At 40.8% G+C, this 135,676-nt stretch overlaps 4 protein-coding genes across 4 annotated transcripts; 3 read left to right on the top strand and 1 right to left on the bottom strand.

Moving 5' to 3' along the window:
• Positions 1 to 42,789: 42,789 nt before the first annotated feature.
• gpat2 (glycerol-3-phosphate acyltransferase 2, mitochondrial) lies at positions 42,790 to 92,522 on the top strand (the record flags this gene model as incomplete). The annotated part of the gene is made up of 22 exons (XM_080044341.1): positions 42,790 to 42,858; positions 48,368 to 48,478; positions 49,028 to 49,098; positions 49,205 to 49,315; positions 49,686 to 49,808; positions 51,479 to 51,578; positions 59,416 to 59,549; positions 59,845 to 59,944; positions 67,056 to 67,241; positions 68,767 to 68,865; positions 71,937 to 72,019; positions 75,427 to 75,554; positions 75,785 to 75,855; positions 77,153 to 77,313; positions 77,474 to 77,577; positions 80,302 to 80,486; positions 83,237 to 83,314; positions 83,513 to 83,635; positions 87,783 to 87,903; positions 88,270 to 88,338; positions 88,697 to 88,752; positions 92,406 to 92,522. The coding sequence occupies 22 exons, from the start codon at positions 42,790 to 42,792 to the stop codon at positions 92,520 to 92,522; spliced, it is 2,400 nt and encodes a 799-aa protein (XP_079900467.1).
• Positions 92,523 to 93,922: 1,400 nt separating this feature from the next.
• Positions 93,923 to 97,709, bottom strand: fahd2a (fumarylacetoacetate hydrolase domain containing 2A). Its single transcript, XM_080037132.1, has 8 exons — positions 97,539 to 97,709; positions 96,508 to 96,776; positions 95,917 to 96,133; positions 95,673 to 95,732; positions 95,425 to 95,587; positions 95,129 to 95,237; positions 94,547 to 94,634; positions 93,923 to 94,362 (listed from the first exon to the last, which is right to left on the bottom strand). The coding sequence occupies exons 2-8, from the start codon at positions 96,774 to 96,776 to the stop codon at positions 94,300 to 94,302; spliced, it is 969 nt and encodes a 322-aa protein (XP_079893258.1). The 5' UTR covers positions 97,539 to 97,709; the 3' UTR covers positions 93,923 to 94,299.
• Positions 97,710 to 99,028: 1,319 nt separating this feature from the next.
• Positions 99,029 to 106,516, top strand: LOC307259766 (putative aminopeptidase W07G4.4). Its single transcript, XM_080039741.1, has 16 exons — positions 99,029 to 99,125; positions 100,038 to 100,079; positions 100,176 to 100,266; positions 100,948 to 101,096; positions 101,204 to 101,312; positions 102,113 to 102,240; positions 102,327 to 102,426; positions 102,636 to 102,711; positions 102,835 to 102,920; positions 104,120 to 104,224; positions 104,336 to 104,411; positions 104,698 to 104,816; positions 104,906 to 104,989; positions 105,100 to 105,157; positions 105,694 to 105,875; positions 105,969 to 106,516. Exons 1-16 carry the CDS (start codon positions 99,040 to 99,042, stop codon positions 106,104 to 106,106), a joined length of 1,629 nt encoding a protein of 542 aa, XP_079895867.1. The 5' UTR covers positions 99,029 to 99,039; the 3' UTR covers positions 106,107 to 106,516.
• An 849-nt stretch (positions 106,517 to 107,365) lies between these two features.
• Positions 107,366 to 112,423, top strand: pcna (proliferating cell nuclear antigen). Its single transcript, XM_080039928.1, has 6 exons — positions 107,366 to 107,784; positions 108,933 to 109,030; positions 109,123 to 109,190; positions 109,306 to 109,500; positions 111,655 to 111,778; positions 111,885 to 112,423. The coding sequence occupies exons 1-6, from the start codon at positions 107,564 to 107,566 to the stop codon at positions 111,959 to 111,961; spliced, it is 783 nt and encodes a 260-aa protein (XP_079896054.1). The 5' UTR covers positions 107,366 to 107,563; the 3' UTR covers positions 111,962 to 112,423.
• The last annotated feature ends 23,253 nt before the right edge of the window (positions 112,424 to 135,676 follow it).

Raw genomic sequence — 135,676 nt, forward strand, 5'->3', positions numbered from 1 at the left:
TACAGACAGAGGAAGGCTTCAGGGTGTTGTGTTTTTGAAGAAAATATGCACACACGTCGTGCTTGCTCGCTACTTCTGCCTTTACTTACATTATATGCACACATGTGTACTATTGGCACCCTGTTAGCTATATTATGCATGTCTGCATGCATAGCTGTGTGTAAAGCCCTTGATGCCGCACTGGCTGATGCCATCAGATTTACCTTGCAGAGATGTTTGATGAAGGGCCATGTTAGCAGCTTTGTGTTATTGCCCCTCTTTAATTTCAGCTGACTAACTTACCTAATGTTTATATTCACATCTGAATTATGCAACAACTTAAGCATTAGTTGTACAAGGTAGTTTGAATAAGTATTACTACACTCAACAAAAATATAAACGCAACACTTTTGTTTTTGCTCCCATTTTTGATGAGATGGACTTAAAGATCTAAAATTAATTCCAGATACACAATATTACCATTTCTCTCAAACATTGTTCACAAATCTGTCTAAATGTGTGATAGTGAGCACTTCTGCTTTGCTGAGATAATCCATCCCACCTCACATGTGTGCCACATCAAGATGCTGATCTGACATCATGATTAGTGCACAGGTGTGCCTTAGACTGTCCACAATAAAAGGCCACTCTGAAATGTGCATTTTTTTGCTTTATTAGGGGTCTGGGGACTCAGAACCAGTCAGTATCTGGTGTGACCACCATTTGCCTCATGCAGTGCAACACATCTTCTTCGCATAGAGCAGGGGTTCTCAAACTTTTGATAGCTGAGGGCCAATTTAGGAACCCAACATTGGACCGAGGGCAGCCGAAGGAAAATTAAATAATTTCAATGGCCAGGTTGCGTCTTTACAGTTTACATGTATTGGTCTTCATCCAGTAATGTGTAATTAACACATTTTAATTCATTAATGAAGGGCTAGGTTTCCCCCCCAATGTATTTCAACATTGGGGGGGAAACATTAAAAGCGGAGGTCTGGGGGTTGTCCCCCCGAAAAATTTGAGGTTCAAACACTTCATTTTGTGCATTCTGGTTAATTTTTATGCAGTAATTTGTGTCTTCTGTATTCATGTATGGTGGACATGTTAAGGAAAAGACAACTAGCTCCCATTGACGCAAATCTAATGGAATATAAATCAGTAAGGCACTGAGGCATTCTGTATTGCATTCAAATATTTATTCTACTTTATTGTTCAAAACTTTCTGCACATTGAAAACGTATCACCTTTTGGAGTGTTTTTTGTAGGACTCACTACTCATGATGCAGCAGCAGTGTTAACTATTATGACACTATACATTGGAAATAAACAGGGTGGGCTCTCAGCAGTCAACTGGCAGATAGTTCCATGGCTATCAGCAGCCAGCTAACGTTAGCTTGTTAGCTAAACTTTAGGCAAAAGAGTTAGAAACCAGATAATGTTAGCATCCATCCTTAGACACTTAACCCAATGTAATTCACCTTGAAGGTGAGAAAGTGTATCGTATTGGGCTTAACAAGCTCACTATCTAACAACTTACATTGGGACCACTACACTGCCTGCTGCACTGCGGGAGGCTGACCAGCCGTCTGCAACGAGAGGCAGAGGCAAGCCGAACGTCGGCAAGTTTAAGATGTTATGGTCCACTGTAGGGGTGTTATTATTAATAATTGGGGAATGAATGTAAACAATTAAGAGGGATATTTAAGTGTTTCGACCGCTGTACTGTTTTTACTGTTACGGGGGACGCATCCCCTCCGTGCGTTTCAAAAAAAAAAATAATAATAAATTGCTGGATATTAGTGGGAAGTAGGGATGTAACGATATGAAATTTTTAGTACGATACGATATCAAAATTAATATCACGATATTGCGATACGATTAGAGGTGGGCATAGATTATTTTTTTTAATCTAGATTAATCTAGATTAATTTTGGAATTAATCTAGATTAATCTAGATTAAAATGGCTCATTTGAATTCATTCATAATATGTGTGTGCTCCCTAAATAATGACTCAAAGTAAGTCTTTGAGAACGTGTTTCTCAAGCCAGGTGGCGCATCAGACCAGGGGCTGGTGCACACCTAATGCATCAAGTTAACTTGCGTGCAGAAAGAGGATGTCACGGAACTCATGTCCGTTAGCTTTTCAATATAAGACTGTCAAAATAAAAGTCCCGCAAAACAATCGTTATTTTGGGGATTAACTTCTCCGCGTGAGAAATTTGATTTGTAGGCTAGCGTGTGAGAGTGTGAGCTGGTTGATATGAGTGTGTCTCACGGCCAAAAGGGTGAGACTTGGCAGCTCTGTCAGTTGTCGAACAAAGCGGACGGACGTGGTCTCTATAGCAACGAGATCAGCTGAGCTATCACTGATAAAAAAAAATATTGTTTCCATAATGATTTCCATAGCCTTAAGCCATAGGCTAGCCTACATGTTGTGTAATTCAGTGATTTTCAACCTTTAATGAGTCGAGGCTATGCATTGGCTTTGGCGATTTCCCTTGCCTCTTTTTTTTCTCTCCACACAAAGCTCTCCCATTGCACACACGCATGCCCCGGCCGCTTCCGAGAGCACAGACTGTTAGAACTCCTACAGTAAACCAATTCCGCATTGCACAAGGTGCAAACAACCTTGGTCTTGTCGAGGTTTCCATTGGGAAGCTTCTTAAAAATACATTTTCCCTGAAGCAAACCCGGCGGCTTCCTAGCTGCGTCCATGTCAGCACGTTACGTTTGATGTGGTAGGCTACACAGGTGCGAAGTCGGACTCGTTCTGACTCGTGCACTACAGTGCAATTCGGCCAGGTATACATCCGCGCTAAAATAAGAGGAACAAGAGATTAACGGCGATATTTTTTTTATTGCCGATAAGAGTCTGGCGTTAACGCAGCACGTTAACGCCGTTATCGGCCCACCACTAGATACGATATTAACTTTTAGCTGTCAATTAGATGTAGCACTGCTGATTAAAATAAGACATACAAAAAAGAATTTGTTCTGAAGAAAATATTTATTAACAACTTAAACATTTAACAATATTAACAACAATTATTCAAACAACTAATTACCAAAAAAAAATACTGATTCTCTACTGCTTTTTTACCTGAGAAAAAAAATGTAAAGCAGCAACTGAAGTGACACTCAATCTAGGGCCCTCAGCTTAAAGCCCACTGCTCTCTTTCTCTCTGAACTACTGACACTGTATCTGATAAATGGCCAGTAATGTATTTATTCAAGTTAAAGGTCAAATGAATTGATCACTCTGTGTCTTTGGACAGGTTGTTGTGGAGAAAGGACAGCATGTTTACATTTGACACTGTCAGTCGGGACCTTTGGGGAGAGAGGATGTGCCCACTTGTGCTAAATGCCCTCTCAGATGGCACGCTGGTTGCAGGGATACAGAAGAACCTTTTAACCACATTAGCTAAGAGTGGAAGCTGCCGTTGGTTGTAGTTCCACCACTGCAAGGGATCAGCAGCTTCGTCAATGGACGGCATGGACAAGTACAGGGTCATTTCATTCTTCAGCATCTGTTCAGGTCTCAAGGGTCCGCTCTCATCGATGTTTTCATCCTGTCTTGCTCTTACTGACTTTATGTGCTTCAGGATCCCTGACAAGGTTTTTTTGCTGCCTCTTCCCTCACCGTTTGTAGCTCCTTCTGACTGTGCTGCTGGAGCAAACAAGCAAAACAAGAATGAATAATTAATTTATATTACATTTTCACATATTGAATGCAATTAAAGTGCTTTACAAAACAGCAAAGATACAATGTGGTACATACAAGGTGTTGTAGGAGGTAGCAGAACTGAGGTTTCTTCTGTCCCCGGAGGTGCTGTTGCAGGAAGAAGCTTGATGGCTTCTCCGATGCAGGCGTTCTTTGTTTCCTCAATGTTGGCACAGAAGCTTTCCTTAAATCTGGGATCTAAGAAACAGCACATTTCCATAATTTGTTTTGCCTTCTCAGCGTACCTTGCCTCCAAGTCACCTCTAATTGCCTGCTTCATTGCCTTGGTGTCAGTTGAATCTGCACCATCAATGAGAAGGATCTCGCCAATGATGTGCTCCATTATTGGTTTCACAGCTGACATGGTGACCCTTTTCTCCGAGGCAAGGGCATCTGTGAAATCATTAAGGGGGAGAGGAGCTACCTGAGTTTCTCCAAGGTGGTGACATGGTGTTCCTTTGGCATCAGAGCCCATGAGCTCCGGTCGTCAGCTAAAACACTGCTTACAGGTTGCTGCTGCTCCAGGAATCGGGATACCATTTCGAAGGTGGAACCCCACCTGGTTACTACATCGTGTATGAGGGCATGGTTTGGGAGCTGCAGGTCATTCTGCTTCTTTTTGAGGGCGCGTTTCTTCTTCCAGCTTCGTGAAAAGGCTTCCACCAGGTGCCTGCATGCCTTGACTGCCAGTTGTACTTTTTGTGTGCCCAAGGCTTTTGAGATGGCTAAATTTAAATTGTGCCCAAAACACCCTAACCACACCCAAGGATGTTGGTCATCTTCAAATGCCTTCCTCATGTTGGAGGCATTATCCGTTGTGAAACAGACAACCTTCTCCTTCGGTATTTTCCAAGCCTGGAGAATACTGTCGATGATCTCTAAAATGTGGGCGTGGGTGTGGTCTTCTGGGAAATACATTGTTTCCAAGCAGTGGGACATCAGCTTCCAATCCGGGGAGATGTAGTGGATAGTTAAACTGATATAAGGTTCACCTCCACCACTGCTGTGGTTGCTGAAAACCACTCTCCCTCAGACACCTTTTTCTGAACACTCGCACGCACCTTTTCATACATCTGGGGAATCTGTGAATCCGAAAAGTGAACCCGAGATGGCAGCTTGTAGCGTGGGGCCGTCTTCTGCATCAAATGCTTGAATCCAGGCTTTTCAACCACTTGGTAAGGCATCATATCCTTTGCAATAAAAAATGCCACTGCTTCATCTAATTCCTTTGCCTCTTTTGATTTGGGAGCATATTTTGCTCCCTTGGCAAAGGATTCTTTTATATTAGGCTGGCTGCTTGATGGCGCACTTGAAGGACTTGCTTTCTCCTAATAGAAAAACAAAACAGAAGCCCATATTACAGATACAATTTCAACAAGGTATGCCTTTATTAGCACAATTTGGTTATGCAACTTAATTTAGGCACTTGTCTGTGATTTAAAAATTATCTTTCAAATTAAAATGACTTAATAATAGTGTTGTTATAATTTTCAATGTATCTATGGGCCTATTATCCCATCAAATCTATTTTATTTAACACTGTTTTTATCTTAATACATTCTGACTAAATAAAATTTAAAAAGTATTGGGGTATTTTTATTCGTTAATTATTATTTAAAAAATTCTGTCTCAAAATGTACGTTTTTACAGGGCACTCTTCTCACCCCTCCCTCCCTCTCACTATCGGAGGTGGGCAACGTCACCTAAGTGCGACCTAGTAATGATTCATACCGGTAGTAAACAAGCTAACGTAAAGTTATGATGAACATATCAAGGATCATTGGACATATGTATTTCATCTGTCACGGATGTTCACCAACCTTACCGTGGATTTGACGAATTTGGCATGGTCTTGTGGATGTTTCTCACGGAGATGATATGCCATGTTGGACGTGTTTGTATGGAAGATTTTATTGGACTTTAATATCTGTGAAAGCAAAACAGTTTTGTAAAAGCACAGAAGACAATTGACAAGTGTGTATCATGATTCACACGTATTTCACTATCCACAAACCTGTAATTTTTGACTTGCATATATGTAGAACTTACTCTGAAAATACAAAGTCATATTTACGCATTTACGGATCTGTTTCTGCTTGTGAAAAGGGGTTTGCATATTTGTGGATTGCCTCCTGTGAGTTTGTGAGCCACATTACATTTTTACATAATTTTGTCCAACTTCTACCACCGAGATCTGTAGAACAAGCCTTACAAATGTGAAGTGTAATAATTTGTATGTGTGTAATTGTGTTTTGTAAAGTTATATCCACACAAAGAAAAAGTGATTTGCAAATATGTAGAATTTAGGCTGTAAATGTGTATTTTAATTTTGCATAATTTTTTAAAATTCTTTTAATGCTAGTTTCACCACAAAAAAAGACATGTCAACTCTTATTTACACATTTACAGAACCATTTCTACATGTGAAACTGGCTCTGCGCATTTGTGGATCGCTTACTGTGCGCTCACGGAATATTGTCCATTTCGTGCCGCAGGGATCTGCAAAATGACACCTGTAAAATGAGGTCTGTATTTTGAATTCTGTACTTTAGGTGCAGTTAGACAGGTCCACCAGCAGATGGCGAACTCGCGGCGCAGCCTTTATATACTATTTATGGGTGAACCACATGGCCCCCTTGACCAATCAAAGGAGCTTGTTTAGGGGCGGCCACCTCATTGGTTCATTTGGAGGCCTGTCACACGAACAGAGGAGGGAAAAAAAGCTGTCCACAGCTCAACGTCAGGCTCGAGTTCGTCGGACATTGTTCCTCGTGAATGAGCAGGAAAGCAGCTGGCTGCAGCTGCAGACTAGCGGAGCTGAGTACCGGTAATAAGAGAGGTATGTTGTTAAGCTGACCCACCATTATACTATCATACAGTAGTTTGTGCGCTGGTCACCTGCGAGGTTAATCAGCATTTCTTGCTAGGCTATTTAGCGAGCTAGCTGACATGTTACACTAAGCATGATTATTTGAGTTTGTCGCCGTCATTTTTAGCACACAGACATGCCGCGACCCGCGACAGGCAAAGCTTCTCCCTTTCATATAGGCTAATATTTCAATTGTAATACAACAACATGCCAACTAATTAGATGGTCATTTAAATGCAGGCTATACATGTGTGGGGCAGTTACCTCTAAAAAAACCGTTTTACTCTTAGTAGCTATTATGTGTGTTGGTCACCTGTGTATCTAGTAACTGGTGTTACAGGGTTAAAGTGATAGTATTGTGAGCTTGGTGTAGTTAAAGAATTGCAGTAACATTGCCAAAGTATTGTGATCAGATGAGTTTCATAATTATGCACTTCAGGGGAGATTGCCATTATAAGAATTTAGCATGGTAAAACATGATTAGCATCACTTTGTTTATTTTTATGTTATCCATAGTTTACAACGTAACACAAGCAGGGCTGCTTTTACCTGCCACTAGGCCCTGGGGCTGAGAGGTTTTGTAGGCCCCCCCGGGCGGCGGTCTTACAATACAGATGCGTTAAAGCCATGTTAGTCTACACCACAATATCTCTATTGATGAAATGCAAAATCACTTAAAGGCACTACGAGTAAGATGGCACGTTGGCGTCCCCTTTGGACAAAAGCGGTAGTATTTTTACGACGCCCGCTGTCGCAAATGCTCGTGCCAGGCGCGTGAGCGTGGACTGAGAAGGGCGCAATATAGTGCATGTTCGTGTGTTGAAAGTGTGAGGACTCTTTTCGGCTCCGTGAGAGTGGTTTTGACACTGCATCAACTAATGCCAGTCAGTACCATGGACATATAAAGAAGGTCAGTACACACACCTGCTTGCAATGAGTTGATTCAGCAGCGTCACCTAACTACTCTCTCTCTCACGGAGCTGTGTCCTCACAGAAAGCGAATGAATGAGAGACGGCAGTTAGTAGACTATGGATCACGATGAGGTAATGTGTTTGTGTTGTTGATGTAAATAATGACTATTTCAGATAATGGTTATCTGATGATGGTGAAGCAAAGCAAACTTTGTGTTAGTACCAACCGCTCATTCATTTAGCAGTCTAGTTTCGCTCTCGTGAAATTGTATACACGTTGCTTGGCAACGTCCTCCCGCCCGCCTATCACTCACTCTCCCTTTTCGCTTTTCTTCATTGCATTCTCTTTTTTTTCTTTGATGGTTCAGCCCCGTTATCAGTCATTTATGACGACAAATAACTGTCTCAAACAAGGCTCCCGCTCCCCTTCCCTCACCTGGAGGGATAGGCTTCTCAAATCGCGTTGCAGCGCCACACTGAAATCTGCAACCAATACGGATATGTGACCATAGAGCCTGCACGAGCGAACCGAAAATCGGACTGGGTGTGCGACCAGACCAAAAGCAGTAATAAAAACTATATAAAAACGTCTTTCTTTGCACTGATGGTCTCGTTTGCTGTTAAAGGTAATTTATGATTATCAGAGGAAACATGAGGCTGTTTAAAAGATATTTAAATGTTACTCGTATCCGCTTTAAGGTAACATGTACTTAAACCCCCTCCTGGTCTAGTGACTTTTAATAACCAAACACACATGGTTGGTTACTATGTTTTTCCAAGTTATTGAAGAGACAGCGGTGGGGATCCAGGACCTTCTAGGGGGGTCCGGGGGCATGCCCCCCCGGAAGAAAAATTTGAACCTTTTAAAGTAAAATGCATCAATCTGGTGCACTTTGAGAAGAAAACTAAGGCTAAATCAACTGTGTCCTATGTGAGCTATTTTCTGAAATCATTTGGAGACAGAAATACCAAAAAGCAGAAACAAAAATATACAGGTTTAAAAAATCCTGTCAGTCAGCATTCCAATTTTTTTTTTATAATCCCTTATCCCAAAGCAACTTCTCTCTTTGAATTCTTCGTTTTGTTTTTAATGGCTCATCTCAATATAGGCCCTTGATCTGCGTTGCCCCGAACAATGTTATTTAAACAAAAATAACAAAAATGTACTGGTGAATGATAGGCCCCTTGATCTTCGTAGGCCAAAAATAATGTGATTTTTTTTCCTTTTTCTTTACTGGTTCATGATGGGCCCCTGATCTCTCTACGCCCCCCTAAGATCAGGGGCCTATCATGAGCCAGTCAATAATTTATTTAAATGACAATGTGCGGGGCCTTCTTAGATCAGGGGCCTATATTGAGACAGTAAAAAAAAATATATATATATATTTTATTTTTATTTATTTTTTTAGAGGCCCCTGATCCTTGTAGGCCCTGGGGCTTCAGCCCAGGTAAGCCCGTGCATTAAGGCGGCCCTGAACACAAGCTGTCAAAGAAAGGTACTACAAGCCTCCCCCTGACTGTTATGGTGCTGTCAGCTGGACCTGCTTTTACATACAATAATGCTAAGAATACCAGGAGCCAGTACTGTAATGATATTTTAATTAAAACATGCATACTCATATGACACATGGTTGTGTAACCTAAAATGTTGTGGACATTATTGTAACAGACTGTATCTTTCCCCATTTAGGAAATGCTGCTGAATCGTTTTCTGGACTGGCTGCACTACAGACCATCAAGCTCTGGACCTGGACCATATCCAGTTCATACTGTCATGGGACCAAACCAACCTCAGATCCCTCAAGCACATGCAAAGCACTGGCTATGTTAAGGGTCATCTTTTTCATATCCCTGTTAAAAAGACCTTATAGAAGTAACAAGCAAGGACTAATGACAGTGCACCAACCTAATGCTCATTAATTGGTTATCCATGAACATTTTGACTTTGTCTATTTTATGTAAGTTGGAAAATTACAGAACTAAACATGTGAATGTATTTGTGAACTCATAACTTTGTTTTACTACTCCTCAGTTGTAGTTTTCTAGAGTTATCCAACCCCACTGTCATCATGCAGTTTTATAAACGATTACTACATTCTCTGTAACTCCTATGATGACTGGCAAGCGTAGGTTTCATGTTTGCATGTGGATGAAATGGGATGTTGCCTTTGAACCACCTCCACTCACGTCAGCCATGGGAATCTCCCATCCAATTCAGAATTTGACAAGATATTCTCAGCTGCTCTTGGGACAGTGGAAGATACATACAATGCTTATGTAATGTAAGTAATCAACTGAAAAAGTTTCTTGATATATTTTAGATGAAAATATAATCCTATTCCCCTTCAGTGTCTCACTTTTAATTACTGTAGCCCATACTTTTGCTGTAAGAGGGGATAACCACTGAAAAGCTACCAATATAAAAGGTCTATCACATCAATACATATTCTAGGGATGTATAGGATATAAAAAACACAACTATTATTTGAGCACACAGATTGTACTGATATGTGGTCTGTCCAATTGACTAAGTGAACTCCCAGCAACATACTGTATGTGACCATTCAAGTGATATCAATCAATCAATCTTTATTTTTGGTTCACAAATAGGTCCTTAGAAATGGATAAAAAGTAAAGAAATACATGAAATAAACAAGCAGGCAGGAGTACACGACAAAGCAATGTAACACTGTGAAACGGGCCCAGCAGCAAAAAATAATTAGCACCTAGAACAAATAAAATACAAGTGTGCAATATAATAGTTTCACCCATTAACAATGCCATGTCAGAGCAAGTAACTTTTGTTCTACCATATTTTCAAACTAGCAGAACATCTGTCTACTGTAGCATGCAGTTATTAAATGATCTGTTTCCAGTGCTTTGATAATTGTTAGTGTTGTTCTTTAGTCGTTTTCACTTCCACTGTCCCAAGAGCAGCTGAGAATAGCTTGTCAAATTCTGAATTGGATGGGAGATTCCCATGGCTGACGTGAGTGGAGGTGGTTCAAAGGCAACATCCCATTTCATCCACATGCAAACATGAAACCTACGCTTGCCCGGTCATCATAGGAGTTACAGAGAATGTAGTAATCGTTTATAAAACTGCATGATGACAGTGGGGTTGGATAACTCTAGAAAACTACAACTGAGGAGTAGTAAAACAAAGTTATGAGTTCACAAATACATTCACATGTTTAGTTCTGTAATTTTCCAACTTACATAAAATAGACAAAGTCAAAATGTTCATGGATAACCAATTAATGAGCATTAGGTTGGTGCACTGTCATTAGTCCTTGCTTGTGATTTCTATAAGGTCTTTTTAACAGGGATATGAAAAAGATGACCCTTAACATAGCCAGTGCTTTGCATGTGCTTGAGGGATCTGAGGTTGGTTTGGTCCCATGACAGTATGAACTGGATATGGTCCAGGTCATGAGCTTGATGGTCTGTAGTGCAGCCAGTCCAGAAAACGATTCAGCAGCATTTCCTAAATGGGGAAAGATACATTCTGTTACAATAATGTCCACAACATTTTAGGTTACACAACCATGTGTCATATGAGTATGCATGTTTTAATTAAAATATCATTACAGTACTGGCTCCTGGTATTCTTAGCATTATTGTATGTAAAAGCAGGTCCAGCTGACAGCACCATAACAGTCAGGGGGAGGCTTGTAGTACCTTTCTTTGACAGCTTGTGTTACGTTGTAAACTATGGATAACATAAAAATAAACAAAGTGATGCTAATCATGTTTTACCATGCTAAATTCTTATAATGGCAATCTCCCCTGAAGTGCATAATTATAAAACTCATCTGATCACAATACTTTGGCAATGTTACTGCAATTCTTTAACTACACCAAGCTCACAATACTATCACTTTAACCCTGTAACACCAGTTACTAGATACACAGGTGACCAACACACATAATAGCTACTAAGAGTAAAACGGTTTTTTTAGAGGTAACTGCCCCACACATGTATAGCCTGCATTTAAATGACCATCTAATTAGTTGGCATGTTGTTGTATTACAATTGAAATATTAGCCTATATGAAAGGGAGAAGCTTTGCCTGTCGCGGGTCGCGGCATGTCTGTGTGCTAAAAATGACGGCGACAAACTCAAATAATCATGCTTAGTGTAACATGTCAGCTAGCTCGCTAAATAGCCTAGCAAGAAATGCTGATTACCCTCGCAGGTGACCAGCGCACAAACTACTGTATGATAGTATAATGGTGGGTCAGCTTAACAACATACCTCTCTTATTACCGGTACTCAGCTCCGCTAGTCTGCAGCTGCAGCCAGCTGCTTTCCTGCTCATTCACGAGGAACAATGTCCGACGAACTCGAGCCTGACGTTGAGCTGTGGACAGCTTTTTTTCCCTCCTCTGTTCGTGTGACAGGCCTCCAAATGAACCAATGAGGTGGCCGCCCCTAAACAAGCTCCTTTGATTGGTCAAGGGGGCCATGTGGTTCGCCCATAAATAGTATATAAAGGCTGCACCGCGAGTTCGCCATCTGCTGGTAGACCTGTCTAACTGCACCTAAAGTACAGAATTCAAAATACAGACCTCATTTTACAGGTGTCATTTTGCAGATCCCTGCGGCACGAATTGGACAATATTCCGTGAGCGCACAGGAAGCGATCCACAAATGCGCAGAGCCAGTTTCACATGTAGAAATGGTTCTGTAAATGTGTAAATAAGAGTTGACATGTCTTTTTTTGTGGTGAAACTATTTGCATTAAAAGAATTAAAAAAAATTATGCAAAATTAAAATACACATTTACAGCCTAAATTCTACATATTTGCAAATCACTTTTTCTTTGTGTGGATATAACTTTACAAAACACAATTACACACATACAAATTATTGCACTTCACATTTGTAAGGCTTGTTCTACAGATCTCGGTGGTAGAAGTTGGACAAAATTATGTAAAAATGTAATGTGGCTCACAAACTCACAGGAGGCAATCCACAAATATGCAAACCCCTTTTCACAAGCAGAAACAGATCCGTAAATGCGTAAATATGACTTTGTATTTTCAGAGTAAGTTCTACATATATGCAAGTCAAAAATTACAGGTTTGTGGATAGTGAAATACGTGTGAATCATGATACACACTTGTCAATTGTCTTCTGTGCTTTTACAAAACTGTTTTGCTTTCACAGATATTAAAGTCCAATAAAATCTTCCATATGTTTGCCGCTTTGCAAGTCACTTTTCTCTTGCAGCGTTTGCAAGTCGGCATTCCATCTTCAAGAATGTTGCCGTCTTCATCCTTTGGATAGCCGAAAAATTCCCACACTGCCGACCTAGTCCGTTTTGTTGGCCTAAATAGCGGAGATGCGTCCTCTCCTTCTGCAATTTCTAGTTCGCCTGGATTCATAATTACTGACCCGTGATGAACCACTTTCTGCTCCAACAGGTAAGCTAGTTTCAATCGCTATTTTTTCTCTTTTTCTCTCCTCCAACAGGTAAGCTAGTTTAAATCGCTATTCTTTCTCTTTATCTCTGCTTGCGTTTTCTCTTCTTGGCTGCTGTGTGCGTAATGTTGTTGTAACGGACACTGCAACATTGAGCTGGTTGGTGTTTACAAACAAAGATCCACGTGAGAGGGGACTGTTGATTTTCAAGTTTGGAGTCATATATAGGTGGTGTTGTGTCAATGCTTTATTATTTTGTGTGGTGTGGGCTGCCTGGGCATACAGTGTTAAGTTGAGTGCAACGTTTTAATGACAATGTCGCTCACCAGACTCCCCACAATGACAGTGTGCATTTACCATGTAATCTCGCAGCTATACCGCAACACGGTATAACATGAAAAAACTTACGGTTGACATTCGTGGCATTTTCATATCGCGAACGACCGTATTACGGTATAATGTTACATCCCTAGTGGGAAGTGGTGCACGCTGTCGTATACGCCGGTCAAGCACATCCCAAACATGCTCAATGGGTGACATGTCCGGTGAGTATGCTGGCCATGCAAGAACTGGGACATTTTCAGCTTCCAAGAATTGTGTACAGATCCTTGCAACGTGGGGCCGTGCATTATCTTGCTGAAACATGAGGTGATGTTCATGGATGTATGGCACAACAATGGGCCTCAGGATCTCATCACGGTATCTCTGTGCATTCAAAATGCCATCAATAAAATGCACCTGTGTTCTTCGTCCATAACAGATGCCTGCCCATACCATAACCCCACCACCACCATGGGCCACTCGATCCACAACATTGACATCAGCAAAGCGCTCACCCACACGACGCCACACACGCTGTCTGCCATCTGCCCTGAACAATGTAAACCGAGATTCATCCGTGAAGAGAACACCTCTCCAACGTGCCAGACGCCATCGAATGTGAGCATTTGCCCACTCAAGTCTGTTACGGCGACGAGCCAGGTCAAGACCCCGATGAGGACGACGAGCATGCAGTTGAGCTTCCCTGAGACGGTTTCTGACAGTTTGTGCAGAAATTGTTTGGTTATGCAGACCAATTGTTTCAGCAGCTGTCTCAGTGGCTGGTCTCAGACGATCTTGGAGGTGAACCTGCTGGATGTGGAGGTCCTGGGCTGGTGTGGTTACATGTGGTCTGCGGTTGTGAGGTCGGTTGGATGTACTGCCATATTCTCTGAAACGCCTTTGGAGACGGCATATGGTGGAGAAATGAACATTCAATGCACGAGCAACAGATCTGGTTGACATTCCTGCTGTCAGCATGCCAATTGCACGCTCCCTCAATGCTTGTGGCATCTGTGGCATTTTGCTGTGAGACAAAACTGCACATTTCAGGGTGGCCTTTTATTGTGGACAGTCTAAGGCACACCTGTGCACTAATCATGATGTCAGATCAGCATCTTGATGTGGCACACCTGTGAGGTGTGATGGATTATCTCAGCAAAGCAGAAGTGCTCACTATCACACATTTAGACAGATTTGTGAACAATGTTTGAGAGAAATGGTAATATTGTGTATCTGGAATGAATTTTAGATCTTTAAGTCCATCTCATGAAAAATGGGAGCAAAAACAAAAGTGTTGCGTTTATATTTTTGTTGAGTGTATATTCTTTGCTGTCCCTTTATTCCTGTGCACAGCACCACCTTTTTTATAAGTAGACAACTGCCAGTTGATATGGGGCCCAAACTGTTAGTCACTGAGTTACAAATTATTACAAGTACAATCGTTCAACATTTTTCTTATAATATTACTCATGTAATTACTTGAACGTTAAGTACTGCATCATATGTTAAATTATTGGTTGTGTTCCCAAGCATGGAATTTCTTGTCTAAGTCATATAGACGTATAAAAAAGTCTTCTGTTGACTGATGCTGGGCTTACACTACACGACTTTTCACGCGATTTGACAGTCGCAGACAATCTTCCAATGTCGGACTGAAATCACAGAAGTCATGCTGGAGTTGTGGCACGCCCCCGTAATCTCAGTCTTTTGGTGTAAGGTGGTCATCCGACCCGTCTTGACGTTCCGACATTATCAAACATGTTTGATATTATCGTTAGTCTTAAGGGGTTGGCTCAAGCGAAATGACGTAAACACTGTCACACTCTCGCATGCACCAAGCACGACGCAGGAGGAGCGACATTAGTCGCGACCTGTGTCCGCCTGTGCAGGCACTTATTTCGGACACTTTTTCCTTGAAGCCTCGGCGGGAGAACCAGGCTGACAGCCGCGCAACCTTAACACTTTACCATCAAATACAGGGTTAAGAGTTAAAGTTATTGGGGGACAAGATTATCAATTAAAGATGGTCAAATAACTAAAGGAAGTCCCCCACTCGGAACATTGAATTAACCTTTTTTTAATTAAATAATCACTATCGCGTTTGCGGAAATAATATTAATCTCAAAAGGAATCTAGTCTTGCAATATGAGACCCCGTGTCTTTTCAAAATCTCACTCTGCGACTGAAAACTAATGACTAGTTGTCTTCAAGTGTGAGTTGATTGTCTTTAGATGTAAGAGGGTTTCAGTCTTCAGTCTTTTCAAAGTCTTTTAAAAGTCCTTTAGTGTAAGCCCAGCATAAGCAGCATGACTTCAGAATCTTTTTAGGACACTGTTTTTTCACTCTACAAGTCTGTATATACTTAACCCTTAACTCTCTGTGTGGAAATTCAAATGTATAGATATAACCAGTGGTGTAGTCTAGTTTTTTGTAGTGGGTATACTGTGACGATTCCCTCCTAGCCTCTTCTTGAATATGCAGCATAGCATTTGTACATTAAACATATGGCTTACACTGTGGTTAGTTTACAATGTTGTTGTTTCTGCATTAGGTGCAGCAAAGGCAAAAAACATTTTACACCTTAGCCTGCCTTTAGAAACACAGAGTTTAGGATTTCTATTCCCAAATGAAATTGGGGAGGTATGGGGGTCTCCCCCAGATTTTTTTATATTAAAATACATTGTTTCCCGCCCTCTGGTGACACTACAATAGAAAAACACAAAAATCAGTAAGTCTGTTCTAGGCCCTTGTAGGGGGATCCGGGGGTATGCCCCCCCGGGAGATTTTTTTTACCATTTTTAAGTGAAATGCATGAATCTGGTGCTTGGATTTTCCATAAAAATATTAATTTAAAATAAAATATTATGCAGGGTCCTCTGGGATGGGCTTGGTGCTCTTTTTCTTTTATGGGACATATTTCTCTGTAATACAGTGACTGCATTTAAATGCAGTGAGAGGAACTAGGCAGTACAACTCTGTTGTCCAGCTAGCCTATCTTTTTTTCCACAGATGAGGCAGAAATAGGCTATAGACTATACACAGTGCATGTGCAACTGAGGGCAGTCCCATTTCCATTTTTTTTTTAAATAAACTCAATACACACTGTGCATGGATGTGAACGTGACGTGATCGGTTAACCTCGGATTATCTCCCAGATGAACTGATTCAATTATTAGGCTATTAACTATCCAGACCAACACATTGTATTCCACATTTTTTTGTATGGTACATAACATTTGCATAATATGATGTTGATATCAAACATAGCCTACAAACTAAAAAATAAAAAATAATAAAATAAATAATTGGGAGGGGGGCCCCCTGGCGGTCGGGGGCCCTAAGGAACCGCTTAGTTCGCTTATGCCTCGGGCCGGCTCTGGTTTTCTGTCATGTTACTCATTGCACAGTGCATGAGTTGACGGGGTGAATCAATCGCCACCTATGAAAGCCTATGAAAACTGCACTGATGATCCGATCTTGAAGTGCTCGCAAAAGTTAATATGAATTACAGACCGGTTATGCAAACTGAGAATATTACTTTTTCCTCATTGGGAGAAAATAAGTCCCTGCGCGCTTTTGGTGTGCTCCGACAGCACCGTGTGCGTCTCCCGAGGGGACTACTTAGCTGAATGTTGCGTCGCGCTGCCAGTATTTTCGGGTTGGACATCGCCCTTTCTTTTATCCAACCGTTCGCAATGAAACGGGCCGTGGGGTAATGCCTGGTCCCACTTATCTATTATAAGTCCGTTGCGACTTCCACAGGGACACAGCGCACAGGTTGAATTTATGAATGAAAGTATGACAGTTGAGTTCTGTCGCTATCGAATGTGTTACGTGTTATTTCGCATTTCTTAGTGGGCATACGGAAATGCTGGAGCTTTCTTAGTGGGTATACTGCGTATACCTGCGTATCACGTAGACTACACCACTGGATATAACATGATCATTGGCTGATGTTGTTATAAGTGACTTGACTTTTAATTTGTTGCCCATGAGACAAAAATAATTTTTTTTTAAAGCTCACTCCATCATGGGTGCAGGATCTGCACCAGGCAGTTTCAGTGAGAATAAATGTAAAAAGAAAATACATCTTTACTCGTAGAGAGCTAGGGAGATTCATAGAAGGGTGTGATAAAATAAGTGTCAAGTTAAGGTTATGGGTGTACCACAGGCGGAAACTGAAACCACATAATCACATCTTTTTTATTTATTTATTTTTTTTCATCACGTCTTATTCCCTTTATTTCTGTTGTAACTGTAATATTTGTGAGGCCACTGCCTCCACCTCAGAGCCCCAAAATGCAATATACAACTGTTTTCTGCAGTGTCTTCTTAGCGGCAGTTCCAACATCCAGCATTATGACATACACACACATCCAAAATCCACAATAAAAAGGATATTGATTGCCTGGGTTTTTACAAAGCCATCCAGAGCAGGTTACTTTTACCTTACATCAGCTCTGTCTGAAAAGATCAGAAATATTGTGTGGCTAGTGCTAGAGGCCAGTCAGGTTAGATTGTAGAAAGACAAGTCTCCTTTAAAAAAGCTTTTAGCTTTTTAGGTCTCCCCTGAGAAATGAAATGAACTATGAGCTAGGACTGGGCAATATGGGCTAAAATCAATATCTCGATATTTTTTTTGCTATATCTCGATACACGATATATATCTCGATATATTTCAAATCTCCTCTAGAGCACATCCTAAATGCTCAATTTAATAAATTTTTGCATAACATCACACCAGTAATATGATTTAAATAGTCCCTGCAAAATGTGTCTGCACTAACGATGCATTAGGCTACATGAAACAACATCTTGTTTATATTCTTTAGTGCTTTCTATTGGAACAATTTGAAACTTGCACATGGCAAAGAGTTTGCACATTGTATTGATTATTCCACTCCCATACAATGGATCCAGCATTATTTCATTTGGAAACAGTTTTTTCCATCTTCTGTTAATCTGTAAACTGAGAACACTAATTATGACTCATTACAACCACTTACTAATTGTTTATCACCACTAACCCCCTGAAGATAGCAGCCACACTTTAAATGCAGAACAGGTTTTGCTCTATAATAGTAGTCTATTGGCGCTTTTCCACCGCACATGTAGCTCGACTCAACTCGACTCAGTTCAACTTGGTTTGGTAGCAGCAAGGGTCGTTTTCCACTGCAAATAGTACCTCCTGAACGTGGGCGGGGTCGTCATACAAAGGGGCAGTTGTTGCACTATTAACTGAACCAACCGCCAAAAACACGGATGAAAAATGTTTAAGAAATACCCCCCTTGTATCTGTTTGCTAAAAGAAGTAGAAGAATATTGTGACGGGCCATTAAAAGGGAGGATTGTTGTCCCGATGTGTGACTCTGCCACTCAGTCAGCTGTAGGGATGTGTCACGTACATCCCTATGCACGTAAACACGGGCATGATAAAGTTGACTGTTAAGTGCTTGTTTCAGGATACGTGTTATCAAATGCAAGCCGTGTCTCAGCCTGAATATTTTATTGAGTGCAGTGCAGTCCGAGGCTTGCAATGTAATCGCTCGCTATCATGTCTGTCCCAGCTGGATACTAGGCTATTTAGCCTAGCTGCTAGCTGCCCTATGTCTCTTCTCGAATGTTTTAAGTAACTTCCCCAACAACCAACACAACTGGGTGAGCTTAGCGACTATATGGAAAAAAAATCGGATCTGTGATGCAAATCCAATTAAAGAGAGCCAGAGAAGGCTGCACGCGGCGAGACAAAATACACATAAAAGTCCCGGAGAGTTGGGAAGAATAAACAACAGAATGAAGCCGGTAGTCTTTGGCCAATCAGAAGCGTCGGCAGACGGCCGGCCACTGATTGGCCAGAGACTACCGTCTGGCCAATCAGCGGCCGGCGGTCTGCCGACGTCACCTTTTAGCATCGGCTCAGCTCGCTTGGAACCTAGAGCGAGGCGATACCAAAAAAAGCAGCCGCTGCAGGTACCAGGTACCATGTTTTCGCGGTGGAAACGCCAAAAATGCGAGTTGAGTCGAGTCGAGTTGAGCTGATACCATGCAGTGGAAAAGCGCCATATGTGTATAAAAGGCTCTGACATTTATAATGGTTACTGTCGCTTTAAGAGCAGTTGCTCCCAGTCTGTAGTGTATAAGTTAAGTTTCGTTTTCTGCCTGTTAGTCCGAGAGAGAGATTCATGTGAGCGCAAACAGCAGGTGGCTCATCAAATAAAACTGGAAGACAGATTTAAATAAATATGGCTGAGAATAATATAGTCTAAAGAAAGCAAAGTCTCATCATCATCATCATTCTTTGCATTCTAACCGATGCACCATTCCTGGATGCTATTCATACCTATTGATCTAGCCCTCCTGCATTATCACTAAAACACTGTTTTATTTTATAAAAAATACTCGCAAATGTAGCCTACTTTACATAGACTTTTAGTAAACGGTGTGCACCTCCCCTGGTGCTGACATGGACCTATCATAAGAGGCTGCCCGTAATAAATGTGATGCCGTGGTTGTGTGACGTTGGACCAAAAACTCGGTGAAGTCGGAGTAATCCGCCCCCCGGCGCTCGTTCGCCTTCCTCTCATAAGGATCAGGCTCTGTACAGCGGCCGCTTATGCTGTCAAGCGCCCGCCTCCCCCGTTCTTTCGCATGTGTAGCCACTAGCCTTCCTCTCATAAGGACCAGGGCAGGCTGTGGTGTGTACAGTGGCCGCTAATGCTGTCATGTGCGCTCGCCTCCCCCGGTCGTTCGCCTGTGTGCTTCTTCTCTTAACTATGGACCTACAAAAAAGGTCCATGCAATGAACGACGGCCACCATCGCCGTCATGCGTGCCCCCCTCCACTCGCTCATTCGGCTGTCATAAGAGCACAAGAGCCCTCGTCTTTTTTTCTCCCCCTCTCGTTGTTTTCACATGGCGATAAAAGTAAACACACACAGGGCGCACTGCAGACTACGTCACAGGTGTGCGCCCAGGAGACTCTGGTTGGGAGGGGGGAGTGAGTGAGTTGCCAATGCATGTGAGTCTGTGAGGCAGAGAGCCACAGGAAAGAGCGAGAGAAGCGAACACCAGCGAGTTTGCCGGTGGCGGCGGCGGCTAAAAAAAACACATTACGTGCCAATTTGTATTCGATGGTCGCGATAGGGTCATTTTATACATCCCGTGGAGAACATCTCGCGATACATCGCATATATTCGATATATCGCCCACCCCTACTATGAGCCCTGTTGAAACTTTAGCAGCCTAAGGCCCTGATGAGTTTGAGACTTTAACAACACTTACAGTAGTTGGGGGTAGTCATGAGAATGCAATTAATTGCTTTCTTTTTCTTTTTCTCAGAAGGTTTGTGAAATATTTTGTGAGTTTTATACCTTTTTAATAGCTATACACTTAAGTAAGGACCAGAGTTAACGTTTGTTTGACCCATCTGAGTGCTCCGTACCGCTCAAATATGGCACACGTTTTTGGCCCTGGCATGGTTGGAAGTGGTGTGCTATTGCACGGTACAGATGCTGATCTACGAGCACAAATCGGCACAAGCACGCTTTAGTTAAGCAGGCGTGTGATCTCAATAACTTAGTTGTTATGGCTAAATGTAGCCAAATTTGTTATATTGGAGCCCTGCACGAGAGTATCCACTGATCACAGAGTGATGGTGCAGCGGAGACACCGTGCACGTTGTCTTCTAACTTCTAACTCGTGTGTGGCTATTTGACAGCAAATGTAATAAGCCTACACATGTGCGGAGTTGAGCCATGATGAGATTGTTATCACAGGGAACGGCATTGCGGCATGGTGATTCTTGAGTTGCTATTCACATGGTGATGCTTGAGTCGCTACCCAGCCTCTTGCTAGCTAAAGTGTGGTCTCTGGAAAACAAGCTGGACGAGTTCAGGGCCAGAATTACAACTCATTGGGAGGTAAGAGAGTGTTGCGCTCTAATCTTCACCGAGACCTGGCTCTCAGACAGTCACAGACAGCGCCATTCAGCTACAGACTCACTCCGTACACCGAGGAGCCACCAGCAAAGGGGGAGGTGTTTTTGTGTTTATCAACAACTCGTGGTGTGGAGATGTATGGACTGTTCGCCAGATGTGGAGTGTTAAAAATGTTGACAATTAGTAAGTAGGATTTTATGATTGTAATTAGTCTCAAATCTAAAAATAATAGGTAACATTTTTTTTTTTGTATATAAATTTCCTTAGTAATGTCGCGCTATCACAAGAGCGGAACCAACAAAACATTTGTTTGCGGCCGTGACTCTCAGAGCAGGTGCAAGTCATTCAGGTAGCAGTAGCAGCATGAGAAGCAGTCGGCCCGCATCATGGGAAAGTGTAAATTCAACAAAATTTGGCTATCCAACAAGGATTTTTCTACCTGGCCGAAACCGGTACACGGCAATTTATACGAGGCACGGTGTATTTTGTGCAAGAAATGGTTCAAGCGCGGCACAATGGGAATGAAAGCAGTGGAGTCCCACACGCACAGCGCGAAACACAAAGCCTCAACGTCAAGCTGTCAACAAACCCCAGGTATTTCCCAGTTCTGTTCTACTCTCGTCTCTACCGTGCCTCCACCCACATCTCCGATATCAACAACCGGGACAGCAGCAACAAATCTCCGGACAGTGTTCGGTTGCACGCCTACTAAGGATTAGCCCAAATCCGAACATGTATTCAGAAAAGCACGGATAATGACATCTATCCGAATATCTTTACTTCCAGAATAGTCTCGATACTAATGGGGAAAAATGTATTTATTTGTTCAGCCTATAATAAAGAGCTTAGTTGACGCAGCGCGTTCTGCCTTCACTAGAGTGGCACCTATCAGCTGTTCATCTTCGCTGCCGTGGCGGAGAAGAGAAAGACCGACTGTGTTTATGCATGGCTCTGTGACCCGCGGTCTCTCTCCACTCCGCTGGAATTTTCTCCCCGAGTCACCGTCAGCCCTTCTTGTTTTCATTTATTTAAAACCTCTGAACGTGAACCACGTCTCTCTACTAGCAGGCAGCGGGCTGTATAATACCATTAAATAGACAAAAACGATCTTTAAATATTCGATACGTGACGCTTCGCTTGTTTAGTTCAAACAATCTGTTTTATAACTAAGAGATTTGCTGAAAAAAGTATAATTTTTGTGCGTTGATCACTTAGCACTGAATGCTGTTTCCTGGTCCAAACTAATTATTAATTGAACCAAGTTAGAAATTTAAAAATAGAGGGAGAAATAGAGTGACAGAGAGTGAGAGAGTAAATTGGGCAAAATAGATCTAAGATCGATAGATCATAGAACTTAGTTTAGATAAAAATAAAAAGGGAGAAAGAGATGAAAAAATTAAATAAAATGGACAAAAGTAATTAGTGTTTTGTTTCAGATTCTGAATGTTTAATCCCCAGTTAAAGGGCTAGTCGGGCTCAGTCAGATAGTTCACAGTATAACTTATAATGAGAGAGAGAAACGGGTGAAAAGTACAGTATGAGGTAAAATGTATCTCATAATTAATTATATGCCAATATTAAATCAATGTGATGCTCTGAAGGGACAATAATTGCAAAAAAGAAATTCAGACATAAGCCCCGGACGCTTCATATCCGAATATAGATACATATACAGATTATTTTGTTGGTTGAACAGATACAGATAATGACGCCTACACTGAAAGTGGAGTTACTGTGGTGTCTGAACACCGAGACAATACCTATTTCCTTTTGTGTTGATTGCGTCGTTGGTCTTAAATTTAATTTCAAGTGGCATTAAAGGTCTTAAAAAGTCTTAAATGTAACTTGCATTAAGCTGTAGGAACCATGTTACAGCAACACACGTGGTGCATACAGGGCAGCACCCTGCCCCCACTTCGGGCACTCAGACCACATTTCTTTGTTCCTGTATCTAGCATACAGACAAAGGCTGAAACAGACAAGCCCTGTGATTAAACAAGTCAAACTGTGGGGGGTGGTAAGATGGGGGGTGGTAAGATGGCATAGAGGAAAGGTGGCCGACCAGTAACCGTGAGGTCGCTGGTTCGATCCCCGGCACCGGACAGGAGGGTGTTAGTTGTAAAACTAGCAGAGGCTGGTATTACGTCTACGGTGCCCACCATCTCTACCATTGTGTCCTTGAGCAAGACACTTAACCCCAAACTGCTCCAACCAACCATTGACTAATAAAGTAACTTAACTTAACTTAACTTAACCAGACACTGAGAGCATCCTGCAGGACTGTTTTGCTCAGACAGACTGGGATGTGTTTAGGGATGCACCGATCCACTATTTTTAGTTCCGATTCCGATATCTGGGTTTTGGATATCGGCCGATACCGATACTGTCCGATACGATATTATAATTGTTATAAATGTTTTGGTTGGTGGTGATGTTATGTATAAGGCTAGGAAGGCTTAAGCAATTCTAATTTAAAAGAGGAAGAAATATACACAAATGCATATAGGTTTATCTTAAAGGCAGAATTATAGAGTCATACAAAAAAAAATCCTTCTCAATGATCACTTCTGCCCCACTAGAAAATGTGGTGGTCTGTTTGTCTGAACAGTCTTCCTCTCTCTGGCTGTATTTTACATAGTATAATTTGTCACAGTGCAGAAGCCTCTCCACTTCCTTGACTTGGATTAGCTTTGGTTAGCTCACTGGCTAACAAACTGATATGTACTGTATGTCAAATTAGAAAGTGGTGTCCTCTCTCCCTCCACCGAACGTCGGCGCATGCTCGCACGGCTCGTTCGCTCTTTAATTTTTTTATATCGGAGCTGTCAGTCCGATATCCGATTCGCAGATTTCGGCCATATCGGACCCGATACTGGATCGGATCGGCCCCATCCCTAGATGTGTTTAATGCTGCAGCCACACTGGAGGACTCTTCTGTCAGCATACAGGACTATGGGTATATTAGCACTTGTGTTGACAACATCGTGCCCGCCATACAAGTCAAGAAGTTTCCCAACCAGAAGCCCTGGATTAACAGTCAAGTACACCCCATGCTGGGTGCTCGCTCTATTGCATTTAAATCAAGCAATGAGACAGAGTACAAAGCTGCAATGAATGGTCTGGAAAACGCCATCAGAGCGGCCAAAAGGCAGTACAGAGTGAAGCTGGATGGCTTCTATTCCACTGCTGACTCCGGGCGGATGTGGCAAGGCCTGCAGCACATCACTGACTACAGGACCACCACCAACACCATCAGCTCCACAGACAGCTTGCCGGATGAGCTCAACACCTTTTACACCCGCTTCGAGACCTCCAGTCCCACTACCAGACCAGTAGCACTCACTCCAATCATTATGAAGGGCTTTGAGAGAGTGGTGCTGACCCACATTCAGAGCAGCATACCGCAAACCCTGGACCCCCTGCAATATGCCTACCGGCCCAACAGGTCCACCTCTGATGCTGTCACTGCTGTTCTCCACTATTCCCTCTCCCATCTGGAAAATAAAGACTCTAGGGCTGTCCCCGACTCGGAATTTTCTCAGTCCAATCGGATCTGCCTGTTCAAACCAGAGATTCTACTATTCGTGATACTATTTGTCAATCAGAAAAGTGCATTGGAGTGAGATATTTGACCACCCGTTAACCCGTAAACGGTTGAAAACAGACTTAAGATCACCGAACACAGAGCTTAAAATAATCGCCCTCCAGGTTTAAGGCGTGTAAATAATGACTATTTCAGATGAATAATGGATCTGATGATGGTGAAACAAAGTAAACTTTGTTTTAGTACAGTATCACTCAGAATGCTTGCCTCAAAGTTATTCAATGAATCCTTTTGTGTAAGTGAGTTATTAGGAATTCTACTTGCATTATGTAAAAAGTATACAGGCATTGCAAGTACAGTATGTTAGGCTTGACAAAGTCATGCTTTCTATTAGATAAGTGTTCTCTCGACCCTCTTTACAGCACATGGCATGTACACAGCTTATTTTGGTTGCCGCAGGAGGAGGACAGCTCTAGGTCAGGGATGAAATGATTGTTTTTAAAGAAAATGTATATTAAACATAATGACAAGATGATGTTATGGGGTGGTTGGTTTTCATCAAACAGCCTTACATTTTTCATTATCAATGCAGCCTTTGGAGAAATCTGATGTTTGACTTTGCCCCAACATGTGCATAGACACATCAACATATGCTTACACAATTTATTCTGTTGCATAAAAGCTTCCAACCGCTTGTGAGTATTTTTGATTCATGACTATTATGAAATAGGCCAATTGCATAAGACATCAGGTTGCATCATAGTGTTTGTCTTAATATAGCTTCTCAGGTTTATGTTCATGTATTCACACATAGTTGAATCTGGCTTTAATGTGCAAACGTGTTCATGTGGCCCACAGTTCTATATTTGTTTGCGTTTTGGATCTTAGGAGAAGCAAAACTGAAGGCACTGTATCTGGTCTCAGTCTCACGTCGTTACCTCAATCTATTCTGGGTCAGCTCAGGTGTCTTGTATCCCACAGTTGTTAATACAACATTGTAGCTGTCAGAGAGAGAACGTCTGTCCAAATGTAGGAGAGAGGAAGCAATATGGATGTGTGAAGGGGGAGAAATAATGAGAATATGAGCACTTATTATAGCATGGAAACGGCTCAGCGATGAGTGTAATTATCATCAGATCCTCTTAGTCAAAAACGTGATTATCAGTGTAATTATCATCAGATCTTGTTAGTCGAAAACAATCTATCTTTTTCCAACCTTGTCTCCCTCTCAACGCCTCCTGTTTTCCCTCTCATATCTTGTACAATTTTTGTGAACACTCAAATTGTGTTTTTCAGAAAAGAATGTCAAAAGTCACAGCAATTCAAAGATTCCCTTTTTACCCATCTGATTAATTTTTTATCTCACGTAAAAAAATATTTTGAACTTCTTCTGGCTTTTGTCTTCCATGACAAGATGAATGAGATTAAATTACAGAAAAAGATCATATCGAACCATATTTGAGGTATTTAAACAATGTCTAAAACCAAACTAATAATCAGTAATTTAATTATCCATTATCAATTTAACAACCTTTCATAGGACTTTTTTCACAGGAGACATTTTAAGTTATCATGGTAGGAAAATCACCGGTGACAGCCATGTTTGACAGTGAGCCAGCATACACAATACAAGAACCCTGAGAGTGAAGCAGGCTAATGGAATTCCGCTATAATTTTATTTGATCATTTATATGTCAAAGTATGGCTGCACGACTATGGCCAAATTGATTATCACAGTTATTTATATCAATATTGTGATCACGTTTATTTATCACAATTATTCATTGATTTTAAATTAGCGAGGGGATAACGGCTACATTTTCAGGGCTGTCCCTTTATTTTCGACCAAAGGTTAGTCAAACAGAAGGGTCCTTAGTTGGGCAAGATTTCAATGGTTGCTTAGATTAAAAGCAGTGTGCTTCAGATTGAGCGTGACGCCCAGTGAGATGCGGCTGAGGTGAGATGTGAAAAAGCATAACTATAAAATTCTAATATCAGCAGTTTATTAAAGGCCTACTTCACCGGTTTGAATATGAAGGTGTATTGAATTCTGAGATCCTATGTACACTCAACAAAAATATAAACGCAACACTTTTGTTTTTGCTCCCATTTTTCATGAGATGGACTTAAAGATCTAAAATTCATTCCAGATACACAATTGTACCATTTCTCTCAAACATTGTTCACAAATCTGTCTAAATGTGTGATAGTGAGCACTTCTGCTTTACTGAGATAATCCATCCCACCTCACAGGTGTGCCACATCAAGATGCTGATCTGACATCATGATTAGTGCACAGGTGTGCCTTAGACTGTACACAATAAAAGGCCACCCAATGTAAAAATTGAAATCGGTTCATCCTAGCCTGAGAAAAGGCAGAAAGAGTGTTTTTTTAACCCTATATTTCTCTTTCTCTTGACATCACAGAAAGAGAAATATAGGCTTAAAAAAAACTTACTTTGTAAATATTACTGTGATGTCACAGTAAAAGACATCACAGTAATATTTACAAAGTAAGTTTTTTTTTAACCCTATATTTCTCTTTCTGTGATGTCATGAGAAAGAGAAATATAGGGTTAAAAAAAACACTCTTTCTGCCTTTTCTCAGGCTAGGATGAACCGATTTTAATTTTCTTTGCACATTTATACTACATAGGATCTCAGAATTCAATACACCTTCATATTCAAACCGGTGAAGTAGGCCTTTAACCTGTCCGCACAAAAAAAAAAAAAATCTGTCTCTACTACTGGTGTTGCAGATCAGTGAGCTCCTTTCAATCCAAGCTGAGGGCGAGATCAACCGCAACATCACGGGGGCAGTAAAGGACACATAAACTGCCAGCACCAGCGCTTCTGCTCTCGATTCACCCGCCACAATTGTTTAGAAGCAGCTGACCGGCGTGGCACTAGATGCGTACATCACACCTGTCATTGCTTACAGGCACTCCTCTTTCCTTCTGGGATGTGGATCGCTGTGTAAATTGGAACACTGATGCACCAGCATGCCGGCTTTGTTTGGTCCTGTGTAAATAAACAAAGTCGGCATATTGGCATATTGTTGTTTTGTCAATATGCCGCAGACTCTGTGTAAAAGGGGCTTGTGAGTGGGGCAGCCAGTGATTAAAGGGTTAGTTCAGGATTTTGGACCTAGGGCCTGATTCCCAAGTTAGCCTGAGTGTTATTTATCATTGGAGACAGTTTTCAACACATTTCATTCAGTCCTTCGAGTTGCAGAGTTGGCTCGTGCTAGGCTAGCGCACGGGATTGGGGTCAAACCTAGCCTGCTACTAAAACAGTCTTACCCACTCCACAGTACACCCGAGGCTAATCAATTATAACGCTAGACTACAGATGTAAATGTCTGTGTTGATAGAATAATTTTAGAAATAAAACCAACCTTGCATATTGCATTTTGAGAGACTCGGTGTGTCTCAGCAGCAGTGTTTATATGCGGCAGCGGCGGACTGATACCTAGGTTACCGGATCTAGGTATTTCACCTGCCGCTGTCATTGCTACAGACGCAGAGTAGCCTACAGTGCACGAAGGAATTTTATTAGCCTATTCAATAAACAAGATATGGCCACGTTTGGAGGACTTAGCGATGCGTCTGCTTTTGAAGATGATTATGAGGAATTTGTTGTATCCGCCAAACCGTACCTGTACGAGCCGGAATACACTGATGAAGAACTGGGAGAGATGGATGCTCAAAGGGCAGAAAGAGAAAGAGCGTCTTTAGAGACGGACAGCCCCCGCTGGAGCTGCAGTAGAGGACCGGGACAGAACAACGGGAGTTTGCAATTAGCCCAGCCAGGTACCTGTAGCTATACCATTAGCTAACGTTGTCACTCTCCAAAATGCATGTCATTATCAATCTATCAGTAGGCTAACATTATGAAAGGGGCAAGCTATTAGCTAGAGTAGCCTACCAAAAGTTATTACCTGTTCATCAGTGCCTGTTGGTGCATCTGAAAAGACGGATATGGCACCGCATTCGTTTTCAGGGATTTCTTATTGTTATTTTCTCGAAGTCGTCCGGTCTGAAATTATCGCTACAAATACACCGTTCGCGAACAGTTTCCACCGGTGTACTGATGTCCAAGCCAGCAGCAACAAGCCACAGTTGCGTCCTTTCTGGATCTTGCACTGGACATTTGTGGAAACTTTGTGGTGTCCATCTGTAGGGTTTATTTGTACAATTCCTGGATGCACACTGACGCACCATGTTGCCTAGTCGTTCGTTTCAGTTTCTGTCCCATGCTGCTCTGTTTACTTTCTGCTGTAGTGATTCGGTTACATAGCAAAGTAAAATTCCGCTTCTGCTGAGAAAGTAGTCCCTCAAAATGCGACAATTCATGCAATGCGAGGTTGTTTTTATTTCTAACATTATTCTATCAACACAGACATTTACATCGATAGTCTAGCGTTATAATTGATTAGCCTCGGGTGTACTGTGGAGTGGGTAAGACTGTTTTAGTAGCAGCTCTGCTTGACCCCAATCCCGTGCGCTAGCCTAGCACGAGCCAACTCTGCAACTCGAAGGACTGAATGAAATGTGTTGAAAACTGTCTCCAATGATAAATAACACTCAGGCTAACTTGGGAATCAGGCCCTAGGTCCAAAATCCTGAACTAACCCTTTAAGGCAAAAAAATTTACACTATTGTCCGGAGAGGGGGGCTAATCGGGCATCTTAAAGGGAAAATTCGCCCATTTTCATGTGAATGGTATATCAGGGCCGAGTATATTAGTAGTCTAATGAAAAAAGCCCCCAAAAAATTGATCCGAATTGGCAGAGAGCACAATGATTTCGGATTTAAACTGATGACGCGGGGCTGACGTAGCCGTTTTTACAGTTCCTACAGGCCCCAGGATGCATTGCGCGGGGGCTACGCTCTGCAGCCCGCCCAGATTCCGAGCTGCTCGCGTTACCATGGTGACATACACACACAGACCACACAGACACAGCACGCACCCGACCCGTGTAAGCTGTACAGTAATAGCGCGCTTCGTATTATTTCACTGTTGGACTACTACCACAAAGAAAAACATGCCGTCCTGTAATGTGCCTAGATGCGCCAACTTTAGGAAACAGAAAAGAAGCAGGAGTAAGCGTAAGCTGAATATACTAGGCCTACCTGTTGCCTATTCACCGGCGTGATGCATAGCCCCAGCCCCGGGAAAAAGAATCCGAATAAAGGTAAGCCAACGTGAGCTAAATTGCATAGTAGCCTACTGTAGTTAGTATCAGTGTTTCCCCTACATTAATATTGTGCTGCCCACATCGCTGTTGAATATTCTGTCCCGGTGTAAGACTGATTGATGGGGCAAGGAGGAATTAGTCTACCGGTTGTAGCTGTAGCCAAGTTAGCTTAGCCGCTAAACTACAGTTAGAAGTGAACTCGTGAGGGGGACAGTAGGCCCCTCTGTGTATCCTTGAGGAAGATTTAGTTGCATTTGCAAGACTGTTAGTGTGTGACTGTGTGTTTGTTTTCCATGTGCATGGTTATTAGCGATGTTGTTAAAATGATCAGCTTTCCAAAACCATAAACAATTGCTATGCTGATGGTGATGGCTGGGTGATTAGCACTGATGTCCCTAGTCTTGCGTCGTCTTGGCTCTTCCTAATGCAAATGCATAGCCACACCCTGGCATGCAGTATGCTTGGCTGCTAATTTAAACATGATGTCTTCTTAGACAAAAGACTACTGTTAGTTGTGTTAACTGACTGACCTATCTATGGTTACATAGTGGTTTGTCTGCTTTATATATTTTTTGCAACAGCAACATTATCTTACAGTATTACACATTGATTTTTCTTTTGTCATCTCTTCAGTGCTGGCCTTGTGATACAATCATAATTTGTCATTTCAGGTGAGGTCCAAAGGAAGATGGTGTATTGTCCGAGAACCACGCAATCGGTTGTGAAGACTGTTTACATCCCACACGCACCACTTCAGAGCATCCCTCGTAGAACTCGTCATCACACGAAGGAGACCCTACCGCTGCCTGCAAAGTGCTGACATCATCACTACAGCTCCCTCAACCTGCCCTCCCTCACAACATGTCCAAAACCAACTACAGAAGAAGCTGCTGCTAAACATCACTCAATATTTCAACAGTAACTTGACGAAGGAAGCATTATGCTCCAATTGTTTTTCCCAACACACTGGAAACTCTAAGCTTTTGAAAAATTTATTTTTCTTTTTTACATTTGTATATGTACATACTTTACAGTTGTGTGTAGAATAATGCACATAGTTGTACTTGCTTGTTATATTAAACTCTATCTATGCCTTATAAAGTGTTTGATTCTCTGAAACTATTTCACTTTTAGATGATAAGTCAAACCTATGTATTAAAATGGTTACCTATGCAATGACAAATTATTTTAATTTATAAATACAGTCAAGGCGCCATCAGTAAACTGAGGGCCCGTACTTAAAAAGTGATCTTTGCACACCTGTCAACAGACAGATGCGTGGGATGACTAGTACATTTAACAAAAATCAGCTCCGGCACACGATCAGCTTTATGTTGGCACCGCAAAATGAATGCCTTTCCTAGTCAGGCATTCTGATGCTGTGACTACCAAAATGTACCATGAAGGTACATTTCCACAGTGCATGAGCTGATTTGCATAAAAAAAGAAAATAATAGAAGGAAAAAAGAAGCTTTAGAAGGATTCTTTTATTCAAAGTGTTTTACTCCGTCTACCATGTCACCGGTTGAGAAAGCTTAACCATATGAAAAACATATCGTACCTAATCAGATCGTATTACTAAGTCAGTTCTATAAAAACTTTGATTGTTTGCCGTCAGTGTTCGAATCAGGATATTCTATATGCACTTTTCCATGGATATTAAATTAAGTCTAAAGGGAGGAAGATAAAGCAGAAAGTAAAGGTAAATAATTCCTTTTGTTCTGGGAAATCAATGATACTCTCTGGCTACATGACGCACAGCTACTGGTTCACTGATTGATTGTGTGTGTGTGTGTGCGCGCGCAGTCAAAAAGAGACATCGAGGTGAGACGCATCGAGGTGCATAGCTGTGTGTAATTACCATATTAAGATTCTTTACGAATAGTCTGGTTTATCCATCACATTGATGTCCCTGTGGCATATTCTATCTTCCTGTTCAGCAGAATCTCCACTCCCTGTTGGTTTAAGATGACTCATAATAATTTTAAAGACGTGCTGTTAACACTATAAACAAGTACACAATGTACCGCAGCGTTTGCTAATTTTATCCCTTCCTTTCAATGCTCGGATTAAAGTTTCCCTTTCAGCATGAGAATAGATTAACTGCCAGGAGAAAACACGTGTCACATCTATTGTTGCAGTTTGGCTACATATGTTTTTACGCCACACAATTTAAAGTTTAAAGGTAAAGGGTAAAATGTAAACTGCTCTGCTCATCCAATTGAGTATTAGGGGAGAGTGGCCTAAGTTGTGCATTTTGGAAGTTGTTCCACCCCTTGTTTCTAGAAAACCGCGGAAGAAATTGGAAATGTGACCACATATTTAAGAAGAGCCATCCATTTGACTCATCCTGTAAAGAAGGGAGACACAAGGAATAAGATATAAGCACATTTAAGCTCAAAAAACTGTGTTTTGCCTTTCAAAGTAAAATTTCCATGATCAAGGTTTTTTGATTATTGCGTCTGAACAATTATAGACAAGTTTGAAAACATTTGACACATGTTTTAGTGCTTTGGTATGCTACATTTTGAGTCTATACAGTTAGCACAATGTCAGCCCTAAACTGCTGCATCATGCTTATTATCCAAAATTCTGGGGATGGGATGATTTGTGCCAAAGGGCCTGGGTGAGTTATACACTCAACAAAAATATAAAGCGCTCACCCACACGACGCCACACACGCTGTCTGCCATCTGCCCTGAACAATGTAAACCGAGATTCATCCGTGAAGAGAACACCTCTCCAACGTGCCAGACGCCATCGAATGTGAGCATTTGCCCACTCAAGTCTGTTACGGCGACGAGCTGGAGTCAGGTCAAGACCCCGATGAGGACGACGAGCATGCAGTTGAGCTTCCCTGAGACGGTTTCTGACAGTTTGTGCAGAAATTGTTTGGTTATGCAGACCAATTGTTTCAGCAGCTGTCTCAGTGGCTGGTCTCAGACGATCTTGGAGGTGAACCTGCTGGATGTGGAGGTCCTGGGCTGGTGTGGTTACACGTGGTCTGCGGTTGTGAGGCCGGTTGGATGTACTGCCATATTCTCTGAAACGCCTTTGGAGACGGCTTATGGTGGAGAAATGAACATTCAATGCACGAGCAACAGATCTGGTTGACATTCCTGCTATCAGCATGCCAATTGCACGCTCCCTCAATGCTTGTGGCATCTGTGGCATTTTGCTGTGAGACAAAACTGCACATTTCAGGGTGGCCTTTTATTGTGGACAGTCTAAGGCACACCTGTGCACTAATCATGATGTCAGATCAGCATCTTGATGTGGCACACCTGTGAGGTGGGATGGATTATCTCAGCAAAGCAGAAGTGCTCACTATCACACATTTAGACAGATTTGTGAACAATGTTTGAGAGAAATGGTAATATTGTGTATCTGGAATGAATTTTAGATCTTTAAGTCCATCTCATGAAAAATGGGAGCAAAAACAAAAGTGTTGCGTTTATATTTTTGTTGAGTGTATTACACCAGACAAGCACACGGGCAAAGGGCAAAAAACAAAACAGAGGCAAAGAGGCCCAGGCAGGATCATGACACTGATAGGTTTAACCACAGAGAGATTAATCCGAAGACGGTTTGTACCACGGGAGACAGCAGGCCACGTCTTCATCCTATTGTTGTAGATATAAAGCCTTGGATAAAAGTAAAGGGACTCAGGATGGTGTCTTTTATAATGGGTTAGTTCTTTGTGAAGGATGTGCACTAACTATAGATATGTATTAAATAGGGCTGTCAAACAATTACAATTTTTTATCAGATTAATCACGGGATTCTGTGGATTAATCACGATTAATTTTATCATTCGAAATATGCCCGAAAATTAAAATTTTCTCTGTATATTGTTGTATGAACGGAAATATAAATGACAGAGGGTGGATATGTACATTTGAAGTTAGTATTTTTATTCATTTAAAATCCAAATGATGGTTTTAAAGGGGTAGTTCAGGATTTTAGACATAGGGCCTTATTCCCAAGTTAGCCTTGGTGTTCTTTATCAGTGGAGACAGTTTTCAACACATTTAATTCAGTCCTTATAGTTGCAGAGTGCGCTCGTGCTAAGCTAGCGCACGGCATCGGGGGGATATCTAGCCTGCAACTAAAACAGTCTTACCCACTCCACAGTACACCCGAGGCCAATCAGTTATAACGCCAGACTATCGATGTAAATGTCTGTGTTGATAGAATAATTTTAGAAATAAAACCAACCTCGCATATTGCATTTTGAGGGACTTTATTCCTTGTAGGCTGCGGCAGCGGCGGACTAATACCTAGGTTACAGGCTCTATAATAGTTTGTTTACCTGCTGCTGCCCGTACCTGTACGAGCCGGAATACACTGATGAAGAATTGAGAGGGATGCTCAAAGGGCAGAAAGAGAAAGAGCGTCTGTAGAGACAGCCCCCGCTGGAGCTGCAGCAGAGAACCGGGACAGAATGACGGTAGACTGGTGGCAGTGCAGTTTCAGTTTCTGTCCCACGCTGCTCTGTTTACTTTCTGCTGTAGTGATTCGGTTACACAGCAAAGTAAAAGTCCGCTGCTGCTAAGAAAGTAGTCCCTCAAAATGCGATAATTCATGCGATGCGAGGTTGGTTTTATTTCTAAAATTATTCTATCAACACAGACATTTACATCGTCTGGCGTTATAATTGATTGGCCTCGGGTGTACTGTGGAGTGGGTAAGACTGTTTTAGTAGCAGGCTAGGTATTCCCCCGATGCCGTGCGCTAGCTTAGCACGAGCGCACTCTGCAACTAGAAGGACTGAATTAAATGTGTTGAAAACTGTCTCCAATGATAAAGAACACCAAGGCTAACTTGGGAATAAGGCCTTATGTCTAAAATCCTGAACTACCCCTTTAATACTGAAAATAAATTTAAATCAAACTAAAATATATACCTACCACACCATGATTCAATCGGTCTCTCTCACTGGCCCTCATTTATCAAACTTGCGTGGAAACTGGTGCAGATTCTGGCGCAAATACCTCCCTACGCCAGGTATTGCGTGGTATTTATCAAACAGTCGTATCTCGCCAATCTCGGCGTACGCCAGGCCATTATTGATAAATGCGGCGGCTGAAAACAATCGTTATTTGAATATCACGCCCCTATATTTTCTCAGTTTAAAGGCCTCGCCCAGAGGTTTTACGACAAGGATATGCGCATTACGGCAAACAAGAGGAACTTCTCTGAAGTAGAAATTGACAGCATAACAGCGAAAGCAGAAGAAAAAAAAAATTGTTTAATTTCGGAGCATTACAAGCGGCATCAAAGAACGACAGAAGGCAGCAGTTAGCAAGGAAATAACTGCTGCGGTCAACAGCGTTGGTGTTGACAAACGATCTCCAGCTGAGGATTTTGCATTTTATGTTTACATCAGTATTGCTCAAATGCTATAAAACAGCATATACAATTATATGTCGCCATTTCTTAGATGAAGAAAAGATGGTCTGACTCAAAAATCGCAACTAAAAAAAGCGTGTTGCTGCTCTGAAATGCAACCAACTGGAGGTGCGGGCATAATATAAGTGGTAGAGGAGAAAAAGACGCACCAACTGTCCGATTATGGTCCCCATAAAAGAAATACACGTCTGCAGAGATTTGAATGATTATATATTGGCCCTTTGAGCACTACTCAAAAGGGTTTTAAAAACTAAAAATAACACATGTTGCGTTTTAATGTATGACCATAGATAGTAAATAATAGTGTATAACCAACCAGGTCTCACGGAAGCGCTTGGCACGAGTGGTCAGCCCGGCTGTCAGCTGCACAAGCCAACCCGGCAACGATCAGCTGTGAGAGCGCCCACCGTCCTGCTCCACCAGCTGATCGGAAAAACAAGCCGAAACTTGCCGGTTAATGGTGGAAATAAATCGCTCGCTTAAGCGATCAATGACACATTAAAAGAGGAACTCAAATCTCAAAAGTGCATCAAATAAATAAAATGTTAAGCTGAATGTTGTGTATTTTTGTTATCATAAAGAGCAGCGTACTACTTGCATAGCCACATATTTTATACTTTGGCTAACATTTTTGAATGAATGCAGCCCCCGTGCCTCAGTGTCCCCCCAGCTGCTCCAAGTCGGAGATAACTGCCCTTACGCAGTCCCATGCAGCGCTCCTAAGTGGCCCGGGTATGCGCACTATTGAATCAGCGCTCCTACTCAGTTGCTCACCATAAACTGCACATTTTTAAGTGATTAATATATCTTTATTTCGGCCTGAGCAAACACTAAATTTGTATTATCTTCTAATAATTGTCCAACAAAGTAATCGGCTACCCGGCACAGCCTGCACTGCGAGTCCATGCTGTTTACAAATTTGCGTACACGAGCTGAGAGCTGGCGCGGGATTTGAGCGTACCCTACGCTCACGTCCATATTGATAAATGCAGAGGTTTGCGTGGAAATGTGCGTACACCCACTTTTCTGGTCTACGCACGGTTGATAAATGAGGGCCACAATGTCTTTGGGCAAATATAGGCTATATAATGGCATTTATTTGGTGAATTGGGGGCGCCCTTAGCTCAGTTGGTAGGGCGTCCCCCCCATTGGCCTCGGCCAGCAGCGGACCCGGGTTCGATTCCGCTCCGGCCCGCGAAGGAATATTTACTGGCCCCCGCCTTGACTACCAACCGACCCCCACAATTGCTGCACAATTAATGTACTAGCACGCTCGATGTGTGCTTGTGCATGGTCATAACTGCGCGAAAGGCCGTGATCTGCAGTAAATTAATGTACACGTGTCTGCAAGCGTTTCTCTTTCAGCTGCTCTGTGTATGCGGCTTTGCGCGCGCGATTGTACCGCACCGCGCGCGACTACGTCATGCACGTGGGAGAGTTAAACGAGCAGAAGCAAACCGACATTTAACTGGTGGCGATAATAAACGCAGTGCGGTTCTATGGGGATATTTAGCTGAACAAAAAGAAATGCTCTGCAAAGCAAGAACAGTTTAAGACTCAACATCACCGTGGCAACACAACCTATCTATCAGCTCAGAAAGCGCAGAGAAAAGTTTGAAGAATGCATGAGAGTGATGGCCCAGCCAAGTTTCAGTAAGTTTACAGAGGTGCCACACTGTTACTGTCTTTGAAATGCATGTAGTCATTTTAAGGGGAAAACACATTGTATTTATTATTTCAACTATTGAGTTATTTGTAAAACAGCATGCTAGTGTAGGCCAACAAGATTTATTTTATGAATTTTCAATGCTGCTTTATTTTTATGTTTTAAATTGGGAAATACATGTTCCAAAACTACCAATAACCTCTGTATTTAAAAAGAAATCAAGCAAGTAGGCTCAAAATAACCATTAATGAAGTATAGGCTATCGCATCACAGTAGGCCTATTGTCCACAATAATCGCACAACAGCCCCTCATCCAAAAAGGAACTTTAAAAAGTTTAAAAATTTGCACTTTGATTTGCATACACATGTTAAGTGTATGGTCCATTATTTGTATTTAGTGTGTCTGCTTAATATTGCACCAGTAGAAGTTTTCTTTGCTTTGTACTGTCTGCATGCAGTGTTGTGCCTGAACGCATTCAATGAACGTTCGTTCATGAACTTGTTCGTATTGGGGGCGAACGTGAACTGAACGTATGTATTTCTGCCTCATGAACGTTTTTGCGAACGCGCTCATTCTGGCGTTTGTGAACGGCGCTCTTACAGTCGTTCAATCGTTCATCGAGTGCCAGATTTCCATAGAAAACCCCCGCTAAAAGACATCGTAAACAGCCCTTAATATGTAGCTGAAAAACACCCAATCTGGCAACACATGCCACCACAGCGTCGCACCGCCGCTGCGTCATCAAAATGCGAAACACCGTGGGGAAAAAACAAAAACAAATGAATGCAGCAGCGCTTACTCAGACCCATGACTCAGACCATGGACCTAGCCTCAGGTTCTACCTCTTCTACGTATGATTGTTACCTACCTCAGATTGTGTTTGTGTTGATAAGTATGTCAACACATCTTCTGGACTTTGTTGTTAACAGTAGGCCCTATACTGCAGTTTAGAATGGTCTCCTTGAGGGTTTTACTATTTTAAGTTGTAGGCTAATTTGTTTGTACAGTAGAACCTGCCTGGTATATTTTTCAGTATTGCTTTATTTGAATGAAATTTCATGTGAATTGTTTCCAGGTTTGGAAAATTATAAAAATGGAAAAACTTTTGCACCTTAACCGTTTTTGTTTGAATAATTCTTATTAAATACCATCAAACAGCAACTTTTTCCTAATGTTTTTGAGAATACACTGTAGGGGTAAAAGTTGCAGTTGGCTTCTAGTGTGTACTGAATGTTATTGAAATAATTTCTGTCTGTGGTTCTATATGGTATGTGGCAATTATTTAGAAAAATAGCAGCCTGCAGCAACATATTGAAAAAAAAAGAACTATGAACTAGTTCATTTTTGAACTGTGAACTTAGTTCAGAATTTTGAATTATGAACTATGAACTGAACTAGTTCATTTTAAAGTGTGTGAACTGAACTTTGAACTAGAAGTCACGTAGAAAAAGAACTTTCCCAACACTGTCTGCATGTATGCACAAAATTTGTACCTTCACATAGCAAACAAAATTTTACAATCGTAAAGTCAGTGTCTGTTTTTTTTTTGTATTCAAATAAGCAGTTGTTTATTTCTGTACTGTGCATTGGCATCTTTGAGCAAAATACAGCAAAAAAAAATTGCCGCGGCGCTAGGCTCCGCACCTCCCATGACCCTAGACAGTGACCCCTTGACTAAGACATTTTCTGGGGGGAACACTGTAAGCTGTTGCACTTAGAGTAGCCTACATTTATTTCTATGTTTTTTGATAAGCTGTTGCACTCTTAGTAAACCCAGGCCTACCTGTATTTTGATAAGCTAGGCACTTAGAGTACATTTATTTCTATGTATTTTGATAAACTGTTAGACTCTTGAGTAAACCAATAACTATGTATTTTGATAAGCTGTTGAAGAGTTAACCTATTGTGTTTTCCTGAACTGATAAGATTGTTAAACACTTAAACAGGCAGCCGATGTTAATCAAATAGGGGATTTTTTTGATAAGCTGTTGAACTCTATTTGATAAAATAAAGACAATATATGCACTCCTATGTCGTTGTAGTGTTTTACAATATATGTAGCTATTGATGTAATGCTCTAGCCTGGCATTCCCAGACCTGCCACTAGGCGCTGGCAAATTAAATTTGCTGCGCGTGTTGGTCTGGACACGCTCCGTTGAAGCTTTATCAAGAAAGCCAGAAATCTGGCTGGTGGTTTCAATTGGTTCTATCTAATATGGGCGCGCCAGAGCTCTAGGGAGGACGTAACCGGATGACGACAGTGACGTGCATGCGACGTCGAAGCCGTGATAGTAAACATCAAATATGGCTGTGTGAGATATGTTGTGTGAGTTTGAGACTGCTTTGGCCTCGACCCTTAACGATTTGGAAGACGGCACTCAAATTTTTCATTAGCAAGTAAGTGGAATGTTCTATTTTGCCGACCGACAACGGCAAACGTTTAATTTAACAGTTTAACAGCTGTTCGCTAAACGAAAGGGGCTTACGTCGCCTTGTGCATCGCTCTGATTGGTTGTAGTGCTATCCAACTGCGTGCAGTGGCATTTGAAATGCACGAGTAGGAGCCGCCCCTTGAGTTGGAAATTACTATTGATCGTGGCCAGACCCTCTATCGTTCAAGATATCAGGGTCTGGATTTCCAGGCTAGTAATGCTCATCAATTTTAGGCGTTTTTTTCTGGCCCCTCATTTTGGATCATTTCCACCAACCGGCCCCCATTCAAAACTAATTGAATAGGCCTGTTCTAGGGGACTGTTCATTTGTGCCAAGAAGCCGACGTTATGTTGATGTCTTATCACACACGCCTCTGAAAACTGCAGACGTTTGTGTCCTCGCGGGCTCTGAACAGAGCGGACAAATCAACTGCCACCCGCGGCAGTTGATTTTATATACTATCTATGTCCGCCACACAGAAGTGGCCGTTAGCAGTTTGAAACACGGCATGGGCTAACGTGCTATGTTTGGCTGCGCGCAGCTACTGATCCTGGGTCAGCCACAATGTTAGAGTCAGTACTCGAGTTGAGGGGGGATAGCATCCCCCTTAGAAATTAAGATCGCAAAATCATCCCACTTCTAAATCGGCCATCCCCTGTTATTTTATCAATGAATGGAGACATATTACCACTATTTCAACATTTAGTAACACCGCCACTTTGGCTGCCGGTACTCCACTGTGTCACCGATGCCGGCGCTAGCCAGGGGCAGGGAAAATGTATTTTTATTTTTTCAGCCAATAAAAAAATGTGTATATAATGTACCAGGACCATTCCTAGCTTCTGATTAGGTGGGCACGGCGAAATCCCGCCTCCAAAATCACCCATCATCTGCATTTCTGTGGTCAACAGTCAATCACGTCCACAGAGCGCAGTCTCTCCTTTGCAAAGGTAGTTAGAACACTACCGCTACTCTGACTTTTTTCACTCATTAACTTGTTCTTTCGGTTAGTAAATGCTGTGCGCAAAAGCTAATTCGCTTTCTACTTCATCCAAACCGACTTACACAACTTTTTGTGTATCGTATCGCTTATTTAAGTCTGTAAACAAGCCTATTGCTGCTTCCGCCTCTCGCAATGCTGCTGCTGGCACATCGGGTGGTCACTGTCCCTCAGCAAGCGCTCCCCCAAAGCTTTCTCTCCTATGGGCTCAGGCTGCCTACTGTAAATGTTTTCCGGTTGATGCAAGGGGCGATTTTAAAAAAGAAACAAAAGGGTGATGTTTATAAAAACGTTTTTGTTTTTATTCATGAAACATTTGGAAACAAAACAGCAAGAATGAAATTTCCCACACAGGAACAATCAAAAACACATATTGTGTACATTCCTTAATATCAGTGTTTCTGACATCACAAGTTGATTTTTAACCCATTGATGACGGCTGCTGCGCGACGCCACATTGGCTCTCCTGCCTGATGCTGCATCGTGCAGCATTATTACTTTATCTAATTTTCATGGCATTCCCAGCATTGAATGCACTGTCATTGGTTCAAATACACGAGGTGGGTTTTGTTGATTTTTTTAAGACCACGTGTCCACCCAAAAGTTGTGTGGTTTGCCGAAAATCATGTCAATCAAAAAAATTAAAAATTAAAAACAAAATAAAAAAAATACGCCAGCTATGTCGGCGACAGAACAGTTAGTGGCGTTTGGTGCGCAGAATCAAGGTCTACTATAGGCTACTGACGAAAATCACACAACACATTGCATCTATTTATTAACAATATTTAATAATTTTCGAATTCATCTAATTTTGACGATTTTTAGAAATATTTGTTGGCTTGTAAGCGCTAAGGGAGCATGTTTAAATAAAACATGTGAACCTTAACTTTTAAATGTATTTTATTTCATGTTTCTATGTGCTACACAGGCTTAGATATTAAGGTTTTGGTAGACTTGACAATTCGTACTATTTTTTCAGAAAACCCTCAGGCATTAAGGACATCCATCCTAGATTGCCATAGTCATCAATGGGTTAATTGAGAGATACTGTCAAATTTGAAAAAACACTTCTGCTTTTTATAAAAGGTGGCAGATGGTTGTTATACTGATGTGGAACGCTTCTGGTAGCAGTGCTATAATGGTAAACCCCCCATTGAACATTGATGTGTCTCAAACCTTACATTATAGTAACTGTGCCCGAAAAGCAAGTGCAAAGATCTTGCAATGGCAAAATAAATCTGCTCACGCGCTGCGCACGCTTGCATCTTAGGTATATATCTGTCCACCTGTTAGGCTTTTTTTTGTACACCATTGGTCTCCCATCATATGCGCTGTCATCAGCACAAATGATCTGTCCCTAAACGTTAAATCCAATCCACCATCCCCCCTGATTTTTTTTTTTTTACAACTCGAGTACTGGTTAGAGTGACTGTTGTGCAGAGCGGGTGGGATGTACGGGGCGGATCATTCTGCAGTATGCGTTAATTGCGTTAAAAAAATTAACGCGTTAATTCCAGAAATGAATCACCCTGCGTTAACGCGTTAATTTTGACAGCCCTAGTATTAAATCTACTTTAATCTGAGATTACTTATTTGAGCTCATGCACAGCCAACATTATCAATTGAATAACCTATTTAGCCTTGATCGTACTACACTTTGACTCAAGGTGCCAACTCTCATTACTGGGTTTCCGAGTGGGCAAAAGAACAGCATCAGTTACATAAGAGATGTTTTTCAGCTGATGGCTATGTACTTTGCTTTAAAATGATTTATAACTCACTAGTGTGTGTCTGCCCTGCTGCACCTGCACATTGCTGAATGAAGACAGCCTCGAGTTTGTTTCAATCTCTAACCTCTTAATGGCCATTCTGTCCTTGTGTAATCCCTTGCTGCATACCGAAGTGACCACACAACTTTTAAACTAAAGTTTGCCACCAGTCCAACAAAAGAAAACAAATCAGAAACCAGCTCAAGGAAATCAGTAGCAGGAGGCTACTTTACCTTAGCTGAAAAGAATGAAAGGATAGGATGGAATTTGAAAGAATTTGTGATGGTGGACTGGAAGTAGTGTTAGTTAGATGGGTGCAATTGTAGCCATGGGCACAGGGTGATACATTAGTGAGAACTACCAATACTCCCCTATCAAGGACGAGGGGACAACATAAATGTGTCAATCTGAGATTGTGTTCATTTTCTTAAATTAGATAGACTGAGCCTTTTTCCAGGCATTCCCCTCAAAATTGGTCTTGTATCATAAAGCTCCTAACTTGACTGCCCACTCACATTCACACAGCCTCATATGTCCTTTTCTCACCCAATATTTTCTTAGGTAGGTTTCTAGGTGGAAGTCTGCAGGGGGCTCATCATGGTGCAGGAGAAGAATGACGGGATAAACAAAGACATCCTTCCACTAATTCAACAGAATAGACCTGCTGTAAGAACAGCCTGCATGACTCTCTCCCACTGTCATTTCCCACTAACTCCATGTGCACTAATCTCAAACTCTTTGTACTTCACAATCACAAGATAACTTGCCTTATGATTACATTTGTTTAATGTTTAGTGTTTACCACAGGATGTAATGTATCAATGAGTCATACTGATTAATCTGAAAATTTGAAATGCTTTGATATTTAAGGAAATATGTCTATTTGTAGCAAATTCAGAGGATTGATTAATAGTCTCATGTCTGTGTGTTTAGTATGGAGCTGAGGATCTTAGTTTAGGATAAAGGCTTAAATTGCTAAACCTGACTCAAGTCCACAGTTTAAAAGGCTACAAGCACCTCTTAACCTCACAAATTAACATGTGGTAAAGAATAATTGCAAAAGAAAATTAGTCTGTCCTTACACAATACTCAGGACTCCACAAGGACATTTAAAAAAGTTTTGCAAGTGTTCCTCTTCTCCATATCCGCCTTTAAGAGACACTCTAATAGCGCTTTAATCCAAAGCGCTTTATATAGTTTCTCATTCACCCATTCACACACAGTCATACACCGATAGCAGCAGATACCATGCAGGGTGCAAGGGAACCATCGGGAGCAATTTGGGGTTGGGTCTCTTGCCCAGGGACACAGGAGGCGGGGGATCAAACAACCAACCATGCAATAAGTGGACAACTGCTCTACCTGCAGCCACAGCCTCCCCATAGACCGCCTTGGTAACTGAATGATTACTGTCAAGTTCTTCCCTCTTTTGTGCAGTCTCCACTTGAAGGAGTTGGATATCTACGCAGAGTTGCTGGGCTTCACTCAAAATAACCACACTTTTCTTTTCCTTCTTATCTTCTTTTATTTTGTGATTTCAAGGTTTCAGGTAAGTAGGTTGTTTGCAAGTAAGCAGGTAGGTTGTTAGGTAGTTAGGTGAAAAACCTTGTGAAACAATAAACAAGAAAAAGGTTGTTTTTATAATGTTCTGGAAAATATAAATTTTTAACAATTCTTCCCTTTTTCCTCTTAAATTAACAAAGTGCAACATAAATTCTCCCACTGTTATCATTATTAATGTATTTAGGGATTTTCTTAAGTTAATGTTACAGATTTTAAATATTTTACATTTACTTATCTAAATAATGTCACCATAATAATATAATTCCATCATAATAATTTTAATTGTAATCTGTAATTTATAAACTCACTAGACAATCATGTTCTTAACTTAAACAGTGAGTTTATTAATTATTTCTTTAGTTTGACTTCACACCTCCCACTCGATCTTCGCCTGGAAACGGTGTGAAGATCGACGGCTTCAAAGGCAAACTTGGTTCACCTTTCCCTGCTGCTTTTAGCTTTCTGTCTGTTCCTCCGCAGGTAATAGGACAACGAGCCGCCTGACGTCCCTGTGAAGGACGGTGGCTTGGATCTTTTCCCTTCTGATTGCAGGAATTGACTTGCCTTTCAGAGCTCTCGTGACAGGGACACAGTAGCTTGGGAAAACTCTTACATTGACGTCCCTTACAACGACTTTATCATCTGGAGTCGTGCTGATGACTCTGCCAAGCCTGAACTGCCCTCGTAGTGCATTTTGGTCACACAGCCACACAACATCTCCAATGGCAACATTTCTTTGTCCAGTATGCCATTTGCTTTGGACAAATAAGTTTGGACCAGCGAGTTGGCTCCAGCTCCTCCAGAACTTGGTCACCTCCGACTGCATAGCTCTCAGTCTTTTGTACGGGTAGTTGTGAAAGTCGAAGGTTTTCAAGTCCCCACTTTGAGAGGCCCGGCCTAGTAGGAGAGTGTTGGGTGTGACGTACTGATTGCAGTCTTCTCGACTTTGTATTCTTACGTCAATTGGGCGCTCATTTGCCAGGTTGGCTGCGATGTAAAGAGTTGTCTGGAACTCACTGTAGCTTAGTGAAGCCTCATTCCCAAGATTCTGGAATGCCCTCTTTACAATTCGCACAGCAGCTTCTGCAGCACCATTCCTGTGTGGCGAATCGGCTGGATGGATTTTCCACTGCCACTCAGTTCCATTCCTTGCTGCCATTTCCTCCGGGTTTGCTTTGTCTTGGCCCAAAACTCTGTAGAGCTCCTACAGGACTGGTTTGCTCCAATAAAATTGGTGCCTGGGTCCGACCACATCTTTCTTGGATGACCTCTGATTGCTGTGAACCTTTGATAAGCCATTAGGAAACTTTCAGTTGAAAGGGTGTTTGCCAGCTCAGTGTGAATGGCTCTGCTTGCCAGGCAGCAAAAGACAACTCCCCAGACCTTTAGTGTCACTCTTTTCTTGATGTCATCTATAACTTGGTAAGGGCCAAAGAGGTCAACTGATGTGAATTCAAATGGCGCAGCAGGTTCAGTCCTTTCTGGCGGCAAGTCAGCCATTATTTGTTGACACGTCTTTGCGTTTGCTTTCCTGCAGACCATGCAACCATCAACAACTTTTTGTGCAATCCTCCTCCCTTTAATGACCCATGCCTTCCTCCTCATCTTTAGGAGGGTTCCAGCCACTCCCTCATGACCTTCATTGTGGGCCTCTCGAGCTATCAGCTTGGACACCCAGGCGTCATAGGGTAAGAGGGGGACGCTAACTTGAGCTTCCTTGAAGCTTTGTACTCGGCCTCCACAGACCAGTAGCCTGTCTAACGTGGTGCCAGGGAAGGTTGTGTTTTCTTGTGCTGAAAGAAAAATGTCTCTCAGGGCATCCTCTCGTTCCCTTACAGAGATGACTCCTGTGGAGGAGATTGCCTCCCACTTTGGACTCTCCATGGCTTGACTTTGTTTGCCAAACTGTTTTGCCGCTCTCCAGATCCATGCAACTGTCTTTACCAGACGGCTCAGAGTGCTGTATCTCCTGACATCCACCAGCGTTTGGATTGCTGACCCTGCAGGTGGCCTCCTGTGCTCTGTTTGTGCCTCCTGTTTCAGTTTGTGTTCCACTTGCTGCTTCTTAACCTGAGCCCTGGTCAGAGCGGCAACAAATGCTTTCTTTTGAAGTTTGGTGACGTTCTCCCTGGCAGTGGCTGCGAGTTCTTTGGCTGATAAGATTGGCCACTCCTCCACTGGCAAGCTTAGAAACTGGGGACCTTTTTGCCACTCTGAGTCCTCATCAAGGTCTTGATGGCTGGCTCCTCTTGTTATAACGTCGGCAATGTTTTGTGGGCCAGGAATCCACCACCAGTCCTGGACCCGTGTGACCCTTTGAATCTCCCCGATCCTATTTGCAAAGAATGTCTGATAGCCATAGCTTTCCCGCTGTATTGCACCAAGGATGGTCTGGCTGTCAACAAAATGGTACCACCTCTGAATCTGGATTCGGCTGTGCAGTTCAAAGTACTTTTTCAGCCGTGAGCAAACACTGCTCCACATATTTCTGCTTTGACAGCATCCCCTCCTTGATCCAAAGGAGTAAGTTTTGCTTTGGACTCCACCAGCCAGATGACCGGGCCCTGGTCTGAACTTCATCGGAGGTACATCACTGCTCCATAAGTATGCTCACTACCATCAGAGAATGTGATCGCCAGGGGACCATCAGTAAAGCTTGAGGGAGTCAGTGCTCTGGTAAACTTGACTTTGGCAAGTTGGCCGTACTCCTCAAAGAGCTTTATTGCATCCTCCCTGAGTGCATCTGAGAGCGCTGTATCCCATGAGTCCTTCACAGGTGCACTTCCACCCTTTGCTTCCTGGAATGCCCTACGTACCAGGATAGCTCCCTTCTGCTTGACGGAAGTTACCAGGCCGACTGGATCATACAGCCCTGACACTTGGCTCAGCAGTGCTCGCCGAGTCAGGGGGTTGGGCATTTGGGCTCTTATCTGCTCCTGCAGAAGGTCTTGGCCGAGTCTCATCTTTTTCTTTCTCCTTGAGAAGTTTATTCCTACCATGACATGGAGTTTGTCCTCTTCTACCATGTATCCCAGGCCGAGTGCTTTATTATCTTCATCTCGCATCTGGTTTGGTAATACCATGGTTTTTCCCACAGCCTTTTCCCGCTTGTCACTGCACTCTTTCCTCCCACTTTGCACAGAATAGACCCAAGGTTTGAGCTCGAACCCTCCAGCTTTCAGAATCTGTTGCACATTTGCTGTGATGGCTTTCAGCTGGTTTAAGTAATTGTGGGACGTGAGAATGTCATCAACGTAGCTGTCTTCTTGGATAACCTGCCGTTCCTCTTTGAGGTGAGTGAAAGGTGGGAGGTTGGCAGTTTCACGCATTGCAAGCTGTGCAATGCATCCTGCTGGCTTGTCACCGATGTTTACCCTGGTGATTGGATATTCCCCCAGCTCTTCGTCCTCTGAATCACGCCAAAGGAATCTATGCAGGTGCATCTCCTTTTCTTCCAGCCAGACTGAGTTGTACATCTTTTTTATGTCCCCCAGAGCAGCATGCACTCCACCCCTGAATCTAATAAAACTTACCAGCAGGTCAGCGTGCTGATGGACACCTTAAGTATGGTTTATTAGTATTTACAGTACAGTCTGGCCTTTGCTTCAGTGCAGGAGCTGCGTATGCCTGATGTGCACTGATTGCCTGATACTGGGTCTCGTATGGGCCCTGTATTAATATTAACTTCACTGCAAGGTATTGCATGCTCCTATGGATGCAAAGTTAACCCAATCACAGCAACACAGAAATCCTAACAAACTCAAAATTAGATCCAGACCATTCAAATCAGCATTTTTTTCAAGGATGTTATCGGGTAATTAGAGAACATATCTGCAGTTGAATAACCTTGCGACTACGTATATATCCCCATATGCATGCGGCAGGTCAGTAGTCAGATCTTACTCCTGACCTTTTTGTGGAAGCATGGCTTATTGTATGTGTTGAGGGATAATCATGCAGTGAGAGGACAGGTTCTGTTGCTCTTCTGTACAACACAAATGTATATGACTTACAAAAGCTAACCTAAATAGACCTTTTGGAGGCTACTTCGTTTTAGATTTAATGAGAATAATTATTGATTTTACTTTGCGGGTGCATTGTTATGTGTAATGAATCTCTCCTGTGGTCCCACACACAAACGCACTTGTTTACATGTTATCTACGCTTAGAAACCCTGTTATACATGCAAGTGGCCAATAAATCAGGATTCACAAGGAGAGATCTACCTGGGGAATTTTGTTTCACTGATTTTCTACCCCAATTACAGAAACATTTGTTGTATACATAATGAAACGGCAAGATTTTTCAGTTTTCTACTCATTTATATTATTGGGGTAGACAAAATAATAGAAATACTCTTAGTATAATGCAATTCAGCTACAGCCTCTAATATTACCATTCTGTTGAACACTTCTTTTACAGTTTTAATAAAACCTGAAGACTATGATCTCCGTAATGGGAGCATTTTGGATTTGCAGGATTAGTGTATTTGACTGCATTATTTTTTTTATCTTCTCCCACTTTAAAAACTGACGAATTAATGTGGTTTCACTAATTTGATGTAGTTGCAATTCCACTTTGTTTTGTTTAATTGTGTTTTCTTACCTTCCAGTTGTCATGGGAATTGAAGATCAAGAAAAAGCTGAAGACAGCGCCTCCCTGTCTGGGCAAGTTCCGACCAGTTGTTGGCCAGTGCTGTCACCAGTGCACCCCAGACAGCCTGGTGAGTGGGTAGCGTAGAGGTTGTAAAAGGTTGGCAAGAGAATGAGAGTAAAGTAAAGTTTGAAAATTATACTTATAAAGTCCCTTTATAGATCCCATCCCTCATCTGTATGTATCTATTATACAGTTAATTAGGGCTGCAACTAACGATTATTTTCTCGATTAATCTGTCGATTATTTTCTCGATTAATCGATTAGTGTTTTGGTCCATAAAATGTCAGAAAATGGTGAAAAATGTTGATCAGTTTTCCAAAGCCCATGTTGACGTCCTCAAATGTATTGTTATGTCCAAAACACACAGATATTTCAGTTTACTGTCATAAGAGGATTAAAGAAACCAGAAAATATTCACATTTGAGAAGCTGGAATTTTTTTATAAAAAAAGTACTCGAAACGATTAATCGATTATCAAAATAGTTGGCGATTATTTTAATAATCGATTAATCGATTCATCATTGCAGCTCTACAATTAATTGGATTGTTTCCAACAGAGATCACTCTTTGTTGATGGTGGTGACACCCAGGTGTGTGTTTCTCTATCCTTTCTTAGCGCAAGAAGCTTGGACAAAATTCTTCCCTTGGCTTTCACAACCTGCTGAGTGTCAACGAGACACACACCAGGTATTCATGATATCTACAGTATTCAGGCGAAACATGTACAAACTTTCTCAGTCCCAACACACTCACCCATGCACATTGCCTCTGCACTGTGTATTTCATATCGCAGGTATCGAGGCTGGCTGGTTCGGAGGGTGTGCTGCGCTCTGTTTGCGAGTGGGTGCAAGGTTTACGCGAGTCCTGTTGGCAACAGACTGGAACAAGTCTTTCAGAGCAACAGGTACCTGAAGGCAAAGAGGAGGAGGAGGAGGAGGAGAGGAGTAAAGATGCCAGAGGAGAGTAAATAATAGGCAGGGATACAGAAAATTAAACAGGTTCTGGAGGACAAACTTAGGTATCTGCCATGAGTGAATGAAGAGTAATGGGATAACTTAAGACTGTCTTCACACTTTCCCTATCTCTGTTACTGAGTCCTCAGTTTGTATGTTGTTTTTGTTCTATCTTTGTAATTGTGTTTAACCTTCATGTAACCTCTTTACTCAGGGATGTTTTTGATTTTGACGACCTGGAAATTGAGTATTTGTCTGTGTGTAGCACAAATAAGGCTTTGTGCTATGTCGAACCCGCTGTCCTGTGACCATGTGTTTCAGAGTGAAGGAAGCGCTCACAGCCGAACATAAAGCAGCTGAGGGGAGAGATTGCCAAGGGCAGATCAACTGCTTCTCACCATTCCTCCCTCTAATTAATACCTGTATCTCCCCTGGCCTCTTACGGTGAGTTTGTTTATGAGTGTGGGTTCAGTGAATGTTTTAAATGTTTTCATTTATTAATAAAATATACTTGTGTATTGATTTAAACCTTTGCCATTCAATCCTCCCATATACAAATAAAAAGACATATATAGAATAGATTATATTTATCAGTGTGATTGAAGCAATGTTGGTGTTGAGCTAATTCTTGAAAGCTTTATTTTATTGATAGTCCTCATTCTTTTTCAAAATAGAAACTCTTTTGAAAAAATTTACTATAACTAAAGGTTTATGAGAAATCAGGTTTTTCAATACAATTTGTACAACTCCCTACAAGATAAGGCTGATAGTACAGTACTATTTTTCTCATTGTCACGAAAAGACCAAAACCAACATCGAACTGATACGGCTACAGAAAGTATTATCTTAGCCCGATGCGGCTTATTCCTTTGTGCCATAGGTTGTCCAGAAACTATTTTACATTTAAACTATTAAACATTGTGAAATTATTGCACATATACGGTCCTTCCATACCAAAAAAATCTGCAGCTGATAGTAAAGGAGCAGTATACTGTATGTTAAACGACATGTCAATTTGTTTTAGTATTATTTTTAAAAAAAAATTCAAATGAAGTTCATATTTTTTATTGATGAGATTTGGAGATGAGATTAAACGCAGGCTGGAGATGTCAGAGACAGACTTTTTACATTGGGTATTTTCTTGAGATTAGTTGACAAAAGTATGGCTGCTAGGCTTATCCTTAATATATTGCCATACCCAAGAACTCAAGCTGCCACTGCAGTGGAGAAAATTCCAGCATTATAGCAAGTAATTCATAAATGTTTTAAGTTAATTTAGAAACTAAACAGTGTAGTTAGGAAAATAGAACTGGTGCCACCTGGACAGGAAAAACATAGAGATTATACATACTATACTACTAGACATGTCGGATTGAATTCAATATGCCAAATGTTTAAATTATTTGTAAATAATAATAAACCTACTGGTACATTACTATGTATCAGTTTGTAAGTGAATTAAGATGACTGACAGTTGTTGAGGCATAAACTGGTCCGTGGGCAGTGAAGGGCATGTTTTGATCGCACCCAAGAGAAAGATGCGTGTAGTATTTTAAATTGAAATTGGGTGTTATAACTGTCAGCTCTTAAGAGCCTGCTCCTGTAGCCACAGACAGGATTACATTACTGCAAATGTCTAGTGAAATGGAGTGGAAACTTCTTGCTGCCTTATTTATTTTTTAAAGTAACTTATTTTTCCATTCTTTAAGTCTTCGAAATCTCTCTTCAAAATGTGCCCTCTATTGCTCTTTTTTTCTTCTTTCTCGCTCCCTGTCCCTCATTTACAGCCTCAACCTACTTCTCTATCTGCTATTTTCACCCACAAACCAACCAACCCTCTCTATCGCTTTAGGTATTTTGCTTTTTCTCTATGTCATCAGTTTCTTTCTTATCCTTATCCCTCTCTCCCCAATTTGTTTCACTTCCCAATACTATCCTCATTCACATGCTGTCACACTAACCTCATTTAACCTCAGTTACTTTTTCACTTTACTTTATTGGCAGCTATTCACCACTATCCATCCATTATTTCCTTGTTTACATTGTCCCCTCCTCCTCCTTATCACCAGACATTGATGTTTACATCTCTCTACCCACTATCCTCTCCTGACTAGATTCCTGTGCTGGTTGATGCTGAAGATGTTTGCTTGCCTTTTTGACAGTATTCAAGTTAACCTCAACCATCTGACTGATCTGCACAGGACCTCAAAAGAGGTGCAAGTATCTATAAACACACACACACACACACACAAACAAAAGGTCCAAAGCTTTTTTTTTTTACAAATTACCAGATAATTAAATATGCCTATTACTGTTGTTAACGATTGCTACAAAACATGGTGAGCATGCAATGTATTTAAATACAGATATTTGATGTTTTGGTTCCACAACACACTAATAAGGCTCTGCTCAGCCATTTAATGAGTAGTTCAACGTAAGAGCTACAGCCCTGTTTGTACTCATCAACTGCAAAACATTCAAAGGTAAACAAAATAGTAATGTTTATTCTATTATTTTTTGAATGAATAAAAACGTCAAAATTAATGATTACTTTAAAATATCTGCAAAAAAAACAATCTTAAACTCAAGTTTAACTAAATTACCTTTTTATACTTTATTAATTTTTTATACTGAAGACTACACTGCTCTGATTACATGGTTGGGTAAATAAGCCTTAGTTAGGCTGCTGTTGAAAAAGTTCAAGATGGGCAGGAATGAATTCAGCGAACATTGTCTTTAACTTAGATCTCACTGAAATGCAGTCATTTACTAGCATGGTCCTACCAGACCATTGTATTTCATTTCATATGTACAGAAGGTCTGGAATCGCTCAATTGACAAACGTAAACTCACTTGAAGGCGGGTGTCTGTTGAAGTTTAAAACTATTGGATATGCCCTCTGCCACTCTGGATCTGACAAACAATCGCATAACGTTTGGTCATGAAGTATGTCATGCACCAGCTTCTGCAACTGAAACTGGCGCACGTCATTGTTCTCAGCCACTTCCGTGGCAAGGGTGGGTAAGGGCGTCGCAGCAGACCCGGGTTCGAATCCCGCCCGGGTCCATTCTCTGCATGTCTTCCCCTCTCTGCCCCATTTCACCTCTGTCTCTACACACTGTCAATAAAGCATGAAAAAAAAAATATATATATAATATCTTACTGCATGTGTGTGTGTGTGTGTGTGTGTGTGTGTGTGTGTGTGTGTGTGTGTGTGTGTGTGTGTGTGTGTGTGTGTGTGTGTGTGTGTGTGTGTGTGTGTGTGTGTGTGTGTGTGTGTGTGTGTGTGTGTGTGTGTGTGTGTGTATATATATATATATATATATATACAGTATCTCACAAAAGTGAGTACACCCCTAACATTTCTTCAAATATTTCATTATATCTTTCCATGCGACAACACTGAATAAATGACACTTTGATACAATGTCAAGTAGTCAGTGTACAGCTTGTATAACAGTGTAAATTTACTGTCCCCTCAAAATAACTCGACACACAGCCATTAATGTCTAAACTGCTGGCAACAAAAGTGAGTACACCCCTAAGAAAAAATTTCCAAATTGGGCCCAAAGTGTCAATATTTTGTTTTGCCATCATTATTTTCTAGCACTGCCTTAACCCTCTTGGGCATGTAGTTCACTAGAGCTTCACAGGTTGCAACTGGAACCCTCTTCTACCCATTCATGACGACATCAAGGAGCTGGTGGATATTAGAGTCCTTGCGCTCCTCCATCTCCCGTTTTAGGATGCCCCAAAGATGCTCAATAAGGTTTAAGACTGGAGACATGCTTGGCCAGTCCATAACCTTTACCCTCAGCTTCTTTAGCAAGCCAGTGGTCGTTCGGAGGGGTGTTTGGGGTCGTTATCATGTTGCAGTACTGCCCTGCGGCCCAGTTTATGAAGGGAGGGGATCATGCTCTGCTTCAGTATGTCACAGTACATGTTAGAATTCAATGAACTGTAGATCCCCAGTGCTGGCAGCACTCATGCAGCCCCAGACCATGACACTCCAACCACCATGCTTGACTCTAGGCAAGACACACTTGTCTTTGTACTCCTCACCTGGTTGCCGCTCCACACTCTTAACACCATCTGAACCAAATAAATGTATTTTGGTCTCATCAGACCACAGGACATGGTTGCAGTAATCCATGTCCGTAGTCTGTTTGTCTTCAGCAAACTTTTTGTGGGGTTTCTTGTGCATCATCTTTAGAATAGGCTTCCTTCTGGTATGACAGCCATGCAGACCAGTATGATGCAGAGTGCGGCGTATGGTATGAGCACTGACAGGTTGACCCCCCACCCCTTCAAGCCCTTCAGCAATGCTGGCAGCACTCATACGTCTATTTTCCAAAGCCAACCTCTGTGTACGACGCTGACCATGTGCACTCAAACTTCGTAAACTGGGCCGCAGGGTGGTATTGCAACATGATAACGACCCCAAACACACCTCCAAGACGACCAGCGGCTTGCTAAAAAAGCTGAGGGTAAAGGTTATGGCCTGGCCAAGCATGTCTCCAGACCTAAACCCTATTGAGCATCTTTGGGGCATCCTCAAACGGAAGGTGGAGGAGCGCAAGGTCTTTAATATCCACCAGCTCTGTGATGCTGTCATAAATGGATGGAAGAGGGTTCCAGTTGCAACCTGTGAAGCTCTAGTGAACTCCATGCCCAAGAGGGTTAAGGCAGTGCTGGAAAATAATGGTGGCCACACAAAATATTGACACTTTGGGCCCAATTTGTAAATTTTTTCTAAGGGGTGTACTCACTTTTGTTGCCAGCAGTTTAGACATTAATGGCTGTGGGTCGAGTTATTTTGAGGGGACAGTACATTTACACTGTTATACAAGCTGTACACTGACTACTTTACATTGTATCAAAGTGTAATTTATTCAGTGTTGTCCCATGGAAAGATATAAAGAAAAATGTGAAGAAATGTGAGGGGTGTACTCACTTTTGTGAGATACTATATATATATATATATATATATATATTTTATTGTGGACAGTCTAAGGCACACCTGTGCACTAATCATGATGTCAGATCAGCATCTTGATGTGGCACACCTGTGAGGTGGGATGGATTATCTCAGCAAAGCAGAAGTGCTCACTATCACACATTTAGACAGATTTGTGAACAATGTTTGAGAGAAATGGTAATATTGTGTATCTGGAATGAATTTTAGATCTTTAAGTCCATCTCATGAAAAATGGGAGTAAAAACAAAAGTGTTGCGTTTATATTTTTGTTGAGTGTATATGACACTTTTATGACTGTAAACAACTGTAGACCTATAGGCTACCGTTCGTCTCTCTCTCTCTCTCTCTCTCTCTCTCTCTCTCTCTCTCTCTCTCTCTCTCTCTCTCTCTCTCTCTCTATCTCTCGTAACTTCTGTCTCCTCCCCTCAGCCAGGCTTCTACATTAAATACATTTAGGAACTACTAGCGCTGAAAAAAACCCACAAAAAACAAGCAGGCGAAATTACGCACACACACACACACACACACACACACACACACACACACACACAAGAGGAAAAAGACAGGCATATATGCTAGGAAGAGTGAGAGGGGGCGGGTGTCCATTTAGACCAGGGGTGTCCAAACTTTTTTCACTGAGGGCCACATACAGAAAAATCTACGATGGGCCGGGCCATTTGGCAAAAATAACACATTTTTAACCATATGAAACCACAATAACTTTATGCCTTTTTATCTTTGTTTATAAATGTATTTATTATATTTAACCAGTTAAATCAGGGCTTGTCTGTCTGCCTCTGTAACACCCTTAAAAGGGGAGAAATAAATAATAATTTTTCAACAGTTGGCTATTAACATAGTTAAAGGCAGAACATATACAAATTCTTCACATTCAGAAATTGAACTCAACAGTAAGTCAAATGTAACAAGTAAATAAAGTGCAAAGAAATAAATTAAATATTACATGTAGACATGTAGGCCTAACATTTGTGTGTATGTCCCTCTCAAAGAGTTACATTGTATAATAAACACATCAATAATCAGGCCTAAATAAACATTTTAACATTTTCTTAACTAAACTCTCAATGGAACACATGCTGTATTGCAATAATAATAATAACAAATAAAAACTTTTGACAACTTTGCCATCCTATTTTTCTTAATCTCCATGTCAACTGCAACATTAATGGAGATTGAAGCGTGGGAGAGGCAGCAGTTCAGCGAGGCAGTCCCTCAAGTGTCATGTGTAGCCAGGACGGTTAACCCCCTTCGCAGCCTGTGTAAAAGGGGGGAAATAAGGGGAAAAAGAGGATCGGTATATTTAAATAGGAACTGGAAAATCTAACGGGGGTATTTGCCGATAGCCTGTATAGTTTTTTAACATGACAGTAGGCTACCTTCAATATATGTTTTAAAGTAGGCCTACAGATGTAACCTTTAAAAAATGTATGGCCTATCTTTCCTTGCTGCTTTCCACTCAGCTAGTGCTGAAACACCACACCAAATTCATCACATAATATCTAACTTTAATGGAGTTTCTTTTTTTTCTCACATGTCTCATACTGTATTAATACTGTGTAATATATTGTTAACTCACCTATAGTGGGAACAGCGTTACACTCAGTGGGAGAAGTGAAGCTGCGCTTTGGACTGAAGGATGGCTGGCAGGTCTGGCGTAAGTTTGGTGGTTGAGATGCGAAGGACGTCACAGAGATGGCTGTCGGTCATTTTGCTTCTCAATCGGCTTTTGTTCAGGGTTAAAAGAGAAAATGTTTGCTCACATATATATGTTGAGCCGAACAGGCTCATCATCCTCTTTGCGTGGCGCGTCATCATAGGAAACTTGGCCTTTTCCAAACTCCGGTAGAAGTCGGGGAGGGAGAGAAGCTGATGCAGATTCTTCAGTTGGTCATCACACTGCATATCGATCAGCTCCATCTGCAGACTGTCTTGCACGTCTTCTGCGGTCATCAGGAAGGGAGTCGAGAACAGCTGTATTTCTTTTTCAATGTTAGAAAAATCTTGGAAACGCCGACTGAACTCTGCCATGAGAAATGCGATCACAGACACGTATTTCTCCTTTTTAGCAGAAATATTTGCCTCTGGAAAAGCAGCATTGATTTCTGACAGCGTGGGGAAATGCGCAACATTGAAGTTACGCAGTTGTGTCTCGAAGAGACGGAGCTTGACACAGAATGATTTCATGTGCGCATACAGTTGTGGCACAAGTTGGTCTTTGCCTTGTAGGCTCTTGTTCAGTGCGTTGAGATGGGCTGTAACATCGACTGAAAAAGCCAGGTCTGCCAACCAAAGAGGGTCATTCAGCTCAGGAAGAGGTCGGTTTTTCTCATTCAAAAACTGGTCGATTTCCGACCTCAGTGAATAAAACCGCTGCAGTACGGCGCCGCGACTAAGCCAGCGCACTTCCGAGTGGTAGAGTAGGTCCCCGTATTCAGCATCCACATCAGACAGGAACGCTTGGAATTCTCTGTGGTAGAGCCCTTGTGCTCTAATAATGTTGACGGTTTTCACAACCGTGTTCATCACATCCCCAAGCTGGACTGTCTTGGCACAGAGGGCTTCCTGGTGGACAATACAGTGCATTTTGACAGCGGCGCCTCCGCACTCTCTCACCTTTGCGCACACCAAAGAGGCCATTCCTTTACGCTCGCCTGTCATAGCCGGAGCTCCATCTGTTGTTGCGCCACACATCTTCTCCCATTTGAGTCCGGTCTTCTCGATTGCAGCTGACACAGCTTCAAACAGATCAGATCCCGTTGTCGTGCCCTTTAAACTCCTCATATCCAGCAGCTCCTCCGTAGTGCAAAAGTTGTCGTCAACTCCCCGCAAAAATATCAGAAGCTGCGCGGTGTCGGTGGCATCTGTGCTCTCGTCACATGCAATTGAATAAAAATCCAAAGCACAGGCTTTTTCCAACACTTGGTGTCTGACGTTTGCTGATATGTCTTCAATTCTCCGCACAACTGTGTTCCTGGACATGCTCACAATGTTTAATTCCTGCATTTTCTCAGGGCACATTATTTCGGCAACCTTTGTGAGACACTGCTTTACGAATTCACCGTCGGAGAATGGTTTCCCATGTTGGGCAATCAGTTTTGCTACCTCATAGCTAGCCATTGTGGCGTTTTCTTGTGTTTTATTGGCCCGGGTAAAAAACTGTTGTTGAGTTTGCAGGCTTGCTGCCAACTGTTTGACTTTTTTTTCTCTCTCGGCACCAGTATAGGACTTGTAGCTGCTCTGATGTTTAGTTTCATAGTGTCTTCTTAAATTGTAATCCTTCATCACTGCAACACTTTCTTTGCAAATTAAACAGACACATTTCTCCTTGACTTCTGAGAAAAAGTATTCATTTTCCCACCTTGCCTGAAATGTTCTGCACTCACTTTCAATCTTCCGTTTCTTTGGTTCTGCCATCTTTTTTCACTGGCGGTCAGAGGCGGGAAATTTGTTCTTTGATCTTTGAAATTTAAATGGGCCATATTACATTATATTTTTCAAATGTTTTTGACACCCCTGCACTAGTGGGTTAACTAAGAAATGCAATAAAGTCAAGCAAAAAAAAAAATATAGGCTACATAAAAATTAAAAAAATTAAAAATTAAAAGGGCCATAATACATTATATTTCTAAAATCGGCCGTAGTTTGGACACCCCTGATTTAGACGATCGCAACTAGCAAACAAAAGTGAGACACGGAGGAAGATTGAGAGATAGGCCTACTGTTTTGAACCTACGGTACATTGTTAATTATGCACCCACTAAATAAATAATGCACAGACACTGCGGAGAATAACATAAGACGTATTCCTACCTTCATGCTTATTTGCCCGGAGCAGCCCATAACACATCCCCTTTCCCCTGCTTCTTTCTTTACTATTTAATCCCTTGCGGGTCGTGTCCGCAAGCTACAGGTGCAGCTCCGCTATCGTCTCACTTCTTTTGCACCGGGTCAAAGGGCAATATAGAAGTGCGATTAATCTGCGTTAATTTTTTTAATCGCGTAAATTTTTCTGTGATTAATTAATCGAAATTAACGCGTTAATTTGACAGCCCTAATATATATATTCATGCTCTTTAAAACATAAAATTGCACGAGAAAACCCGCGGATATACCATGGACCCAGACTGACTTCTGAAGGGAAATGGCGGTGCCAGGCTAGTCATTTACATACTGTAAATGAAGGCAAAAATACAAAGAAAATGTTTTAGAGATGCTTATGGTTTTTAATAGTTGTCAGCTGGTTCTCAGTGCATATTCAGGGTTTTTACACCATGTGAATGATGTCCTCACTCTGGGATTATTTAAAAAAAATCCAAAATATATTTGAATCTTGGAAAAAAGGCATACTGTGTACAACATGGGTTTAATTCTTGATTTATCTAGTTTTGAATTTGTATTACGAGGGACATGTTTCATTGTCCAAATGCTTCTCTCACCATGACTTCATGTCATCATCTATCTCATCAGTTTGTGTACCAATTATAGACAAAACTGTGTGATAGAAACACATTCATATAACATCATTGATGTTAATAATCCAGTTAATTTAATTAACTGTAATTTGTCATTAAATATTTTGGCCAGACAAAAGCAAACAAGTTTTTATCATGACTTTCAAAGAAGTTCATGCTACGTTATTTTTTAATATTGTTTAAAACTTTTGTTTCCAACCGACACTATTGTATCCATAAATGTACAATCATGTTTTACCCCTCTGCTTTGACTTTACTTGATATATTATTGAGTTTGCGATAGAAGTCTCCAATGAAAAAGAAAATTAAATGATACTCAAAAGATAGAGGGCCACATATAAAAAATATAAAAAAGCTGTTGTTGACCTTCAAATAAAAGCACTCATTGTTTGCTCTCATACAGCACATACAGTCACGTAGAAATACTCCCCATTGATACACTTAATATCTTACTGCATGGTATTTGAGTTCAGAGAAAAATAATATTGTCAAATTTTGTTTCCCTGCTAACATTGTTTCCCATAGTTAATGACTGTGAAGAATATTCTTTATCTAAAGCTGCTTCTGTTCTGTAATTCAGGGATCTCCGCTGGTTTATGTGCATGTGCGTCAGAGCGTCATGGACTGTGCTCTCATCCATCTGGTGCTCTTCAGTCGCAACCTGAGAGTCCCCTACACTGTTTGTCCCGTGCAGATTAACAGCTCATCCCTAAGGTAGAGTCATAGGCATACAAACCCCCATACTGTAAGAGAGGCCAATAAAGTAGCTCTGAGTTATGAAAAACTATATTTGTTTATGGAAAATACAATATCTTCCCACACAAATAATATAGAAAACCTCTTTACCAGAAATAAGCTGAATGTATTACTTTAACTCACAACACCATGTTATTGCATCAGTCAAATTAATTTTAATGCGGTATGACAATGCAGCATCCCTACATGCTTATTTTAATCAAATAAGTTATGTGAGATACATGACGATGAGTCTTCTTTATATATCCTATAGATCAATCCTGCAGAAAGTAGGTGTGCTCCTCCTGCCACCTTCGGCACTGACTGAGCAGGATGCTGAGATGGACAGTCTATACTCACCTGCCATTACCACCGTAAGTAAAATGTCTTAAGATGGTTTGTGTTTAAGGAGAATTAGGAAATGGCAATATCTGTTATGATCATAGTTTTATGAGGTTTGAGGTAAGATAGTGGCCTTGGCTAGCCATGCTAGCAGCTCCAGGAGGCTGAACTGTGCCCAGCAGGGCTATGGGCTAAATGCCAACCTCAGGCTAACATGTTCTCAATGGCAATGATTTGCTAGTTTAGCATGGTTTTATCATGTTCTTAGTTCAATCATGAGAGATGTTACGGCTCCCGCCTTGTGTGCTTTCCTCCTGTTTCCTCCTTCACTCTCTCTCTCCCAGGTGTCCTGATTGGGGGGCAGGCGCTCCTGCGGAGCCTTAAGGCGTGGCCTGTGCCGGTGGCTGGCTCTCACTCACCGCTGACTGCTCTCGGCTGCTGACGTGCCGTCTATTGTGGGTGGCCCAACCACTGAGAAATTGGATGGGTGCACGGTAGAGCACTTGAAACTCATTGCGGAAAGATATAACGTTCTGATGAGTAAAACGGGCAGGGGGCTGATTAGGGCGCAGCTGTTTGTTGCTTTGGTTCAGCAGGGAGTGTTGGTGGAGCGGGGCGCGGTTACCCCTCCTAAGTCTGAAGGGGCGGGCTTTAGCGAGCAGGTAAGAATGAAGGAGCTTGTGGTAGAATTGCGTAAGCTAGAAGTAAAAAAGAAAGAAGTAACTTATCTTTTTGAGAATAGGAAGTTTGAGGTGGAGACGAGTCGTTTGGTGCGTTTAAAAGAGCTGGAGATGAGCGCGGCTGTGCCAAAAAGCGCAGCATGTATACAGCCAGCTGCGTTCGATGTCACCGAACACATTCGTCCTATTCCAGTTTTCTCTGAGGAGGAGGTGGACAAGTTTTTTACTCTCTTTGAGCATGTCGCAAGTACTTTTAAGTGGTGATGCTGCAGAGTGTAATCACTGGTCAGGCACGGGAGGTTTATGCGGCTTTGTCTGTTGAAGATAGTCTGGATTTTGACAAATTTAAAGCTGCCGTGTTGGAAGCATATATGTCTGTGTCTGAGAGAACGGTGTCGCAATAAAGTCATGTTGAGAGCAATGATGGTGTCTCTGTCCAGTGGGGTAAGATCAGCACTGCTAGTGGGGTGGAGGAGAAGGCCACCAGGGAGGGACGGGGCACGAGGAAACGTCCAGTGTGTTTCTATTGTAATAAACCGGGGCACATGGTCGCCAATTGTTGTGCTTTACAGGGAGAAAAGAAACCTGCTGTGAAGTCAGTGGTTTGTGTTAAAACTTCTAAACCGGGGGGCGCCCTTAGCTCGGTTGGTAGGGCGTCCCCCCCATGGGCCTCGCCCAGCAGCGGACCCGGGTTTGATTCCTGCCCGGTCGTTCTCTGCATGTCACTCCCCTCTCTTCCCCATTTCAACTTTGTCTCTACACTGTCAATAAAGCATAAAAATGCCAAAAAAAAAATCTTAAAAAAAAAATAATAATTCTAAACCTGTGTCGGAGGTGGCTTCTGAGTCTCTGAAGTCGGAGCTAGACATCTATACACCATTCTTGATGTGGGACGCTGTGTCTTTAGAGCGAGAGGAGGAACAAGTCCCATTAATCGTTCCGAGGGATACAGCTGAGTCTCAGTCATTTATTCTAGTGAGTCTGATTCCGGTGTCATTTTCCGGAGGTTTGGGACGGAGTGCAGGGGCGCGCCAGGGTACCTTGAGTCAGATTTGGTCTCCGGTCCAGTGGTTGTCGATGTTCGTCTCTTTGTTTGGGAAATAATTTAGCTGGTGGTAGGGGGTTGGTCAAGCCTGAAGTGACGGCGGTTCCTATGGTTACAGGGTGTAACGTTAGGCTCGGAAAAATCCTGTTTTTTTTTTTGCATGTGCGATGACCAAACAAGTCTTGGGAGAATGACGGTGGTGGTCTATCTGACAGGTTCTTGAGCGTAGCTGCCACACCTTCTTCTGGCAGGTTGTCCATTGGGGAGGTTGGAGGAGTGAGTTGCGCTATTTCGGCGGAGACGGGTCATAGTCCGGTTGGTGTTAGGCTCGGTGAATTCTCCGAGGAGGTGTGTAAAGTTGTTGGTAAACCTGGCTGTGCCCATGTTGTGACGCCGTCTAGTGCTGAAACTGAAATACCTGTTTGGACGCTGTCTAGTGCTGAAAGTGCTGGCGGAATGGTTGTACTGGAGACGGGTGGTACTCCAATTGAACGGCAAGCCTGCCGTGTCAACCTGAACAAGCGGGGTCGTCTTGGGAGTATGGGCTGGAGCATGGGGTTGCTGGGCCTGGTTTGAGCTCGTGGAGCTCTCCCGGTCGTCTGGTTGACAGGGCTGATGGATCGGATCATGTCTGCAGCGTGTTGCTGACTTTGGTCGGGCTACTGTGGTCTGTTTTGGGAGCAGTGTTAATTTCGTAGACTAAGACTATGACGAAAAATATTCGTCAACAAACCTTTTTCACGCACAAAAACTAAATCAAAACTAAATAAAAAGGCATATATGATGACGAAGACTGAGACTAATATAACTGACACTATAGTCTACGAATAGGAACGAGACGAAACTGTTAGGGCGGGACGAATGGAGAAGAGATCCAATCAGAACTGTGGGACAAGTTGGGAAGAAATCCAATCAGTGCAAAGCAGCGAATGCAACCCTGTCGGTGAAAATCGACGGGAGAACTCGCCAGTGTGAGCGGGTGGAGAGAGCCGACGTGCAGAAAAACTCAGCGGTTTGATGGACAAATTGATAGTCAGGGATATCCTGCCCGTTAACGTTGTCTAGGGGAACGGCTAAGTTCCGCGATCTGTTTGGCTGTGTCTCGAGCTTGAATACACAGAGCCATGTCCCCAAACTGACTGCGCAACTATATAGGAAATTAAATGTGAAACTGCCGCCTCCCTCCGTTAGTTTCTGTTTTCACCCGAGTAAGTTACAATCAACTCCGACGCATGGACAACGTTCAATTAAAACCTCAAATTTTATTATCAAAAAGGCTTTGATGCAAAAGAAGTCCGAACACAGCGGCAGCAGTGTTGCTTAAAGGAAAGCGCAGTTGCTCAATTTTATCAGCACATAACTGCATGCTGCTGCTGCTGCCCAGGGGCGGCCTTAACGATCTCGGGGCCCGTTCGGGGCCACAAGACCTAGTGTGGGGCCCCCCACTTATTTCTTTTATTTTCTTTATTTTCTATTTTTTATAAATGCTTGTGCATGCTCCCCGCAAAAATAAAAAAGATTGTGGAATCCAGTTGGTTCATAGACGGATCATGAGATAATGGGCCCCCGGGCAAAGGCTCTTAAAGCCCCCCCTCCCCCCTATCCAGTCAGGTACACTGATTTTATGTGAGATTATTACGAATTAAATAGAATACATGTTTTGTATTACAACCATTAAATCTGTGTCTGTATTGCATATTCAAACCTTAATACCATTCAATGAAGAGAAACACTTAGTCGACGAAGCCCGCTGTAGATTTAGTCAACTAAAAGCTGCTTATATTTAGTAAACTAAGACTAAAAGATTTTAGATGATTTAAATAGGACTAAGACTAAATGGTGTGATATTCAAAAGACTAAGACTAAATCAGAATTTGCTACCAAAATTAACACTGTTTGGGAGGCTGGTGGGCCGAGGTGAGGTACGGGACTGGTTGTGTCTGGTAAGCTGGGAAAGACAGCTTTTAGCTTCAGTGCACCTGACTCCTAGCTTCAGTGCACCTGACTCCTGAAACAACTTACAGCTAAAAATTAAACTAAATACATTCATATCCTTTGGCCAATTTAAACAGACTATCTTGGATCTGCCAAACTCTACTTGTAACTGTTTTAATTAGACTATATTGTACTTTATGCCTTTTAATTGCTGCCACTCTTCCCCACTCTGTAAATGTTTCAATCGTTTTGTTTTTTCTTCTCTTCACTTGTTGTGTATTTGATGTTTTTGCATTGAATATTTTGTTTGTATTGTTGTTTTGAATTTGTTTTGACTCGACGTCATTGAAAATGAGGGTCACCCCTCAATTGGTCTCTCGAGGATAAATAAAAGTTAAATGAAAAATGAAATGTGTCGCGCTTGTAAGTCAGGGTCTGCGACTGTTGTGTTTTTTTTTTTGTCTGTTTTTTTTTATGACGGGAGAAGCCCTGTGCTGGTGGCTGGCTCTCACTCACGGCGGACTGCTCTCGGCTGCTGACGTGCCGTCTATTTCTTTGTTGTGTTGAGCTTTATGATTTAATTAACGGAGGGCTGTTAATTTAGTGTTTCTTTGTTTTGATCATAGTTTAGAGGGGCCGGGGTATAGTTTAGTGGGAGGAAGTCCTGGTTAATAAAGCAGTCCAACTGTGGCTGCCCCAGGCTTCCTCTCGTTATGCTTTTCTTTCACAGCCCTCCGGTTGACGTGAGTTTTAGGGATTGATTTAATAAACATTCACTATTGTTTAAGCGTTAACTCTGGTTTTGGTCTAGTTTATTTAACGGTTACTGGCCGATTAACTAGCCTGGTATGGTCGGCCGTAACAAGAGACTTCATAAACGAAAAGGTTAAGAATGAACAATTCATTTATTGAAATGTGCTGGAGATATTCAAAGAGTCTTTGGCGATTAGACCCCATCGAAAAAATCATCTGAAGGGGACAGCAAAATCCTGGGCTGAGCAGAATACCCCCCCGATGGAGCCTAGACACTAGTGGCGGTAAAGAGCTGAAGGTCTGGATGATGCTGATGATGATGTGATGAGGACTGGAGGTGAATGGGGTGGAGGAGGGTTGCATCCATCATTGAAATAGCATCGGTCGCTGAAATTGACTGACAGCAAGTTGATGACGGTTTTAAACGTTGACAGGAACAAGGTGATTAGCTCACAGATGTTAAAGTGAATGTGATAGGTTTGAGCTAATAGAGGGAACCTCCCATGATGAGCTGAATTAGTTGAAGCAGCAACTAGGCGAGACCATGAATGAACTGAGGGATGATCTGCAAATAAAGAATAGTGCAGTTATTCCGTCTTCCTGTAGAATTTTCGCTAAGCTTCATTATCACAAAGTACCTTTGAGAATTATGGAAATATCTTTAGATGTGCAGGTTTTGGTCAAACACTATAGTTTTGGACGAAACAACAGTATGTCGAAGTGAGGGCGTTCAAAGTTATTACAATTTTTCCAGAGGGGGCCATAAATGTCTGGACCATTTTTCATGGAAATCTGTCCCCATAGTTAAAATGTTTCCCTCAAAATGAATAATGTCAACATGTGGTCATGGTGGACCTAGGCAAAAAGTCAGAGGATCACCAACCTCAGCACAGTGTAATCATCATGTGGGGACCATGCATATCTACCAAATGTCATGGTAATCAATCCAGTAGCTCCTGAGATATTTCAGTCTGGAACAAAGTGTTGTAACGACCAATCAACTGACACCAACACTGTTATCCCTAGAGCCACATCATCATGGCTTTTACTATTTTACCTACTAAAATGTAAATGATGTATCATTGTCAATTCAAGATGCACTTGGGAGAAGCTACATGAAGATAATGTATCCATTAGCCTTGATTATAGCTTGTGGTTAGTGATTACAATCTCTTCCTATAAACAACCAATCACATTTCTGTCGGTTTCAATAGGGCTTCGCACCGGTCGGTGCTCGGGCCCTAATAAAAGGAATAAAAATCCTGGCGGTTTCAATAGGGCTTCTATAGTCACTAACCATAAAAACACCTTCTTTGTACAAACCATTCCAGCCTGACAATTGGAGCGGTTCCCCGTTAGCTGTGTATGTGAACCCTAAAATGGTCTGTTTACTAGTTAATGGGAAACAAGTACTGGACCACGAATCAGAAAACGTGTTGCTAAATGCTTTTTGCTGGAAAAGAAAAAAGAAAAAAACTTAATAGACAGCCAGTGATTATATGAAATTGCAGGGTAAGCAAAATATACCTGTCCTAGTGATTTGGCTGTTTAGTGTATGTGCTGTCGGTTCAATTCATACTCTCTTACATTACACACACAATGTTTATTGCACTTCATGGTGGGGTGTTATTACAGTCAGGTCTTCAATTTGAACACAACCTATCTTTTATTCCCTCTCCCTCATTCCCCAGCTTCGTCCCACTCTCTATTCATTCTCAAAATTACCATGGGTCTTGAGTTTTTGCAACAGAGATTGCAGCTTTGGATTTGGTTGGAGTGACAAAGCAATGAGGAGAAGGCAGAGAAACACGGAGAAGAATGGTGGTTAGTTTAATTGTGTGAGCTTGGCAGGTCTGAACAGGTTGTATATATTATTATATGAGGGTCATTTGTGTTATTTGGCCTTATTTGAGAGATAAATGTGGTCTGCATGTATGGCTCCCCCTCTCCTTTGTTAGGTCTGTCACATTTTCCCGTAGTAGCTTCTTGGTGCTCTTGGTGTAATGCTGTCTCCCTATTTACTTGATTTTTAATCATACTCAACACATGCTCATCATATCTTTATCTCTTTGTATTTAGCAAGGGTGCTCTTTTGTTCTCCATCAGTTTACTCAAAGATATATTTCAATTGGAGGTGTTACAGGCTTTATTAAGATCAATATTGTGCTATACAGCTCAATAAAACCTCTGTTTGACATTAATTTATAACACTACAGCCACAGTGTAACATAAACAGGTTGTTTATGGGAGACGCATTGAGTAGTGTTGTTTTTCTCATTGACCATTTATGTGAGTAAGCATATTGGTTTTGCGTGAGAAAGCCGTCTGGTTTATTGGTTGTATTTCAATGTTAATAGACCTTTATTGTTTATTGAGTGTAGGCCTGCTAAGCTGCTGTTCAATAGTAATTGAATTTTCCTTGTCTGTAAGGGCAAAACATTACTTGGGGCAAGGGAAGTGTCTCTGAATGTCATGAAGTGTCCCCCACTGTCCCTTTTTATTTCTGTTCTTTATCCTGCCTGCTTCCAGCAATTTGACTTATTCTCTCTGTGCTGCCTTGTTTTCCTGCCTTTTTGTATTCCCTCCGAGGTATGTTGTGCTACATTATGTATATTTAAATAGATGCATGGCAGGCATTTTATGTTAATTGCCCCCCTACTGCCAGGACTTTTCAGACTTTTGTCACTGCCATCTTTTATAACTCCTCCGCTCTCTTCCCTCTCTCCTCAGCTGGTACGTGAGCTGCTACATGAGGGCCAGGCGATAAGTGTTGGTGTGTCAGTGGAGTCTGGCCGAGGTGGTCAGTGGCTGGCTCGCATCAGAGAGCTCATCAAAGAGGGATCTGTGCCCGATGTCAGTCTGGTCCCTGTAGGCATCTCCTATGACTGTGTGCCCAAGACCAACATACAGGTTGATGTGAGTACACGCAAATTAAACTTAATATGAGCCTAGGGTTGGGCGGTCATACGGTGAAACCATGTATTGGGTTTTTGGCTTACTGATTTGTCCTGCTTATCAACATGTACAACGGTTGGAGCTGCCTCAAAGGTCGTTGAGGGGGGGGGGGGGTATCTCACCATCACAGGTGTCACATTATGCCATGATATGGATTTTGCATTATTTAAATGTTTTTACATAAAGAGATACTTGAAATTGTTAGCACCATTCTCATAACTCAGGCTAATCTGACCACTTTTAAGATTTATTGTGCATTTTGCGACAATTATTTAGACAGTGCTACAGGCACATGCGCAACCTGTTACCTGTAACTGAGAGAGTGTGTTGCAGGTCAATTTAAGGTATACACCTAAATGTTCCGCTTGTGCCCCTAAAAATGTTCGTGTAAGGTTAAAAAAGGTTAGTCTGGAGCCCTGGTGTGTCTATCTCTGATGTCCGTTGCTTGTTTGATTAGTTGAGGTTTTAATTTTTTAACTATGATAAGTTACTATAAGTAACTATGATTGCTATTAGTCTCTATTAGTCTTGCCCTCTGTTATCTGCAATGAAATGATAGCGGAGAGTGGGTGTTGCTTTTGGTTAATTGCCATAACAAGGTTGTGGCTTCATAATTTTGTTCTGTCATTCACTTATACATGCTCATACAGAATAGTAGAGTTCTACTAGTCAAACACACACTCTGACTGGATATTTACTATGTCTTACTTAGAGCTGCAACGATTAATCGACGAATCGATTATTAATCGATTACTAAAATAATCGCCAACTATTTTGATAATCGATTAATCGTTTTGAATACATTTTTAATAAAAAATGTCCAAATTCCCTGATTTCAGCTTCTCAAATGTGAATATTTTCTGGTTTCTTTAATCCTATTATGACAGTAAACTGAAATACCTGTGTGTTTTGGACATAACAATACATTTGAGGACGTCAACATGGGCTTTGGAAAATGTATCAAGATTTTTCACCATGTTCTGACATTTTACGGACCAAAACACTAGTCGATTAATAATCGATTAATCGAGAAAATAATCGACAGATTAATCGATTATCAAAATAATCGTTAGTTGCAGCCCTAGTCTTACTGCTCATCATAGATCCTGCTCATTAGTGGTTTTGCTGCAGAAATGTCCAACCCAAGGAAAAGGCCTCATTTTTTTTTTAACCTTTATTTATACAGGTAAATCCCATTGAGACCGAAGACTCTTTTGCAAGGGAGACCTGTCCCCATTTACACGTTACCATTCACACACACATTCATACACCGATAGCAGGCTAACTATCGACATTCACACGAGGCAAGGTGGGTGGAGTGTCTTGCCCAAGGACACAACAACTATGACACAGGTGGCAGGGCGGAGATCGAACCGCCGACCCGCTCTACCAACTGAGCCACAGTCACCCCTCATTGTGATATAATTGCTAATTTGCTGTATTTAGCTATTCAATTAATGTGTGTGTGTTTTACATATCCTCACAGGTTGGCTTAAGCTCTGTTTTGCAGTGGCTTTGGTCTGTTCTCTGGAGGAAACCAGGAGGAAGTGTGAGGATCCACCTCGCTCAGCCCTTTTCTCTCAAGGTGCACAGCAGAAAGTTCATCATAGACCTGCTTATAATTAACAGTGGTTACCAAACTTAAGCTTATAACCATTTAAAATGTGTACTGCTATAAGCTATGATATGACAGCACATCATACCTTATAGATGTAGGTAGGGGTGTATTATAATTTGCGCTACGGTATGGATTTTGACCGTGTTTCAGGTAGAGCAGCTCTAAAGTAGCGATGACGTAACCACACAATGTGTGCAGGCAGCCGCTGCATCGTCACCAGCCTGAACGTGCCAAATACATCCATGATAACGCTGATAGATCACACGTCATTTACCAAAAGGAAATCCAGTGCTGTTCAAAGAAATTATTGACATTAAGAACAATCCGTCTGCAAACTACGAACGTGAGCGAGTGTTGAGGGCGCGTATACTCGCCTGCACATACAGACTGTCGGGCTCGAGCTCGTCACTCAACCCCCTGAGAAATGTGCGCACGCGATGAAGGTTTTCTGCTCCCGGATGCTGTTCTGTGCACTCACGCGTGTGGTTTTCATGTTAGCGAGTTAAGGCTAATGAAACGACACACAAGGAACTTAAATTGAAGTGAAAGTAAAGAGACGACTGATAGAAGAACCCTACCCCTACATGGGGGATTGCCATTTCGATGGGTGGGGTTAAGGTGACGCGGGGAATTGGCACTGGGCTTTAGTGTTGATGTGCTTTAAAAAAAAATTAAAGAGATCTTAAGTAAAAGTATCTTTATTTATTTTTTTGTCCCTTTAATCATCACCTTTGACCACTCACATGTATTATGATCTTAAAGCCACTACGAGTAACTTTGTCCGTTGGCGGCCCCTTTCGACAAAAGCGGTAGTATTTTTACGATGGCAGCTGTCGTAAAGCTGTTTTCTAGCGCGTGCCGGGCGTGCAAGTGTCAAATGGGTAGGGCGCAATATAGTGCATGTCTGTGTGTTGAAAGTGTGAGGGCACGGACTCTTTTCGGCTCAGTGAGAGTGGTTAGTGACACTGCATCAACTAATGCCAGTCAGTGCCACACACACCTGATTGCAATGAGTTGATGCAGTGTCACCTAACTACTCTCACGGAGCTGAAAGATTCCGTGTCCTCACAGCGACTGAACGAGAGACGGCAGTTAGTATGGATCACAATGAGGTAATATGTTTATGTTGTTGTAAATAAAGACTATTTCAGATTAATAATGATAGTCTGATGATGGTGAAGCAAAGTAAACTTAGTGTTAGTACCGCTCATTCATTTAGGAGTAAACACTGCGGTCTAGTTCGCTCCCGTGAAATTGTGTACACGTTGCTTGGAAACGTCCTCCTCCCGCCCGTATATCACTCTCCCTTTTAGCTTTTCTTCATTGCATTCTCTTTTTTTTCTTTGATGGTTCAGCCCCGTTATCAGTCATTATGACAACAAATAACTGTCTCAAACAAGGCTCCCGCTCCCCTTCCCTCACCTGGGGCCTCATTTATAAAGCTTGCGGCGCACAAAAACCTTGCGTAGACGGACAGAAATGTGCGGGAAAATGTGCGGTGACAAACGTTGGTATTTATAAAAACATTCTTTGCGGAGAAGTGTGCGTATTCCCACGCCAACTTTCGACCATGCGTAGAGCTACCGCAAGGTTTTCCTGACTCGGGGAATCAGCGACACTCAATGGCAACACCACGAAATAAAGCTCAGTCATCAGAAACACACAGACAAATGATGCTTGGCACCCAATATATTTAGTCAATAAAATATAATATATGGCTACTGTAGTCTATGGCATACAGTTGTGATGTAGGTTGAATTAGTTATCAAGTAGCCTAGGTCTACATGTTTTGGTTATATTTTATACGTTGAATATTATAGCGCTACTTTATAATAATATCCTATACGTCGGGAGGTGTTTCCGTGAGTGGCCAGCGGGAGAGCAAATTTTAAGAGGTGTGTAAAAAGTAGGTTTGTACAAAGTTAAGCCCAACAGATATTAATTAAAACTGTATATTTCGTTAGATAAAATCATGTTATGAATTTAGCAAATCATTACACGCATCTCTTTCCCATAACAATTCACCCTGGAAGATTAAACTATAATCTGACGTTGTTGGAAATGTGTGGATCTCACGGGAGATAAACAATTCTCTCGAATAGACTATAGGCATTATTTCACTTGTCACAACATATTTTATATAAGCTACATATACTACAGGTACGCTAATACGTGATATTGCATACAGCACAAAGTTGGGCGAAACTTCTTTACAAAGACTATAACGACTGTGCCAATCATGATATGTGATAAGCGCGCGCGTGTGTGTGACAGTTGCTGCAGCACATGCACGTCAGGGGTTTCTTCCTTCACAGTCGCTTTCTTTGCAGCCGGTTGCCTCCCTTCTTTCCTCATGTCAGTCAAAATTCCGTACTTATTAAGAGCGTCATCATATTCAGGAGCTATTTAGCATTCGCCATGTATGGTAGATTGTGGGATGAAATTGGGAGGTGAAGTGGGAGGACACGGGGTGGAGATCGTCTGCGCACAATTCACCGCAGGTGGGTATTTGTAAAGGGAAGATTGCTTGCAACTGTGCGCCGCACAGTTTTATAAATCTGAATTTTTTTTTCGCAGCACATTTCTGGCTTTGTGCGGACGCAATGTTTTAGGATGGTTTCTACGCACACCGTTATAAATGAGGCCCCTGGAGGGATAGGCTTCTCAAATCGCGTTGCTGCGCTACACTGAAATCTGTGACCAATACGAATATGTGACCATAGAGCCTGCCTGCGTAAACCGAAAATCGGACTGGGTGTGCGACCAGACCAAATGCAGTAATAAAAACTATATAAAAACGTCTTTCTTTGCACTGATGGTCTCGTTTGCTGTTACAGGTAATTTATGATTATCAGAGGAAACATGAGGCTGTTTGAAAGATATTTAAATGTTACTCGTAGCTGCTTTAAACAAAACAAGTTGGAATTTAATGTTTTAATGAAAACTATATAATTTTATTTACTTAGTCTACCTTAGCATGAATATGATTTACATACACTATTGTGCAGCTATTTGAGAGAGTGTGTGTGCGTGTGTAGGAGATGTGCGATTCAGGGAGGTGCACTGTAGATGAATGGCTCCCTCTACAGGACCTGTTGCTGCCTGTTATCCTCAACAACAGGTAATTAAAGCACCTGTGTACACACCTGCATGCACAAACGAGTGTTTACACTATATGTAAACAAACCACAATGGAATTCGGATTTCTATTTTGTTTAATCTAACATCTGTGAAATTGAAAAGTTCCATTCGCTTAAACTTTGATGATAAACTTTCCTTTAAACCTTGAATCTGGCACTGATACGATGCAAGCTCCGATGAGAGTTTTCATCCTCTTATACTCGGTCCAATTACTATCAACATTACACAGTCTGCCAGTGAGTAAGATAACGGAAAGCAAATAACATCCTCACTCAGTCTCTGCTTGGCATCTGACGAGCAAAGTGGCTTCTCCCTTCGTATATTAAATTCTTCTGAGTGAGCAGGATGCAACTGATAGATGAAAAGAGGCAGAGAGAGATAGTAAGATTGGATTGTTATCAGCATGTGAGCAGTTTGAGTTTTTTTGTGCATGACTACATCATTAGCATGCTCTGGTACTTAACACTGTGTCTGTGCGATGCTTCCCCATTCTGTTTGTCTCTCTGTATGTCTGAAGTTTCAGCTTTTTAAGCCTCTTTTTTGTTTCCCATGTATACAAAGTGGGTTGGCTGCCATAATGAAAATTAAAATTTTTTACTTACAAATACTTTTTCTACAGAGGTGCACACACTGAGTTTATTTATTCTTGTTTGAGATAAACAATGTTGCTGTCTGTTGGCCTTGTGTATTAATATAGTCAGATTTAGCCCGCTCTCTCTGTCACATGCACAGCTAAGACTCAAAAATAAAACACTCATATCTCTCCAGCATTGCCTCAGATAAGCACCTCATAAAATGTATTGCACACGCTCCCATTTTTAAGCGATATAGCTTAGCTTTTTTTATACGCTTGTATGCACATAAAGTACCTGGGTCTAGAGTGTTACAATCATATGAAAAAGTTTGGGAACCCCTCTCAGCCGGCATTATAATTGACTCTGCTTTCACAAAAAAAATATAAAAGTGGTATGTCTTTAATTTACCAGGAACAGCTAAGTACTGGGATGTTTTCCAAACAAAGATTTTTTGAAAAGCAGTATTTGGTTGTATGAAATAAAATAAAATGTGAAAAACTGGCTGTGCAAAAATATGGGTACCCTTGTGGTTTTGTTGATTTTAATGCCTGTAACAGCATGTAAAACTGATGATTTTAAACACAAAGTTGGTTGGATTATGTTGTTAAGCCTTGAACCTCATAGAATTGTCTGTTTAATCATGAGAAAATGTATTTTAGGTGCCTAAATGCAAGTTGCACTTCTCTTTGACTCTCTGCTGAAGTGAGACAGAATGGGATCATCAAAGCTCCCAAAAGATCTTAAAAACAAAGATTATTCATTGTCATGGTTTAGGGGAAGGCTACAAGAAGCTTTCCCAAAGGTTTCAATTGTCAATTTCTACTGTAAGGAACGTTGTCAGGGAATGGAAGGACACAGGCACAGTTGCAGTTAAACCCAGGTCTAGCAGACCAAGAAAAGTACAAGAGCGGCATATGCGGCGGATTGTGAGAATGGTTGCACACAACCCAAAAATCACATCCAAAGACCTGCAAGAACATCTGGCTGCAGATTGTGTATCTGTACATGGTTCAACAATTCAGTGCAATTTGCACCAAAACATCTGTGTGGCCGGGTGATGAGAAGGAAGCCCTTTCTGCGCCCACGCCACAGATACAGTTGCATGGAGTATGCAAAAGCTCATTTAGACAAGCCAGCTTCATATTGGAAGATAATGCTTTGGACTGATGAGACAAAAATTAAGTTATTTGGTCTTCATAAAAAGCAGATGTTTTGGTGCAAATTGCGCTGAATTGTTGAACGATGTACAGATGCACCATCTGCAGCCAGATGTTCTTGCAGGTCTTTGGAGGTGATCTGTGGGTTGTGTGCAACCATTCTCACCATCCTCCACCTATGCCGCTCCTGTTTTTTTCTTGGTCTGCCATGCCTGGGTTTAACTGCCACTATGCCTGTGTCCTTCCATTTCCTGACAAAGTTCCCTACAGTCGAAATTGACAATTGAAACCTTTGGGAAAGCTTCTTGTAGCCTTCCCCTAAACCATGACAATGAACAATCTTTGTTTTTCAGATCTTTTGGGAGCTGTTTTGATGATCCCATTCTGTCTCACTTCAGCAGAGAGTCAAAGAGAAGTGCAACTTGCATTTAGGCACCTAAAATACATTTTCTCATGATTAAACAGACAATTATATGAGGTTCAAGGCTTAACAACATAATCCAACCAACTTTGTGTTTAAAGTCATCAGTTTTACATGCTGTTACAGGCATTAAAATCAACAAAACCACAAGGGTACCCATATTTTTGCACAGACAGTTTTTCACATTTTATTTTATTTCATACAACCAAATACTGCTTTTCAAAAAATCTTTGTTTGGAAAACATCCCAGTACTTAACTGTTCCTGGTAAATTAAAGACATACCACTTTTATATTTTTTTTGTGAAAGCAGAGTCAATTATAATGCCGGCTGAGAGGGGTTCCCAAACTTTTTCATATGACTGTATGTCACCCACACTCACATGATACTTTTGTTCTCAGAAATACGAGATCTGAACTCTCATAAAGGCCATTAGGAGAATACGGCAAATTTTATTGTACTCTCTGTTCTCTCTCTTCATCATTACTAAAAAATGTATTCAATATGACTAAATGAAGCGGTTTCAACTGGAGCAAATACTGGAATTCACATGATTTGTTATGCAACTCTCTTGACAATGAATGCAATTTACTTAAACGCATTCTGATGGCATGTGGCCAACAGTGTATCTTTTCTTTAAATTGTAATCCTTAAGATTTCAGTCTTGGGGGATTTGGGACAGCTGTGATTAGTGTGGTATCATCAGCTAATGTACTTTTATACAGCAAACACTCTTATGCTACTCTGTCAGAAATACAGCAGATGAGCAGCAAGTTAATCTGTTAACAGATATCCTTTATCGAAATAAAGTCTTGTTTTAATAAAAAAGTAATTAAATCACTGGCCTTTTTCCACCATGAGCAGCTGTGATTGTATGCCAATGGCAACGCAAGTCTTTCTCAACAGGAGGAAACAATAAAGCTTGCTACGTTGCTGGAGGGGTTGGGGTTGAATTCATCTCACTTCCTTTAACAGCTCACTGGGGCTGTTCCGTTACTTTGAACAATATTTTAATCTGATACTGTGTCAAAACAATGCAATCTGCATGTAATGCCTAATCCCGTGTGCATGTGAAGATTACTTGAATCCAGTGAGCAATTAAAACGGCTATATAACCCGGTCATTGATCATAAGCTAAACCTGATTATCCTTCAATATCTACAGGTAAATTAGACAATCAAAAATCAAATTACTCCTGACATCCTTTTTCTTCTCATCTTTCTTTATCTTAAAAGAACTGCTTGCGTGTTTGGGCGAAGGAGGATGTCGTGGATCCTGCCTTCTCATGATGCATCTGAACTCAGAGAGCCAACTCATCCAGAAAGAGATCTCAGCATCGCCATCATCCTCCACCTCAATTTCTGTAGGTCCTGGATTATGTACACCATCATAAATAGATTTGCTTAAGCTGATGTGTTAATGGTATGCAAAGTGTTCTATAAGTGTGTGTGTGTGTGTGTGTGTGTGTGTGTGTGTGTGTGTGTGTGTGTGTGTGTGTGTGTGTGTGTGTGTGTGTGTGTGTGTGTGTGTGTGTGTGTGTGTGTGTGTGTGTGTGTGTGTGTGTGTGTGTGTGTGTGTTTTCTTTATTTCTAGCTGCAACCTCCTGCATGGCTGTGATGTCCACCAGTCTGGTGTCCAGTCTTTTGCTGTACAGACATCGTAAGGTGCATACATCACCCTGTTGGGCCGCCGCTCCCTATACGCAGAGCGCGTAGGGCACCAAGTACCTGGGGGGGCCAGGTTTTTTTAATTGCAAAGGAAAAAAAGATGATCCGGGGGGCCCCCAAAATTTAGTTTAAAAAAAATGTCATGATAACATTACATTACAAAAAATATATAAATTAGTTATGAACAGGCCCATTGTTGCTTTTTCTTAATTGTGTAACCTATCACTCAATTCGGGCAAAGTAGATGTTTCCCCTAATTATAGTTTAACCAGGGGAGATCAGGGGCCTATCATGTGGAAGTACATTTTAGTTATTTTTAAATAACATTGTTCGGGGGCACGAAGATCAGGGGCCTATATTGATTAATTTAAAAAAATAAACGGAGACTTCAAAGCGAGAAGTAGCTTTGGGATAAGGGATTATTTGAAAAATTCCCGAAGCTGACTGGATTTTTTAAACCTGTACTTTCTGATTTTTTGTAATTCTGTGCTTCCAAAAATTTTCAAGAAAAAAGTACTAAATAGCTCACAAGGACACAGTTGATTTAGCCTTAGTTTTATTCTCAAAGTGCACAAGATTGATGAATTTTACATTAAAAGTTTCAAATGTTTCTTCCCGGACTCCCCTAGAAGGTCCAGGGTCCCCACCACAGTCTCCAAAATTCAAACTCAAAAGGCACTTTCAGACAACACACAAAGGGCGTGTCTGCAAACCAAGATCTTCTTACAAAAATAAATTTGCTGAGCTGAATAAGCAGCAAAGTGTACTTCAAAAAGGCTGTGACTGTTAGTGAATAGGCCCTGAAAGTTTCTTTGGAGGTGAGCTATCTCATTGCTAGGGCTATGAAGCTGCATAGTATAGACATTAATATTGCCAGCTGCTATCGAAATGGTAAAAACGATGTGCGGGGATGTCAATTTGTGCACTGATCCTGGCTACTCTGCATTTGCAACACAGTATAACAAACATGTTCAAAAAACTAATTATAGAAAAAAAAAATTCTCTGGGGTTGCCAGAAATGTTTTATGTCAAAATGGGGTCACAGCCCAAAAAAGGTTGGGAACCACTGCGTTAACCTGTTCTTTCTGTTAGTAAATGTTGTTTGCAAAAACTCATCGCTACAGAAAATGTGCCAAAAAGCAGTCGCAGAGATCTTGCAGGGGCTCATGAACACAATTTTTTTTCATGTAGTTTATTAGTGTCTGGGTGTGACTTTCACACCGAGTCATACCCACATGCCACTAACTAATGTCATCAGATGGTTAATGCCCCTATCTCATTTTCTCCTCTGCAGGGCGTGCATGTGTCTGTCCTGTGTCGTGATGTGGCCTGGCTCACCGAGGAACTCTTGTTCAGAAACAAAGATGTCGGTTTTGGGGGAAGTGTAGTGGATGTCGTACACTATTCTTTGTCTTTGCTCGCCCCTCACCTCATCATTGCTGCATTGCCGTCAAGGTTAGTTTTCTGTCTGTCAATGAAGAAACTAAGAACACTGATAAGCTCTGCATGGCAAAACTGGGTTGCTTATCGAAAATCCAATTTTCCTTTCAGTGAAACCTCTGTATGCATTACTGCCCTTTCCTGCTTTTTTTGGTCCATGTGTCCTTCCATTTAGGAAAGATCCTTTCATTTTGCCCAGTCCATCTCTGGCAGCCACACTTCACCTCAGTCTCCATGCCCAGATTGTCACAAACACCTTTATTATGGAAGCTGTTGGTGGTGAGTTACTTTGCATGCATGTTTTTTGAGCCGATGACAAAAAATCTCTTAAAATCATCTTGAGACCCTGCGTTCTAGAGGCACCGTATTTTTCGGATAAAGGTCTTGGCTTTGGCTCTGGCTCTGAATGTTGGCATGTTAGTATGAAAAATCAGTTTGATATGTGACATTTTTAAAGTTTAAGTACTTTTTTTACTGTTCTGAGTGTGAAAAAGGAAACATCAGTGGCAGTGCAGTTCTTCTGCTGGTTGTTCTTTTGTCAGTTCTTGTATTGTCTTATTGTTCCAATTTCCAATTGTGTCTTTATGTGACATTTAGAGATGACAAATCAAATGCTGCTCCTGGAATAAGTGAGTCAGCCATAGAAATCAGGCAGAACATTATCAACAGTAAGACCCAGATTTACCTCAAACCAGGCTACAGTCTGCTTTTGACGACCTCTCAATTAATTTAAAACTTGTTATATTTTAAAATGCATGCATTTCACAAGAGCATAAACCAATTGTGCTTACTGCAGTCTTTTATGTCAATTGAAATTTAATCAATACAGTGTTTTTTTAAATGTATTTAGAAATTTGTTTGAATAGCAGATTTAAACTTAAGGTTAACAAGGCACTCAAATTATTTACCAGAACAAAGCTTGTTTCTAATTTTTGATAAGAGAAAAAACATAGTACTGTGTCAAGTGAATATAGAGATATCCTGTATGCTCATGCAGTTACTAAACAAAAGGGCGCCATTTACCATGGTGCAGTTCGATTAATACCAATGTATTTTCTGTCTTCTGTGTTTGATTTTACAATGAGAGAATCTAACTTTGAGAGAGAGTTTTAGCCTTTGTCACGCCAGGATTATTTCTGAACTTTAAACACACTGTAGCTTTAATGCAAATATTAATGGAAGGGAACATTTTCATCAGTTCATTCTTGAACCAGGAGCTATTTATTGACTACATTTTATAGTTTAGGGGAGACCGGGGTAAGTAGGCACACTTTTTACTCTAGTGAGAATTGCTCATCACCTAAACGTCTTTCAATAGTCATTCCTACATTAAATTGAAGCTTAAGGTGTTGGCTTGAAATGTGAACCCCTCACTTTTTCTAACTTATTGTAATAAAGAAGAAATTTACCATCAAAGACACTCTAACACATTGTGACAACCAACCCCATCAAGGGGTCGGTTTTCACACACTATGGGGTTGTTTCTCACAATGTTATCTTTATGGGAAAAATCTTAAAAAGAAGGCAAGAAAGCAGAACTACATTTGAAAGTTTAATTTCATTGTCAAGTTGAAAAATAGGCCTACATAACTTTATGCACCTTAACACAAAATGAGCAAGGAATTAACAAAAATGAAATCCATATTAAGACCAACCTACTTTATGTAACAACATAAAGAACAAAACAAATAGGTCTAACAATAATAGCCTACTCAACTAGGATACACACATTCACTATCTGAGTTACAGTGATGGCAAATGTAGGGTCTGCTCACTAACTAAGCAGAGATTGTGTGCCCACTGGTTGCACATACAACACTTCTCCCTTACCTCCCCTGAACAGGTTCTGGAGAACGTTTCCATACAAACCAAACACAAACTATCCTCTTCATCTGATGAAGATTCCTCCTCCTGTCTCTTTCTCTTCTGTTTCTTGTTCCCCAGCTGGGGTGGAGTGCACTGGGGTGCAGTAGCCTTGGCAACTGGTCTAGTTTGGGATGCACTGGGTCGTTTTGATTTTGTTGCCCTTTTTCTCTTTTGCATGCTAGATGCCTTTCCTGCTCAATTCTCTCCTTCTCTGGGGTGTCAGTGAGGATACAGCTTGACATTTTCTTTTGTTATTGGGTTCCTTTCCTGGCTGCACCCTTTGGATAACATGTGACAACCAACCCCCCAACAAATTTGACGACCAACCCCAACTGGAATTTATTGCTAGCATCAAGGCCAACAACCATCGGACAACTAATTAGCTTGTTAAAAACAATCTAAACTATAGCTTACCCTTCACACTTTTTTAGGGTAACAAGTGTTTTGTTATAAACCCATTGTGTAAAAGCCTAGAAGAAAAATACTGAGGAGCTAAATATTTTCAATTTGACATGAAAAACACTAAAAGTCCTCTCACCTCAAATCCAGCAGTCTAACTCCAAGGAAGACTATGTAGGTAACCTCTGATCCCAGTTGTGGATATTTACATACCAAAATTTAACAGACAGTGCCTTCTGGTTCCGAGATATAACGATTGTGACAACCTACCTGTGTGACAAATTACCCCGTTCTCCCCTACTTTTTAGATTTTATCAAATTTTTCCATTACAGACAAACACACAAGAAAATACATTATGACATTACAATAACATATTATGGACCGACAAGACAAACCAGTGGGGAGTTACAGTGTTAGTGTTGTTGTGTCCAACAATAACCACGTTACAAAGAGACTAAATTACTTTGTAAATGTGCTATTTTGTTAATATCATGCTAACAGGCAGATTTGTTTGAAGCCATAGATACTGTAGCCCCATTTTAGAAACGCTAGCGGAGTTAAAAAAAGATTGTGTTGTTTAGGAAGCTACTTTGCCTGCATGATTCATTTTTCCTGAATATTTTTTCACAAGATACAGGTGATGATCTTTGATGATGCCAAACAGTTTTCTCTTCATGTGTTTGGTCAGGAAGAGCTCAAGCCAGAGAATCATATGTGTGTGTGCTTTTGTTCTTTAGCGTGTGCGGTGTCAGCCATGCTTTGCGAGGTGGCTGTCAGTGGCGTCAGCAGCAAGGTGCAGAGTGGTGGTGTGGACGGAGACGAGGTGAAAGGTGACATGGAGTTTGATGTGGTGCTCTGCCAGTCCGAGCTGACTGAGAGGGCCCTGCAGCTCTGTCATCTCCTGCCTCCGGGCTTCATGCCAGTGAGTTTGAATTCACATCACACACACACACACACACACACACACCCGTGTGTCTCATTCAGTGGATGTTTAATGGAGCTGAACAGCCATTCATCCTGCTCTGCTGCCTTTATCTCTGCCAGAGAGAGCTTTAAAATTGTGTGTGTGTTGGTGTTTGTTGTGTATTTGTGTGTGGTTGCGCATGTACGTGCTCCATCAGACTGACTTTAAAGGCTCCGAATCTGAGCCCGAAATGCTGTCCCTTTCTCTGCTTGCCCAGCTTTTATTTCAGCAGCTGCTCTTTCTTTCTCTTCTTTTTGTAGCTATGTTTCTAACCCCATTTCTCACTGAAAGACATGTCTCCTGCTCTTATCCTCCTGGCTGTCTCTCATTCTCCTCCTCTGATCCCTGCTCCATCTATACTATACACCTTATGCTCTCCGCCAGCTGTCTCCTTACATATGTGATGGGATGAAGCTCTTTGTGCTTCTAACCTTGCCCCATCCCCACTGCGCCACTGATCTTACCCATTCCCTCAACAAATAGGAACAACTCAACAAAAAAACACGTCAAGATGTTATCAATATAATACATAAAAAAATTAAATGTATAAATTATCAGTGTTTCCCGCAGGATTTTTTTCAGCAGTGGTGGTGTGGTCCCCTGAACCCTCTAGGGGGGTCCGGGGGCATGCCCCCCCAGCCGAAGGTTTTTTGTACCCTTTAAATTTGAATGTATGAATCTGGTGCACTTTGAGAGGAGAATATATGCACTTAAATCCCATTCAAGGAGTCTTGTGTATTACTATAGATAAGATAATTGATGCTGAATCTTAAAGAGGACCTATGATACTTTTCGACTTTTATGACCTATAAACGTTGTTATAATGATTTATAGTCATGTTTAACCATACTAGAGTATCAAATAATTCCGTACATGCATTTCGACGTATTCCCTGCTGACCGTCTGGGGTGGTTATGCAGAGCACTAAACACTATGGCAGCCAGTCGAGCCGAACTCGTTCAAATTTCCGGATTGTTTCTGTCACGCTCGGGTCGTTTCTGTCATGTTTCCATGTATGGTAATGCTGCCGCTCAGGCAAGCTCCAGCTGCATGCCCCCACCTTCCTGAAAATTTCCCGCCGCTGGAGGGAAGGCAACTAATCACAACGGAGTGGGGTTTGCAGCGGGGGGAGGGGCGGAGAAGCTCAAAGCAGTGTGTAGAGAGAGACTGCTGTGCTCGCTAGGGTAAGAGGAAGAGTGTCCCGAAAATCTACATAGTTTTTTGTGATGTGATTCGTGTCAGGTTGCTCTATAGCAGTTTTTAACAAGAAATGAAGACCAGAAAAGTAGTATAATAGGATCTCTTTAAACAAGTTTAACCCTAGCCCCTAAGCTATTTTTGAGATGTTTCAGTTCGCCTGGATTTATTCTCTTATTAAGATTGCATTCATCACCCCTTTAATGCACAGCAGTCAAGCTATGAACATAATTTATTTGGGCTACAAACTGGACTATAAGAATATGTGCTACAGTGATGTCATTTGAATGTAGGAAATATCAATTAGACCAAGGGTGACAAACTCATTTTCAAAAAGGGCCACTCTACGATATGACAATCACACTAAGGGCCAGACATGTAGTTTAACGACATGCCTTCTTTTTAATCCAAAAAGTAAAAACAACATACCTATGAATATATTGTAAAACAACCTGCGTACAGGGCATATAGGCTAGGTTTTGTTTCAACATTTAGGGGTACAAATTATAGGTGGGGGTATGGGGGTGCCCCCCCAGAAATTTTTTAACTTAACACTTAATTTCCTGCATTCTGGTGGATAAAAATCCATCGAACTGTGCCTTTTCTAGAATCAATTTAGTGGAAATGTATTTGTTTCTGTGCTATCAGTAGCTAGCTAACGTTAGCTACATAATACATAACCAGATAATGTTAGCATTCATCCTTAGACACTTGAGACAATCAATCATCAATATTAGCATGCTATTTAGCCACATAGATTTGCCTATTTAAAGCCCTTTAGAAAACTTTTCATCTTTTCTTTGATTCAAGTTCTTCAATTCATGGCTTAAAATCCTGAGCTGTAGAACTTTCAGCAGACATTCCTAGCGGTAAGCTGCGCGAGTGTCCACCCGTTGGGAGCGTGGGCGATGTCCGGCTATGACACAGGCTCGCATGCAGCAACATTTTTTATTTAGTTTTTACCTAAATTGATATGCAAATGATTTTTATAACAGCGGAGGGAAAAATATAGCCGCCGCTGCTGTATGAAGATGGGGGAAATACTGATTATAATAACACAAAAATAATCAAATAAAAATAAATTGCTGTCTCTCTTACTCTCAAATTAGCTTTATTGGCATGACAGATCAGATATCAGTGTTGACGATGCATTTAATTCAAAGGATCATTATGTAACGATGAAATGATGTGAAAACGATGAAAAGATGTGTATATTGGCAAATCAAGCTTGAAAATAAGGATGTATTTAGAGATATTTGTTCTTTATGTATGTACAGCAAGAATGTATATGTACAGAGAGGTCAGTGAAAATGATCAGCACAGGAAATACACTGGTCTTTATGGTGGTTGTATTCCTCTTTTCCGGTTATAACAGCTCCCAAATCTTGCCGATATGTTCGCAAATTGCTGGATTTTGTCCAGAAGATATGGGAGTTGTTCATTATTAAACATGTTTTCAAAGTCTTTTTTGGTGCTAATTCTGTTCGTCTTTTTCACCCTCCTCCATCCAGCCCTGTCAGTCTTCCCAGAGTTTCGCACTGGATGCAATTGACAGTCTGGTGCGCTGTGGTATCCTGATCATGGAAGAAGTGAGATTTATTTACACATATCCAAAGGTTGCATAAGAGCTAAAGGAGATTGAATAATGGATACACATTGGTCCCGTGGTTCAAAACTCAGATATTAACTATTATACTTAGTATTTTCTAGTCAGTCACACATGGCCTTTTCAGACAGAAATTCTTATAGTCTGACACGCTGCTGTCTGTTCCCACCATCATGTGCAGATTCCCAAGGACGTTCCCATCTGTGATTTCTGGAAGAGGGAGGGCACTCTGTCCTGGACCACTTCTGACGACCCTTATCACAGCGACTCTGACTGTGAGGAGCAGGACCTGCGTTCTTTTAAGGTACATGAGAGTACAGCTGTGTCCCTAAGGCTTCTTCACATGCCTACGAGAAGCACTGGAGGCTAAATGAAGGGGAAATGTTGCATGCTGGCCCATCCTAAAAACGACGGCACCTCCTACAGGACTCGTTCAAAAATATAAGAAATGCCACATGAAATAGAACTTTGAAGTAACTAAATCTCCATTACAAAAGCTCCTACACAGATGATTCATGTCACTTGAATGTCAATTAACAGCATCTGTCTCATCTTTAAAAGAAACCCTAAATGTCATGATTATATGGGAGATCAATCAACTCCTCAAGGGAACAGACATCAGCGCTTAACATGCAGGTGCATCAATCACAAACACTACAAAGTGATATTGAGGTCTCAAGAGTAATGACAGTACACGCAATCAGTGTTTCTCACCTAGACATTGTGTGTACATTGGGTTTAACAAGCATGTTTGCTGCATTTGGTACATCAGAAAACATTTTAAAAGTCATGAATGTATTGAAACCAAGTTTGAGGTCGTAAAGGAGTGTGCGGTAATTCAGACAAACTCTGAATACGTTTTAAAGTCCATAACCTTGAAGTGTCCTGACTGAACTTCATATACAAATTAAAAAGAGCAGTAGTCTACACACTGAATATGGCAAACTCTGTCATTATTATGAGTATTACTACTATACACATGTGTATATATCAATGATGGAACATTTTGACCTTCACATTTTCTTTGAGAAAAACATCCATATGAACAAGAAACCTACTTTCTAGGGATGTTGAAAAGATTCATAGCCCTACTGCTTAACTTTACCGAAATACAGTACATCCTTTCCTATATTGGATCACCCAGTCATTTTCGCTCAATGTTTTTTTTCCATTTAATTCCCATGACGGCTTATCTTTTAGAACCTTCATAAGGCATGTCAAAATAGTCTTCTGAGATATTTTCTGTTTTGTGCTATTTATTCCCTTCACGTTTGGTGTTTGAAGGCCTTTAATTTCCACTCTTCTATTTTAACTTTCTCCAGCTAATGAACTCACTCTTCTCCTGGCCATCTGCTGCCTTCAGCTCAGGTGCTGAACAGGGACAGCAAACACCTCCAAACCACACAATGGAAAATATTCCCTTACTCTCCTCCACCTGTTATCAGTTTGCCCGCCTAAATTCACTTCAGGTGGTTTCACAAAGCAAGCTGTCAGTAAATCCAAGTTAAATTGCTGCAGTAACAATTTCTCAAGAAGAAGCTGGTTTCAGAGATTTACAGTCATATGAAAAAGTTTGGGAACCCCTCTCAGCCGGCATTATAATTGACTCTGCTTTCACAAAAAAATATATAAAAGTGGTATGTCTTTAATTTACCAGGAACAGCTAAGTACTGGGATGTTTTCCAAACAAAGATTTTTTGAAAAGCAGTATTTGGTTGTATGAAATAAAATAAAATGTGAAAAACTGGCTGTGCAAAAATATAGGAACCCTTGTGGTTTTGTTGATTTTAATGCCTGTAACAGCATGTAAAACTGATGACTTTAAACACAAAGTTGGTTGGATTATGTTGTTAAGCCTTGAACCTCATAGAAATGTCTGTTTAATCATGAGAAAATGTATTTTAGGTGCCTAAATGCAAGTTGCACTTCTCTTTGACTCTCTGCTGAAGTGAGACAGAATGGGATCATCAAAACAGCTCCCAAAAGATCTGAAAAACAAAGATTGTTCAAAAGTCATGGTTTAGGGGAAGGCTGCAAGAAGCTTTCCCAAAGGTTTCAATTGTCAATTTCGACTGTAGGGAACGTTGTCAGGAAATGGAAGGACACAGGCATAGTGGCAGTTAAACCCAGGCATGGCAGACCAAGAAAAAAACAGGAGCGGCATAGGTGGAGGATTGTGAGAATGGTTGCACACAACCCACAGATCACCTCCAAAGACCTGCAAGAACATCTGGCTGCAGATTGTGTATCTGTACATCGTTCAACAATTCAGCGCAATTTGCACCAAAACATCTGCTTTTTATAAAGACCAAATAACTTAATTTTTGTCTCATCAGTCCAAAGCATTTTCTTCCAATATGAAGCTGGCTTGTCTAAATGAGCTTTTGCATACTCCATGCAACTGTATCTGTGGCGTGGGCGCAGAAAGGGCTTCCTTCTCATCACCCGGCCATACAGATGTTTTGGTGCAAATTGCACTGAATTGTAGAACCATATACAGATACACAATCTGCAGCCAGATGTTCTTGCAGGTCTTTGGAGGTGATCTTTGGGTTGTGTGCAACCATTCTAACAATCCGCCGCATATGCCGCTCTTGTACTTTTCTTGGTCTGCTAGACCTGGGTTTAACTGCAACTGTGCCTGTGTCCTTCCATTCCCTGACAACGTTCCTTACAGTAGAAATTGACAATTGAAACCTTTGGGAAAGCTTCTTGCAGCCTTCCCCTAAACCATGACAATGAATAATCTTTGTTTTTAAGATCTTTTGGGAGCTGTTTTGATGATCGCATTCTGTCTCACTTCTGCAGAGAGTCAAAGAGAAGTAGAACTTGCATTTAGGCACCTACAATACCTTTTATCCTGATTAAACAGACCTTTATATGAGGTTAAAGGCTTAACAACATAATCCAACCAATTTTGTGTTTAAAGTCCTCAGTTTTACATGCTGTTACATGCATTAAAATCAGCAAGACCACAAGGGTTCCTATATTTTTGCACAGCCAGTTTTTCATTTTATTTTATTTCATAAAACTAAATACTGCTTTTCAAAAAATCTTTGTTTGGAAAACATCCCAGTACTTAGCTGTTCCTGGTAAATTAAAGACATACCACTTTTATCTTTTTTGTGTGAAAGCAGAGTCAATTATAATGCCGGCTGAGAGGGGTTCCCAAACTTTTTCATATGACTGTATGCCTAAACACCTACAGTAAATTTAAAAGTTTAATTTTGTTCACCGACATCTAAAACTTTCCAAAGCCAATGACATTTAGCCTTGTCGACTAAATGACATCTGCTCATTGAGAAATTGGAGCTGTCATGGTGAATGAAATAAAACGTTAAAATTAAATCTGGATGTATATTTAATTATTTGTGAAATAGTTTATAAAGAGCACAAAACGAATGTCGTGTAGAAATGACACAGACAAAATGGACTGATACATTTCCATTAATTACGAGTACGAGTTCAAATGTGTACATAGCAAAAGAAACCCACTGTGCCCTATCCTCTGCAGCATGTTCTGTGTGCATCCATCCCTTGAGAGACTTAATGGTTTTGTATCGCTGTGTAAGGACCATGGAATAAAAGGCAATTTAACAAGACCAGCTGCAGTCTACGATAAAAACTCCCATATATTAAGATATTACATAATATAATGGTACATTATACACACTGTAAAACTATTTAAAAGTGTTTTAATGGACCCCCCAGTTTAATGGCCTCCCTCATTACCAGATGTGACCATTAACTCTTTTCGATAAATGTTTGAAATATGAAAGCAGAGCAAAAGTGGTTCCCAAGCATCTATTGGCCATGTAGTGTACACAGATTGTTACTGTCTGACAACTATCTTAGGAGTTGTCAGACAGTAACAATGTCTGACCGGTTTAGGATTCAATTTATTCATCCTTGCAATCGGGGAAACTGCAGAGCTACCATCGTAAATAAAACACCTATGAAATAAATCCATAAATAAAACAACATAAAACTATATTCAGAGGACAGTTCAAATTGAATTAAATTGTGAGTTTATGTCCTTACACATGTTTTGTACTACAGTTGTATCCATGGCAAAAAAGAAAGGAAATAAAGAAGTAAACTTTCATACTTTCTTAGGTGTTTCAGTTATTTTGTCTGTCCCTTCTATCAACACTGAATACACTGTATTCACATGCTTGGTGGCTACGTTTGGCCAAAAGTTTAATTTTACATGAATTTCAATATTATACATCATGAAACAAAATATCCAAAACCTACTTTACCAGAATTGTGATTTGAACCATGGAAAAGTATGATATGCTGCTCTTGCTTTTATGGTATTGTGCCCAGAGCTGTATTATTTTCTGAACATAGACTGTGCTGGTTGTGGCAACAAAGCTCATTCCATCCTCTCTCTGCTGCCCTTTCTGACCCCTACAACTTCAATCTGTCTTTTTTCTTTTTTTCTTTAGATAAGCCAGCCAAGCCAGTATCCAGAGATGCTGTTCTTCCTCTGCAGTATGCTAGCTGGACATCTGAGGGCCTTGTGCTGGACCATCACCGGACTGGACCTTCTTCACACACCTCTGCCAGGTATGTGCAACTGCAAGTTTAAGGTTCAGTTATTACGGTGAAATGACATTTTCAATTGAGGCTGATATAGAATGTATTGCAGCACTTGTTCTTTTTCAAAGCAAAGAACCAGAGTATATCATACATTCACGCCTCGTTAAGTAAAAATTAAGGCTGGGGGTGTGCATGTCTTTGATATTTATGTGTCACCCTAAGCTATTTGCAGTGACCCACTGAACCACCCACTAGTCATAAATATACAGTATGATAGTCAGATGAGGACACTGTCATCCAACCATGAAAACTCCATGTAGTATCTAAGCAGCCTGTCCTGGCTTTGCCTTAGGGGAATAATTGCCTGTATTTTCTCGTCTTTTTCTGTTGCAGAAGAAGAGTTTTCGTCTCAGGTGCATTTGAATCTGTGTGACACAGCACACAAGAAGAAACAGCACTATGGTGAGCTCAACCTGACATCCTCTCCCTAAATAACACGGAAATTCTCACACACAGATCTTACGTTTCTTTGTGACTTAACTTCAAAAGCTTGTCACCTTGCCTTTTTTCCCACTGATTTGGCTTGTGTTGTAACAAGTCAGCAGAGACCGGAGAACAAACACAAAGCAGCTCCCATGCCCTCTTCTTCATATTAGACAATTAGAAACTACCCAACTGACACCTTTCAATAATAAACAGTTTAAAACTTCCATCAATCCCACTGGTAATGGCTTTGTTCTATTATCCCAACCTGTTTTTTCTATATTGGATATCTGTATGTTCTTTTGATCCATTTGTGCCTTTGTGCTGTTTCTCACAGAGAGCTGCTCAGAGGAGGCTGCATACACTGCAGTTAGAACACTAAAAGACCTGGGGGTGAGTGACAGGCTTTCTGTGTGTGTGTGTGTGGGGGGGGGGGTCTAAATCGGTCTGTCTACAAGAGCTGGTACTCGACACAGGTCTGAAAGTTTAGGTGCAGACCAACTCCTAAAAGTTCAGCGGTGATCTGTTCTTGGGTCAGCCTAAATCCAATCCAAATCGTTTATAATCGGTCAACTGCTGGCAGCAGCTTTTCAACAATATTGTTGAGCCTCGAGCTCAGCGTGAACACGAATCCGACCTGATTTTGATGCAACAAGAGAGAAACTGAGCTTGACTTAAGGCAGCCATATCCAATCAAGTTTGAGGCAGAAGATCATTCTTTAAAGAGAATTCGCCAGGCCAAGGGCATAAGTGACAAAGTGGAAAGTTGTGCTAGAGGCAACACTTATCACTTAATATTTTAACCATTTACATTTCACATTTTGATGAATACTGATGACCTATAATCCTATTAATATTGTTTATTCCTGCTTTACATTTACCACCATTATGTTTCAAACTGTACTGGATGTAATTATTATTTAATTTTTTTAATTTTTAAATGTTCTGAAATACATTTCTAGCAGAATTAATTGTTTTGCAGACACCATTTAAAGTACAATTTTGTGTAAACATTTTTTTAAAGTACATGCATGTGCTTTACTTCAATACTCCCCTCTTGTTACTTTTTGGCAGAAAATCGACTAAGCAGAGCAGCAGTATGTCTCTAAACAGGATGCATTCAGGCACAGTACTGAGTGTAGGTCACCAGTATCTTGGCAGCACTTGAAGAATTGACTTAGGGATAAAAATACACCTTGGCCTATGCATTATAGCCATATATAGTATATAAAATTATTATTATTATTATTATTATTATTATTATTATTATTATTATTATATTATAGCCCAGCTGTAACACATCAATTTGTGACCTGTGTAGATAACTATTGAATAAAAAATAAGCTACTACTTTAACTTCACCACATAAAAAATGCAAATATTGAACCTTACTTTACTATATATTTGTGTGTGAGTGTGTGCTTAATAGTAACCAGTGTGCACTAGGGCCCGTTGTAACTAACTTAGAGGGTGTTTATACTGGAAAACGAAACGATGAATCCGCAAAAGTATTTTGCGGATGCAACATATCATTCATATGACAACAGCAAACGCAGGCTTGAAAATATAAACTTTTATGGGGCACTTGACACGGTGAAAATGCAACCGTTTTCAAAAGTTTCCACGTTCAGACGCAATTTATTTGAAAACTTCACTCGTACACATGGTTTCGGAGAAAACGGCCCGAAATCGCTGTAGTACGTATGCCAAGCCAGTAGTCGACGATGACACTTAGCCTAATAGATAGCTCTTTCGGTAAAATTTGATGCATAAAACCTTACTGTAACCGAAAATGAATGCCACTTAGCAGTTGGTGTAAGCTTAGGGTTACAAGTATTGCAAATGATAAGCTTTATGTCCTCTTATTTCACCGCGTAGAACTCGTGAAAACAGAAGACATGCTGTTAGTGACTGGAGCGCTGCAGAGCTTTGAAGGGGCTGTGTCATCGGCTACTTTTCTGTTAGGCGTACTTCAAAATAAAAGTCAACTCACGTTGTTCCAGTGAAATGCTATTAATGTGAAGCCAGTGAAATTATTTGAATGTGAAACCGTAGCATTTATGCTCTGTTTGTTTCAACAGTAACTGCTGTGCGCTGATTTAAAGATAGTGTTTTTTTAATGTAGAAAGCCGTCCCTGGCATGACTGGTAGTGACACAAGTTTATTTTGCTAGAAAAACCGGCAGAGCACAAATCTTTCCCCAGCCAAAGTGGCAAGTGGTCTCAATAACTTACTAATCGCTTAGACTAAATCAGGGGTGTCCAAACTACGGCCCGCGGGCCAACTGCGGCCCGCTTTTTATTGGCCTGCGGCCGATTTTAAAGATATAATGTAATATGGCCCTTTGAAAAAAAAAAAAATATATTTATTTTTTTGCATTTCTTAGTTAACCCACTAGTGCAGGGGTGTCAAACACTGATTGATTGGCCCGTGGCACATTTTAAAAATATAATGTAATATGGCGCTTTTAATTTTTAAATAATTTAAATGCACTCATTATATTACTGAGAAATATGTCCCATAAAAGAAAAAGAGCAACAAGCCCATCCCAGAGGACCCTGAATAATATTTTATTTTAAATTAATATTATTATGGAAAATCTATGTGTCCTTCTCCAATAGCTTCTAATTCATCTGACACAGTGTCTCCATTTTTTTTTTTCATACAAAATTCTTCAGATTTAGCCTCTTAATTTCCCTCTCAAAGTGCACCAGATTCATGCATTTCACTTTAAAAACTTTAAAAAATCTCCCGGGGGGGCATACCCCCGGACTCCCCTAGGAGGGTCGGGACCTCGGCTGGCTACTATTTTCACCCTGCTGGACATTGGACACAAAGGCAGAAAACACTGGGTGTATCATTGGCATATAAACAAGAGGGGAAATGTGTCTGTTTAATTTGCAAGGAAAGTGTTGCCGTGAAGAAGGATTACAATTTACGAAGACACTATGAAACTAAATATCAGAGCATCTACATGTCCTGATAAGTGTGTTATTTTTGCAAAGTGGCCCGGCCCTTCGTAGATTTTTCTGTATGTGGCCCTCAGTGAAAAAAGTTTGGACACCCCTGGACTAAATGTACCTGCATTTGGCTGGTTATATTTGAGCCCTGCACGACACTCTCCACTGATCACAGTACACTGAGGATTTAATAGAAACTTTGATGAAGCCAGATAAAAGCTAGTTGTTTATTGTGATAGATTATCAGGCTGCAAAAGGAAGTTGTTTTTTATACAGTACAAGAAGGAAATCAGCTAATGGTTTGTCTTGCAGATAGGAATTATGGACATTGTTTATCTCCCGCTCTGTAAACAACAGCCTGGAATAATAAAAAGGAGAAGGGCAAACTAGATTGGCCAACCTGAAATCTAAAAGACTGAGTAGAAACACTCAAAAATAGATAAAACCTGAGAAAACAACAGCTCACTCATAACTCTGGATGAACTCTAAATCAATGTTTCGGCACAAATTCCCTGCTCTTAATATGTACCCCTCAGCCGTTCCAACTCAATAAAATAAACAGTGTCCGCACCAGTCATACTCCTCCATCGCTGAATTGCTGCCTTTTTAAAAATAGAGCATAATTGACCTACATATCGGCAAAGATCTCGTGAGGCAGATATTAACCTTGTCGTCAAGGCTATCAGTCAGAAATCATACTTGTCGTTAGGATTTGACAGCTAACTCCACTTCATGTTTAAGCTGAAGCAAGTGAAATGTGCTTCCTGTGTTAATGCACCAAGAGAAAGGACAGGACATTCTGAAGTTCGGCTCTCATTTCGCTTCATTATTTCAAACCTTGATAAATGAAAAAGTGGTTCAGTGTTATTTATGTAACATCTTTAGCTTTCTCATTTTAGAAGGTCCTGTTTTTGAGCTCCTATAACTTCAGGGTTTTTGATTTGGGATTGTGCAAAAAAACTAAACAACACATTAAAAAATCAAGATAAGAACAGCTTTGTGCCTGGGACGTCTCAAAGTAACTGAATAAAAAGTGTTGCTGCTTTTGCGAGTGTCCTGACAGTGCTGTCTTTGTGTTCACTACAGGTCCTTTCAGAGGAGCGACAGAAAGGAGGCGTCTTCCTTGGTGTCAGTGCTTTGTTTCAGTTGTCAGAGAACAGGCAGAAGCTGCACCGCTTCATTTCACAGTACCTCTACAATTAAAGTGTTTAACCGAGCAGCGTGACTCGAGGCCTCAACGCGGCTTTGTTCTATTGGAGAGTCCGACCTCACCCCCTGTTTGTCTCACAGAAGCTCATGTTTGGTCTTAAAAAAGATGCATGCTGTGCCGGGAAGCTTGTGCCTTTAGGATAATTGCATTTTGATTTTTCATTGATGAGACCTTGATTTTGAGTTTATCTTTAGTAATAGCATTAGCATAAAGCCACAGGAGATGAGGATTATGAAGTCCATGTAATCAGTTGTGAGGTCGCTGCTAATTTTTTCGACCGTTTTCGACCATGTTTATGTTGTGAAGAAGGCCGCAGAAGTTTTGTTTGTAATGTGAAGTAATGTTCTGCTTTTTGTCTAGTTTCTCACAAGTTGATCTGTTAAAGTAAAGCAATGTTCATTCTGACAATAAAACATTTTGCTTTTTTCATTATTAACTCAACAGAGGATCGTTGTACATAGACAAACATGGTTTATTTAGTGGTGTTTTATGCTCCTTCGAACATGTTTTATTTCTAACAAACAGGTTATCACTCTAACCTGCTCTGCTCCTGAATATAAATGACTGAAACCTTCAAACACTGAGATGAAGAGACATATCAATGCCTCGCTTTGAACAGGATGCAGAGATCATTCTGGCAGGAGTTAACATTTTAAAGTTAACAACCATCTGTTTGTGCCATGAGTCAGAACAGCTGCTTTTTTCTCCCTCTTTTAACCAAAATCCAAAGCCCAGTTATATCATCTCTTATAGACCGTGGAACACTTCTGCCACCCAGTGTTGAATGGTGTTATATCCACACATGCCTCACAACAGCTGGGTCTTAAATTCATATTACACATGAGTTCTGAGCATGTTTTTAGTGTTTGTGTCAACACGTGAAACACTACAAGACTCTAAACTTTCAAAACAGTATAGCAATGTATTGTAAACATTTCCGTTTAAATATGAGATGCAAAATTTAAATTTAAAACTTTTATATGTATATCCATTTGCCCTTTTAATGAGTAAGATGGCAGCTGAAGATAAGATGGTAGAGAGGGCCGTTCATTCTAGGGTTGGTGATTTGATTCACGGCTCCTTTTCTTAGTGTATCCTTGTATAAGAGAATAATAACCCTGGACTACTTCCCATGAACAGTGCATTTGTGGGTAAATATGATCAGCACTTTTTATTAATTATTTTAATAAAATATAATGCCAAATGTCAAGTCGGTTAAAGATAAAATAAGTCACTTCAATTGGTTCCTTTAGTCCGGGGATGTGTGTGTGTAGAGAAATTCACCTCCAATGATTTCAGGTGCATGAATCAAAGAATAGATCAAAGTAATTCTTAAGAATCTTCTCTTTGGCAAAGAAAGGGGAAAATTCTGAAGAGCAAGACGGAAATTTTATTAAATTCTTTGAGTGAAAATCTGCTTATTTCTTACTTCTGTTTGAATCCTTTTAGTTCTTAGAAACCCTTTATAAACAATGAATCATGCTGGATGTTAAACATAATTGGAAATTACTTTTATTTACCATAGGGTTCACAGTTTTATACTCTTGCATTTGTGGACGGCTGCTGATAAGAGTATTTTTAGAGCTGGTGACGACAATGACAATCACTATAAAGTTTTCATCATGAAGCATATTTTGACACATGTTCAGCTAGTTTTCATAAACCCATTAGAAAAAGAAAATCAACAAGGCTTTTTGAAAATAGTAATTCATCGTGTTGAACTGTTGATAAAAAGTGCATTTAATTTATCAGCTAACATCATCTCAAGGTTTAGACAACTCTGTTGATTATAGAGCCTAATTGGTCGATCTGGCACTCCACCACGTCTCCTTTCTGAAACACAAAACCGTTGAACATTTAGTTAAAATGCTACTTTAATACTAAAAAGGAACCACTGCCTTGCTTTCTATTGAAAATACTGTGTTGCTTTATCTCTACTATGCAGCCATGAAGTGAAAGTAAAGCTGGAGTTGACCATGTGCAGACAAGCAACACATTTTCACTCATGAAATATCACCTTGAGGAAGACGGGTGGTTTCCTGAACACACCCACGCCGGGTGGAGTTCCAGTCAGGAACACGTCTCCTGGAGTCAATGTCACAAACCTGACGGCAGAAAACAAAAGCACAAATTCAGCAGCTGGAAATAACACGTTTTTTTATACAGTAGCATCTAAATTACCATGACTTGCTATTGACTGACAAATAACGGTCCTCTAATGGTCTTGCCAAATAATTTGTACGCTTATTTAGTTGCAAAAAAACGTCCCCAGAAGATCGTAGTGTATATAATTCCTGTGAAAGGTGCAGAGAGCGATGCAGGCATCATCATTAGTTAATCAGGCGAGGGAAGAGGACTCATTTCCATCCAAGGATCTCTAAGCAGATCAGAGAACGCTCTGGTTGGTCAGTATACTGTAGGTGCCAGCCGAGGTGTTTTAGTCTCAGTTTAAGCATGTCATTTCAGCTTTGGTTCTGTGATGAACAGATGCCATATTGTGGATTTCATGTAAGACATGATTTGATTTGTGAACGCTAAGCTTGAGCTACTAAATCAGAAAAATTTATATATGTGAGCATATGAGTGCTGAAGGATTTACTTTGAGACCCAGGCGACCAGCGCCTCCGTCCTGAAGATCATCTGATCAGTGTTGCTGCTCTGGACTGTGTCTCCATTAACCAGGCAGCGCACGCCCAGGCTGTGAGGATCTGGAGGAAAATGATAAGACAGCATTGATATTCCCATAAGACAAAAACACAGTGGGCAATATAATATAATGGGAATATAAAGGAAACCTGCAGAAATGTGACTAATAATATTTTCCTTCATACGGCTCAAATCAAACAACACTTTAACAACCAGATTGTCTCCATTTTCTGTCCGGCTCCCTCTCACCTTTCACAGAGTCGATGGTTACTAAGGCCGGGCCGAGGGGACAGAAGCTGTCGAACGTTTTTCCCAGCAGCCACTGCTTCCCGTTGCGCTTCATCTGCCAGTCCCGTGCGCTGACATCATTTGCCACGGTGAAACCGGCCACGTAGGACAGAGCGTCTTCTTCCTGGACAAATGAGTGGAGCGGATATGGAGTCAGAAAAGATGCTTTTGAGTGTCACTGCGATCAGAGGTAATTTCATGATGCTCACCTTGATATGTTTTCCTCTTCGTCCAATCACAAAGGCCAGCTCCACCTCCCAGTCCACCTCCTACAGTCAGACAAAAAACAAGGATGATACATGTAGCTTCCAGAAGCACCACAGTATTGATTTTTAAATGTTGTTCTTGACACAGAAGAGTTCAGAGCATGGACCTCTAGTTGTTCCTTTAATTTATTTGTCACTTTTTTGAAAAGTGACATCAATAAAGTAAAGTTTGCTCGCTCGCTCTCACCTCGCTCTCTGAGGGCAGAACAATGTCATCATACGGGCCAGTGAGGGCACTGGGGAATTTGCTGAAGATGATGGGTTCTTTGGGGATAGGGGCGTTCTGCTCCAGGCAGTGGTCGCGGTAGTTCATTCCCACACACACCACCTTCTCTGGGGCCAACACGGGAGACAACAGCTGGATGTCGGATCGCTCCACCACACACTGACCAGATGTCAAGGCCCTGAGGAAGAGGGAGGATGATGAGGTATGTAGGAGATGGTGTTAAGCAACATTTTTAAAATGTTGTGATTGAAGATAAAAAAAACTACTAACAAGGTCGGGAAGATGTCTGAAGTATATGACCAAGACCATGATTTAGGAAGAGAGGAAGATTAACTATGAGTGAATTACGATGATGATTTTACAAATTAAAATAATTAAGCACAAACTTTGTTGATTTAGGAGATTACATTTATTTAGGAAGAGCGTGATGATTTAAGAAGATTAACTGGAGATGATTTATTCAGAGGAGGAGGATTAAGGATGACGATGACTGATGAGGATCATTTAGGTAGAAGATTATTTTTTAGGTTTTAATTTGGTGTCAAAAGATACCTCTGTGCACACTGCAGACCCTCGTCTCCCAGCTCCAGCAGCTCTCTCATGGTCGAGGGCATGAGAGGATCAAACGCCTTCAGATCCACCACACCGAGCCCCTCTCCTAGCTCCACTCCCACTCTCACTCCTCTGTCACCATGGCGATGAAACTGCACCAGACGCATGGCAGCACCACTCAGCGCTCGCTGCTGTGGCTTCGTTGTTGGCCTTTGAGAGAATAACGTCCTGCTGCAGACGCAAAAGGAGCGAAGAGAAAGAAGTCTCATCTGCCAAGGAAAGAGGAAGTGAAAGTGAGGAGACGAGGAAGGAAATGACACATCAGCAAATGAGAATTATTTCTCTGAGGGTGTTTCAAAGACTTAAATGTATCTTTTGTTCTTATTATTTGGAAATCTGTCACATGTCAAGACAGAAAAATCTAAAAAGACAACATTTGTTTCAATTAATCAATAAATTGTTTGTTAGATTATTACAGTAGGCTACAAGGCAACAACTTCAGATGATATATTTTGTCCAACCAAAAGTCCAAAACACTACATTTAAAGTTTTGTATAATAGATCAAAGCAGCAAATCCTCACATTGGACAGTGTAACCATATAAAGTGTTGGTATTTCTCCTTCAGAAGTGAGCAATCGAATTTAAAAAAGTTAGGCCTATACAGTTATAATTAACAGACTAATTAGCACTGGTCCTGCTGTGGAATGACAAATGCCCTCATGTCTTTTAGAGCTTTATTTAAGGAAACATATCAACTTCTATGACTTTAACTGTCTCTTGGAAAAGTCACGGACTCTCAATATATTAATAGCCTACTAATTAAACCACAATAACAGAGAGAACAAAGTGAGCAGCATGAGAACTGCACTCAAAACGGTTTGCAGAGAGCAGACGTTAAAAATGGGTCCAAGTCCAAATGCCCGCATATCTGCCACAGCGCACAGTGATCACAGTTATCACCTGATAACGCAGCTGTAAATCATAACCATGATAAGAAATGCATGACAATAGAGCAGAGGGTTATGCCTACCTGCAGCTCGATCTGCAGCTCTGTAGTTTGGTTTCTATCTCAGATAAAATGCCATCTTCCAACGGGAATGTGACACTTTAACCCACCACTGAGTAATCAGAACAGCAACTGCGTCTTTCTTGCCCTTTGCACCTTTTCGGTTGAACACTCACCTCTTCTGTTCCTGTTCAGAACAGAAAGCACAACTTTTAGCTGCTTCCGGTTAGTGTTTGTAGTTCATCAGGTCAGTCCGGTCAGTCCTGCCACAAGAGAAATAAGTCGCTGATAAGCAAACGTCCCAATGTAGCCTCGGTTTTTTAAATCATGTCAAGCAGTAATTAATAAATTACTAATTTAAACGTAATTATTCTGCCTTTCAGGGTGTTGCTAGAAACTACAATTCCCTACTATATCGGTAAATGCGCCTTCACGTGCTTTGGTAAGCAAAGCGTAGCCTACATGAATGAACGTGGCTACCGTACTTAAATGTCATGATTCATTTAATTAAAGAAATATAGATTTATGGTACACACTTAAACTATTTCAGTCACTACATATTATTTCAATTAGGCTTATCTTAAGACCTAAAGCTCTTAAATCTGAGAAAATTAGGCTAACATTCATCGAATTGAATGCTGGTAATTACGAGGCCAGCGAAGGCAACAGCCGTTCAACTGAGCGGATCATGTGATCAGAGGAGAGAGGCGTGCAGGGAAAGATCAAGGGTACGTTCCAATACCCGTTCAACAGGCCCTCGTTCACTTGCCCTAGGCACTTGCCCTCGGGGGAATCCCCGCTGCCATCTTAAGTGTCGTTCCAATAGTCTGGAAACTGAAGTGAACTTCGTGAGATAGTCCCTCGGAGGGCTGAGTGATCAAGTCAACATGGATGGTCACTCCGAGGTGGATATCACCCACAGTGCATTGCAGTTCGTCTTCTTCTTCTTCTCCTTTTATTTTCCGGTAGACTGTATGCTTTTAGGGACATCGCGGCCACCCGCAGGACAAATATATATATATAAATATATTCCAAAACGCCTCAATTAGGCTATCCTATTTCCATACGAACAATCCAGTGAATGTATTGCAGTTTACACATTGCTGCTATAACACCGATGGCTGCCAATTAGAGGACTATTTAAAACAAATGTTTTTGGTTGAAAGTATAAATAAGAAAATATGTCGGAGCAAACTGTTTACATGTGTAAGTAACAATATCTTGATAATCTGAGTTACCGTGTCGAAATTCAATGTTTGTTATGCTATGGAAATGGCTTTCTGCAACATAGGCTACCTTAGCAGAATGTTATAATTCTGCATTATTTGCATTCAGATTTACCTATGTAACTGACGGTCCATTGCGACTACAAGGGCAAGTGGGCAAGTGGGTTCCATTTAAATCCTCCGCTCCTCCCCCGCCCAGTCTCCCTCCGCTCTCCAAGTTCCCTCCGTGCAACGTATGCTGTTACGTCATGCCAAGGGCTGAGGGTAAATGAACAAGGGGAAGTGCAACTACTATTGGAATGCAGGGCAAGATCCGTTGTCATCGGCCATCAGCTGTCTCTTTCACCCGAAGACACCGGAGAAGGAGGATTAAAATGTGCACCAGGTGAGTTCAATGACCGCACTTCATTTCATTTTACATCCGTTAGTTTCTTAAATGTATTTGTGTGTTTCGTTTCCATTTTTATTCTAACCTGCAGCTTCCAACGTGTGCGCTTTGTGCATGAAAAATGAGCCGAGTAGAAGCAGGGAATTATTTGCTAGCATACATTTTTTTCCGAAAGCTAGGCTGTATAAAATGTGTTTGAATGGTTTGAATACTACCGCTTTACAATCTAATCCCTATATTTGATAGTGCCTTCGTTTATCATTGAATGTATGAATACAGAGACCAACAGGGGACAATCTGATCCTCTCATGCTACAATATAGGTTTGATCTTTTCTGGATTCAGTTTCCACTAACAGGATGTCCAGTCTTTTGTTCTTAATTTCACCTTCATTCTTCATTTTCTTCCCTGAATTACTGGAAAAGTTCACACATTTTTAAAAACAATATCAGACTATTTCTTCATCATATTGCGCGCACAGTTAAAGGGGTGGTTTCTGTTGCCTTTTCTTGAGCCGGAGAGTCAGGCTAAAAACTATTCCTTTGATATTCCTTTGATAACTATTCCTTTTATATTCACATTGACTTAACTGTGCGTGTAAACGAACTAAATTGTCATGCTCAGCACTCTAGTGATTGCTCCCTGTAAAGTGCTCAATGGGTGCAAAGTTTTGATTTCCCTTCAGTGAGACAGAAAGATGAACCTATCATACTATTTTACCATCTGAAGTTAGAGCAGGTCTCAAAGGTCTTGTATGTTTCCAAACTTTGACCCATCCTGTTATCAATAACCTGCATTATAAAATCTGACATGAGGGTCTAATTGCATCAGCCTGGCTGAGGTATTTGTTAGTGCTGACTCTGCTTATACAGGAGGAAATAACAGTTTCCTCTCATGTGTCTCTGTGCAGCGTGCAGCCTGTTGAGTGGACCACCGACCTCAAGAACCAGAAGTGAGTATTAGCAGAAATGCTGTGCAGTCTTATTAGCTGTAAGGGGACGGGCAACTGTTGGACAATAATCTTCTTTTTTTTATGCTTTTCTTTCAGTTATGACGGCATCTTGTTGGTGACCCAGGGCCATGACACACTGCCCCCTGAGCTCGAGTGTCTTAAAGCACCGCTTCAGGACTACAGCTCTGTTAGTCTCCGTCCTTCCACCACCTGCAACCCGAAAACACATGATCTTTCTTTGTCTCCCACACATTCAGGCAAAATACAGTCTGTATTGCTATGCTATGGGTTTATCAAAAATAAGAAAACATTCCTCCCTTAGGACTCAAGGGGAAAAAAATCTAAATCATTTTCAAATTGAGGTAAATTATTTGTGAAGACAGTAGTTATTCAGTCACAGTAGGTAAAACATACACTGTGGAACTCAAGCTATTGCAAGGTTATTTTCTGTCAGTCAAGTTTCTGTTTAGTTGGATAAAACAGGAATTTAAGTTGGCTAAATAGTTTTGAGAACTGCCTTAATATTTAGGTCACATGGATTAGTCAGATGTGACTTGGTCTTCAAAAATGACATAGAATTGAATCAAATTGAAAAAAATAAAACTTCTAATCAGACATTCCTAAGACTTTTTTTTCTTGTGACTTGCTGGATAAGTTCACCTCTTCAGGCCTGGTTTGTCCTTTTATACTGTACAACCATTTACATAGAGATCACAAATAGATATAGCTTCATATAAAGAGGTCATATGCCCAGAAAGGCGGAGGGCATCTGCTGTGAACAAAGACAGGGTGTGAAGAGCAGTGTTCTTGGTATTGTAAAACAGCCCTCTTGTCATGCTGTTCAACTCCTTCTCTGCCCTACCTTTAGGTTGACAGCGGTCTGGGTGAGGAGGTGGTGGTCCTGAAGGTTCCTGGTCTCCCTGGTAACCGCCTGGTGTTTGCCTCCACCGGCCCGGTAAACCGCGACTACGATGACATCAGACGCTTCAGTGATGCAGCGCTCAACGGCATCAAACGGTCAGCTGATGGCAGCTGTTTTTTTCTTCATTTTTAGGTCTCTTGTTGTGGGTTTAGCTCCAAGATCTTGCTGTCTTACTCATGTGTTTGTGCATTTGTCCTTTCAGTGCCTTGAAGGCGGGCATGCAGCGCCCCCTGCTGGTCTGCCCCCCACACAAGGACTATAAGAACAGCACCGTGGTGGCTGCACTCGGGGCGCTTCAGGCTCTCTATATGGTGAGAAAACACAAATAGCCTCTGTACGTTTAAGGCGTGTCGGATGATTCGACTACATGTGTACATATCTAAAAGGGAGACTCATTTTAATAAAGTTCATTTCACGAGTCAGTGGATATTGACCAGTCTAAATTATTTTCAATTTTTTTATGCTATTGATTGCATTATGAGAAATGTAGTATCCAATGCTTTTCAAGTTAGCTCATACCAGAAAGAATCAGTCTAAATTTTTCTTTCATGAGAAAACTTTGTGTTAATTTCGAAATAGCTAAAAAGCCTCTTTAAATCCAGTTTTGGAAAAAAACATATTTTTACGGTGTTGAGGGATGCATTTGGAATAATTTGGAAAACTGTCAGTGCAGTTAATTCTTGAGCACAGCGGAGTTAAACTTAATTAGTCCAGTAGCATGCATATAAAGTCTACTGGAGTTTTATTGCTATGTCCAACAACTCGATCAAAGTCCATTCTTGAGACGTCGTACCAAATATGCACTACAGTCCATGTGGATATTTAGGTGTACGTTTGAACACGGGTGGGCCTTTTTCCCATCAGCACTTTGAACATATTGTTTAACACAAATATCAAACTCCAGACACATTGTAATGGCAGATGTGAACTGCAGTCAATCCAGTTCAATTTAAATTATCTTCATTTGCATGAACATATTAAAACAGTGTTGCCAAAGTATTCAATATTATGTTAATATATACAATACTCTGTCTCGGCTGTATCAGCATTTATCTTCATATAACGTTATATACACTCACTTGTTAAAACCCTCTTTCCTCCATCATAAAAGCCTCTCGAAGTGAGGGAGGCCAAGGTGAAAACCAGCGAACACAAGGTGTGTGTTCTGGGTCTGTGGGCAGCACAGGAGGCAGAGGGAAAGAGACTGATGAAGCTTGCTGATGCTCTGGAGAGCGGGAGGTGGGTTGAATAATTTACCTCATTCACTGCTAACATTTCTCATGTCGTTGTGTTCAACTCATTACTGTCCCGTTCCCCCTCCTCAGGCTGGCATGCCGGGACATCGGTGGCTCAGACCCTGAACGCATGGCTGCCCCTCGTGTGGCTGAATACGTCCAGGAACTTTTCAAGAACAGCCCTGTGAAGGTAGCTAGAGTTTTTTTTAAGTATGCAAATTAAATCTAAGCATTTGTGATTTATTTTTATTTTTTTGGCAACAGTCATTTATCAATCTCCTCCTCTTCAGGGAAATGTGGGGAAGCATTTTCAGTCAAAGTCCAGCACAATTGTGTGTTTGTTTGATTCTTCAGTGTAAAGTGCAAAATGTAAAGATTTCAATTTTTTTTAACCTCAAGGTGGATGTGGTGAGCGACCTAAAGGTTCTGGAGAAGGAGTATCCCTGTCTGGCTGCAGTCAACCGTTGTGCTAACAGTAGGAGAACACCATTTTATTTTCATCACTTTATAAATATGACCCTGGACACAGATTTTAAAGACTTTCAAATGTTGTATAGAAAAAAAAAAGTGTTTACTTATCAGTCCACTCCACGTGCAGGTGTCCCTCGTCACCAGGCCAGAGTGATCAAGCTGCAGTACTGTGGAGAGGGACCGATCCAGAAGACACTCATGTTGGTGGGAAAGGTGAGAGGAGAATCTCTGACTTCTGTCGTTGAAAACGATAAGAAAAAATATATAAGTAATTTACTCACCAAGGTTTTTCTTCAAACATGAGTACATTTCAGAAAATAACGACAATTAAACATTGAATGTTCACCTGACATTTGACAAAATCATTAGAAGGGCAAAACAATGAAATATTGCAGTAAATATTTGATCTTTTAGATTGGAAACATACTATAATATTTGGAGAAATGGCCTGTGGTGTTTGTGTGTTTTATTTTCTTCGTTTTCTTTGGAACTGCATATATTTATATTTCGGTGAAAGGTGAACTAGCTGTATTTTAGATGATCTTACAAATGTAGCCTTAAGTTTATAACAAGGTTAGTAAATAATGACTCAGATAATGTAAAATAATGTACAGGATATCGAGGATGTTGTAGTTGATTTGATGCACTTTTCATAAACCTCTGAAATAAATTCACACACATAATTTAACAACATTTAATTCATTTTAATCGGGATCTATTTTGATGTTCCTCATATTGCACATTTCAATTCATTTACTTTATATATACGGTTTTGTTTTGCTTTACCTTTTGCAGTATTAAGAATGTATTTATGTGAATATTACTTATCTTATTTTAACAAATTTGATAATTTTTTTCTTATTGCACTGTGGGTCAGAGATAAACGCATTTTCGATTCCTCTGTATGTCTGGCACATATTTTGTAATTGACAAATAAATCTGACTTTGACTTTGATCAAATAATATTTATTCATTGCTTCCATCTTTTTAAATGTGAAAATGTAATATTTTCTGAATTTGAATATGTTTCAGTTTTGGACTTTCAATAGGACAATCAATAATTCAATATCAGAAATAATCTTTTCGGGGGCGCCCTTAGCTCAGTTGGTAGGGCGTGCCCCCCATGGGCCTCGGCCAGCAGCGGACCCGGGTTCGATTCCAGCCCGCGGTCGTTCTCTGCATGTCACTCCCCTCTCTGCCCCATTTCAACTCTCTCTACACTTTCAATAAAGCATAAAAATGCCCAAAAAATATCTTTTAAAAAAATAAAAAAATAATCTTTTCAGCTGATCTGGGAGAGAAAGGAACCTTGTTTTCATTTGCAAGGTGTTGGCCAAATATGAGCATGTATTGTATATTTGTATTGTAACTCTATGTGGCTAACAAATAGATTTTGGTTCTTTGGTTTCCAGGGCATCACCTACGACACTGGCGGAGCCGACATCAAGGCCGGTGGCTTCATGGCTGGAATGCACAGGGACAAGTGTGGAGCTGCTGCCGTCGCCGGCTTCTTCCAGGTGAGCCAATATTGTTTCTCCTTAAAAGCTTCAATGTATCCTTCAGAGGAAAACACATGGCTTCTCTATAGAATGTAGCACACGTTGATAGTAACAACTCTTGCTCTCTAGATTGTAGCCAAGCTGAGGCCAAAACATCTAAAGGTTGTCGGCTCAATGGCCATGGTGAGGAACAGTGTCGGTGCAGGTCAGTGTAATCCACAGTTTTTCTCTGTTAACATTTCTCTGAGTGGGATCTATGTCACAGCCCCTCCTCTTAAACTGTGTGTGTGTGTGTGTGTGTGTGTGTGTGTGTGTGTGTGTGTGTGTGTGTGTGTGTGTGTGTGTGTGTGTGTGTGTGTGTGTGTGTGTGTGTGTGTGTGTGTGTGTGTGTGTGTGTGTGTGTGTGTGTGTGTGTGTGTGTGTGTGTGTGTGTGTGTGTGTGTGTGTGTGTGTGTGTGTGTGTGTGTGTGTGTGTGTGTGTGTTTTCTCAGACTGCTATGTGGCCGATGAACTAGTGGTTTCCCGTGCGGGTCGCAGAGTAAGAGTGGGAAACACGGATGCTGAAGGACGTATGGTGATGGTGGACCTGCTCTGTGAGATGAAGGAGAAGGTGACAACATACAGTGATTAAAACATCTTTACATTCTTTCCCTGCACATCCATCCCGTCTCATTCTCATCATGTAATTTGTGTCTGCAGGCGGTGCTTGAGACTTCTCCTCAGCTGTTTACCATTGCTACTCTGACTGGACATGCCATCCGAGCCATGGGACCCAACTACTCTGTAAGTATTGCTGAAACACATACAGCAAAGAGAGATGTTGACATTTTAACATTAAAATTAAGGTAATTCACTAGTGCAGCAGTCATTCAGTTTTTAATGTCTCTTCGTAGATCATCATGGATAATGGACCGGCCCATCACAACAAGAATGCTGCTCAGTGGCAGACAGGTGAGAGAACTTTTAAACATTTAAATTTGACCATGAGAAATTCATTTTTGATTTTGGGAACCAAGTTCCACTTGCTAGCATTACACTGCATCTAGGCCTTCAGCAGCAAATGGTTTCATCATTCCTCACAACTGCAAATTACCAAGCTGTGAAATATAATTATTTTTAATTTATTTTATGTTGAGAGTTCAGCATTCATTTAAATTTGATGTTAATAATAAATAAGTGATCCATTAATTGATTTGTTGATTGTCAAATCTATTTAGAATAGTATGTCTATTAATGACAAAATTACTACTCCAAAAACTTAGATTTAACAATATATAAAATATAACAATATAACTCCTATTCATCATTGTCATTGGGGTCTTGAATTAAATAACTCCTCACATACTGTATGCACCACAGGCTACCAAGCAGGTGTTTTCTTTTTGACTGTATGAAATACTTTGAAAGAATGAACCACCCATACTAGTTTTTCGGAGCTGACAGCAGAACTAACTTACTAACACGTGATCTTGGTCCTCTTTGTGCAGCTGGAGAGTCTTTGGGCGACCTGTTCGAGGTTTCTACTATCAGACGAGAGGACTACGAATTCCACAAAGGCAAGTCTGAGTACGAGGACATTCTGCAGGCCAACAACCTGCCTTCCACAGCCACACCTCGAGGACATCAGGCGCCTGCTGCCTTCCTCATCATGACCTCAGGACTCGACAAGGTGCTTACAATACATTCTCATTTTCTGTATGAACAAATAATGTGGAAAAAGCGGGGTGATTAACTGGTGCTATTATTCTTATTTCAAACGCAGCACGGTGTGGACTCTGCCACACCTCTGCCATACTCCCACATCGACATTGCTGGGTCCAGTGGTCCTTTCCCCGGTGTCCCGACGGGAGCCCCAATCCTTGCCATGGCAACCAACTACATCCTGTCTGAAAGTTTCTAAATGAAAACCCTCAGTATAAACAGACTGTATTCTTTTCACTCAATCCCAACACAAATTTGTAACTGTAACCTGTAATGATTCTCCTGCCTCAACACGTAATGCATAATATTTACATTTTTATGTCTGACATTCCTCAACGCCTCAAATTGCTTTTCGGCAAGAATGCTGTTTACTCACTTTTCTAAGATCTTGTAACATCCGTTCTTTCTGCACCAAGTGTCAAATGACCCTGTTCTTAAGTGGCCTAACTCGATATATACTCAGGGGTTAAATGGCAGAATAAACATACCACCCTTTTTATATTTTTCTGTATGTTTGCTTAAAATGGGGGACATGGTTGTGTGATAAGTGACACTGTGTGAGATGAATCAAGCAGTCCTGATTGATCAATAAAATTAAATTGGAATATATAAAACATCACTGTGTTCTTTCCACACGCGTATCTTTGAACATGTTTGCATAGAAAGAAGAGATACTGTGTTTCACAGGGGAAAAAAACTTTTATGTCACAGTCTTGACTTTACTGTTGCAGCCTGTACGTTCTTACCTCAAAAGAAAAATATACATGGAACAAATTCTGCAGATGTGTTGTCTCATATGCACATTAATCCCTTTACATGTATCCCCACATGATATATACTAGTCTTTCATACATCTATACATATACTAGCCTGGTCCTACCAGACCAAGCTACTTCATCTCGTACTACTGAAGGGAAATGAAAATTGAGCGGAAGTAGGTAGGTGGGCGATGCCAGGCTATACAAATAATAGTAGTTTGGCCGATACACTTTTTAGTCCTCACAGTATGACAAAATTAATAAAGCCCAATTTCCTTACATGAATTTAATGTATAAATGCGAACAAAAAACGTTCGTAAAATAAACATCTCATATCAGTAGGCCTATCTGCTTTCTGTGTAGCCTACTAGGAGTACTTCACCTTATAAAGTAGTTCTTTTTGGTGTTTTATAATTTTTTTCATTACAATTTACGGTGGCTCCATTTAATATCTATTTTACTTATACACTGTATTCATGAATACATTGTTTAAAACGATATACTGAGTATAATAGAGTTTAAAACAGATTTTATGTCCCTTTGTTGTTGTGATCAAATGTTCCTCTCCAACATGGCAGACTTCAGCGCCCACTCACTCTTTGACCCGGTTGTGACGTAGCAACAAGGACACGGAAATGACGCAAAGATGCCGAATCATTAAAAACTGACGTTAGCGCGCGCATACAGCTCAAATCTTCGCTGTGTTGAGACGGTGGTGTCAGCTTGCTGCTCTTCTGCGTGCTAACAACACAAAGACTGAACTTTTAGAGGAGCCCTCTTTATCTCCTCCTCGGCGATAACCCAACATCTACAGACTCCATTTCGACGGAGAGACGCTAAAGGTGACAGAAAACCATCTTTCTTTGAAACTACGCAGACTTTAAAAACTACCGCCACCATGTTTGAGGCTCGCCTGGTCCAGGGATCCATCCTTAAGAAGGTGCTGGAGGCTCTGAAAGACCTGATCACAGAAGCCTGCTGGGACGTCAGCTCGTCGGGCATCTCGCTGCAGAGCATGGACTCGTCCCACGTCTCCCTGGTGCAGCTCACACTGAGGCACGACGGCTTCGACTCGTACCGCTGCGACAGAAACCTCGCCATGGGAGTCAACCTCAGCAGGTGAAGCAAACACATACACCATACACTACTACTTCGGTGCTCTTTTCAGACGTCCAATGTGTGCGTAGCTATAATGTTAGCTCTCAGTGATGCACCATATCCTGACTTAACGCAGCTAGTCAGACAGGTCAACTAACAAAGTTTATCAGAAATCAATGTAAAAACACACTGTTTCTTTCGTCGCAGCAGGTCTATATGCTCCTCGCTACCCACGGGCGGGGACCACTCATGTATGTTTTGTTAGTACAAGTTAGTGGTCTGTATAAGTTGTATTATCTGCACCTTTCAAAGAGGGAGGCCATCTTGGATGAATTGCCCGGGCATGCCTCTGCTGTTAACTCTTTACTGTCAGCATTCAAACCCAGCGGTCTGCACTCCTTATTAAAAAATAACAAAGTCGACACTTACTTAAAACTTATAGTTTTCTGTTGAAAATGCTTATGCAGCATCACCACAGAAAGATTCTTTGTGATGGACGTAGTGACGTCATTTGAGCGCCAAATTTTCTGCGCGGGACTTGTTTAACCGGGAACTTCCACTTCCGTTTTCCTGCCGCCTCTCTTTGTAACCTGTTAACTCCTAACTCAGTGCAACGGTGTGAGAACAAATCATTGAGTTTATATATTGTTGTTCACATTTAAAAGCTTTAAAATAATGCATAATTCATAAATGATGTACTCTTGTTTTATTGTCATGTATCCATGGATAAACAATTAGCACTCATTGAGTTTGAGTATTTTCATTGACTAAATCATGCTGATATTTGGCAGATTGATATATCGTGAATTTATCCATTCATACCTTACCTTTAAACCCTATAGGCTGCCACTCAATGCTGAATCCGGTGACTTTTACAAAATACTTAAGTGTCTGAACAGCAGTCAAACCCCTGAAGATAACCTTTTAGCTCTATATTTTAAATGTATACAATTATAGTAGTCTATCTACAGCTTTTCCCACGAGACCTAAACAATTACTGCAATCTGCCATTAAGACAGCGATTGAACAACCTCTTTCAATTCAAACAATTAATTGTTTTTTGTGTTTTTAATTTGAAATGAAAATTGTATTCTTTGATACTCCCTGTTGCAAGGAATTTGTTTGTGGTTTGTAACCAGTATTTGTTTCTCCTCGTCTTTTCCATACAGTATGTCAAAAATCCTGAAGTGTGCAGGAAACGAAGACATCATCACCCTAAGAGCAGAAGACAATGCAGACACACTCGCCCTTGTGTTTGAGACGCTCAGTAAGTTTTGCGTTATTGCAACATGAAATCCACCTGACATCTTTTCTTCAGCGAAGATGTCTTGTTTACCTTGTCAACTTTCACTCTAACAGACCAGGAGAAAGTCTCAGATTATGAGATGAAGTTGATGGACCTGGATGTGGAGCAGCTGGGTATTCCAGTAAGTAATCTGTGGCCTCTGTATTTCAGGGTCTCTCCTCATTTTTTTTACTGTCCAACATTCATACTTTTCATGCACACTGATCCTGACCTTTGGCTATTTGTCTGTGGTACAGGAGCAGGAGTACAGCTGTGTAGTGAAGATGCCCTCTGGGGAGTTTGCCCGTATCTGCCGTGACCTGTCCCAGATAGGTGATGCCGTCATGATCTCCTGCGCTAAGGACGGAGTCAAGTTCTCTGCCACAGGAGAGCTGGGCACAGGAAACGTTAAGCTGTCCCAGACCAGCAACGTAGACAAAGAGGACGAGGCAGTGAGTATGAATGTTAACTATAAAAATCCAAATAACTGCAGGGTTCGACATAACGTATAGCCCGATGGCCCGGGGCCAGTAAAATCATATGCAGGGCAAGTTGATTGGCCAGTCACTGTCCCGCCCGGGCCAGTGACTGGCCAATCACGGTTCAGTATCTTTTTGTAGACTATAACATGGTTCATTGAAATGCGCGTTGAGTGTCGGAATGAAAGCTGTGTTTATTTAAGACTCAATATAATAAACCTAATATAAAATATATTTTTTAATGAAAGGCCAGTGGACAAACGATGCGTGTGCGTTTTGACAGGTGGAGCAACAAGCGGGTGCACTCTCGCTCCGTTGGCAGAGCTGCCTACCGTCCGCCTGCGAGTCGACAAATCAATCGACTTGCTTAGCCCCCTTTCTTTCTTCCCACAGCAGAGGTTGAGGTGCAGAAAATGATAACTGCGCTTTTCCTTTATCTGCCGCCGTAATGTTACATTATTTGAATCCAAGCCCCAACGGTAATACAAATGAGAGGCGTTACTATTTAAACGCTGTGAATGCGTCTCCGGTGATTGTGTCGGTTGTAGACAGAAACGAACGGAGGGACTCCGCTCACTGTACAGTTCCTATAGTCGCGCAGTTTGGCACTGTGTTTTCAGGCTCGAGACATTCAATCAGATCGCGGAAGTATTTCCCATTGAAATCGCTAACGGGGAGAATATCCCCGGTTATTATTTTAGCCACAAACCACAGTTCATCTGCGCGGCGGCTCACTCGCTGGCGAGATCATACGGTGAAACGCTGCTGTGATCGGACGAAGGCATTGTGTGTTTCTAAGGTGATTTAACGTCATAGTCTAAGACGAGCTTTTAACTTATGCTGCATATTTTGCACTGCATTGTTTTTTATCAATAGTTTGAAAAAATGGTCCCACACCGGACTCTTATGTGAAGCTGACACTTCATGGAGAAGTGACACTCCTGCAGCGCGCTCACGACTCCCATTAAAAAAAACGGCAACCCACTGATTTTCGGATTTCTATTCTATTTTTAAAGTCAACTTGAGCGCAAGTGGAAAACCGGTAATTCGGTCGACACATTCACATCCCTAATGCATATAGAGAAAGTAAACAGCCTACCACACCACAAAGAATGATCAGACCTTCATCTCTTATTTTTTTTTAATGTTTGAACATGACTTCTGCAGGTGAACTATTCATTAAACTGCCCAAATTCAAGAATAAAAACAACCATCAAACTACTGGACTTTAAAATACTGGCCCACTCTTTCAACATACTTTCAGTTGTAGGCTTCTAATTCAATATGTTTTCCTGGTTTTATATTATGTGTATGAGCAATATCAACATTTCATATAATTAACTAAAAGACAAATAACCAAATCTAAAGGGAATATACTGTTACAGTATAGATATTCCCTTTAGATCTGGTTATTTTTCTAATACAGGTATTATAATTATTGACACTAAATTATGAAGAAAAAAAAAGTGTGTGCAGGGCCAGTGAAAATATACAAGGGGCCAGTAAAACTCGGATCCACTGGCCCGGCGGGCCAGTAGGAAAAAAAAGTTATGTTGAACCCTGAACTGGATCCATGTGGTAATCAGCTGAAGCTAGTTTCCAAAAAGGATGTTTTCAAAATGGTGATGTCATTACATAGTTTGTCCACCAGAGTGCACTGACGGGGTTATATTTGACAGAATATTGCCTATTTTAAACTATTTTTTATTTAGCGAATGCAAAGTCCTTTAGCCAAGCAGTTGCCTCTTGCTCTGCTGTATGAAGGGTGACGAGTCCTCCTTTAAGTTTTTGTAGAGGGCATGTTTCAATGATGTGATGCATTGTTTGCAGCTCTCCACAAGCACACTGTGGGGTTGGGATTTTAAACTGCAATATTGCTTTAGTTTACCTCAAATATTCAGTGTCGGTTTAGCTGTAGATTTCAATCACGGTCAATCATGTAGATAATAAATTCAAACAAATTATTAATTGAATATTTATTGCTCAGTTGTGTTTTTTTTGTTTTTTTTATCCTACTTTACTTTAGGGCTGTGTCATTTATATCATTGACAATTATTTACCCTTCAACCATTTTGATGCGTCAATTATTTATGCGTCACATTTTTGACCCTCCACTTTCTGTTTTAGGTCACTATTGAGATGAATGAGCCCGTCCAGCTGATCTTTGCCCTCAACTACCTGAACTTCTTCACCAAGGCAACGCCGCTGTCAAAGACTGTCACCCTCAGCATGTCTGCTGATATCCCCCTCGGTAAGTGCATCTGTTCTTTTTAGGCAGAAGTGGAGTCTTCGTTTAGGGTACTAACATCTCCATATAAGTTGTTGTGGCTCTAATTATAATTGTTGTCTTTTTACAGTGGTGGAATACAAGATTGCTGACATGGGACACGTCAAATACTACCTGGCACCAAAGATCGATGAAGAGGCTTCATAGGTTGTTAACAGCGACCCCAAAAAGGGAGAATGGAGAAAAGCAGACGACCGGGACTCGTCCTGAGTGATTTTAAACGGCTTAAGTGATCTGGGATTGGTGGCCAATGCACACACTGTGAGGTTTCTGATGTCCCCCAGTCTAATGAGATTCACAGCAGAAGACGTGTTGTCAACTTTTATTAACAGTCGGCCGAATGAACGATGCCATCTGTGCGCTGTAATGACGCTTCAGAGCAACTGGCTGTCCAAACAGCCCGCTTTAGATTTCATTACTTGTTCACTCCACTTTTGTGTCTTTCTCTATTTTTTCCCATTTTGGAAAAGCAGAAATTAAGTCAGGTCCCATTCCTTCTTGTAGATATCACAATTGTAAATACTTCCTGTGGTTTCCCCCCGTCGTTCAACCCCAAATGTTTTTGTATTCATTGATTCAGTCCAAAATAAATAATTCAAGTTGTTACCAATTTAATTTGTCTGTTTCAATCTGGAATTATTTTAGACAATATGAGGCAGTGAAAGTGAATTCCAAAAAATGTGATTCTCAGGTCTGTAATGTCATCAACTGCACTCTATTCCTACTTGGATCACCCTTCTAAAAAAAACACCCTTAAACTTCTTGAGAGAGATGTAAATAGATGGTATGGTTTAAGTGTTGTTTCCAATTGAATTAAGGAAACTGGAAGAATTGGTCAGTGACTTTAAGGTGTCTGAGGCTATTTTCACTGAGGACATTTGGGGATATTACAGATTTTCTTAATCTTTACAACTATGCTTTTCTTCATATAAACACTTTTCGATGAATTCATAATAATGTTTTGTATTTAACCCTTACTTAGAAAAGTACCTAGTCACTCAAACACTTCAATGTAGTGGACTAGAAATATGAAGTAGCATTAAATGGAAATGTTCATTACAAATGTAGACAAACTTCAGTAGTGTAGCCACTAGGTGATGATCTTTGACTACTTTAGTTTTTTTCATCCTTGCTAGAGTCACTGATCCTTTTAGGTCAACATTTTATATACTTTCTATGGTCACAAGTTGAGAAATCCTCTATGGATATATGATAGGTATTTCAACTTTACTTTAGTGGTTTATTTAAACTCCACTAAATGTATCTGACAGCCAGAGTTCATAGTTGCTATACAGTGTGTGTACTGACTGAATAAATTGGAGGTTTGGACGTTGTTTCAAAACAACACATTTGAAGATGTTAATTTGACAGCTTTAATTACTTTTCAAATTAAGCTTTTTACAGGCTACCTAAAGCTACTGAAATAGAATTTAAATGTATGATTTGTTAATTTATCTTATCTATCATGGTAAGAATAATTTCCCTTCACAATTGTAATATCACGTCTTTATGCATTAGTCCATATTCTGTATTTTTCTCTCTTTTATTCCCAGAAAAGGCATTTTCTCATCTTCCATGCCATCTATAAAATCTGAGTTTGCCGGTTAAATGAAGGATGAAAGAAGCCTGAGGTAGAGGCAGCAGGGCATAGACAGAGCAGATTATAGCCTTGCAGTAGATTGCCTGCCAGTGTAATCCCAGATTCCTGTGGAATTTCAAAATTAATTTGCGGAATGGCCTGACTCTCATGTGCTTTATTCCATGCAGCAGGAATAGAGGATTGTATTTTTTTGTGGATTTATTCATTCCAAATACATTTGATAAAGGTATATCTAAATCCATCCCATATATCAACAGCTGCTGTATCTTCAGATGCAGTGCAAAGAAAAAAGATGGGACTGTCATCTTGAGAAGTAACTGATAATGCGAGAAGCGACAGCGCAACCATTTAAACTACCTCAATACTTAATTAACCAACTGACACCCAGGCTCAAATTAATGACTTCCTGGAACAGAGCAAAGAGGCTTCAACCTGATTGGGATTCCCACCTCTGAATTGGCCACAATTGCATTCATACTTCATACTGATGAAAAATGTCAGAGCTGTAATTATAAGTTACTTTATATTTAATAGCAGATTAAGATGAAAGTCAGGCTGTATGTCTTTATAGTCAGAACTACAATTACAGAAACTTACGTCACTCAAACATAACTTGTGTCAAACAGACTTATTTTCTTTTGCTTGTTCAATTGGTTTGGAATTACAGTATACGTATATGTCAAGCACAAATTTAAATTGTGGCATTTATTTTTTTATTTTTTCTATTCCAATAGCTGAAGACAATATTAAACAGGGCTTTATATACTGTACATTATTAGGAAGGTGAGCTTCATTGTTAAGCACTTTTTCACGTCAAGGCAATCTGAAGTGCTTTACATAAGACAAACAGGCATTAAGACAAGATATGACAAAACATACTAATTAAAAAACAAGAAATGCAAAAATGTGATCATATCATGTTAAGAGGACCTACAATAAAGTAATGTAAGTGGTGAAGGATATTGTTGTAGTCAATACCTCCTAAACCAAAGACCAAGACCAGACCACTGTCAGGACCACACTGCATGATTCACTTGCAATAAAACATGGAACATACAAACCATATAGGAACTCCTCAAATTGACCATAAAAACACCCACACAAAAACAAATGAAGATTCCTTAATTCACTTTTTTTTTTTCGCCATATAGGCTTATATTAAGTGATATCCTAGAAGAGACAAGAACAAGTTAAAATGCAGGTGATACTGAGACCTTCAAAAAAGACAGTTCTAGTTCTACAATACTGGTGGAAAGTCTTTAAGTTTACTCTAGTACTGTAGTTGAGTAAAAATGTGTCATCAAATTTACGTTATCTTGTTTTTATTGAGTTATTGACAAGACTTGAGGAAAATATAAATTTTACCAGGCAATGTTTCAGACTCTCTGTCCGATGAACTAAGACAGGTTCAAGATAAAAATGTAAGCCTCTGCATAAATTTGAATTTTTGTTTGTGTTATATCAGAATACCTTTTCAGTGCACATACACTGGGTTTCGATGTAGCCTGTTGTATTCAAGTGAACCTGTTCTCTACAGTAGTATCATCATGAGGCTGCATTCCTGACGCCTTGGCTCTCTCTCTGTGTCTGGCCTTTTAAATTACTTTCTGGAGGCAGGGGATTTGGGTCTGGGAGATAAGGGGGGATGGGATGAAACACTCTCTCCGGCTGTCTCTCTGTGTGAGGCAGGAGGGAGTCTATTGAGTCTGGGCTTCACTTTACTGAGACGGAGGAGAAAGAGAGCAGGTTGTAGTCGCTCATCCCTCGAGCCAGTGACATCTTTCAATCTTTAAAAAATCCACTTCAAACCGCTGTCAGCGACAAAACAAACACTGTGTGCATTAAAGTATACAGTAGATCCTCACTAAAAGCATAGTTCAGATGCCACAGGACAAAATTAAAGGGTATTTGTTTTTCCACTGTAAAAATACATTGATGTGCACGTCCCTGTGGTTCACTTCCCTCGTGTCCATCAGTCAAGTCCTCGAGGGTCCACTTGATCCCAGGCCAACCCTCAGACCTGACACATCTCTTACATAAGCTCTCAGTGCTCTGCCGTGTCTCCACAAGAGCAGGTTGCATGGATTATTGATGCCGAGCAAGACAGCACATGGCAAGGACACACCAGTCACATGCTGCCTGAACCAAACAACTGCTCTCTCGCTCCTGCATAATTAAAGGCCCTGTTGTGATTTTTAATGTAGATGTAAGATAAGGGGATTCCCTCTACGCAAACCGACTACATTCACAGAACCACAATTTTCACCTTAACGTTACATTCACATCAACCCCCCTCCTCCTTCTCCCTGAGCTTTGATATCACACAGCGTGCCTCGCAGTCGCAGACACACATGTATTTCCATCTATGCCCCGCATGTTGAAGTCAGCCCGCATGGATTAACATATTAATTGGATGTCCTCTTTGCCCCTGTTCCTGTCACTCAGATTTCACAACAGAGACGACAGTGATTAGGAGGAAGAGGGAACGATGGTGCAAGAGAGGGAGGAGCAGCCAGCTGTAACTTGGGGAGTAACAGTTGAGTGTAATTGGTGAAGATGGGACGAATAATCGATTTTGTTGTAGGCTATTCTCTAGCGACATTTGAAAGTTGTACCACATGTTTTAGTGGTAATGACACCAAACCAGTGTCGAAACATGTTAAATTCCTCTTTCTATTCCCTTGAATCTATAAACAGCAGACTACTGTTTTTGGTGCAGATAGATTATTTACTTTCAAAATAACGTAGGCTATACAGACATCCCAATGTGTAGCACATGATGGAGCCAGAAGAGAACCAACCCTGTGTTCAGGTTTGCGACAAATCCTTCTTCAGGTAAACCTAATCCAGTGGAAAGTTTAAAATAATTGACAGTTCTAGCCAATTTATAGTTTGCAGGTTATTGTTATATCATTACATTGAGACGACCACACGCACATTTGCTTTGAAGTTCACGGCTATGGAACAGGTTTAAAAGTTGGCAACAGACAAATGAATCAATAGGGCACAACCGGTGAGCAGGTCAGGAACAAGTAACAAGAGAGCAGGAACAGGCGCAGATGGCTGGATGCCAAAGGCGTCAAGCAACAGTGGCACCTTGGCCGGTAGCAGCTGGAGATGGGCTGGTTATGGAGACTGTGGTGGGTAATTAGTGAATGAAAAACAGGTGTATGTAGGAGTCAGGTGACTTGGACAAACGGTCGGAAAGTGTGAAGGCATCTGATGGATGGATGGATGGATGGCAAGTCTGCATATTAACTAGAGCAGTGGTTTTCAAACTGTGGGGCGCGCCTCCCCGGGGGGGCGCGGAGTTATGGCAGGGGGGCGTGGATGAATATGTAAAAAAAAAAATGGTATTCCTTTTTTTATCATACAAAAAAAGGAATACAATTTTTTGGTCTAGATAGTTAATCATTTGGGAGGTAATCCGAGGTTAACTGATCAAGTCACGTTCACGTCCTAGCACAGTGTGTGTATTAAGTTTATTTTTAAAAAAATATGGAAATGGGGCTGCCCCTACAGCCTTTTTCAGCCTCGTCTGTGGAAATAAAGATAGCTGGACAACAGAGTTCTTCTGCTTCGTTCCTCTCACTGCATTTAAATGCATTCACTATATTACAGAGAAATATGTCTCGTTAAAGCAAAAGAGCTCCAAGCCCAACCCAGAGGACCCTGCATATTCTATTCTAAATTAATATTTTTATGGAAAATTCATGAGTCTTTCTTAAATAGCTTCTAATTCATCCGACCCAGTGTCTCCAAATTATTTGTTCACACAAAATTCCTTATATTTAGCCTCCTAATTTTCCTCTCAAAGTGCACCAGATTGATGCATTTCACTTTAAAAAGGTAAATAAAAATCTCCCGGGGGGGCATAACCCCGGACCCCCCTAGGAGGGTCAGGATCTCTGCTGGCTACTATTTTCACCCAGCAGGACATTGGAGGCACTAGCGAAAAAACACTGGAAATGACATTTGACAAAAGTCAATAATTTGGGCAAGTCTGTCTGCCTATCTTTCTAACTCCACTGCACACTCAGTCACTACTATCCACGCTTAAAGGAAGCAGGATTAAACCACTAGATTAAAATGTTCAAATGTATTTTGAAAAAGCAAAACAAAAAAACATACTTAGATAAAGATGTTAAAATGTTTAAAAAAAAATTTTTTTAAACGCACAAAGATGTTTAGAATGTTTCAAAAATATGTTTAAAATGTGTAAAATAGGAACAGAGTTGTTTAAAATGTGTAAAATAATCAAAAGATCTTTCAACACACAAAGGGATTTAGAACGTTTTTTATGGGTCTGCTACTTAGCAACTGTTTCCAAGGCTACAAAGTTGCTCCCAGCCTCATCCCCCGCCCTGCCTTCACCATAAGTTGCGGGAGTCCCTCTGCTCCTTTGTGTCCACTTCTTGCACCTTGCTGACGAGGCAAGTGTATTAACGAGGGGGTCTTAATAGGAAACATCAGGACACTAAACTGCACCATGCAACTCCACCATGGAGGATTCCTAGATAGATAATTGTTATCTTGAAGCTTTTTCTTGTTGCTTGTATTGGTCCGTGGATGGCTGTAAGAAAAGTGTAGGCTATTGATGAATGTGACAACCTCTTACCAATTACACTCAAGCACTGCCTGTGTGTCAGTGCTCGCTCTGCGGCCATACACCTCAGCAGTTATGTCCCAGGGACAAATTGCAGCTCATTGTCTGTGCTTACCCAATGGACGTTTCACGTTTCTATCATTCTCACACACAGTCAGGAGAAAAGAAAAAACAAATCCACAGTGAGATGAGAAAAACAACATACAGGAAAAAGCTGCTGGGCACATTCAGACATGAATGCAAGAGTTGGAGCTACAGAAAGATCTATTTATATCGCACCTAAAAATAGACATTCTTCTCCATAGAGACATGAAATCGTTCTGAGCGGTGAATTACTCTCGAGCAATGTGTGTGTGTGCGTGTGTGCGTGTGTGTGTGTGTGTGTGTGTGTGTGTGCACGCATGTGTGTGTGTATGCACACTTATGTTATTCTTCCAGAGGTGAAAGCAAATTACTGACTGTATCCTCCAAGCTGTGAGGCACTTTCTTGGGGAATCTCCTTTTCTTCCAGCCTGCAGCAGACGGGATTTTACAGTGCTTTGATGATCAACCTCTTCCAACATTTCTTGGAGACGGTCTTTAAGCCGACAGGCTAGGCGTAGATTCATGCATATTAGTTTAAATAGTAACAAAAGCAGGGAACGTACGCTGTGTGAATTTGTGGATAATCTGCTCTAGGAGGGAAATCGTCTCGATGATGCGGAAAAGACAAAATGACAAGACTAATTGTATCTCGTCTAAACAAACATGGTCAAATGGGCCAAAAGCCAAATGAACCTTGTCTAAAAGATTTTAATAATGTGTTTGTATTTCTATTTATTTTTAGCTGGATGTATTTCCTAGTACGTCCAGTGTTCATACTGTTGCTATATGTTGAGGCCCTGATACTTGTGAAATCACCCTGCTGCAACACTGGGAAATGTTAATTGCAGCAGTATTTGGCTGGCAGATGTTCATTTTGAACATTTAATTAGTTTGATTTGGCTTTTTGAAAAGGGAATTTCACTGAGTGCCAGAAAACTGACAATATGACTCTGGTGACAGCTGGATACTCATTAAGTTTTTAATGAAAACCGGTTAATACAAACAGACTAATACTTGATGCAACACATCCTGTAGATGCTGCAGATAAGACAATAATAGAGTAAAATAATAGGGGTTGGTGATCCCAGTAGGAAAATGAAGAAGAAGATACACTTTATCAATCTCTCTAGTGGAATTTTCACACACACACACACAAACACACACTTTTTCTGTTTCTTACATATCTTACGTCTCATTTGCATAAGTCTGTTTTTGTTCATGTTATACTGAAATAGGTGCACTGCTGTCATTGTGTTCCCGTTGTTGCCTCAATATCTGTCCCTCCTTTCTCACAGTGTGTTTCCTTTTTTCGCTGATGTGATCTCTCCACCTCTACAGAGAATACGGATGTCTTCTGAGATCTCCAACCAGTTTCCATCATGTTGATACTGCTGGAGGAGTTCAGAGGGAGCTGACCCTTACTGATTGTTTGTCTTACTGAGCCATTCTCTTTAATAACTGCTGTCTTTCCTTGCTGTGAGTAAGACAAATCGAATGTGGTGTGTGTGTGTGTGTGTGTGTGTGTGTGTGTGTGTGTGTGTGTGTCTACTCACAACATCATTCTCACATTAATATGCCATCCTTATACATTGGTCTATAAATGATGCTCAACTACCGAGAGAACGTTGAATTATTTGTGTGGTGTCAGCTGTGAACATAGGTAAATGTGTGTGTGTGTGTGTGTGAACTTTTTACCTTTTTTTAGCGATGCGGAGGTCATTTTCCTTCCAAACTTTGTGCAAACAGATTCAGATTATTAGTATAAATAATTAATTAATCAATTATGATGTATTATTATCATAATTGAAGTTGCTTCTGTATGTTGGCCTTTGGAACATACGTGTAGTGTCAGACAAAAGCTAATATCATCTTTTTATACAAAAAAGCTGCCCAACCAAGATGTTTCAACACTTACAACTGGGTTTGATATTGTTGTTATTTGAATGTCTTTGTACAGCCCCCCAGAAGGTTCCACAACCTTTACCTCTTTTTACCAAAGCAGCTAGAGGGCCGGTTCAGAGTCACCCAACACAGTCAGGTGTAGAACTAAAACCTGCTTGCGTTGCGTCAGTCAGGGGCTTGGGGCTATGTGACAAGCATTGTAAACATGTTGGACCAGTCGTGTTTGGATGCCAATGCTGAGTTTCAAAGCTTGTTGTTTTGCTTGTTGCTGGAGATGTATACGATGAATTAATGACTCGTCTCTCTAGCCCCTGGAAAGTAAAATCAGTTCTCAGATGTTCCACAACTGGGAACCAGCATTTCCAGCACTAGTCCAGAACTACAACTATGTGTCAGTGAATTTGCCATGGTCATTGGCAACTTTTGAGCATGACTGTGAGTCATTGAGTATACTGAGGAAAATTGCCTTGGATTTATTTTGTACATACAGAATGTGAACAGCCCCCAGGTGCTACTCCCCTCCCTTCAACATCCAGCATTCATTTCCTCTAACAGTGTATCTCTCTCCCCACACTGCAGACTAACTATGAAATTAGACTCCATGTGAATGTATGAAGGAATGACCTCTGCCTGTTGTGTGAACATACTGAACCATGCCTTCAGCTTTGGTGAATTATATGGACAGATGGCCTTTCTTCATTTATCCTGCAGGCTCTTTACATGTCTCGCCTGTTCATTATGTAATCAGTGTTATGTGTGAGGATGCTTGACCTGGCTTGATTGCTGTTTGGCGTCTTGCTGTCTCTCTCTCTCTATCTCTCTTTCGCTCTCTGTCTCTCTGTCTCTCTCTTCTTGCTCCGGGCAGCTTCACAGAGAGTCAAGGTCGCCTAAATTGATTCAGTTCCTCACTGGGCAAACAGATTCTCCAACAGGGTTGTAATTGCATTTCTGTAACAATTGCTCTAATGACAATCACGTATTGTAATCTAATACAACACATATTCACACACACAAGCGCGGACACACAAACACACACACACACACGGTCTCCCTCTCTTTAATTGATCTGCTGAAATTGGCTGTATTGATCCAAGAGGAGAAAAAAGGTTGAAATAGTCAAGAATTTGTCTAATTTAAAAAAGAAAATGCTGCCAGGCAACTTTTCTAAAAGGAACCTCACAGTCCCTGTTTACAACAGCTCTGGTGATCCGAGTCTGTCGGTACTTAATAAACTCTAGCAGTGGGGATGCGCCAAGCCATGTAGTAGGCTACTTTATAAATCAAGCATAGGACATTTTACAATCATTTTCAAAACAGCTGGTGATGCAGTAGTTCAGATGTGCATGTATCATTGAGTGAATACGTAGCCTACCTACAGTAGACTATGTGTGTAAATGTAGGTTACTATTTAGTGCAGACTCCTGATATTTCCAGTGTGAATGTTACAACTGCCAGATTAGGAGAATTAAAAACACTGCCAGCCTGTTGACTTTGTCTTCACAAGATTACGCTGTAAAAGATGACGGTCCACTTGTTTCCTCTCTGGCAGCATGCAGCCATAACACCACCCCCCGCCCTCTCTCCTCCTGTGCGTGTGTGTGTGTGTGTGTGAGAGAGAGAGAGCGAGTGAGTGAGTGAGCGTGCGCATTCCTTCGCGTCCAGCAGATCAGCAGTTGGAGGGTCTGCGCAGAGAGGACACAGTCACACAGTCGCGTAGAAATCAGACATCAGTGTCGCCGTTACAACACAGGAAAACATGCAGGTAAGACACAAATATAAACATCCTCTATTACCCGATGAAGCTGACTGGTATAAATTAGGATTTTATGTTATTATTTGCAGAAGGCAAACAAAAAGTTAAGTTAAGTTAAATCAACAGCTCGTCATGCTACCTATAGGCTATAGTGATGTATTTTTTTGTATTACAATTTTTCCACAAACCCTCAGTGGCTTTTCTCCCACTTCTATTCATTTACCTTAAACTGAGCTTTGGGAGTGAAGTTATGTAGCTATTTGCAGTCGTGCTGGAGGCAGAGGAGACGCTCCCAGCAAGTGTCACTTGGCATCACCGTCTCTCTCTCACCGCCTTCTCACTAGTATTTCGATTTTTCGTGTGGTTATTAATGCTTGAGGTTTTCTAAGTGTGTGCATGAGTGAGTGTGTGCATGAGATGCATGGTTCACATCTTGACTTCCAAATCTGTAAACAGAGTTTGACTTTAAAACCTCCCTGCTCCACACAGTCAGTCTTACATCCTCAATCCTAAAATGATGAGGGAGATTGTGTTTGTTATTCTGTGTATTTGCCTCCTAGCTAAAGAAATACATTTAGGAGAGCAGTCCTCAGCAACAAGCAGCATGTAATGTCTTAATCCATCGTAATAATGGACTGCCCAGCCTCCCTGAAGTTACTCCCAACACCTTCCAGAGCCCATCATCTGTTTCTGGTTGACTTTTCCTGTGTGAATGTTTTTGACGGGAAAACATGACAATTAAAAGGATGGCAGCTCCTCTCTGCACACAGTTTAATAAGGAGAAGGGAAGCTGTGCAACCTGTGTTTGATCTCAGAGTGTGTTTGTGCACAGAAGCAAACGTAACTCTGGATGGTGCTGAGACTTTGGTTGGATGTTGGATGAGTGAAAGCAGCGAGGAGGCAGCAGAGCTTTTATGTGAATGATGAGGCTCATCATCAATCAGTCAATGAGTCCATCTGTCAGTCCGTAAATCCATCACACACACCTCATCAGCTGAGGTTTGCAGGCTTCAGTGCGTGTGATTTTTATTCTATATTTTTGCTTCAATCTGCTACGTTTGGTTGTTGAAAATGGCTTCAAACGATTAGTTTCTGTATTGATTATCCTACAGACTGTTTTCCTGTGACTTGATTGATCGTTAAGTGTATGAAATGTCAGCAAAATGAGAAACATGGCTGTCAGAAATTCCCTTAGCTGCTGACTTTTGAAAATGTCTTGTCCAGTCAAAAACAAATATCAGATTTTTAGTTTACTCTAATTTTTTATTTTATCAATTGATTGATAAAACGTTCAACTTCTACTACATAGTCAAATGCTTATCACAATTTCCATGAGTCCGAGGGGGCGTCTTTAAACTGCTTGTTTAGTCCGGTGACAAAAATATTCAATTCAATTCAATCAACAAAGAAAAGCAGCAAATTCTCACACTTGAAACGATGGATCTAAACAATATTTGGCATTTCCGCTTCAAAAATTTATGTTCAGCTGTACTTTTTCTGTGTTTCGAGTTTTAAAACTGCCTATCTCATATTCAGTGTTTATTGATGTTAAAGCTAAGTCAGATTAGTTACAGCAGTCCTTATTAGCACCAGTTTGATACCAACCACTGGCTGACAGAAGCAGCAAAATTCTGATCTTTCTCTCTGTTTATTGAAATGCAGGTGTTTGAATTAAGTCAAGCTGTGAGGCCTCTGGAAGCCTCATCATTTAGTGTGTAACTCACTTCTTTGAAAATGAATGACTTTCTGATCAATTGTGTAGTTGTTTTCTGAGTCAGATCTCAGATCAGAGTGGTTGTCACAAACAGCCCGGACATATTCACACTATTAGGAATCAGATTTTTCATCTGTTTGAAAAGGGCATGCCGAGAGTAACTTTGTGTTGAGGTCTTACATTTATTTGATTTAGTGATCCTGTTTCTACTTCATTTTAAGGATACGGCAGGTGATATTCAATGTTATCTTATTGTCAACATATTCTAACCAAAGAAAAGATGAATGGATCCCACAAGTGTTGTTTGTGAAGGCAAAGCCTCATATTTCTTATTCCTCTGTGTCGTAAAGCTCCATTGTTGTCCAACCTTCTATGAACACACATAACTGATCCATGCTGCTGCACTGGGTGATATTTTTTCATTGTAATAAACATTGGGACTGCAGTTTATTTTTAATCTCATTTTGAAGAGCACTATTTACTCCTGTCTGCTAAAACAAGGTTTGCTGTTTGAGGACATTATTTGTTTTTATTTTATTCATAAACCTGTTATAAAGATTTACGTCCACAGTAGCTACTAATGGGATTGGGGCTGGGAGCCACACACACTAACCAGGCAGACAAAAGCTTGATTTATAGTTGCACTTGAAGGAGTCACGGCGTAATTTTAAGCTTATGCATGAGGCAGCGGCGGCTTCAGAGGGAACCGCGGTGGAACCACAAGAACTGTGATCAATAGATGATAGATAGATGCCATTAAGGAAGTTGCAAACTTTCCTGTCAAAACCACTGCAAACCCACAATTCAGACAAAATACATGCATGAAACCCACCTTGAAGCCGTTATGTGATATGTAAGATAACAATGTGTTCTACCACACTAACCACTCCCAGGTGAACACATTGATTGTTTTAGTCTTGCAATGGTATTTGTTGAAATTACCAACAGTTGTGTATTCCGTTTTTTATTCATCAGTTAATGTTAGGTTTTGGGACTATCTGCCATCTCCCTGTGACTTTTGAACAATGCAACAAAATAATTTTTCTGGTGTACTTTTCTTTAGAGGCTCAGTCTAATGTCGCAGTCTTCCACAGAGCAGCACGTCAATCAAAGCAGTCGCACACAGTCAGCCAGCACAGATCAGTGACACTAGCACCAGACAGGCGGACGACAACAAACACACACACACACACACACACACACACACACACACGCACGCGCGCGCGTGCAGACAAACACAAACACACACACACACACACAGTGCATTGTGCTACACCTAGTATAGCGTCCGAGGGACCTACCTGTTCAATAGCTGGAGTGATCGGTAGATTTAGACTCATTAAATAATTAAACACATCAGGTAACTGTATCCTTTAACATGGGAACAGGGATGGGCACCACACACATACTTCTGATCCAACTTCAAAACCAAACACAGAGGGGAGCTTCTTAATGCAGGAAAACATTTAAAACCAGTGACTAAAATGCTGAAATCCTTTTTTTTTCTTACAATTTTCTCGGGATCTGGGCTTTAAAAAGGGTCTTCTTACTTATCATGCCAATTAGCTTTGATATACTGGGTCCAAATGAAAACATATTTTTCTTACATACAAAGCCAACATGGCTCTACTGAGCGATGAGCTGTGTGTATTGACTTGCAGGGTAAAAAATGCAGTGATGTGAAAAAAGATACTGCTGTAAAATATCAATCCCTAATCGATTCATGTTTAGATCATTCATACACGGTATCTGTATTATCTGTCAATGTACTTCTTGACCTATACAAAGAGGAATGACAGGACAGAAAGATGCGATCTGGTGTGTTTGGCATGCCTGTTTGTGTGTGTGTGTGTGTGTGTGTGTGTGTGTGTGTGTTGATGAAGAGGAGCTGATAATTGAAACATGGCTCCTCTAGTGCTTGAAGGCTCCCCAGAGTATTAATTCTTTCTCCACATGAAGGCTCACACATCAATATAATACATTCTCTCTCTCTCACACACACACACACACACACACACAAACATACGAACAGCATGCAATCCATATGGATGCGCCATCCTCCCACTGTCTCTGTGATTCACACTGACAGCCATACTCTGTGGCTCAAGCAGTTAGGACACAAATAGTGTCGGCTCTCAACCATTAGCCTGCACATATTTTCCTCAGGATGCAGCAGGTTTCATGTTAAAGACCTGTACATCAACATGTACATTTTATTTTTACAGTAATGTTGATTGTTTTCTACCATCTCTCAGTAAAGGTTACATGTCTACAGGCGAGCAGATGGCACATTTTCAAAAGTTGTCAGTCAGTCCAAAACTCAAACTACCATCTGTGAAGCCATATTTTCTATTTTCAAGTGTCTCCACTTGTTTCAGTTCTCCATATAAATTGTTTTGTGTGGTTTGGCTTCACTTGTTGTCTCTGTGTTCTTCTCTGAGGTCTTGTTTTATTATTAAAACAAAAGACATTACAAGGAAAGATGTAGGCCTATTTTAAAAGTTGAAAAAAAAACAGAAATAAATGTTTAGTTAAGGTGGTGGCAACTAATGTACACATATATGTACACATATATATATATATATATATATATATATATATATATATATATACATTCAACAAAAATATAAACGCAACACTTTTGTTTTTGCTCCCATTTTTCATGAGATGGACTTAAAGATCTAAAATTCATTCCAGATACACAATATTACCATTTCTCTCAAACATTGTTCACAAATCTGTCTAAATGTGTGATAGTGAGCACTTCTGCTTTGCTGAGATAATCCATCCCACCTCACAGGTGTGCCACATCAAGATGCTGATCTGACATCATGATTAGTGCACAGGTGTGCCTTAGACTGTCCACAATAAAAGGCCACTCTGAAATGTGCATTTTTTTGCTTTATTGGGGGTCTGGGGACTCAGAACCAGTCAGTATCTGGTGTGACCACCATTTGCCTCATGCAGTGCAACACATCTTCCTAGTTTATCAGATTGTCAATTGTGGCCTGTGGAATGTTGGTCCACTCCTCTTCAATGGCTGTGCGAAGTTGCTGGATATTAGTGGGAAGTGGTGCACGCTGTCAGATACGCCGGTCAAGCACATCCCAAACATGCTCAATGGGTGACATGTCCGGTGAGTATGCTGGCCATGCAAGAACTGGGACATTTTCAGCTTCCAAGAATTGTGTACAGATCCTTGCAACATGGGGCCGTGCATTATCTTGCTGAAACGTGAGGTGATGTTCATGGATGTATGGCACAACAATGGGCCTCAGGATCTCATCACGGTATCTCTGTGCATTCAAAATGCCATCAATAAAATGCACCTAAAAAATAGATAATAGTTTGCTAGTAGGATATCTCAAATCCCTGCAGAGAGTCCGGTCAGAACTCTGGTGGTGGCAATAAAGGTGGTTCCAGATAATGGACGGTTTAAGGGGTTTACTGAAGCACGTGGTGATACATTAACACCAGTGAACTTGTGATCTATTTTGTATGGTAATTTGTGGTTTAGCTTCATGCACGCACAAATCCCAACAGAACAAGCTGGTTAATACTAAACTGTGCATTTAAGCCTTAAACTAAATAGTTCTTGGTGAGCTAGTGGCGGCCGTGCCGAGCGCAAGTCAGTCTTCTTCGTCTGATTCCTCGAGCAGAGTCACGAGACATGTCCGAGCGCGCCCTGCTGGCCAGTAGTTTTCCGCTCACTGTCATGGCGTCTTAAAGTGACAGTAGGCCTTTTAAACAATGCACCTGTGTTCTTCGTCCATAACAGATGCCTGCCCATACCATAACCCCACCACCACCATGGGCCACTCGATCCACAACATTGACATCAGCAAAGCGCTCACACACACGACGCCACACACGCTGTCTGCCATCTGCCCTGAACAATGTAAACCGAGATTCATCCGTGAAGAGAACACCTCTCCAACGTGCCAGACGCCATCGAATGTGAGCATTTGCCCACTCAAGTCTGTTACGGCGACGAGCTGGAGTCAGGTCAAGACCCCGATGAGGACGACGAGCATGCAGTTGAGCTTCCCTGAGACGGTTTCTGACAGTTTGTGCAGAAATTATTTGGTTATGCAAACCAATTGTTTCAGCAGCTGTCTCAGTGGCTGGTCTCAGACGATCTTGGAGGTGAACCTGCTGGATGTGGAGGTCCTGGGCTGGTGTGGTTACACGTGGTCTGCGGTTGTGAGGCCGGTTGGATGTACTGCCATATTCTCTGAAACGCCTTTGGAGACGGCTTATGGTGGAGAAATGAACATTCAATGCACGAGCAACAGATCTGGTTGACATTCCTGCTGTCAGCATGCCAATTGCACGCTCCCTCAATGCTTGTGGCATCTGTGGCATTTTGCTGTGAGACAAAACTGCACATTTCAGGGTGGCCTTTTATTGCGGACAGTCTAAGGCACACCTGTGCACTAATCATGATGTCAGATCAGCATCTTGATGTGGCACACCTGTGAGGTGGGATGGATTATCTCAGCAAAGCAGAAGTGCTCACTATCACACATTTAGACAGATTTGTGAACAATGTTTGAGAGAAATGGTAATATTGTGTATCTGGAATGAATTTTAGATCTTTAAGTCCATCTCATGAAAAATGGGAGCAAAAACAAAAGTGTTGCGTTTATATTTTTGTTGAGTGTATATATATATATATAAATATGTACTGTACTTCTGTTTTTTTTACCATCTATCCATGCAGAGCTTTTACCTACGAGGTTCCCTGGCTCTAACACAACATAAAACTACTTCCACCTTTGTTCCTGGCACACAGGAGTCATTATTCACACAGCAGGAAGACGTCCTTGTCAGCTTAATATAAAGCATATACGCATTGTAGTAGGCGCTTGAAAAAATTAAAAATCTTTTAGTTTTTTCTTGTGAGTACAATCTCAAAGAGGTGGCTGGAGATAAAGACATTTATTTAAGTAATCGATAGTCTCCTCGAAAATTGGACAAAGTTATTCGTCAACACACAATGCCAACAAAATTATTTTTTATCTCCCAATGAATTTGTGTGTCGTGAATGCTTATTCACGACCACATTACAGAGCTGTGAGACCATCTTGCACAGCTGGGCTCCTCTGCAGGAAAATCCTGTGTGGAAGAATTTATCTGTGAGGGAGTATTTACTGTATCGCTCCCTTTGTGCTGTCAATCCTTGTCACTGCGCTCCTCCTCCTCATCCCTGCTCATCTCCTTTCTCAACATATTCAAACACACACACACACACACACACACACACACACACACACACACACACACACACACACACACACACACACACTCACTCCATGGCTCAGTCTACCTCCCCTGTGTTCATATCCCAGTTCGTATTTTCTGCTTCACCTAGACAATAGCCTATGACATAAGGGTGAGAGAGGAGTAATTGTTAAATAAATTGGAACGAATGAAGAGGTGGGAAAGGGAGAGACAGTGTTAAAATGGACATTAAATGACTTCTTATTTTCCTGTGTGTGTGTGTGTGTGTGTGTGTGTGTGTGTGTGTGTGTGAGAGAGAGAGAGATTTTTCTAGTATTAATGCACTTTATTAATTAGTAGCCTGATGTAGCCTAGTTCATATTTCACTAGTTATCCTACTGTTGTTACACCTCAAGTTTCCTTCATTGTAGCCGTTTTCCCTTTAGAGAAAGGTAGACAAATGCAGCTCCTCATTTCTAGTCTGTGACCGTCAAATTTGTCAACAAGTTAACGTTAGCTCGGTGAAGTGTTCCAAAACTTTGACCAGCTGATGTTGTATGGTTACTAGGTCGGTTTTTAGAAACATATTGTTTAAGAAGAATCCTGTTAAGGGAACTTCAATATTCACCTAGTACCCAGGGGGCAAAGTGATTTTATGGACATGGAGCGTTGTAAAAGGTTGTTCACCAAAAATGACATCTAGGACCTTCCACGATCACAACCTGGGTGGACAACCTTGTCAACAAGCTGCTAGAAAGCTACAGCGGGCCGACATAGCAAATCAGAACCACTGTTTAAGTGAATGGGGGTGGGCTAATGGGGAATTTTTTGAACTTAAAGATTTTTTTTTTAACTTTGATTACTGACATTTAAACAAAAACTTTTTGTATTACAGTATTTTCCAAAATGTTTAAATAAATATGAAAAATCATCAATATCTTACTAATGATGCGTAAATTTGCATATCTGCAAAGCCCCAAAATCTAGATGTTGGAAGAAAACAAAGTCAATTTGTTTTTAAATTTTGAAAACAAAACAAGTGTCCAACTGCATGAAGCCTTTCCTAATCACAGTTCAAATTAGATCAATAACCCATAGAAAATAAATTTTTTACACAGTTACATTTCATGTGCCATGGACCAAAAGTGTCCTTTTGGAGTCTCCAGCTGGTATTTTAGGAAACGGCTAGACGATCCCTTGGAAAAAACTGTGTAAAAAATTCATTTTCTATGGGTTATTGATCAAATTTGAACTGATGTCTGTTTTTAAAAAAAAAGGGGTTTTGCCCCCTGGGTATAGGCTTACTAATATCTACTTACGTGATATAATGCTAGAGGCCAAAGCTAATAGGCCCAGGCGAAACTTTAGCTTACTATAGTAGGTTGTTGTCAGCAGTTGATGGTCCGTGTAGAGTTCATTGAAATAGACAAATACCACTGTTTGTGTATTTCTATGTTAATTATAATTTAATCTTTATATATTTCTGGAAAAGGCATTTGCCATTTGAGGTTATATGTTACATTGTAATATATTGGTTAATCACTCAGGCAAATCTTACCAGCGGAGACAGTTGTTGTTATATCGTCTAAACTAGCACAGTACAGGCTTTCCTCCATCTCCTCCATTCTCATTTCAATTCTAGATCCCCATCTGGATTTCCCACTTAATCATAATCGGGTCAATATCCCTGTAGGGTGCCTTTTGGTGTCCCATGCACAAAATGCTCAATTACTATCTTAATTTAATTTAGAAAATAATATGTAAGAGGTGTGTTGTACTGGACAATGGTTTTCTATCCTTGACAAAACATTAATTGGTTCTTCAGATACATATTTTAGATTTTATTCAGTTTTGTATAAGAGGATGTGTGCTATTTTCCATGTCCCTCGCAGTGTCCATTAATTTACAATTCAAGTAAAATGTTGTCTAATCATACAAATTATCTTTTTTTTCATACAATTATATACAATAGTAATAATATTCAAGGTGTATTGATAACTTGAACACACATTTCTAATTTTTATTTATTTAAAAAAAAGAAGATGTTTGTTTGTGTCCCTTAAGAAATTGTCCACCCTCATTCTCATGTTGGAGAATCTGTCAAATTAAGAAAAGGTCATCCACTCTAGTGACACCACAACACCAGGGATTAATGTATTTAATTGATGGGAAATGTAAAAGGCGAGTTTAGTGTTTAGATTACTTTCCTACATACACATTTTCTTTGTAAAAGTTTGCTTACAGGTTGTGCTGAAGCATAACATGTCCACCCTGTCGGCATGAAATACTCCATAACTGTTGATAATTCAATAGTTAAAAAATGTGTATGTTTAACTATAGACATTTCTCTTCAACAACAATACCAGCCAGTTATACAATCTTAGTTTGTTGTTGGCTTACATGCAAATTTAAGATCAAAATGTCCACCCTGTCATGTCTTGCATAGGGTAAAGTGGCGACAGGATGGACATTCCCATGACAGGGTGGACATATCAATCATTTTGAATGGGAATTATAAATGATGATACATGCAAGACAATTGTGTGGACACAAACACAGATACAAGCTAGGTCATTATTCTATATTATTGCGTATTCCTGGTTGGATCTCACTGTATCATTGCCTTTATCATTTGGTCACATTGAATTATTGCAATTTGCACAAATTGCTCATAGTCATGTGATTGTCCACCCTGTCATCTTGACATTTTTAGATTAAAAATCAGTCATACTGTAAAATATAATAATATTTAATCTAGTGTATAACAGCTAAGTGAGGGATGGGATAATGTGCACAAAAAAAACTAACAAAATATCACAGTTACTTTCCAAATCAAATAAATCAATGTTTGACTTGTATGTGTTTCTTTGAAAACGAAGGGATCGTTACTATAGATACTAAGCTAGTAAGCCGAACATGCTAACAATCTCTTAGCTTTATGTTAGAGTAGAATCCACCTGACCTGTTTAGTCCAATCTTACACTTTTGCTCCTGTGTTGTTAGGTTTAACAACGCTAAACAAAAATATTCTCCAAAGACTTCGATCTTACTGCAGTCGTGTGCTCAACCATTGCAATTTGTAGCCTACGTTTAGCACGCGGTCAATTATGCGCTTCGTTGTTGGGTTGAGTTCCCCGTTGTGAGGGTCGTTTGAAGTTCTGCATGCCCTATCACTGAGCTGCAGTGTAGGTAGACCTATGTGGGAGGTTGTTTTATATACAGGTCCTTCTCATATAATTAGCATATTGTGATAAAGTTGATTATTTTCCATAATGTAATGATAATAATTGAACTTTCATATATTTTAGATTCATTGCACACCAACTGAAATATTTCAGGTCTTTTGTTGTTTTAATACTGATGATTTTGGCATACAGCTCATGAAAACCCCAAATTCCTATCTCAAAAAATTTGCATATTTCATCCGACCAATAAAAGAAAAGTGTTTTTAATACAAAAAAGTCAACCTTCAAATAATTATGTTCAGTTATGCACTCAATACTTGGTCGGGAATCCTTTCGCAGAAATGACTGCTTCAATGCGGCGTGGCATGGAGGCAATCAGCCTGTGGCACTGCTGAGGTGTTATGGAGGCCCAGGATGCTTCGATAGCGGCCTTAAGCTCATCCACAGTGTTGGGTCTGGTGTCTCTCAACTTCCTCTTCACAATATCCCACAGATTCTCTATGGGGTTCAGGTCAGGAGAGTTGGCAGGCCAATTGAGCACAGTAATACCATGGTCAGTAAACCATTTACCAGTGGTTTTGGCACTGTGAGCAGGTGCCAGGTCTTGTTGAAAAATGAAATCTTCATCTCCATAAAGCTTTTCAGCAGATGGAAGCATGAAGTGCTCCAAAATCTCCTGATAGCTAGCTGCATTGACCCTGCCTTTGATAAAACACAGTGGACCAACACCAGCAGCTGACATGGCACCCCAGACCATCACTGACTGTGGGTACTTGACACTGGACTTCAGGCATTTTGGCATTTCCTTCTCCCCAGTCTTCCTCCAGACTCTGGCACCTTGGCACCGAATGACATGCAAAATTTGCTTTCATCCGAAAAAAGTACTTTGGACCACTGAGCAACAGTCCAGTGCTGCTTCTCTGTAGCCCAGGTCAGGCGCTTCTGCCGCTGTTTCTGGTTCAAAAGTGGCTTGACCTGGGGAATGCGGCACCTGTAGCCCATTTCCTGCACACGCCTGTGCACGGTGGCTCTGGATGTTTCTACTCCAGACTCAGTCCACTGCTTCCGCAGGTCCCCCAAGGTCTGGAATCGGCCCTTCTCCACAATCCTCCTCAGGGTCCGGTCACCTCTTCTGGTTGTGCAGCGTTTTCTGCCACACTTTTTCCTTCCCACAGACTTCCCACTGAGGTGCCTTGATACAGCACTCTGGGAACAGCCTATTCGCTCAGAAATTTCTTTCTGTGTCTTACCCTCTTGCTTGAGGGTGTCAATGATGGCCTTCTGGACAGCAGTCAGGTCGGCAGTCTTACCCATGATTGCGGTTTTGAGTAATGAACCAGGCTGGGAGTTTTTAAAAGCCTCAGGAATCTTTTGCAGGTGTTTAGAGTTAATTAGTTGATTCAGATGATTAGGTTAAGAGCTCGTTTAGAGCACCTTTTCATGATATGCAAATTTTTTGAGATAGGAATTTGGGGTTTTCATGAGCTGTATGCCAAAATCATCAGTATTAAAACAACAAAAGACCTGAAATATTTCAGTTGGTGTGCAATGAATCTAAAATATATGAAAGTTCAATTATTATCATTACATTATGGAAAATAATCAACTTTATCACAATATGCTAATTATATGAGAAGGACCTGTACAACAGATGTAAAGGGAGGTGTATTTATAGTTTGTGCTTTTTGCTTTATGTGTCTGCCATGTCTCTGCTCTGAATACTCATCTATAGATGTGTTTTCAGTGCATCTACTTGCCTTGTATAAGTTTGGTTGGTTATTCTTTGTATTTCCTGCCTTTCAGATGTCCTCAGAAGGGCATAATATAAAAAACTTGATTAGTAAATTTATGATTTGACTGCTGAATGCTCTTTGACAAAGGGTATACAATTGAGACACATTGACCATAAAAAACTCAGAACGCTATAGCCTGTCTTGTCTAGAATCACTAAGGCTGAGTTTTAATCGCCAATTCCGTTATGGATCCAGCTCTTATAAATGCCCTGATCCGTCTACAGTTTAACAAATCTTATCGAAACTGTTATGTCCTTTATTCTGCCAAAGTGTACAAAACATTAAGATAGTGTGAAAGTTAATCTTTGAGTTTCAAACTTCAATATTGCATATTTTTTATCCTTAAAATATTGCACAAATGAATTAAAAGGGATTTTGTTATGGATTAAAAATTGGTTTGAGATTCAATAATATTCTACTTAATCTGAATAGAAATGTCACAAAATGTGACACTAGTGCTGCTACAGTCAGACAGAGTTTTGTTACCAATATTTAAAACAATATTTCTATTCTTATTTGATTTACTTTAAGAAAAAATGCTTTTAATACAAATGTAAATATTAAATGTTTTCTAAGATGTAAAATAACTTTGTTTGAATAAAAAGCAGCCAAAAAGTGGTAAAATGTTCATTTAAAATATGAACTATCAGGTCAAGAAATTACTCAAGTAGATAACCAAACATTCATTGGTACAACAGTTCGCCATTCTCGGTGCTAAAGTAATATCTGTATCAAAAAATAATGAATGTCCTCGCAACAACCAGAGAGCATCAGTTGTTGAATCAAAACGATCAAAACCCCAAAAAACTAATTTCAGTTTTTTACATAATCTGTGACTCCGGGGAATTTTACTTATTATTACTCTGAAGACGCAGTCAGGCAAACATGTTGTTCATGAGTCATACAGAGAAAAAACCTGAGTACATGTGAGCTGGGACATAAAAGCAGAACATGAGAGTAAGAGCAAAAGAGAGAGAGAGAGAGAGAGAGAGAGAGAGAGAGAGATGCTGCATCTCTACTGTGGCCTGGTTGAATGTTAAAGGCCTACTTCACCGGTGGCAATATGAATGTGTATTGAATTATATATTTATACTACATAGGATCTCAGAATTCAATACACCTTCATATTCCCACCGGTGAAGTAGGCCTTTAATTACAATCATATCGCTTGTTAATGGAACCTCCATCTTTTAATTTGACATTACAAGGCTCTAGCTTTCTCTCTCACTCTATTCCCTTTCCATCTCCTTCTCTTCCTTCTGACTCCTTCGATGTCTGCATTTTGTCTGTTATTACAAGAATGTTAAAAAAAATACAAAGGGTTTGAACATTACTACAAAGCATGGTATAATGAAAGAAAAACATACAGTTTAAAGTAGTGCTCATCAATATTTTTCTCAGCTTTTCATCGAAATGTAATGCAAAAAAAAGAAAGAAAATTGAAATCTGAAAAGAAAATGTGTATTCATGCTCGTGTCCATCCCCTCCTCCTATGTCTCAAACTGACAAAACTAGCGAAACATACACAATATATAAAGAAGCTGGCAACGCCAAGCATCCAACTAATCCTTATATTCATAACAGTAGGATATAGCATATATAAAATTGCATAAATGGACATTTTCTCTTACAGTTTAAAAAAAAAAATTGTTAAAGTTTGGCTTTTATTTGGATGGAAACCTGATGTCAGTCTGTTTTAAGTTATTACCTTCCTCAGTTTCATGGTCGCGCATATTGACTCAATATTTCCTGTTCAGTGCCACATAGCATTGAGGTTGACTTTTAAGCATTTCTTCCCTGTCCGGTTGTTGATGTACTTTTTTTCTTCAACATTCTAATTAGTCCAGATTCTCGTCTTTCTCTTTCTTTTGGGTAAAGTGAGCAAAGAGGGAGAACAATTCATGCAATGAGGCCAGAGTTCACACTTCATGTCAACCAACATTTACTGAACCAACAACACAACAACTGATATTTAATTATGTATTGCAAAGTGTAAGGATGT

This window comes from Ammodytes marinus (assembly GCF_949987685.1).
Source record: "Ammodytes marinus genome assembly, chromosome: 2".
Taxonomy (NCBI): domain Eukaryota; kingdom Metazoa; phylum Chordata; class Actinopteri; order Uranoscopiformes; family Ammodytidae; genus Ammodytes; species Ammodytes marinus.

Bases quoted from the DNA above. Each gene is read 5' to 3' on its own strand.
- fahd2a (XM_080037132.1), bottom strand. From the start codon at position 96,776: ATGAGACTTCTTTCTCTTCGCTCCTTTTGCGTCTGCAGCAGGACGTTA. The intron at 96,134-96,507 runs GTATCTTTTGAC...CCTCTTCCTCAG, and splicing joins GGTCTGCAGTGTGCACAGAG to GGCCTTGACATCTGGTCAGT. The intron at 95,238-95,424 runs GTGAGAGGGAGC...ATTTTCCTCCAG, and splicing joins AACCATCGACTCTGTGAAAG to ATCCTCACAGCCTGGGCGTG.
- LOC307259766 (XM_080039741.1), top strand. From the start codon at position 99,040: ATGCAGGGCAAGATCCGTTGTCATCGGCCATCAGCTGTCTCTTTCACC. The intron at 102,427-102,635 runs GTAGCTAGAGTT...TTTAACCTCAAG, and splicing joins TCAAGAACAGCCCTGTGAAG to GTGGATGTGGTGAGCGACCT. The intron at 102,921-104,119 runs GTGAGAGGAGAA...TTTGGTTTCCAG, and splicing joins CACTCATGTTGGTGGGAAAG to GGCATCACCTACGACACTGG.
- pcna (XM_080039928.1), top strand. From the start codon at position 107,564: ATGTTTGAGGCTCGCCTGGTCCAGGGATCCATCCTTAAGAAGGTGCTG. The intron at 107,785-108,932 runs GTGAAGCAAACA...TTTTCCATACAG, and splicing joins ATGGGAGTCAACCTCAGCAG to TATGTCAAAAATCCTGAAGT. The intron at 111,779-111,884 runs GTAAGTGCATCT...GTCTTTTTACAG, and splicing joins GTCTGCTGATATCCCCCTCG to TGGTGGAATACAAGATTGCT.